This window comes from Gossypium hirsutum, chromosome A04, assembly GCF_007990345.1.
Source record: "Gossypium hirsutum isolate 1008001.06 chromosome A04, Gossypium_hirsutum_v2.1, whole genome shotgun sequence".
Taxonomy (NCBI): Eukaryota; Viridiplantae; Streptophyta; class Magnoliopsida; order Malvales; family Malvaceae; genus Gossypium; species Gossypium hirsutum.
The window spans coordinates 82,799-193,697 of record NC_053427.1 but is presented as its reverse complement, the minus strand read 5'-3'; the positions used below and the strand labels follow the sequence as shown (position 1 = coordinate 193,697).

At 32.8% G+C, this 110,899-nt stretch overlaps 11 protein-coding genes across 28 annotated transcripts; 8 read left to right on the top strand and 3 right to left on the bottom strand.

The window, feature by feature from the left end:
• Nucleotides 1-1,948: 1,948 nt before the first annotated feature.
• LOC107931159 (putative disease resistance protein RGA3) lies at nucleotides 1,949-11,479 on the top strand. Of its 9 annotated transcripts, none has more exons than XR_005925342.1 (14): nucleotides 1,949-2,126; nucleotides 2,444-5,166; nucleotides 8,426-8,667; nucleotides 8,792-8,885; nucleotides 8,995-9,132; nucleotides 9,277-9,285; nucleotides 9,385-9,482; nucleotides 9,558-9,625; nucleotides 9,766-9,853; nucleotides 9,977-10,026; nucleotides 10,227-10,432; nucleotides 10,523-10,629; nucleotides 10,722-10,789; nucleotides 10,922-11,399. XR_005925342.1 is itself a non-coding variant. In XM_041110645.1 (13 exons), the coding sequence occupies exon 1, from the start codon at nucleotides 5,140-5,142 to the stop codon at nucleotides 7,336-7,338; it is 2,199 nt and encodes a 732-aa protein (XP_040966579.1). In that variant the 5' UTR covers nucleotides 4,550-5,139; the 3' UTR covers nucleotides 7,339-8,200; nucleotides 8,426-8,667; nucleotides 8,792-8,885; nucleotides 8,995-9,132; nucleotides 9,277-9,285; nucleotides 9,385-9,482; nucleotides 9,558-9,625; nucleotides 9,766-9,853; nucleotides 9,977-10,026; nucleotides 10,227-10,432; nucleotides 10,523-10,629; nucleotides 10,722-10,789; nucleotides 10,922-11,479. The 9 variants fall into 9 exon arrangements, 7 of the variants coding, with proteins under 7 accessions (XP_040966579.1, XP_040966577.1, XP_040966578.1 ...); XR_005925341.1 differs by having other exon boundaries at nucleotides 8,990-9,132; XM_041110645.1 differs by lacking the exon at nucleotides 1,949-2,126 and having other exon boundaries at nucleotides 4,550-8,200; nucleotides 10,922-11,479.
• Nucleotides 11,480-14,224: 2,745 nt separating this feature from the next.
• On the top strand, nucleotides 14,225-18,331 carry LOC107931158 (probable galactinol--sucrose galactosyltransferase 1). Its single transcript, XM_041110642.1, has 12 exons — nucleotides 14,225-14,762; nucleotides 14,849-14,869; nucleotides 14,945-15,207; nucleotides 15,579-15,669; nucleotides 15,832-15,880; nucleotides 16,008-16,099; nucleotides 16,180-16,287; nucleotides 16,360-16,902; nucleotides 16,980-17,121; nucleotides 17,196-17,398; nucleotides 17,471-17,688; nucleotides 17,771-18,331. Exons 1-12 carry the CDS (start codon nucleotides 14,566-14,568, stop codon nucleotides 18,148-18,150), a joined length of 2,307 nt encoding a protein of 768 aa, XP_040966576.1. The 5' UTR covers nucleotides 14,225-14,565; the 3' UTR covers nucleotides 18,151-18,331.
• A 5,923-nt stretch (nucleotides 18,332-24,254) lies between these two features.
• LOC107931168 (vacuolar cation/proton exchanger 5) lies at nucleotides 24,255-28,406 on the top strand. Of its 2 annotated transcripts, none has more exons than XM_041110641.1 (12): nucleotides 24,255-24,605; nucleotides 25,005-25,097; nucleotides 25,219-25,479; nucleotides 25,562-25,629; nucleotides 25,725-25,950; nucleotides 26,038-26,250; nucleotides 26,362-26,511; nucleotides 26,724-26,840; nucleotides 26,910-26,963; nucleotides 27,726-27,842; nucleotides 27,940-28,036; nucleotides 28,125-28,406. In XM_041110641.1, exons 2-12 carry the CDS (start codon nucleotides 25,056-25,058, stop codon nucleotides 28,148-28,150), a joined length of 1,371 nt encoding a protein of 456 aa, XP_040966575.1. In that variant the 5' UTR covers nucleotides 24,255-24,605; nucleotides 25,005-25,055; the 3' UTR covers nucleotides 28,151-28,406. The 2 variants fall into 2 exon arrangements, with proteins under 2 accessions (XP_040966575.1, XP_016718466.2); XM_016862977.2 differs by having other exon boundaries at nucleotides 24,280-24,605; nucleotides 25,056-25,097.
• Nucleotides 28,407-36,806: 8,400 nt separating this feature from the next.
• On the top strand, nucleotides 36,807-47,565 carry LOC107931155 (probable amino acid permease 7). Of its 6 annotated transcripts, XM_016862948.2 has the most exons (9): nucleotides 42,516-43,195; nucleotides 43,320-43,374; nucleotides 43,774-43,896; nucleotides 44,004-44,228; nucleotides 44,332-44,425; nucleotides 45,137-45,351; nucleotides 45,769-45,902; nucleotides 46,002-46,229; nucleotides 47,095-47,565. In XM_016862948.2, exons 3-9 carry the CDS (start codon nucleotides 43,827-43,829, stop codon nucleotides 47,494-47,496), a joined length of 1,368 nt encoding a protein of 455 aa, XP_016718437.2. In that variant the 5' UTR covers nucleotides 42,516-43,195; nucleotides 43,320-43,374; nucleotides 43,774-43,826; the 3' UTR covers nucleotides 47,497-47,565. The 6 variants fall into 6 exon arrangements, with proteins under 6 accessions (XP_016718435.2, XP_016718438.2, XP_016718436.2 ...); XM_016862949.2 differs by lacking the exons at nucleotides 42,516-43,195; nucleotides 43,320-43,374 and adding an exon at nucleotides 41,031-41,130; XM_016862947.2 differs by lacking the exon at nucleotides 43,320-43,374 and having other exon boundaries at nucleotides 42,514-43,195.
• A 5,031-nt stretch (nucleotides 47,566-52,596) lies between these two features.
• Nucleotides 52,597-54,237, top strand: LOC107931145 (transcription factor MYB80). Its single transcript, XM_016862923.2, has 3 exons — nucleotides 52,597-52,946; nucleotides 53,062-53,191; nucleotides 53,330-54,237. Exons 1-3 carry the CDS (start codon nucleotides 52,814-52,816, stop codon nucleotides 54,075-54,077), a joined length of 1,011 nt encoding a protein of 336 aa, XP_016718412.2. The 5' UTR covers nucleotides 52,597-52,813; the 3' UTR covers nucleotides 54,078-54,237.
• Nucleotides 54,128-69,553, bottom strand: LOC107931144 (proteasome activator subunit 4). Of its 4 annotated transcripts, XM_041110637.1 has the most exons (36): nucleotides 69,017-69,525; nucleotides 68,122-68,154; nucleotides 67,168-67,270; nucleotides 66,961-67,073; nucleotides 66,493-66,615; nucleotides 65,948-66,049; nucleotides 65,692-65,857; nucleotides 65,072-65,188; nucleotides 64,898-64,965; nucleotides 64,695-64,796; nucleotides 64,404-64,620; nucleotides 63,979-64,215; nucleotides 63,737-63,864; nucleotides 63,544-63,661; nucleotides 63,241-63,459; nucleotides 62,998-63,153; nucleotides 62,814-62,890; nucleotides 62,514-62,719; nucleotides 62,097-62,310; nucleotides 61,937-62,016; nucleotides 61,675-61,792; nucleotides 61,403-61,573; nucleotides 60,863-61,031; nucleotides 60,745-60,788; nucleotides 60,609-60,651; nucleotides 60,387-60,532; nucleotides 60,074-60,168; nucleotides 59,065-59,960; nucleotides 58,573-58,854; nucleotides 58,362-58,457; nucleotides 57,125-57,303; nucleotides 56,922-57,003; nucleotides 56,517-56,641; nucleotides 55,509-55,601; nucleotides 54,434-54,587; nucleotides 54,128-54,333 (listed from the first exon to the last, which is right to left on the bottom strand). In XM_041110637.1, exons 1-36 carry the CDS (start codon nucleotides 69,175-69,177, stop codon nucleotides 54,292-54,294), a joined length of 5,475 nt encoding a protein of 1,824 aa, XP_040966571.1. In that variant the 5' UTR covers nucleotides 69,178-69,525; the 3' UTR covers nucleotides 54,128-54,291. The 4 variants fall into 4 exon arrangements, with proteins under 4 accessions (XP_040966571.1, XP_016718411.2, XP_040966572.1 ...); XM_016862922.2 differs by lacking the exon at nucleotides 68,122-68,154 and having other exon boundaries at nucleotides 69,017-69,553; XM_041110638.1 differs by lacking the exon at nucleotides 68,122-68,154 and having other exon boundaries at nucleotides 66,961-67,068; nucleotides 69,017-69,039.
• Nucleotides 69,554-76,797: 7,244 nt separating this feature from the next.
• Nucleotides 76,798-77,928, top strand: LOC107931190 (uncharacterized). The gene is made up of 2 exons (XM_016862997.2): nucleotides 76,798-77,595; nucleotides 77,663-77,928. Exon 1 carries the CDS (start codon nucleotides 76,923-76,925, stop codon nucleotides 77,589-77,591), a length of 669 nt encoding a protein of 222 aa, XP_016718486.1. The 5' UTR covers nucleotides 76,798-76,922; the 3' UTR covers nucleotides 77,592-77,595; nucleotides 77,663-77,928.
• Nucleotides 77,929-78,497: 569 nt separating this feature from the next.
• On the bottom strand, nucleotides 78,498-82,031 carry LOC107931189 (THO complex subunit 3). Its single transcript, XM_016862996.2, has 10 exons — nucleotides 81,728-82,031; nucleotides 81,550-81,645; nucleotides 80,844-80,973; nucleotides 80,570-80,661; nucleotides 80,331-80,399; nucleotides 79,920-79,977; nucleotides 79,330-79,429; nucleotides 79,046-79,132; nucleotides 78,883-78,961; nucleotides 78,498-78,798 (listed from the first exon to the last, which is right to left on the bottom strand). The coding sequence occupies exons 1-10, from the start codon at nucleotides 81,788-81,790 to the stop codon at nucleotides 78,631-78,633; spliced, it is 942 nt and encodes a 313-aa protein (XP_016718485.1). The 5' UTR covers nucleotides 81,791-82,031; the 3' UTR covers nucleotides 78,498-78,630.
• A 5,884-nt stretch (nucleotides 82,032-87,915) lies between these two features.
• On the top strand, nucleotides 87,916-92,534 carry LOC107931156 (KH domain-containing protein At5g56140). The gene is made up of 7 exons (XM_016862951.2): nucleotides 87,916-88,311; nucleotides 88,887-88,972; nucleotides 90,328-90,473; nucleotides 91,204-91,323; nucleotides 91,404-91,520; nucleotides 91,793-91,936; nucleotides 92,020-92,534. The coding sequence occupies exons 1-7, from the start codon at nucleotides 88,172-88,174 to the stop codon at nucleotides 92,170-92,172; spliced, it is 906 nt and encodes a 301-aa protein (XP_016718440.1). The 5' UTR covers nucleotides 87,916-88,171; the 3' UTR covers nucleotides 92,173-92,534.
• A 123-nt stretch (nucleotides 92,535-92,657) lies between these two features.
• Nucleotides 92,658-94,902, bottom strand: LOC107931157 (probable calcium-binding protein CML21). Its single transcript, XM_016862952.2, has 5 exons — nucleotides 94,671-94,902; nucleotides 94,299-94,488; nucleotides 93,978-94,180; nucleotides 93,309-93,477; nucleotides 92,658-92,920 (listed from the first exon to the last, which is right to left on the bottom strand). The coding sequence occupies exons 2-5, from the start codon at nucleotides 94,477-94,479 to the stop codon at nucleotides 92,811-92,813; spliced, it is 663 nt and encodes a 220-aa protein (XP_016718441.1). The 5' UTR covers nucleotides 94,480-94,488; nucleotides 94,671-94,902; the 3' UTR covers nucleotides 92,658-92,810.
• A 912-nt stretch (nucleotides 94,903-95,814) lies between these two features.
• Nucleotides 95,815-98,204, top strand: LOC107931087 (ubiquitin-conjugating enzyme E2-17 kDa). The gene is made up of 5 exons (XM_016862876.2): nucleotides 95,815-95,967; nucleotides 96,415-96,529; nucleotides 96,905-97,032; nucleotides 97,675-97,779; nucleotides 97,882-98,204. Exons 2-5 carry the CDS (start codon nucleotides 96,460-96,462, stop codon nucleotides 98,023-98,025), a joined length of 447 nt encoding a protein of 148 aa, XP_016718365.1. The 5' UTR covers nucleotides 95,815-95,967; nucleotides 96,415-96,459; the 3' UTR covers nucleotides 98,026-98,204.
• The last annotated feature ends 12,695 nt before the right edge of the window (nucleotides 98,205-110,899 follow it).

Below are 110,899 nucleotides of genomic sequence, written 5' to 3'. Positions count from 1 at the left end.
CCTATTTAAGGGTTGGGGAGAGATTATTGGTAGTTTTAAGCATTATATCAAAAATAACAAATATGATAAGAACCTATAATAACATTACCGAGAGAAAGATGAGAGTAAAAATTAATATATTTTTTATATATAATTTATTTATATTTAATAAACAAATATCTAAAGAGGATTGTATTAATTTATTATGAAATATGATTTAATTTAATTTTATATTTATATTTAATAATACAAATTTTATAAAATATATTAATTATTAATTATTATATTTAAATAAAATATAATTAATATTTTTAAATTTTTTTATAATATTCTAGATATTAATTTTATCAAAATTATTTATAAAATATTTTAAGAATTTATTATTGAATATAATTAATTTAACTTTATATTTAAATTTAAAAATATAAACTGTCGAAACTATTTTTTTGAAAAAGGGGTCGACTTTCATTTTGAAAACGAAAACAAACGTGACAGTCGCCACCAATCCTTTTTGATGTGATCGGGTCACCTTGTAAGATGGTTGTTTTTAATAAACGGTTTAATTTATTAAACAACGCTTTTGGTCTACGAAATTCAGAAAGATGAGTTTGAGAGTCGATTACGCACGAGGAAGGATTAGCACCCTTGTAACGCCCAAAATTGGTACCTAGTTGATTAATTAATGGCTTGGTGTCGAAAATTGAAAATTTTAAAAAAATTTAAAATACGATCCTTTACTAAATATTGCTTAATTGAATTTTTTTTGAAAAAATGACATATTTCACGTTAATCGAGAAAAAAAATTATGTCTCGTAAGTTTGGACACAATATCTTAAATTCTCGAAACGAGAATAAACACCGAAAATTATTTATTTTGAAAGATATTTGATTATCTCGGTTTTAGAAAGAAATCATATTCTGTAAGTTAGAACACAATTTTCTCTTAATTCCCTAGAATGTTTAAAATTTCATGTTTACAAAAAAAATTCGTTTATTTAGATTTATCGAGAGAATCGAAACCTCGTAAGTTAGGAAACGACCTTTCGAATTTCCAAATATGAAATATTGCTTTAATGCGGCACAAATTCGTAGTAAAAATGTAAAAATAATAATAATAAATTACGGTATTAATATGCATAACAGAATAATAATACATGCGATAATATAAATGACAATAATAAGGGCGAAAATAAAAGAAGATAAATAAATAAAACAAACAAGCTAATTATAAATAACAAGAAAAAATAATAAGTAAATAAACTAATAAAAATTAATAAAAAGTATAAATAAAAAATTTGAAAATAAGCAAATAAATAAAAGAATAAAAATATTAAATAAAAAAAATAAAAAATGATAATAAAAATAGTAATAATAATAATCTAAAAAAGAAATGAAAATATAAAAAATATATGTGAAAAATATATACGATAAAAAAGAAGAAGACAATTTTAAATATTAAAGCACCAAAAAATAATAATAACTATGTACTTAAATAGATAAATAGAAATAAAAAAATAAAATAAAATATATAAAAGGAAAATAATCTAGTAAAAGCCAAAATTATAATAAAGACTAAAATGAAACTTAAACAAAATTTTAGGGGTGAAATCAGAAATGAAAACAAAGTAAAGAATTAAATTGTAACGCGTGCAAAAGAAGGGGGACCAAAAAGGAAATTTATCCAGGCCTCCAAAACAATGTCATTCCTTTGAGGAATTAAATTGAAATAAAATCAAAATTATGCGGTAAAATCAAAAGAAAAACAAAAAAGGGCTAAATTGAAAATAGTCGAAAAATCGAAAGGCCTAAAAGCGGAAATAACCCCTTTGCTTAAAAAACACACTGATCCTGAGGCAGGTAGGTGGGGTCAGATTCAGGGGTAAAACGATGCCGTTTTAAACATTTGAGGCCAGTCCCAAAACGACGTCATTTTGGGCGTATAAAAGTCAATTTTTTGACAAAAACTTTCATTTTTCACCTGTTTCAAAAAAAAAAATTCTTCTTTCTCTTTGGACATAGCCCAGAATCCGGCTAGGTTCAGGCGAACCACTGCCGCGCCAACTGCCAGTAGCCGGAGACGTTGCCGCCGTCTACGGCGACCAAAAAATAAAAAATTTCCTCTCTTTTTTTTCGACGATCTGAAACAGGTACGAACCTCCTCCTTTTCTTTTCTTTTTATTAAATATATATGTATATGGATAAAAAGAAAAAAGTAGATTCGAAAAAAAAAACACGAAAGAAATGAAAAATAAACCATAATATCTGATTCGATTTTTTCTTTTGAATTTCTTTGCTCCCTATTTTTTTGCAAATTGCTTTCTTTTTTGATTCGGTTCACTGCTTTTGATTCAATCTCTGTGTAACCAAAAAAGTTTACAAATTTTTAGGCATTTATAGCCCGAATGCAATACATTATACATTGTTTATGATTATTGGATGTCACTTCTACTATTGATTTTTGCAGGTGGATGGATAGTGCTGACACGGGCGGTGGAGTAATGGCGGTTGGCAGACCTTTTTTTTTTTGATTATTTAGGGTATTGGGCTGTGTTGTGGGGTCTGGTTTTGGGCTAATGGTTCACGTTCAGGTTGGGTTTAATTGGTATGGTTTGGGTTTTGGTGTTGTATTAGTTTTGGTTTAATTTATTTGGGCTGTGGTGTGTTGGGTTTGGTTAATTGATTTTGGTTTAGTTTGGCGTGGCTGTTTAGTTTAGGGTCTTTATTAGGCCCCGAGTGTACATAAACAAAATAATATTAATTTTATTTTTTTACATATTCGCCTATCGTATTCCACCCAACTAACCATACAATTTAATATTTATTACTTTTCTATTTCATTCCTACGGAATAGTTATTTTATTCTTACTTTATTTTATTCTACTAAACCAAACGTAACGTAACTAAACTATTATTGTGTAAAAGTATATTTTTCTTCTTTATACTGTATTTTTACAAGAGAAAATATTTGATACACTACCAGTAAAATTTTTAAAAATTTCACAGGTAGGATTGGGTTGGTGATGAGTGTATAGAGGATATAATAAATATATATATAAACAGACCCGTGACAAATTTATAACACTACTTGTGGAGTTAAAAAAGTTCACTAGTAGTGTATCAGATACTCCCCCTTTTTGTAATTACTAACTTCTAATATCACATGTGTTGTTCTACACCTTTAACATTTAATTAGTTTTTTAAAAATTATACTTTTAATTGCAATAATATGCGTAAAATAATATTTCTTTTTTGAATTATTGAATACAATTAAAATATATTAACTTATCAATTCAAATGTTATAGAAAATTTTTAAATAATAATTCAAGTAGCTGAGGATGGTTGGATTGGAGATGGTATCTTATATTCACATCTTGGTGGTATGTTATGAAAAGCTCTTATATTCACAATCTTATATGTGTTTAAATTTCTTGTAATGAACTTTACTGATGACAACTGCAGGAGAGGTTAAAGCCCCGGGAATATGAAGTTTTTACCATTGTCCCTGTTATGGCATTGTCTAGTGGGTCTAAATTTGCTCCTATAGGCCTAACTAAGATGTTCAATTCAGGAGGGGCTATCAAGGGATTGAAATGTGAAACTGAGAATCCTGTTGCAACTGTTATCATGAAAGTTCGAGGCTGCGGTCCGTTCGGAGCATATTCATCAACTAAACCGCAAAGGATAACAGTTGATTCCGAGGAAGTGGAGTTCAAATATGAAGGCGAATCTGGTTTGGTTACTTTTGCACTAAAAGTCCCAGTGGAAGAGCAGTACCTCTGGAACATTGTCATTGAGCTATAAGGAGATTCGAAAGTTTTATTCCGTTTTCAGCCCTTGTTTGTCGATGATTTCCTACAGTTCAAACCATTTCCGAATGGGAATTTCCCTATGAGCTGACTTCGTTTCAAGAATGAAATGTGTATGGATTAAATAATGAACCTGGTGTAAAACAACCTTTTCATATTGAAATGACTCATAATTCTAGAAAATGCATATATACCAAAGGTGACTACGTGCTATGCAATTTGTCACTACAGAACATCAATCTTTGACAGAAAGCTCTTGTAAAGGAGGAATAGGCATGCTTTTTGCTGATCATCTCTTATGTAAATGTGTGTGTGTATCAAGAAGCATTTATACAGAATTCCCATAATATTACAAGCTGTTTTGAAGAAAACTCAATTGTAATGAGTTGAATATTGTTGACCTCACATATGATTTCTTCCTACGGCAGGCAGCTCAAGAATATGTTAAAGCATTACAGGGCGTGACTGTATCTAGCAAGTTTTGTTCATTTATTGCATAGATAGCCTTTTAGATTTTTATTTTTTTTTATGATCCTTGTTGATGGAGGAATAGTCTTTGTATAATTACTTATCATCTTTCATAATATTTTTGCTGATTTGTGCAGTACGGCATTGGAGAAAGGCATTTGTCAACTTCAATCATTTATCTTTTTGCTTTTTACTTTTAAATCATAATAATAACTTGACAATTCCAATTTAATGGCTTCTAATAACTTAATTCTATGAAAACATTGATGTGGAGAGAGAGGCCTATGAAGCTTGCCTGCTACCCATCAAAATGGTTGTGCTATAGCATGCTTTGTTCGTTTTCCAAATTTAAGGGTTATCCTATCAGATTATTATCTTAGATGCTTTTTATTATCCTTTTGAGATTTGGGTGGGAAAAGAAAATAATAATTTCAATGTGTCGGTGGAATATTGAATTTAATTTATAAAAATTGTGTCAAACATGAAACATGGTGGGACCAACATTATTGTCATCCATAAAAATACTTATCTCTGCATGTATGGATCCACATCTGTGTTTCATCTTGTTCCAATCTCCTCTTGCAGTAATCAAACATTTTTTGAACCAACAATGGCCGAAGCAATTGCTTCCGACATTGCCGTAGAGCTTATTACTAAATTGAGCTCCTTAGCTGTCTCTCAAATTGGACTCTGGTGGAATGTCAAAGATGACCTCGATGACCTCAGAACCACTGTCTCCGCCATCGAAGCTGTGCTCCTTGATGCAGAAGAGAAATCAGTGACCAACAATTTAGTTAAAGTTTGGCTTCAGGAGCTGAAAGATGTACTTTATGATGCCGAGACTTGCTTGATGATTTCTCTACCGAAACTTTGCGAAAAGATCTAATGGGTGGGAAAAAGCTGATGAAAGAGGTACGCCTTTTCTTCTCAAGCTCAAATCAGTTTGCTTACGGTCTCAAAATAGGTCGGAAAATTAATGCCATTAAGGCAAGATTAGCTTCAATTGAAAGGAAGGCCAACACTTTTGGCTTCATGGTGCGTGACCGCCCCTTGGACACCTCTTTCATGACTAAAAAGAGGCAGCAAACACACTCTTTTGTGCCTAAAGATAAAATAATAGGGAGGGACGATGATAAAGCAGCTCTTCTAAAACTCGTTTTAGAGTTTGAAAGTGAAGAGAATGTTTACATCATTCCAATTGTGGGGTTTGGAGGGTTAGGGAAGACTGCTTTGGCCCAGTTTGTCTATAATGATGAAATGGTCAAAAATCATTTTGAGTTGATGATGTGGGTGTGTGTTTCGGATGTTTTTGATGTCAAACTAATTGTAGAAAACATTATCGAATCTGCAACTGGCCAAGCACCAGACCAAAATCTCAAAATGGAGCAATTGCAAAAACAACTTCGAGAAAAAATTGGTGGGAAAAAATATTTACTTGTTTTGGATGACATTTGGAATGAAGAGCGGGAAAATTGGGTTAGTTTAAAAGAGTTATTGATAGATGGGGCTAAAGGAAGTAGGATAATAGTAACTACTCGCTCTTTTAAGGTAGCCAAGATCACTGGTAAATGTCAGCCTCATGTTCTAAAAGGCTTGTCTGATTACGATGCTTGGTCTTTGTTCAAAGAAATAGCATTTGAGCAAAGATATGCTGACTCAACAGATTCAGCCTTCGTGGAAATAGGACAACAGATTTTGAAAAGGTGTGGTGGGGTTCCGTTAGTCATAAGGACGATAGCAAGTACATTATCTTACAAAGAAACTGAAAAGGACTGGCGTTCTTTCAAAGATAATGAACTTGCTAAAATATCTCAAAACGAAGGTAATATTCTACCTACACTTAAGTTGAGTTATGATCATCTCCCGGCCTATTTGAAGCGTTGCTTTGCTTATTGTCGATTGTATCCAAAAGATTATGAAATTGATGTACAAACGCTTGTTCAATTTTGGGTTGCACAAGGTTTCGTAAAACAATCAAATGAAACACGATCTCTTCAAGAGACTGGGTTTGGGTATTTTAAAGAATTAGTGGAAAGAAGTTTCTTTCAAGAAGTAATTAAAGAAAGACACTTAAATATGACATGTAAAATGCATGATTTAATGCATGATCTAGCTGAATTTGTAGCAGGGAAAGAGAGTGGTATTGTAGATTCAAATTCAAGTGCAAGTGAGGTTGATGAAAAATGTCGTCATATGTCAATTAATGATGATTCATTAATTCCTTTATTTAAAGGAAAAAAGTTGCGAACCTTGTTACTATTTGCAAATGAGGGATATCAAGATAAGAGGGACGAAATTTGGCATTTTATAATTTCAAATTATAGATGCTTGCGTGTCTTAAAATTGTATAATTTTGAATTTACTACAATTCCACTTTCCATTCATAAGCTGAAACATTTGAGGTACCTTGATCTTTCTCGCAATAATCTTATGATTCTCCCAAAGAGTATTTGCAAGATACAAAATTTGAAAGTGCTTAAACTTGACCAGTGTCGATGGCTTAAAGAATTGCCGAAGAAGATTGAAAAATTGGTGAATCTTACCCATCTTACATGTTCTGAATGTAAGAGTTTAACTCACATGCCACGTGGAATAGGGAAGCTGACTTCACTTGAGGAGTTAAGCATGTTTGTAGTGGATAGAGATGGTTCCCATGACGGTGCAGATCTAAGTGAATTGAGTGGGCTTAACAACTTAAGGGGACAGCTTAGAATAAAAAATTTGAGGTTTGTAAAAAATGCAAAAGAGAAGTTTAAGACTCCTATTTTGAAAGGGAAGCAACATTTGGAATCGTTGGTTTTAGAATGGAATGGTGATAACGATGATGATGACAATAAGTTGCTTGAAGACCTCCAGCCCCATCCTAATCTCAAGAAGCTCCATATCCATGAATGGGGGGGTGATGCCAAATTTCCAAGTTGGCTTTCTTTGATCACAAATCTCGTTGATATTAACATATGGGGTCCCAATAAATTCAAATATCTCCCGTCCGTTGCTCAATTGCCTTGTCTTCAAAATTTGACGATTCGTGATTGTTCTGAGCTGGAGTACATGGATGATAATAGCTCAAAAGGAAGTCAATGATGATTCCAACGAGGACGGTACAACAGTTATGGGAACGTCAACCATGGCATTTCCTTGTCTTTCCAAGTTATGGATTAAAAATTGCCCTTTGACTTCAATGCCGTTGTATCCATCAGTCGATGATAATCTAAAGTTGATGAATACCGGTTCAAGGCCGTTTAAGCAGACTATCAAGATGAACATGAATGCTAAGACCCCATCAAGTTCAACATCTTCTCTTCCTCTCTCCAAATTGAAATCTTTCCATGTAAAGAATCTGGAGGATCTGGACACTCCCATGCTAGATGAGTCCCTGCAACATCTCACCAGCCTCAAAAGATTAACAATAGATGGTTGTACGAAGGTTGATTTGGAGGGCATGCAATGGGAACCCCTTAAGAATCTCTCTTATTTGGAGATTGGTAATATTCCAAAGCTGGTGTCCCTCCCTCTTGGGCTTCAACATCTTGTTGAATTGAAAACATTAAAAATCTATAGTTGCAGTGGATTGAGGTCACTGTTTCCTGTGTTCCCACATCTCACTTCCCTTGAAGAGTTTTCAATAAGTGATTGCAAGGAGCTGGAGTTATCAGCACCTAAGTTCCAAATATTCCAAGATCATACAAGCCTGCGCTCTCTATGGCTGGCAGATATTCCGAAGTGTTGGCAACTTCCGGACTGGATTCAACATCTAACAAATCTACAAGGGCTCCTTCTCTGGAATTTGCCCAATTTAACATCGCTTCCGGACGAGATGCGTTGCCTAACCAATTTGCAATGGTTAAATATAAATGGAGTTCCTCAGTTGGAGGAAAGATGTCGGAAGGACATTGGCGCTGATTGGCATAAAATTGCTCACATCCCACAAATTTTGTGTTATCGGGTTGGTACATCCTTTCCATTTTTTTATTTTTATGACCTTAATTTATTTTCAAGAAAAAATTGAGTGGTTAATCAGGTTTGTTAACTCTGGTGTCTCATGCTATTTTTCATTCTAATATCATTCAAGTTGGATGCTTACTGTTAAAAAATTATTCAATTGAAATTCCTTTGTTTTAATCCTACTTTTTACTTACCATCTTTCATAATATTTTGGTAATTTGTGCAGTAACCCATTGGAGTCTATTTTGATGAAAGGCATTTGACAACCTTAAGATTTTAGATGCAGAAAAAGAGGAGGTAATTATGTAATTGCCTTACACTTTCAAATCATAATAATCTCGCAATTTCAATGATCTAATATAACCCCGTAACTAAGCTTCTTCTTTTTCGGCATGAATTCAATGGAAGAGGCAAAAAACAAAATGTACATCATCAGCTGATCTGTCTGTGGCATTCTACTCCTCCTCTGTAAGCACATTTTTTTGTTTTCTTTTGTTTTTTCTTTCTTGAAGAATGGCGCAAATTTTGTAGATTTATTCTGACTTTCATTGTTGAAGAGTCCCTCTGATGATCTAATCTTATTTTTTGTTAGATTTCTTCGGAAGAGCATAGCTTGCATTACAAGCAGAGGCCATAATTTCTACTACGGTTTGTTTATATGCCAAAATTTCCAACAACAAAAAATGGTAATATATGTCACCAATTTCCTCCTAATCTCTAATTGATCTGATATAAATGATGTAAATGAAGTATGTCAAGAGTTGTAATACATATGCCAAATGACTACTAGCTTAGATGGTACCCTATGCTATTGGGAGGTTCTTGTTAGAGGCATGTTGAGAGAGCTTAAACGTGCAATGTCCTTGTCAAGTAAGGAAACTAAACAGGGTTGGGGTCGAAACAGGAAAGAATCTTGCTTCAGAATAATTGGAGGTGAGGCTAATAAAATGATTGGTTGAATGCTTAGCTTAGCTCCATTAAATTACCAATGTCTTCTTTTATCTTCCACTAATATGTTTTTTATTTTCTCACCATTGCAATGATGTGATGAAATCCTATTGTGTATACATCAACAAGGAATGACAGGTAATTCATATCACTCATTTCTTTTCTTCTATTTTCTATTTGATTCAATAAAACAAAATCGAATAATTTAAATTTAGTGTGAAGTCTATTCTTCGGCAGAGCAAAGCATGCAATACAAAAAGCAGAGACCACTCCATTGGCCTGTATTTTTCTGAAAGGCATTTGACAACTTTAAGAATTTAGATGCAGAAAAAGAGGTGTTTAAATCACAACAATCTCACAATTTCAAATGATCTAATATAACTATCCTAACTAAGCTTCTTCTTTTTCAGCATGTGTTCAATGGAAGAGCCAAAAAACAGGACATGCATTCTTCATCAGCTGATCTGTCCATGGCATTGTACTCCCATGAAATCCTCCTCTCTATGCACATTTGTTCTTTCTTTTTCTTTTTTCTTGTTTTTTTTTTTTTTTTGTTGAAGAGTCCCTCTGATGATCTAATCCTAATTTTTGTTAGATTTTCGCTCTCTTCTTCCGCAGAGCATAGCAGATATTACAAGAAGCAGAGGTAATATATGTTCAACTACCATCTGTTCATCTGCCAAAATATTCCAACAAAACAAAAATGGTAATATATGTCATCAGTTTCCTTATAATTCCCTATTGATCTGATATAAATTATATATATGGAGTATTTCAAGAGTTGTAATATATATGCCAGCAGCTTATATGGTACCTATGCTATTGACAGATTCTTGGAGTTGTGTTCGAAAGAGCTTAAACACGCAATGTGGTTGTCAAGTAAGTAATTTGAATAGGGGCTAGGGGGTTAAGGGTTGATGAAAATGGAGGGAAGAGAGGGGGATATTTCACAATATTCTTTGATGCAGGGCACCCCTTTCAGCTGTTAGAATTTTGAAGTTGATAAAATGTTTTCATTATTTATAGATGAACAACAATATATTAACACTAACCGGGATGTGAATTTGTTACCATTACAGATGATGATGATGATGATGCCCAATGTTTGGCCCTTTGTTAAGCTTGCACTGGAAAAGCATAGACAACGGGTTTGTGGTTAGCCACCATTGATGCACATGATATAAAGTTGGGTTCTGTAACAGTCAAGTGTTTCTACATTTGGACACAGCTTGGTCTAAAATAGATAAATTTTAACATATACTATATTGACATTTATAGTTTCCAGGTTCGTTGTTGCTTTTGGAAAAGTCCTACTTCAAGCATGACAATTGAAGATAGGCTGAATGATATTGCATTTGAAAATTTGTTTTTTCAGTTTACATGGAGCTTATGTAAAGCTTGGTCCATCCCGAAGCTTATATATAGATAATTTGTTCCATGAGTGAGTGGATTTAAAAGAGCACATATGTAAGGTTGATACTGGTGAGTATTTTAGTAAAAAATAATTAAATCTCTTTTGCAGTATGTTTTGAGGTGTGAAGACTAATGGAAATGGGAATTTGTTACTATTACAGATGACAATGCCCAATGTTTGGCCCTTTCATAAAACTTAGAGTGGAAAATCATAGACAACGGCTTTGTGGTTAGCCACCATTCATGCACATAATATAAAGTTCTATTTAGTAAAAGAAAGTGTTTCTTCTACATTAGGACACTGCTCAGTCTAAATGACATAAATTTTAACATAATATGTATTGGCATTTATAATTTGCAGGTTCATTGTTGCTATATAGAGAGAATTGATGGGCTCACTAAGAAACACCCTGCCATTACCCAAGCTCTTCCTTTCTTTCTCTCGAGGATTGCAATGTCTCATCGTATTGAGATTCTAGAAGAAATATTTATGTAAAGCTTGGTTGATCCTGGAGCTTATATATATAGATGATTTGTTTCGTGGGTGATGTGGGGATCTAGAGGAACATTTAGTGAGGAACTATTATTAAGTGCCACTTTTTCAGTGTTGATTTTCCTTTGTATAGCTAAAGTAAGTTGGAAGAGTGTTTGGTTAATTGTACAAAGGTGAGGTTGCACCAAGTTTGGAGGGTTGGGCATAAATAATTTATTTGTACTGTAAAGTTCATAGTGAATTCATCTCTGGACAAGGTCCCGCAGACGTAGGACGAGTTCCGAACTGCGTAAACATCTTGGTTGTGTTCTTTATTCTTCTTTATTTTTACTTGTGTGTGTGTCAACCTAAGAAAAACTACATTTTTCTCTTTTTGTGTTTTAGATAATGTTCCAATACATGGAAACACAACTAATTATCAGGCAATTTTGTGTATATTATCTAAAACTATCATTTAATGAAAGCGCCTCAGTACCTAATGATTAGTTAAATGCTTAGCTTAGCTCCCTTCAGTTACCAAATGTTGAGGATGAAAATATGGATGCCCTGCAATACAAAACAATTATACCTAGATCCAATGTCTTCTTTTATCTTCCATTAACTTTTGTATTTTAGGATTTTTGTTTTAATTGAGCATTAGTTTCTTTGTTGAAGAATAAAATTTTGGGTAAAATTAATATTATTTGAATAAGGTTAGTGTTGTGCAAATAAGGTAAAAGAAAGTAAATTATTGTTCTAGAAAATCATAATAATAAAAAGCATTAGAAATTTAACAAGCTTCAACAACTTACATTCTCAAACACAACCAAATATATTTCATTGCAAAAGATTTACAAATAGAAAGAGGGAAATTTTCTTATGAAGAAAATGTCAATTTTTTGGATGATTTAAAAGTGTAAAAATTGCATTTATTTATAATAGTATAAGCACTCCACAACCTTGTATTTTTTAAATATGGGACTGTATTATTTCAACAGTTATCGTGGCTCAACAACTCAAGCTTGCAAACTAAATGATGATTTACATGAGAAAATTTTAAAATAAAAAATTCATTGTCATTGTTGGCTCGATTGTGTGCCACAACTTGGTGAGTGTCAATTACGAGGAGGATTTTGTCGTAGTTGGGGTTCCGGCTCCTTATCTTCTTCTTCTTCATCTTCACCTCCAGCTTCATCTTGATCTTCATCTCGTTCCTCCATGCTAGAGTGCATTTGCGTCCTAGGTTCCCATCATATATCGTCTGTGGTATTAATAGGTAGTTGAGAAGATGACCCACCTCTGAAGAACAATGATGCTGGGGGTGTTTGTGACACTACCGGCAGGTAAGTGTATGGTGTCGGATAACCCAGTTGTGGATAGAATGTTGGAATTGTAGGCGATAGCAGATACATCAGTGTTGTTGTCAGTAGTGGTGTGTAATATGGTTCTGGGGATGGAGGTAGTGCAAAAAGTTTATTTGGAGGTGTTGATGCATGAAAGTCTAAACTATAGATATAGCTTACCATAAAGTCTAAACTATGTCATGTAATCCAAAGAGGTCACCAAATCCGGTGGTAGAATTGGTTCACACATAGGTATGAAATTGTACCTATGTTCCCAAATGTGGATATATTTGGCATGGAATTTAGGTCAATCTTCATCGACTAGTTTTAAGAGTCACCTTAAATGTACCAAATTTCAAGATGTAACTAGCATTAGAAGACCCTCGATTAACCTCAGGATGAATGTTTGTGTATATTATTGTATTTCAATGGCACTAGTAGAGTTGTCGATATAATTGAAATTGTCTTCTAACCATTTCATCTCTATCTGGCTACCATTAAACTTGTCTGACACACTACCTAATAGTTACTCACAAATTGAGCCCCAGTTGCCAAAGCATACTACCCTCGTAACGACTGCCTCATCAATCAGTAAATCGAGTTGTAATGCTACATCCTCGAGTCTAATTGTACACTCATCGCATAGAAGATGGAATGTGTGTCTCGAGTCTCCATCTTTCCACCAAAACGCTAATAAGTGCGGAATTCAAGTTAGTCCCCTGAGCATACGAGACACGTGCAAGAATCCTACCTCTTGCAAGTGTTGTTCAATAACACGCGGTGCTTTGCATTTAAATTGTGTATGTACATCTCGATAATTCAATCTTCGGCCTGATTATATAAACATAAAAAAATATAAAATTAATAATGTTAACTTATTAGTTATATTTATTAAAATTAAAAACTTTAATAATATTTTCTTACCAATTGCAATTAGATGTCGGAAATGTGTTTGTCATCCAAATGAATAAGCGACATTCACATTTTTAAAATTATAAAAATCAAATAAAATAAAAAAATTCCGAAATATAAAAGTAAGATAATAAGAAATTGAGAGAAATTGAATGAAAAATTGATAATTAAAGAATTGAGAGAATAGATGAATAAGATTGAGAAAATAAGATTTGAATGCAAAAGGAAGAAAATAAGTTAGGTATATAAAGCAAATAAACTACCTAGTAGAAAAAAAAGATTAGCCGTTTGAAAAAAAACGGTTGGAAATTAGTTGTTGAATTTTTTGACCGTCAAAAAAGTTATCGTTGAACAAAAATGCATCCAGCAGGACATATTTTTTGTTTCCATTTTTAAAAGTTTAATTTCTTAATTAATTTTTAAAACTAATCTGTTCTACTAGTTTTCGCCTTATAATTCTATTCAAATAATAGCTCTATTTAAATTCTAATTATTTTTAATTAATATTTTTAATTATTTTTAAATATGTAATTATTATTATTTTTATTAAATGTATAATTATCCATGATTGGTTTAACTTCCCACATAATGGCATTTTCTGACTCACTATTTTTCTTCAAATATCGGTGTCCGACAGACTTCGGTAAGAGAATATGACCCTCTAAAGGTAACATAGCCATGCATATGTGCACCTTTCCTGCTAAGGGTTACACACTGCAGCTTCTTTTCGCTGTAAAAATGTAATCTAATCTTTATTTTTGTGTTTTAGTTGGTTGCTGCTGGAAACTGAAAACCATATTATTACTATATTTAAGGCCCACTATACATTTGTCTTTGTCTATCCATGAACATTGCTTTTATGTTTTTGTCTTCTTTTTTCTTTTATTTTTTCCCTTATATTCTCTATATTTATTAAGGCCTCCATTCTTCCACATCAAAGCTAGTAATAGTAGCTAAGGAAGCAACTCGAAACAGTAAAGAAAATTATTGCAATCGATGTAAATATAACCAATATGGATATATTTAATGTTTTCTAATTTTTATATGATGTTTGTGTAAATGCCTGTGTAGAATCAAGGAGATGCTTGCTTTGCTTTTTGGCAATTATTATATTCTGACAAAATAAAACTCATAATTGTGCTTTCGTTGACGTTGTATATTTATTTTTATTTCCTTTGGGTTGTGTTGTTGAGTGTTGACTTGAGAGTCTTACTACTATTGAGCAGTGGGGGGCTTCTATTCTTGAATTCTACACTTTGTAGCTACAAGGAGCAAAATATGACTTTTGGGGCTGGGATATCTTTGAGTGATGGGAGGTTGACTGTGTTTGGGAACTGTGTGTTGCATGATGTTCATGAAAATGTAGTGATAACACCAACATCAGGCCCTGGGGATGCAATGATCAATGGAGCTTTCATTGGAGTTAAATCAGACCATAAGGGAAGCAGAAGAGTTTTTCCTATAGGAAGGCTTCGGTATGTTCATCTTCATAGCTCTTTAAATGCTTTACTTTTCTTTTTTAATTCCTTATTCATGGAATCTGCCTCTATATGCAGTGTAGAAACAAGACTAAAACTCCTAGGTTGGTGATCAAATATTTCAATTTAATTTTTAGATGATTTTGACCATAAGATAGAGTTTTGGATCTCATTGGCAGGGAATTGAGGTTCATGTGTGTTTTTAGACATAATTTCTGGTGGATGACTCAATGGATGGGAACATGTGGAAAAGATATCCCCTTTGAAACCCAATTCTTAGTTGTTGAAGTATGTGATGAAACTCATATTGAAGATGGAGATAAAGCTGAAGCTCAACATAATTCAGCAGTGTATGCAGTTTTTTTGCCAATACTTGAAGGTGATTTCAGGGCTGTTCTTCAAGGGAATGAACAAAATGAGATTGAGATCTGCTTGGAAAGTGGTAAGAAATGCATCAACTTAGATTTGACATAATCTGAATTTGGTTGGTAAAAGTACAATGGAGGCCCTTGTACTAGGAATCAGATTGCATTTTGCCCCCTTTTACTCAAAAAGTGGGCAAATTAGTCCTTGTACATTAGATTAAGAGCAAACTAGTCCTTCTGTTAATAATTTCATCCATTTCTACTACTAAAAACTGGCCCTTGTATGTCAAAATGAGGTACACATAGATCTAACATACATGGACTAATTTGCCCATTTTTTAGTAAAGGGTATAAAATGCAATCCGACTCCTAGTACTAAGGCCTCTGTGGTACCTTCACCGAATTTGGTCCTGTTTATAAACTTTTTAGGATTTTTGATAATTTGCAGGTGATCCTGATGTTGATCAATTTAAGGGCAGTCATTTGGTTTTTGTAGCAGCTGGATCAGACCCTTATGATGTTATCACCAACTCAGTGAAGTAAGTTTTTACAGTCTTCTACAAATGTAAATTCCCTTTAGAAAAAGTTGTATCGCTTTAGAAACAAGATTGCCCAACTCAGTGAAGTAAGTTTTTACAGTCTTCTACAAATGTAAATTTGAACACAATGATTGATCACGTTGTATCACAAATTAAACACAGGACCGTGGAGAAACATCTGCAAACCTTTTCTCACCGAGAGAAAAAAAAGGTGCTTTCTTTCTTTCTAACATTACACCTTTCATGACTATAGACATATATGTGTGTGTGTGTGTGTGTGCTGCTCTCAAGACTTTTTGTTAATAGTTCTTGTTTGTTTTCAATGCGTCATGGTTCAGATGCCAGATATTTTGAACTGGTTTGGCTGGTGTACATGGGATGCTTTTTATACTAATGTCTCTGCTGAGGGCCTGAAGCAAGGATTAGAGAGATTTTTGACTCTTCTTTTTAAGCAACACTATATAAAAATCATATGGTTATAAGTTGTAACTAGCTATTCCTTTTTTGCAGCTTGGAGAAAGGTGGAACTCCTCCTAAGTTTGTCATCATCGATGATGGATGGCAAATGGTCGGTATGGATCCGACCGGCATCGAATATAGATCTGATTGTACAGCAAAGTAAGTACCATATTTGGTTTTTCTTCATTTCTCAATAAATTCTAACTATTTGGTCTCTTTTCTTGTTTCTAGCTTTGCTAACAGGTTAATACTTATCAAAGAGAATCAAAAATTTCAGAAAAATGGCAAAGGTCACAGAGTAGATGATCCAGCAATGGGACTTGGCTATGTTATTAGTGAAATGAAAGATAGATATGCTTTGAAATATGTTTATGTATGGCATGCAATAACAGGATACTGGGGAGGAGTTAAACCTGGAATTACTGAAATGGAACACTATGAACCAAAGTTAGTATATCCTGTTTCATCACCAGGGGTTCAGTCGAATGATTATTCTGATGTTTTGCAGTCCATTACTATCAATGGTGTTGGTTTTGTGAAACCAGAGAAAGCTTTTGAGTTCTATAATGATCTTCATTCATATTTGGCATCTGCTGGTATTGATGGTGTTAAAGTTGATGTTCAAAGCATTCTTGAAACTCTTGGAGCTGGACATGGTGGAAGAGTAAAACTCACTAGAAAATACCATCAGGCATTAGAGGCTTCAATATCTAGCAATTTCCATGACAATGCAATTATTGCTTGTATGAGTCACAACACTGATACTTTATATAGGTAGCAATCTAGTCCAGTTCTACAATGGCAGGGACCTTTATGGATTTTCATGACTTAACAACGATTTGTTCATGCAGTGCAAAGAGCACAGCTGTTATGAGAGCTTCAGATGATTTCTTCCCTAGAGATCAAGCTTCTCATACGATTCATATTGCATCGGTCGCTTATAATACCGTTTTTATCGGGGAGTTTATCCAACCAGATTGGGACATGTTTCATGTAATCTAACAAGTTATGATTCTCAATGTTTTTGGAAGCTAAATTGAAACTAAATTCATTAATTCTCATGCTAGAGCTTACATCCAATGGCTGAATACCACGGAGCTGCTCGTGCTGTAGGAGGATGTGCAATATATGTCAGCGACAAACCTGGACAACATGATTTTAACCTGTTGAAGAAGCTTGTACTCCCCGACGGTTCAGTTTTGAGGGCGAAATATCCAGGAAGACCAACTAGAGATTGCTTATTTTCTGATCCAGTCAGAGATGGCAAAAGATTACATATAATGTAGACTAACTTGCTGTCAACTTCCCCCTTAATTTACTTATACACACTTTGATTTTGCAGTCTTTTGAAAATATGGAATCTAAATGATTTTACCGGAGTTATCGGGGTATTCAATTGCCAAGGAGCCGGTTGGTGTGAGGTTACGAGAAAGATGGTTAACCATGATGAACTACCTGGTACTATCACAAGCATTATAAGAGCTAGTGATGTTGAGTATCTGTTTCAAGTAGCTGAGGATGGTTGGATTGGAGATAGTATCTTATATTCACATCTTGGTGGTATGTTATGAAAAGCTCTTATATTCACAATCTTATATGTGTTTAAATTTCGTGTAATGAACTTCACTGATGACAACTGCAGGAGAGGTTACTTATCTCCCAAGAAACGAGTTTATGTCGATTACGTTAAAGCCCCGGGAATACGAAGTTTTTACCATTGTTCCCGTTATGGCATTGTCTAGTGGGTCTAAATTTGCTCCTATAGGCCTAACCAAGATGTTCAATTCAGGAGGGGCTATCAAGGGATTGAAATATGAAACTGAGAATCCTGTTGCAACTGTTATCATGAAAGTTCGAGGCTGTGGTCCATTCGGAGCATATTCATCAACTAAACCGCAAAGGATAACAGTTGATTCGGAGGAAGTGGAGTTCGAATATGAAGGCAAATCTGGTTTGGTTACTTTTGCACTAAAAGTCCCAGAGGAAGAGCAGTACCTCTGGAACATTGTCATTGAGCTATAAGGAGATTCGAAAGTTTTATTCCCTTTTCAGCCCTTGTTTGTCGATGATTTCCTACAGTTCGAACCATTTCCGAATGAGAATTTCCCTATGAGCTGACTTCATTTCAAGAATGAAATGTGTATGGATTAAATAATGAACCTGGTGTAAAACAACCTTTTCATATTGAAATGACTTTTTTTTTATCAAATATTGACACTACAGTAATCAGTCTTTGACAGAAAGCTCTTCTAAAGGAGGAATAGGCATACTTTTTGCTGATCATCTTTTCAAAATGAATATGTATATATATGTGTGTGTGTGTATCAAGAAGCATTTATTCAGCATTCCCATAATATTCCAAGCTGTTTTGAAGAAAACTCAATTGTAATGAGTTGAATATTGTTGACCTCACATATGATTTCTTCCTACAGCAGGCAGCTCAAGAATATGTTGAAGCATTACAGGGTGTGACTGTATAGAGCAAGTTTTGTTCATTTATTGCATAGATAGCCTTTTAGATTTTTTTTTTCTTATGGTCCTTGTTGACGGAGGAATAGACATTGTAGAAATGAATTTGGAGAGGCCTGCTTTCAACTACCAATTTAGTCTGTATATGTAGGGGAATTGGCAAGGGCAGGCCTTCCTTTTTGGTACAAGCAAGCAAGGACAATTATAACAATGCCTAGAAAGAAAAGGCCAAAAGGCCTGCCGACCTTCCCACTTCATATTATATCATTATTATCGAGGTGAAGTTTTTTTAACTCTACATTTAATACATTGATGGTAAAAAAATTGTATTATCATTTTTATTTTTAATATTTAATAAAAATATTTTATTCTAAAAAGACATTTGGATTTTTATTACCAAACATGTACTCATGAAACCTAAAAACATCAGTTTTTAAGATGTTGGGTTTTAAATTTTCGCATAGAATTGAGGTTAACGGCTTTGTAGGTGACGTCTGGATTCTTTGGAAAGAGAATGTGCAGGGGACTATTCTCCATCATCATCCACAGTTTGTCCATTAACAGTGTACTCTTGGAAATGGGCATCGAGGGTTTCTGTGCACTTTTATTAATGCGAGCCCTCAACCTATGCAGAGATGGATGTTGTGGAGGGTTTTTACAGTATGTTTGGTTCATTAAAATAAAATAAGGTTATAATGAAATAATCATTATATGAAAATAGAAATTCGATTTATATATTATTTTTACTATATCCTCTGTGTGTACGTTAAGTATGTGCACATTTAGCGTTTAATAGTTAACTTTGTCAAATTAAATTATTCATAAGAGCATTGCTATTATTAATTTAGTTCGTATATAATCCCAACATTTTTTGAATTCTGATCGCTTCAACCATAGGGCGTGATCTTGTAGGATCGTACAGTGTTGACAGTAATCTTAGAACATTTCTAATGTTACAAATAGTGAGTGACATCTAATAATGCATCACTGCAACTCAAGATACAAAAAACCCTGATTCGATATAACTTTTCTATGATAATGTCATTATATAATATTCCTTTGTTCTTAATATCTAGATTGAACACAAGTCATAAAACAGTTACACTTGTATAGCCTATAATATCTTGTTTCTTGATTTCTTGAGTAGACTAAGATAAATTCATATCAACTCACTTGAGTATCATCATGCATTTTTAGTCTCAATAGATAAAGAGGCCTGAGATATTGCTCCTATTTTGTAGGAGGGACAAATTCTATCTCTATCACTCACATCCCACTATATAGATTGAGGCATACCCAACATCAGTCTTTATAGTACAACCATTTAAACTACAAATTTTCATCATATTTTTGCCTCAATTTTCAATCCATGCAAGTTATATTAGTCAAATAATTTATTCAAAATTATGAAAATAATTTTTATAAAATTATGTAAAACATAGTTTAATTTCTTCATAAAATTGTATGGTTTTTAATTAATTTCTAATAATTTTTATATTTCTTTCTAAATTTTTATGGCTTTTAATAAATTATTTTCTAGTTTTTAATTAATATTTAATAATTTTTATATTCAATGAGTGTCCAAATTCAAATGAATATGGACAAGCATTTGTTCAATTCATTGTATACTTATTTTAAAATATAGTTTTTTGCCAACGTTAGAGTTGACATGACACTATCATGTAAGCAATGAGCGCTAACATGTCGGTACTAACATGACATCTATTAACGGTCAAATCAATATTGCCATTAAAAACTAATAGTCAATATCAATTAAAGAGCCTATTTGACCGATTTTATTAATTTAAGACTCAATTAAGTGAAAAAAATTAGAAAAATTTAAATATTATTTTTTAAAATTGAGGGTATATTACCAATAAACCAAAAATAAACTAAAGCAAGCATCTTGAATAGATTTTATTAATTAAAGCTATAAATACTTACTAATAAAGTACAATTAAGATTTTATTAATTAGAGCTATAAGTACTTGCTAATAAGTTCAAATTAATTTATTCCCTTAATTTATTTGTATATATTTACACAATTCATCACCATAAATAATTATATACTTTATGTATACTATTATTTAAATTTCTAATCGAGTTAGTGTCGTAAATTAATTAGGTAAAAAATTAATAAACATTTTCTATTAAATAAGTATTATTATTTTGATGACGGTTTTGTCTTTTCATATCCAATGATTGAGCATGTGTTAAATAGATTTATAAACAATTTTTTTACCACTACAAACAACAATTATTATTTAGTGAATTAAAATATTTTTAAATTATCCACTTGGTGTATGTGTACTATTATTTGAGTGTTTAACCGTGTTTACAAATCAACTCGACATCAACTTAGTCAAGAAAATTACTAAAATGATCTTATATATTTTAAATAAATTATATTATTACGATGATACTTTTGTCTTTTTTATTTAAAAAATAATTAAAAGTTTAAGTGTTGAGATTTAAACCCATGCCTCAACATTTATTAAATATTTTATTTACCATTTTAACCAAAACTTTATTTGAATATTTTTTATGCATTCCAATTTATTATACAAATTATTTCACCCCATAATAAAACAATCAAAGTGCATTTAATATTCTTCATATGATATTTTTACATATTTAAATTCTATTTTACTCATAATTTAAACTATTTTATTATTTTAATTTCATACGTATTACATATATGTTATTATTATTAGTTCCAAACCTTACGTTTAATATTCTTTATTTAATGTATTTACCTATTTAAAATTCATTTTACTTACTATTTAAACTATTTTTTAATTTTAATTTCATACAAATTACATATGTGTTATTATTAATTTTAAATATTGTGTTTCATTATTTATTATATATTATTTTTAACTACATACCTATGTTCTAAATAGGTAGTTTGCAAACGAATACATGTGTATTGCAATTTCTAATTATTAATATAAAATATCATGAATCAATGTCACAAACTAAAAAAAATTACTAAAAAATAATTTTTATAAATTATTAAATAATATAAGGTTGATTTCATCATTTAAATTTATTATATAAGATATTCAAAAACAACTTCCTTGAAATAATTATATAAAAAATTCCTAAGAAAATTACCACTTAAAAAAATAAAAAAATTACCATTATATATATATATTAAGTTTACACTAATGGTATAATCAAAATACAAACACAAATACAAATGTTTAAACAGTAGAATTGAACTATTATAATACAGTCGATTATAAAGATTTTTAAAAAAATAATATTAAATTATTACAGCACAAACGAATTAAAAATTAAAAAAATTCAAACAAAATCCTACTAATCCAACTAAAACTATTACTATCTTTTTTGTTTTGGACAATATAATTATAAATTTTAATTATATCTACTCTTTTTAACACAATGACCAGAACTACCATAGTCCCTTCTCAATCCATAAATAGGAGGGTAATGCGCTTTAGCACACTCAAATTCATATCCTCTTGCATTAATAACAATACCCCTACCAATCAAGTTAAGACTCAATCGACAAAATTATCAATATCTTTAAAATAGAAGAAAACTACTATTTTTTTTAAATATCATTGTTTAAAACACATTTTCTTTTTGCAAAAAAGAAATACAAATTTTCTTAAATATGGAGTTCTCCTCCAATGATGCTCTTATGATCAAACTATTATTTATTTTTAAATGCATTTTAATACAATTTCTTTTTCTTACACCCACTTTTGTGGGTGCCCCATTACCTAATATATACATATTATTTTTCAGAAAATGTTAAAATATCATAAAAAGAAGACCAAAGCTTTCTTTAAATAATAAGGTTTAATTATGCCTCCAAGTCCTTGTACTTTTCAAACTTTTACAAATTTAGTTTCTCTAGTTTAGTTTCATTAATTTATTTACTCTATTTGTTTGACTGAAAAATTAAAGTCTAATTAGTAACACTATGGAATTATACTTTGGCCTCCCAAAAATGACAAGATTTTAATTTAACTCCTTAAAAATTTATAAAGATATTAACTAATACAACGGTGAAATTACATTATAACTCTTATCAAAATTTATAACTTAATTTTTAGCCCCCATAGAATTTTTTGGGTTCACCCTTGTTAATGAACTTCCATTAAATTTGAATATGTGGCATTCTAACATTCAAAGTTCCGATTTAAAAATTAAATTCTAATTGATAACAAACATTCAAATTTAATGAAATCGAACTTTAATTTTCAAATCAGACAAATAGATAGATTAAAATTTGGGAATTAAAATTAGATGGATTAAATTTAAAAGATTAAAGAATAGAGAGACTTGAGGCAGAATTAGACCTAACTATAAATCATTAATTAATGTGTAAAGGGGTGGCTTCCACGAAGCCAATGGATCTGAATCTCTGAAATCAAATAAATTTGGTGAAACTTCGAGGAAGCTTAGCAAACCCAATCAAAGTGGGCAAATCTATGGATCGATCTCCCACTATTTTATTTATTTATTAGTATAATAATATTTTAAATTAAATAATACTTCTACTTATTATAAAATAAATGACATAACATAAAGGTCCAATCATCCGGCATAACACATGGATTCTCACCTTTCTTGTCTTAATCTATCATTTTTCTTTCTTTATTTTAATACTAATAATCAACATTAATCCCGATTGAGTCTTAACTTGATTGATATGAACATTATTGTTAATGGAGGAAGATGTAGGTTGGAACGCATTAATCTCCTATTTATGAGTTATGAATAACTTTAAGCATTGTATAAAAAAAACATATATGATTAGAAGCTATAACGAGGTTTAATAATTTTTGTTGGGTTAATTCCACCAATCATCCTCAAACTATAAACCAAATTATAATTTGGTCTCTAAACTTTAAAAATATTCGATTTGACTCCTTAAAATGACGTAGATACAGATGTTAAATACTCAAAAATAGCGTGAGAGCTATTTTTTCACCTTGTTAGATCCAAGCTCTTCAAGTGTAAATATACATACGTTTATAATTTGATTCATATTTTTTTTAAATATGTTTCTCGTTATATTTGAATTAGCATTTGAATGCACAAAGATAACACTAGGCTAATGAAAGGATGCCATTGATAAAATATTGATACTTTGAAGATTTAATTAGAATGATTTTGAAGTTTGGGATCGTTTTAAAATTAGAAAAAAAGATTGGGGATGTTTGATGAAATTAATCCCTTACTTAAATAAATGAAGGAAAAAGAACTCTCTAATCCATCTCAATTTTGATATTAAGCAAATTGGCTTTTAGTCAATTGTATATACATTTTATTGGTATAATAACAAATTTAATCCTTAAATTTTACATATATTTGTCAATTTAGTTTTAATTTAACACATTTACAATATTTAACCTACAAATTTAATCAGTAACATTTACACAGAATATATAAACATCAATGAATAATTTTATTATTATACCAATTAAAATTATGCACAATTGACAATGTCGTGGCAATTGCCATTAGTTGCTCACTTTGAAATTTATAAGGATTAAATCGCTTCAATTTTTTTTGAGAGGGATCAAATTACTTAATATCAAAATTAAAAGGGATTGAAGAGGCGTTTTTACCTTAAAATCTCAACCTTCAAAACACTTCAGAATTCTTTATTAGTTTCTATTATATGCTTTTTTTTTCTATATTTAAAAAAAAAACTTTGATTAGTTTTCAAGCCTCAAATCTATGAAAAAAAGTTGAAAAAAAATAACAATAAAGAAGACAAAGACAAGCAGTTCAAATTACACGAAGAAAACGGAGAATCAGAGCTTACTATTCTACATATATGACCCCCACCCTTACCCTCACCAACGCTTTCAATTTTACTATTTTGCATTTTTATTCCTTGTTCTCTTTCTTACCAAAGAAAAAAAATTCTTTTTTTTTTCTTCGGTAAAGAAAAGTATTTTATTTAAATTTCTGGGGTTTTTGATTCTTACCCATTTCAGGTTTTCCATAGACTTGCAATAAAGGTTTGTTCTTTTTTCAGATCCATTCATATTTGATCCTTTTTTTTCTTTTGTTTTATGTTTTGGGATTGTTTTTCTATAGCATCGACGTTGATATTTTATGCAAATTTTGCACTCGTTCTCTTTTCTGGGGTTGAATCCTTTTACTGTTTTCTGGGGTTATTTTGATGTTGTAGGTTCCAATTAGATGCTTATTAGGCTTGGTAATGAAGATCTTCAGTTTGGTTTTATTTGTAATATGAATTGATAGTAGGGGGGTAAAAAGTAAAAACTTGGCAGATGGGATCTTGATTTGGGATTCTATTGCTTTGCGGCAATTGTTTGGTGTGTTTTAAGCATGCTTGCTAATGTTATTCTTTTTCCCTCTTGCACAAATTTTGAATTTTGCTTTATGTTAATTAGGACCTTGAGGAATTAACCAAGCATATGATTTTACTCTTTTGATGCGTGAAGATGGATTACAAAGTGCAAGTCGGAGTCCAATCCCACCTTGAAGTACGTTATTATTGATATTTATTTCAATGTATACCCTTGTTTTGGTTGATGAATATGCATTTGGAGTTGCTTAATGTATCTAGAGCTTGCATTTCTAACATTTTAATGATAATTGTTGCAGATGGGACCCCTAGATGATAGGACAATGGAAGATCTCGATGACGAGTGTCTCTTTCCCTCTGAAATGGATGCTCAAAAGACACAATCTGTTGATCCAAATCAACATATTTCAGTTCCTGGTAGTTTGCCTTTCAATGGCAATAAAATGACAAGGAATGGTGTTTATAAAAGCATAAAGACCGTAGTTTTCTCGAATAAGCTTAACTTGCTCATGCCTTTTGGTCCTCTGGCAATCCTGGTTCATAAAATGACTGATAGTAGTGTGAGTTTTAGCTTTGATGTCCTTTCTTTTTGCTTGGTTTTCTTCCCAACATAAGTTGTTTAAATGCTGAGGTGAATTGCAGGGGTGGGTCTTCTTTCTAAGCTTACTCGGTATAACACCTTTGGCCGAGCGTTTGGGTTATGCTACCGAGTAAGGATTCAAGTTCTTCATTGAAATTTAGTATTTTGATGCTAGCAGTTGTTATATTGGCTCCTAACATTACCTTTTCATTTGATCGAATTTAGGCAGTTGGCTTTTTTCACCGGACCTACAGTTGGTGGTCTTCTAAATGCTACATTTGGGAATGCAACTGAACTGATTATTTCAATTTATGCACTGAAAAGTGGAATGAAACGAGTTGTTCAGTTGTCATTGTTGGGCTCGATTTTGTCAAACATGCTGCTTGTTCTTGGATGTGCGTTCTTTTGTGGTGGGCTTGTATATCATGGAAAAGAACAGGTCTTTAGCAAGGTAAAAGTATTACTATGTTGTTCGATTTCTATTTCTGCTATTTTCCCGTATTCAAGTCGCTCTAAACTGAAGTAAACTTACATTCAGGCCACAGCCGTTGTCAATTCCGGGCTGCTGCTGATGGCAGTCATGGGCCTACTCTTTCCAGCAGTCCTCCATTACACACACACTGAACGCATTGTTGGGAAGTCAGAGTTGGCTCTTTCAAGATTTAGCAGTTGTGTTATGCTTTTAGCTTACGCTGCCTATCTTGTTTTCCAGTTGAAAAGTCAAACAGATCTCTATGTCCCCCTTGGCGAGGTTGGTTACCATTATTTATTAGTATCTTTCGAATAGGTACTTGCCTTGTTATTTTGTTTCCGAGTATTTTGTGTAGAATGCTTAGTGTTATGGCAAATGGTGTAACATCAGGAAGTAAACCAGAATGGGGAGAACTTAGATAACAATGATGATGATGAAGATGAAGCTCCAGAGATCTCCAAATGGGAATCAATAATTTGGCTTGCAATCATGACGGCTTGGATCTCTATCTTGTCGGACTATTTGGTGGATACCATTGAGGTAACATTTGGTTTTTGATCATATGCATCTTCTTTATGTCATGATTAGGAGCAATATGGTTGGTAGGATGGTTCTAAACGAGAGAACGGATTTTCTTAGATTTGGTCCATTTGGCACATACTTCAGTGGTCCACACTGTCTCGTGTTATCAGCAAGGATATTAGCTAGCACGTAGGGTTTTAATATTGATTTGCCTTTTGTTCTTTTCTTAGGGGGCATCTGATGCGTGGGATGTGCCGATTGCTTTTATTAGTGTTATATTGCTCCCTATAATTGGGAATGCTGCTGAGCATGCAAGCGCCATCATGTTTGCCATGAAAGATAAGCTCGTAAGTGATTCTCTGATTTCCATTTCAGAAATTCTTTTACATTTTGCTAATCAATGAATTTATCTGCAGGACATATCCTTGGGAGTGGCCATAGGGTCATCAACTCAGATTTCTATGTTTGGGGTAGGTTTTATGCATTGGATGCACCCGTTTTCTGTTGATGTTACTCCATTATGTCATATACTTCCAAATGTTGGGCGGTTTTACTTTTGGTTTTATTCTTCGATTGCCATGGCACCAAGTAATGAATTAACATGTGTCTCTTAGTTACGGGTGGCTCATTTTGCCAATTATTTAGCATTTCTCCGGTAAAATACCATGGATGCCCTTGTATTGAGAGTCAAATTATATTTTTCCCCATTTACTCTAAAATTAGGCAAATTAGTTCCTGTACATTAGATCAAAGAACAAACTAGTCCTCTTTGTTAAAACTTTCATTCACTTCTATTGTTAAAAACTAGTGTGGTTGATAGAATAACTAGACAGTTACACATGGCATGCCATGTGTGCATCATGTTGACGTATGTGTGCATCATGCTGAAGTACAAGGACCTGTTTTTAACAATAGAAATGGATGAAATTTTTAACAGAAGAACTAGTTACTCTTTGATCTAACATACATGGACTAATTTGCCTATTTTTTTAGTGGAGGGGGCAAAATGCAATCTAACTTCTAGTACAGAGGCCTTTATGGTACTTTATCACATTTCTCCACTCTTTTTACATTACATGTGATGATGTGTAAAGCATAAACAGTGTTAAAGACCTGGAGAATTTTTACTCGGAACTTTGGAGCTGAAACTAGGTTTTGTATATTGGTATTACTAATATGCTGCTTCTTTTTTGCCTTGGTCTTCTAACTTTGTATTCTTTTTAAATCTACAGATACCTTTTTGTGTGGTTATTGGGTGGATGATGGGGCAAGAAATGGACTTAAACTTCCAACTTTTCGAGACAGCAACTCTGTTCATTACCGTTATAGTCGTAGCCTTTTTTCTGCAGGTTGGTTGTATATCAAGAACATCATCCTTGAGTTCAAGTAATCGTTATTATTATCCAGAACTGGAGTTGACTTGGTTTTCCATTATTTTTTACGCAGGAAGGGACGTCTAACTACTTCAAAGGACTAATGCTTATACTTTGCTATCTGATAGTTGCTGCGAGTTTCTTCGTACATGAAGATCCTCCCACAGATGGTCAGTTCGTCCGTTCCTTTGTTCGAATGTCTCATTTGGTTCGGTTTTCTTGTAAACAGTTGGTAATGTAATTGGTTTGATGTTACAGATCAAAGTAAGCAACCGGGAACCTGATGAATGACACAGTTGAATCGAGATATGGAAATTCGGAGCCCTTGAAAGATGCAAGAGGCAAGAAGCAAGAACCCATGGAGATTTGAAACAAGTTTGTCCCACATGGTGTAAATAGTACTGTTGACAGGCAGATATTCCATTTTTTTTCCAGAGCTAAATTGAAGTGCTCAATCTTTTTATTTAGGATTAAAACTATGTATTATTAATACTTTTGATTTTTGTGACTAATCAAGATTCACAAATTATTTTGTGGATATGATTACAGGTTTGGTGATAACGTGAAGAGCACATACTTGGGAGTAAATTTAGATAAATAAATTCAAATATAATTGCTATAAATGAAACATATAAAACAACATTGTGTTATTTATATTTGCACCTCATGGATTCTTAGCACAGCATGTTATTAATGGTAGGGTTCAATATTTTGATTGAAAAATTAGATTAATGTTTGTAAAACAAATTTAAGTACAAGTTTTGGTGGTATGGATTTCATTTGGTGCATATATTTATCTATATAATTTTATAAGATAACTTATTTTGAAAAGTGAGACTATTTTTCTCTTTTATCAATTGAGTTGGTGTTCGGTTAACTTGTGATATTAGTTTAATTAAGTACGTATCTTTATAATAAGCATTGATACAATTTACTTTGTAACGGTATTTTCATCTTTTTTTAACTGAGTTGATACTTGGTTAACGTGCAATACCAACTCAAACACTGACACAGTCTAAGTGTTTTAAATTGAAACACTAACAAGTGTTTTATAGTAAGTATAAATGTTATAATTATAGAAATATGTTGAGTGGTAAATGTATTGGATTTTTTTTCTTTTATGAATTGAGTTTTTGAATTTTTTAAATTAAATCATGTCTTTTAGCTAAAGCTTGAAAAACTGGCACTGTTATATATATATATATATATTATAAGCGTCCACTATAAGATGATTAAAAGTAATCGACTAAAATAATTTTTAAAATGTTTAACTTTAAAATATATTTAATATTTTGATATATATATTATTCCATATTTAAAATTTAAATTTTTTTTAAATAATCATGGTTTATATATATTGAAGCACGACTTTCAAATATATGTATACTAGTTCTTTTACTCGTGTGATGTGTCATGGGCCAAGACTTTGCCTTAGATTTCGATCTTAGGTTAGCCTTTGGTGCTCGCTTAGAAGAGGGTTCGACTCCTTAACCTTGACAATTAGACTTCGATCCTTGCTTGAGGGAGGCTTTGGCACCCTTAACTTTGACAATCAACGAAAAAGGAACTTAGATAGCATAAGATAATATTGGGAGAATGTAAAAGTATTCTTATTAACTGTCAAAACTAGCTTGTGGAAGTATTCTTATTAACTCTTAAAGCTAGCACTAGCTTGTACAAATGAGGGAGGGGAGTCTCTCCTTATATAGGCAAGCCAACTAGCTCGTTAAATACTATACATGGATAAAGAGTTCTAGAGCTTCTAGAATATTTTACGCGATTTTACAAGGATCTGATCCTTTTTTTGGACTTTTAGAATCTTCGGGGGCACTTTGAAAACCTCTCAACTTGATTTTGTCGTGCTCGCCTTGTCACACCCCAAAATAAATAAGGTTAATTGAAATGATTAAACAAGAAATGAGTCTTAAGCTTGATGGTTAAGTGTTAGTTATCCTTTTTAGAGAGCCTAGTTTCGAGCAGCGCCCCCATATTTCATTTTTCCAAATTTCGACAAGGCTTTGGGAAAATTGCCATTGTCGCCCCTAAGGTTTATAAACCCTAGTATATAATCTAATCGTAATTGCATTCAACCCTCTTTCATTACACCTTTGCAAATTCTAATAGAATTAGTTTTTCTCTTTTTTCCTCTTTTTCCTCTTTTTCTCTCTCATTCTTACACCCTATGTCCTTCTTTGTGCTATTAATTATTTTCTTTCCCCTATCGAAATGTTCCCTATTCATTGATTTCTACCAGAATTTAGATTAACATTAGTAGCATCCGTTACTTTTTCCAAGAATCGGTAAGGTGACATCATGACATCATGAAGCACGATGTCGCAACATCATGACGAACAGGGGTGACGTCCTGACGAAGAGAATCATCATGTCACGATGTCATGTAGAAATCATGAAACTAAGGTCGTTTTGATGCAGCAGAATATTTTCGAAGCCACTCCATCCTAATCAGAGACACTTACATCTCAACTTTAAGATTATAAGTTAGCCTGAGACAGAAAAAGGCGAGATATCAAACTACCGCAAAAATATTGTGAAGGAAATCTAGTGGCATATGCTCTAAGTGTTGCGAAGAGCATCGGTTCAATTGATCCTTTGAAATATTCAGAGGTAGTTTAGGCTTTTGGTTCAAGCAAGTGGCTCGTTGCTATGGAAGAGGAGATGGAATCTCTTAATAAGAACGAGACTTGGCAATTTGTTAAACCACCCACCGAAAAGGAAATAGTTGGTTGCAAGTGGGTGTTCAAAAAGAAGAAAGGATTGGGTCAAGGTGACATGAAATATAAGGCGAGGTTGGTCGAAAAGGGCTACAATCAAGTGAAGGGAGTTGATTTTCATGATGTGTTCTCTCCTGTTGTGAAGCATATTTCTATCCGGGCATTATTAGCTCTTGTTGCATTACACAATCTTGAATTAGAGCGGATAGATGTGAAAACTGCATTCTTTCATGGCGACCTAGAAAAGAACATTTACATGCAGCAACTTGAAGGCTTTAGGATCGAAGGCAAGGAAAATCATGTATGCATTCTACAAAAATCTTTGTACAGCCTGAAGCAGTCTCCTCGGCAATGGTACAAGAAGTTCGATTATTTCATATTAAGTATTGGTTTCGTTTGGAGTAAGTACGACAATTATGTGTATCTACAACGATTAGATGATCATTTATTTATTTTTTCCTTTATGCTGATGATATATTAATTGCAGTCAAGCATCCATCAGAAATAAATCGACTTAAAACTATGCTTAACTCTAAATTCGAGATGAAGGATCTTGGTGCAACTAAGAAAATTTTAGGGATGGAAATTTTGAGATATAGACACTCTGGGAAACTATTTTTGTCAAAATAGAAATACATCGAAAGAATTCTCGAGTGGTTTGGTATACAAGATTCTAAACCAGTTAGTATTCCTTTAGCTGCACGTTTCAGACTTTCGGCTCCAAAATGACCACAAATCGAAGATGAAAAAAGGTACATGTCCTCGGTTCCGTATTCCAATGCAGTCAAAAGTTTAATGTATGCAATGTTTTGCACTCATCCCGATATTTCACATGCAATTAGTGTAGTAAGTAGATAAATGGCCAAACCCGAGTAATTACATTGGCAAACTGTTAAGTCGATTCTTAAATATTTTGAGAGGGACATCTAATACTTGTTTGGAATTCAAAAGATGTTCAGAAGATTTAGTCGACTATGTAGACTCTGATTATGCGGAAGATTTAGGAAAAATAAGATCTCTCACTGGTTATATGTTCGCTTTTATCAATTGCACTATTAGCTGGAAAGACACTTTACAGGCCACTGTGATATTATCAACTACAGAGGCGGAATATATGACCATCACAAAGGCTGTGAAAGATAGGTCATTTGAGGGGTTGGTTGATAAAAACAACAAGACTGTTGTATATTGCAATAGTCAAAGTTTCATAAATCTTACTAAAGATCAGATGCATCATGAAAGAACAAAGCACATAGATATTCGGGACCACTTTTTTCAAGAGGTGATCGCTTAAGGAGACGTTCAAATTTGCAAAATCAACACAGAAAACAATCCAGCCGTTATGATGACAAAAAGTCTCCCAATTTCCAAGTTCAACATTGCTTAGACTTGGTAAGTATCCAAAAAATATCAAGTTAGGCCCATAACAGGGCTCGATAGAGAAGGCGTTTCGAAAAAATAGGAGTCAAGGTGGAGATTTGTGGAGTGTGCCTCACATTTCGGACAAAACAGGGTTGACGTCAGGATGAGGAAGAGCCGGAGGCATGGCAATAACATCTCGACGAGAAGAACCGCCTCGTTCTGACGACACAAAGAACGATGTGACGTGGCGACATGTACTCAACTTAAATCAGACTTCTTCTCCTCGTTAAACGTTGCTATCTTTTCCCAGTCAAAATTAGCTAGGAATTTTAGTCTATAAATAGGGCTTTTAGCAACCCTAGAGTTTTTTATTCAACAACATAATTAAGAGAGAGTTTTGTGGATTTCAGGAAGACTTCATATTTTTTTAGGTTCGAGTTTGTTTGTTTCTCCATCTTGTACTCCTATTCGATTTTTGTTGTTTTAGTGAAGTTTTCTTTATCCGTGGTTCTTTCATCCTCTTCGACGAAATTTTTTCACGTAAATATTTGTGTCCAATTTTCTCATTTTTCGTTCTTGCTCGCTGCATAATTTGGGTTTACCCCAACATATACAATCTTAGGACTAAGAAAGACAGCAAGTTGTGTAACACCCCTAACCTATATCCGCTGCCAGAACAGGGTTTCGGAGCATTACTACCATTTGCAGATCACTAAAAAAAATTTAAATACTTACCGATTCAATGAATCATATAAATAAATATATTACCATTCAATCATCAGTTTGGCACTTGTATAAGCATCAAACAGCAACATTGTTAGTACACTTGCACATATCTCATATAAATTCAACATTGATATATCTATTTTCTCGACATATCGCACTTGAGTTTAATAATAGTCTCAACTTACATAATTTCCTTGTATCAACATATCAAAGATAATCATATATGTACATGTCATGAAACATATCATGCTCTTATCGTTTCTTCATAAGCATATATCATTCATTTCATTATATCAATATTTCATGCTCCATCATTTTCATATATTTTATGTATATTTATTCCGGTAATAGCTTATATCAAACATAACATAAATTATATTCTATGTACTTATACTTATTTCGTTTATCTATCTTCATAATTATTTTATATAACTATTCGTCATCTGATACATATTACCTGAATATCAATTGTTCAACAGATGTCATAGCGTGTCCCATCCACGGTTTTATTTATCTTTGACATGATGCCATAGTGTCTTTCAACTATGGTCTTACTCATTTTCTGTCATGTTGCCATGGTATCTTTCAACCATGGTCTTATTCTTTTCATGTCACGTTGCCATGGTATCTTTCAACCATGGTCTTATTCATTTCATATCATGTTACTATGGTATCTTTCAACCATGGTCTTACACATTTCATATCAGGTTGCCATGGTATCTTTCAACCATGGTCTTACACATTTCATATCAGAGAGCACACTCCCGCGAACCTCATCCTTACAGTGGGATTACCAGTCCAGGCTAAATCCCCTGTAATATAAACTCATAGAGTATTATCGGGATTACCAGTCCAAGCTAAATCCCCTGCAACGACAATTACTCTAATGAGCTTGGATCTGAATTACCAGTCCAGGCTAAATTCAGACCCTAATTCGGATTACCCGTCCGGGCTAAATCCATTTTCCACATATTCTTCGGGAGGGCTATATCAGGTTAGGATCACCCGTCCGGGCTAGATCCTTTTTACCGTCAATTCCTTTTCAGAGATCCATCGAATTTTCCTTTCATTCAACCGGGATTTCTTCCCCTTTTATCAAATATATCAATGCTTCATAAATTTCCATATAATGAACATTCAAATCATATTCATATAAAAAACATGCGTTTCAAGCATTTAAGAATATAATTCAAGTTACATGAACTTACCTAATTGCTTGTTTGTGTTTATAATTTCATTAATCCGATATCTTTTCTTTTCCATGATCAAGTCTCATATTTGAGTCGTCCGAATCTTTATAAATAAATTTGACCATCATTTTCATTCATTTCATATTCTAATGCATTTAATTAATGCTCTAGGAAAAATTACCATTTTGCCCCTAAACATTTAATTAATGACGATTTCATCCTTAGGGTCAGGAAAATAAAATTATTGCAATTTAATCCTTATTTCCAGCTATTATTCTCATACACATTGATAACAATCCATGAATTCTATAAAATATTAGAATTTTCCATAATTTCAACACATTTCAATTTAATCCCTAAAACATGTTTTCCCCCTATCTTGAACTAAATTAATATTTTCATTCAATTTTGTAATTTAAATAATAAAATTAATTCATTTCATGCAATTTGGTCATTTCTGAAATTTTTACAAAATTGCCCATAAAGTTTTACTTTTATTCAATTTAGTCCCTGAGCCTAAAATATGCAAATTAGCCATGCTAGATGAATATTCATACATATTTTTCCTTCTCCTCCTCTCTATTCCACATCCTTAATGTAGATAACACATTTGTAAGTAACATTATTCATAATTTTTATTATTTACTTTTATGAATATTCAAGCTGTCCATTTGTGTCATAGTCACTAAATTATTTATATCTAGAGCTATACAACTCCAAATTAAGATATGCTAATGTTTCCTGAAACTAGACTCATATATATTCTTACCATAAAATTTTCAGAATTTTTGGTTTAGCCAATAAGTACAGTTTATTCTTTAAAGTTATCTCTATTTTGCTGTCTGACAGTTCTGACCCTTCTTCACTAAAAATTAATTATCTCCTTGTACAGAATTCGAATGATGTTTCCATTTGTTTCAATTGAAAATAGACTCATTCAGGATTTTAAACATATAAATTTAAGCCCATAATTATTTTTATCTAATTTTTGATGATTTTCCAAAGTCAGAACAGGGAACCCGAAATCATTCTGACCTTGTCTTACAAAATTTATTATATCTCATGATTTACAATTCCATTGCTTACATAATTTCTTCTATAAGAAACTAGACTTAATAAGATTAAATTTCATATTTATTCATCCTATAATTACATTTCTACAATTATTTATGATTTTTCAAAGTTAGACTACTGCTGCTGTTCAAAACTGTTTTAGTGCAAGATATTAATTACCATGTTTATAACACCCTTATTTTCTTTTTCTACACTATTTCTCATCACTTTCTCTTATTTTCTCTTCACTAACATATTAAGAACATAGGACCTTATGTAAGAAAACTCTACTATAACATTATTTCCATGCTTTGTCAATAATAACAAACTTAAAAACATATTGAAATCTTGATATACTTACCTTGTTCTATTGATACTAATCTTTAACTTGATTTTCTCTCTCCTCCAGTTTCTATTTCTTGAATCCAACTTGATATTCTAACTCCCCATGGTCTCCTTAACATTTTTCTCTCCTAGTAGCTATGGAAATTCTTTTGATTTCTAGGTGAAAATGGTGAATTTTTGGTGAAAGGACCAAATTGTAAAGAAAAGAAAATTTCTTTCTTTTCCTTCTCTTCTAACGTTGGTTGCATGCATGGAAAGATGATGAAAATTCTTCATCTTTCCTTCCTTTTATACTAAATAAATAATAATAAAATAATAAAATATCTCATTAAAATAATATATATCTAATTAAATAATCATAAAATATCATCAACATCATCATTACTTTCTAGATTTCTCTCTCAACCAATTGACCATTTTGCCCTTTATTATCTTTTAAAACTCCATCCTTGAGTCATCATTTAATTTAGTAAAATTATAATTTAGTCCCTCATAGTTCTTCACCTATTCAATTTGGTCCTAATTCATCCATTTTCCTTAGTTTTTAGATCATTCCACTCTTAAAATATTTACATTATTGGTCCTTCAACTTTTTCATATTTACACTTTAACCCCTCAAATTTTGAGTATTTACTCTTGTGCAAAAAACTTTTCTCACTTTTACAATTTAGTCCTTTTTTGAATTAATATATCATAATATACTTCTCAATATTGACATAACTCAAAATTTCCTTTTTTGTCACTTTATTTCCTTATTTTACTATATCAAGGATAATATCTTACTGTAAAAATTTTTAGGGTATTACAAGTTGATAGTTATATATGCTAATAGGAAATAAATTATTTAAAGAAGTTTAATAATATCGAGTATTCTAATAATTAAAATTTTATGCATATAAATATTTATTTATTTATCAAATTAATTTTTTTTATTTGAAAGGATGAAAGATTAATATATAATATAAAAAATTATAATAAAAGAATAACATTTAATTTTGAGATAATGAAACATGGTAAGCAAATACTAACTATTTTAACTCAATTAATGTATATAGGATTTTACCATTTTAATTTCTTTTTATCCAGTTTATTCTTTTCTTTAACATTAATCCCTCTTTAAATAAGAGGATAATGTGTTTTAACTCATTCGAATCTTTCAATGTCAATCGAGCTACGACTCAATTGTCCGATTTACTAGTTTAATTAGTGAGATCGTTCTGTCTTTAAATTTATTTTTATAAAAAGAAATTATCTGTTAATGTTAGATAAATAAATACCAGTTATCTCATGCTCTAAGCCTTATTCATACTTGAGAAAAATTTAATAGTTAAATTATAAAATTACTAAATTTGTAGCCTAATATACTAATAAAAAAATAAATTATTGTAAATAATATTTAATAATATTAAAAAGTCTAGTAATTAAAAATATAAAATTAAATAATTTAATTAAAAAGGTAATTGTTGTTGAATTGAATCAAGAAATTGACTTACTATAGCTGATAAATATAGTTAACTGAAATTCATATAACCCTACCAAACCTTCTAAGCTCACATGGATATAAAAACAAATACCACCCTGCATTTCTTTTCATTAACCTTCTTGCTGTGGATTTGAAAACACAATCGTGTTTGTTGAATATATATATATATATAAGGAATCAGATATGGGTCATGAAGTTGCAGAAGACAATCAATCTCCATTGCTGCCAACTTCTTCTTCCTCAACTGATGTATCAGCAGTGCTTGTTAAAAGAACTGGTATTTACATACATATATATATATTCTTTTAACTGATGAACTTTTTTATGTTCTTTTAACTGGTGAACCTTTTTTTCTCCTTTCCCTTCGACTCTGTGGATCGTTCATTACTTTCCTACCTAAATATTTGCAAGAAGATAGTAAACATATCAGTTAGCCTCTAATGTTCTGCTACTTGAATTGCTAGCTATGTATGTATGAAGGGGGAGTAGGGAGTGGTGGGTAGGTCTCTAAATGGAAAATTGCAGCTTTAGACCTCTCACAATTCATAAAATCTTAAGTTATTTGTCTCCTCCCAAAAAATTAGAATTTCGATTTAGTCTTTTTGAAAACTATAAATATATAAGTCAATATAATAATAAAATTATATTTTAACTCTCGTAACAATATATAACTTAATCTTAATCCTCCATAAAAATTCTTGATTTCCCCTGTATGTATGTATGATTGTGTTTCAAGGTGACTTTATGGTAGCGGTGATGCTAGGGGTAGGCAAGGGTAGATAGAGAGCTTGGCCACCCTATAGCCTCATGGAAAATTGCTTTTTAGTCTCTTCCAAAAAAATTAAAACATTCAATTTAAATATTTTTAATTTTTAATTAAATGGAAATTTTGTATTTTTGGCTCATCTGAGACCCTTAATAATTTAATTTAATTTAATTTTAGTATTAAATTTTATAACTTTATCTCTCCTTTTGTCCCAGAAAGATAAAATTTTAAATTTAACCCCTTTAAAATTGAAAAATTACAAATTAATACAATAATAAAATTACATTTTATCCAAATTTTATAATTTCTGGGCTTAGCCCCATTTTAGACCTCTGATTAATGAACTTAAAGGAAACCTTAACAATGAATGAAAGGTGGAAAGAAAAAGCATGATGAGTTGAATGAGCAGATATTGCTTTTGAATGGTAGATGCGGTTTGAAAGTGTAACATATATTTCATGGTTTTAAGTGTTATAACAAAGGTTAAAACATGCCATAACTCTCTATACTATTCGTAAATTTGAAATTTAGTCCATGTACTTCTATTTCTAGGAATTCAGTTCCTTTACTTTTCAGATTTCAAAATTTAGATCCAACGGTTAACATTGTTGGAATCATTTTGTTTAATTCAAGTTTATTATTAAGTGAGTTTATTTATTTTTTATTTTAAAATATCACACCAATAAATTTTAAAAAAAAGAAATTTAATAGCATTAACAACAAATAGAAAGACTAAATTTTTAGAAATAAAAGTATTAGGACTAATCTCCAAATTTGTGAAGACTATAAGGGCTTGTGACACTATTTTAACCTATAATAAAACACATGGAAAGTGTCAAAGTTAGATCATTTATTAGTAATCATTGAAAATGACATTAGCTGTAAGCTTCCACATCCTTAATTTCAAACATTTTGACTCAAACACAGTTCAACTTGTTTTTAGCCTTGAGTTAGGTTGATTTGGATGTTTAAAGCTTAGTTTTTCATTTTTATATAATTTTATATTCCAATAACTTTGAATTTGAGTAATTCTTTTTGGTACTTATTTCATTATTTTGAGTTCGAGTTAGTTTGAGTTCAAGTTAAAAAAATTTTATTTGTAAATTTGTTTGAATCATTTATTGATAAAACTATCACAGAGATCTCTGTACTATGAATTGGATTGCGTTTTGTATTTTTTTATTAAAAAATAGGCAAATTAGTCTCTGTACATTAGATCAAAAAGCAAACTGGTCATTCTGTTAAAAATTTCATCAATTTCTATTATTAAAAACTAGTCCTTATACGTTAACATAAGGCACACGTGGCATGCCATGTGTTACTATCTGACTATTCATCAGCTACGCTAGTTTTAAATAGTACAGATGGATAAAATTTTTAATAAAAATGATCAGTTTACTCTTTAATTTAACATACAGAGACTAGTTTATTTATTTTTTGAATAGAAAAGACAAATACAATCTGATTCTAAATACAGGCACTACATGATTTTTTTTTATTATCATTTGACATCGTTATTGTACACATGCTTGTTCATGTTGATGTAAATGCATGCATGCATGTATCATGTGAAACATTATCCAATGTTTAATAGAAATTGAAATGGGCATGTGAAGGGACACTGAGGACAGCAGTGGCACACATAATAACGGGAGTGATAGGGGCAGGAGTATTATCACTTGCGTGGAGCATTGCTCAGCTGGGATGGATTGCGGGCCCAATCTGTATGCTAGCATTTGCAGGTGTCACCATTGTTTCAACTTACCTTCTATGTGACTGCTACATGTTTCCTCACCCTGAATATGGCCCCAACAGAGTCAAATCTTACATGGATGCTGTTCGTTTCTATTTGGGTAACCCTTCAAAATTCTTATTTTGCTTCATCATGGTTCTACCTTTTATTATATGCATGTTGGGGTTGAATTGGTATTAAATTGGTTGAATTTAGGTTTTAATTTTTTCGAATAATTTCAAATTATATTATTTCCTATTTAGATTTTTGAGTCTACTTTCGATTAATTTAAGTTTGGGCTATTTTCCATTTATTAAGTTGAGTCATTTTGGATTAATTTTTAATAAATTATTTTGGGTTTTGGTTACTTTATGTCTAAATCATTTCGGGTTTGAACTATTTTAGAATCAAGCTCGAATTATTTTTAATTTCATGATTTGAAATACTTGTTCAAGTCATTTTAAGTTGGATCTGTTTCAAATATGAGTCAATCTAAGTTGGAGTTATATGATTGTGGGTTGTTAATTTTTATAGTAAAATCAAGTTTGAGCAAATTGGAGTTAGAATTGATAGGTTAAATTTTGTTATTAGTCCATGTACTTTACGAAAGTTATGGCTTTAGTTTTTATACTTTAATTTGATCAGTTTTAGTTCCTACACTTTTCAAATTGGTCAATTTTAGTCCTGATTCAAATAGTTGCAAATAATCCCTTTGGTTAAATTCAATTACTAGTATTGTACTATATGTATACTTGTAGATTTAGTTTGTATTCTCCAATTGAATCATTCTAAGTTCTTATATTTTTCGAATTTTGAAATTCTAATCTTTTCGCAAATGATAGTCATTTATCTATTAACTGGATTTTTAGCGAATAATATATAGAAATAACAAACTGACATGGTATTACACGTATAATAATATATTTATTGTATCAGATTTTGGAAATAAAAAACATAGAGAATTTAATAATCATCATTTGTTGAGGACTGAAATTTTAAAATATGAAAAGTATATGAACTAAAAATGACTAAATTAAAATATAAAGTTTAAATTCATAATTTTCATAAAGTATAGAAATTAGTAATAAAATTTAAATCGAATTTATATGCATAATTTAATATTTGTATGTATGTATATATGTATGTATGTATATATATGATAAATTATTTTATATATGGACTCTTCCCACCACATCATCCACGATTCATCTCTAATTATTTAATGATATTTTAGTAAATTTTTTCATGTTATTGATACATAATTTTGGTAATTTTTTTATTCTAAACCTCAAGCCTCTTAGGTTCGGGGTTCAGGGTAAAATAAATATCAAAATTATGTATCAATGACATGAAAAAAATTATTAAAATATTATTAAATAATTAAAAATAGACCGATAAGAATATTTTTTCATATAATGTTATAGATAATTAGATAGGGAATCTACCACATATGTAGGCATTGACAGCCCCTTGATTTATGGACTGAAAAATTACTAAAATAAAAAGTATTATATATTATATTACTTGCCATATAAGTCAAGATTGCATCTTGGTTTAATGTTCATTGTTTTTACTCATCTAATATATTTTATATAATGCGAATTGACAGTCTTCGGCCTGACTCATGTCTGTAAGGTGTTTGTCTTTTTTATTCAAAGAAATATTCTCCTTTTTTTTAATATTAAAATAAATGAATGTGTTTTTCACTCTAAAATGGCAATATATAGGTTCAGAGTTTTTACTACGCGGAAAATATAGTTGTTTCTTTGTATGCATTGCAGGAGAGAAGCAGCACAAAGTGTGTGGAGTAATAGCACAGGAGAGCTTGTATGGGAATACACTTGCCTATGTCATCACCTCTGCCAGCAGCATCAAGTAAGCTCCATTCCCCTTCCTCTTTTAGCTCTTGCATATAGACTTGTTAAATCTCGATGTCATTAAATTATTAGTAAAAAATTATAAATTCAAATTTAAATAATTTTTTTCTCCGACTTTTAATATTGGCTGTTAAATCGTATGTACATATATATTAAATCCGAGTCAAAATTGATGAGTTTAAGTATACACAAAGAAGGTTGCCATGCTTAAAATTGAATGTGGTTTTGGATAAGTAGTTGACCACATCAGAGAAACAAAAAACAACAAAATGTTATTAATGCTCCTGTTTTCTGCTCTTCTCGAAAAGCTGAAGTCTTTTGGATTGTCAAGCTTTATTACGTGACAAGATTTGCTTCATCTTTTCCAAATGCTTTTACCTCCTTCATTTGTCCATTCAGAAAACAAGTACCAACTTCCATCACAGAGTGTATTCCAGCCCAACTTGAATACTAGTAAACTCGAGTGCTTGAGATATAATCAAACACACATCAATAATCAAAGAGATTACAAGTTGCAAGACTTGTACAAAAATTGCTGTTAACATCAAGATCATCACGCTTGAATAGATTTGTCAATCAGGACTAATAAATAATTGGGTTCAATCATTTTGAGTTTTAAAATTTAATACGGGTTATATTGATATTAAATCATTCGAATTTATCAAATCAACTACTATATAAACTTTTCCCAAGGGTCCATGATTAGGATGCTACATTACTTGTGGGCTCAAATAAAAACAGCTCATTGTTTTGGGATTTTCTTCATAGACAAAAACATCATATTGTCTGTACCGAAAACCTTTATTTATTGGAGCAGTAACAAACAGCAAGTAGTTTGACAATTAGGCAAATCATGGTCCCTTGTAAAAACACCTTTTTTTTACATCAAACCATGAAAATTACCTGTGTTTTGCATATATGCAAGTTGTGTGACCTCACCCATCTCCTCAGCAAATTCGGTAGAATTTGTCCTTAACGGTACATACAATGGAATGACAACTATTTGAGGCTCAAAGTCTTTGAATGTATGATTTCATGCATCCGTAAATGAATGGAAAATCTTTGACTCATGAGAGATAAGCATTTATTGTAGATAAGATTAGATTATCTTTTACTCAAAGTTACATGTGACCTATCATATGCATTTCATCCAAACATACATGTATCAATTTTTAATAGTAGAGAAGATGAAATTTTTAACTAAATGACCAGTTTACTCTTTAATCTAATGTTAAAAGATTAATTTACCTATTTTTTAGTAGGAGTAAAATAGATTATGACCTTCAGTATGTGAGACTTCATAGTACTTTTATCGAAAAATGGGTGGGAGTGATAGTGTTATCATAAATTAATGGTTTTTGGCGGATGTGTTGCTTGTTTTTGTGAAACATTTCAAATGGAAACAAAGAGAGAACATTATTGCAACCGTCATCTGCATGGGGTGGAATGGATCTTCGCCTTGTCTCTCATTTTCCTTGGTGTCGTCTAAAACAAGCAACAACTAGCTATAGCCATAGCCATAGCCTTAGGCTTAGACATAGTTTAAGAATCATGGACTCTATTCAAATTAGACTTCACAATATTAATTTCAACTTAAATGAAAGCTTATTTATTATACTAGAAGGAAAAGAAAAGTGAAAGGGTGGGTTTGATAAAGTGATTGTCAATAAAGAGTTGTACCTAAATTTTTGATGCAAACTAAGCTGGACCTTATTTCATTTTAATAAGACTAGCCAACCAATCCCTTACCAACCACTAGTTCCCTATCCTATGATTCTAATGACAACCCATTAGTTACTGCAATTATATGTATCTATCTATCCATATGATCTATATGTATGTGTGTATGTGTGGGAGAGGACAGAAATGGTAAAAGGATGAACGGCTCCTTAGTCTCTTTTGAAAATTTCCCTTTGGAAAAACACCTTGATTAAGACCACAAAGAACGAATATTCTCTACTAGAACTGCACCAGTTGCATTCTATAGATGTATAGTATTGGTACTACAAGGTCAAGCTTCACCACTTCCAGCTTTTTAGTTTCTCTAACTATACTACTGGTTGGTAAGTGTGTGCGTGTATATATATAATATAGTTTACACACACTCTTTCACCACTTATTCTTAAATCTCTCCCCACAATTTCTCTGTGGTTGAGTAAGGTCCGATAATTTAGTGGTTCTTTCTAGATACTGGGATCTGAGGAGTGATTAAAGATTACCAGAGGGAGCACAAGCAATAAAGGTTTTTCAAGTAGCCTCTTTTTGTTATCATATGATGAAAAGAAAGATGCATGCACGTAGGAATGAATAGGCAAATGTATAAATTACAAGTTTCCCATTCCATGTTTCTTACAATATCTTCTAGCAGTTTGCTAACTTGTCGTTGTTGGCATCTCTAACTATATTAAGCTGTCTGGAAAAAAAAATCTAGAAATAGACCTTTTGATTGTCTTTGAAAGATCATCTTGCTAGTGCTCCTCTCATCTTTTGGATTTAGAGAAGATCATTCTTTTAGTGTGATTCAAGAGCTATACAACTTTATGTTATGATATCTAAAAGAAGCATGTAACTTTGAGGGCTAAGGGTGATATTTGGTGTTGTATTTGAATTTGGCCTTAGACCCTTTATTTTGTGTGCACAGCTCATAAGTTTTCTTATTGAAATCCATCGCTTGCTTCCAAGTACTGGCCTACAATGGCGGTTCAACACTCACTTGAACTAGATAATGGCTCCTGTGACGATGATGGACATCCCGCAAGAACCGGTAATGGAGATTTCCGGACTAGAGCGCTTTTAATTGGTCTTGTGTTATTCGGTTTTGGTCCAACGGAGCTTTAACTTTACGGTGTGTATGTGTGGGAACTCAATCAGGGACCTTGTGGAGTTGTGTTGCACACATAATTACTGCTGTTATAGGCTCTGGAGTATTGTCCTTGGCTTGGAGTACTTCACAGCTAGGATGGTTAGCAGGACCTATTGCCTTGCTTATCTTTGCTATTATCACCTATCTTTCGGCCTTCCTTCTTTCCGATTGTTATCGGACCAACGATGGAACACGTAACAAGTCTTACATGGACGCTGTTCGGATGTATCTTGGTAGTTTTTAAACTAAACTTGTGGCTAAAATCCTTATCTGCTTTCAATGTCCTTTTACAACTTAGCCTACTATGAAGCCTAATTTGGTTGAGTGATAGTTCAGGTAGAAAGCGGACATGGATGTGTGCTTTGCTTCAGAACCTGAGCTTGTATGGGACTGATATTGCTTATGTAATTACTACTTCAACCAGTATGAGGTACTTGATGAACCCTTTAGTTTACCATTTTGTTGCTTACAGTCAGGCATTCAAATAGCGCCGATATAGCTGAATAGCGGCCGCCACCGCTATCGGAAGAAAAACGGTTGTGAATTTAAGTCACAACCATAGCGGCCGCAATAAGCGGTGAATATCGGCAATTGCGGCCCGCCATTCCCTTTTTCAGGCTAATTCATAGAGTTAAAAATCGAAAAAAAAAATTAAGGAGATAGAGAGAACATTGCTGTTAGACAGATAACACTTAACCAGAGGATGGAGAGTAGAGAAGACGAGGAATATGGTCAAAGGAAAAAAAATATGAAATGATAGTAAACATATTTATATTTATAAATATAGTATTTTTTTAGAACTGTGTATTTAATATATAAAAATATTAATATTAAATCAATTAAAATATCAAAAAATATTTTTAAAATGATTAGAAATTAGTTTTTATGATTGTAATTATATATTTTTTTAAAAATTTTACAATAAATTGTGCAAAATAAACAAAAATTCACCAAACCTTCTTTAGACCGCAATCACGATTATTTAAATAAATAAATAAATTTTGCTATTTTTTAAATAAAAGGGTAAAATGCAATCTTAGTCCTACTGTCCTTTTCATCATGACTGTTTTTAAGTTGTTTTTTTTTTTTTTTTTGCTTAATTGAGTTGGATTATTTATTTGAGTTTTTTGGCCTAAAACAGAGCAATTCAGAAATCAAATTGTTACCATAGAGAAGGGCATAAAGCAGCATGTTCGTATGGAGATACTTCATATATGTTGCTATTTGGAGGTGTTCAAGTAGTGATGTCACAGATACCAGATTTCCATAACATGGAGTGGCTTTCAGTTGTCGCTGCAATCATGTCCTTTACTTACTCTTTCATAGGGTTTGGACTTGGATTTGCACAAGTGATAGGTATGATTACCTGGGAAACTTGCTTCTAATTTTCTTCATTTGTGTTTACTTATTCAAACTTCTTATCATCAACAATTTAAATTTCACATTCCAGATAAAAAAAAATCTGAACAAGTAATCTATACTTAAAAAAGACCTAAACTTAAAATAATCCGATCAAGTAACTCAAAATAACTTGAACTCGAGTATCAAACCCAACATGACTCAACTTGGAAAAACCCCAAAATGATTGAAAGTTCTAAAACTAACCCGACCTGCCTAATTGACCGGTTTCCTATCCAACACAACAAGAAGAAACTATAACATGGTGTCATATTTAGTTTTTATAAGGTTTATCTGAATTCTGATAACAAAAAGATAACTATAGTATGAGTGGATTGGCTTGAAGACACTGTTTTCTTTCCCCCATGATTGCAGAAAATGGGAGGATTCAAGGGAGTATAACAGGAGTGCCTGCTGATAGTGTTGCTGATAAACTATGGTTAGCATTTCAGGCACTTGGAGACATTGCATTTGCTTATCCATATTCAATCATCCTTCTTGAAATACAGGTATGGTTTCATTTCCTTTTTAAAACAAACTGAGCTGAAATCTCATGTGAACCTGAGATTTTGAAGCCGTCTAAAATTTATAAAATTGATTGAATACAGGACACCTTGAAGTCCCCTCCACCAGAGAACAAGACCATGAAAACAGCTTCAATGATTGCAATCTTTGTAACAACATTTTTCTACCTCTGTTGTGGTTGCTTTGGATATGCTGCCTTTGGCAACAATACGCCTGGAAATCTTTTGACAGGATTTGGATTTTATGAGCCTTATTGGCTTATTGACTTTGCTAACGCTTGCATTGTTCTTCATCTGGTGGGTGGATATCAGGTATGTCACTCGACCTTAGCTGTGAATCCAATATGGGTTTGTTTTTAAGATTTTATATATTTGGGGAGTCTTTAAACGATCATGCCCCTATACCTAGTCTGTCAATCCTGATATGAACACAAAACATGAGTTCATTAACCCGAACCAAACCCAACCAAACCCGATTTGACCATCAAAAGTCAACAATATGAACTTAAACCCGAAACTGTCCAAGCTTGAACATGAAACTGAGTTGAACATGAAACAACTGAAACCTGAAATGATCTAACATTAAATGACTCAGCAAGTAATCCAAAATTATCCTAACTCGAAGCTACAAAACACAAAATGATATGAAACTGTAATGACCTAACCGAAATGACCCCTAAACTGAAACGACCCCAAATTTTAAAAACCTGATTGGACCCCATCAATCCAATCTACCTATAGGTAAAAGTGTCATGAAGGTTCCTGTACTAGGAGTCAGATTGCATTTTACTCCTTCTATTTAGAAAATAAGTAAATTAGTCTCTATACGTTAGATCAAAGAGCAAACTCGCCAGCTTTTAATAGTACAAATGGATGAAGTTTATAATAGAAAGAACTAATTTGCTCTTTAATTTAAAGTATAGGAACCAATTTTCTCTTTTTTAAGTAGAGGGGACAAAATGTAATTTGACTCCTAGTACAGGAGCTTTCATGGTACTTTTACCTCTACCTATATTGATAGGTCTATTTATACTCATGTCCAAATATGTATACAAAACTGATGTAGAATATTTCAAGAAAATAAACGAATTAGAAGTTCGTAGATGTTAAAGCTTTAGTACTATTAGATTGCTTACAATCAATCATGTTTGACCATCCTATTCTTTTTGGTGTTCAGATATTTAGTCAGCCAGTGTTTGCATTTGTGGAAAGATGGTTTACCAACAAGTTCCCAGGCAGTGGGTTTGTGAATAACTTCTACACTATCAAACTCCCATTGCTGCCTTCATTTCAAATGAATCCTCTGAAGATATGCTTTAGAACAGCCTATGTTGCATCCACAACAGTGATTGCAATGATCTTCCCATACTTCAACCAGGTTTTAGGAGTGTTGGGGGCATTGAATTTTTGGCCTTTGGCTATATATTTTCCAGTGGAAATGTACTTTGTGCAGAAGAAAATCCAACCCTGGACCAGAAAATGGGTTGTTCTTAGGACTTTCAGCTTTTTCTGCTTGCTTGTCACTATTGTGGGATTGATAGGGTCGATTCAGGGGCTTATTAGTGCAAAATTTGGGTAAGAGACTGTAAAGGAAAGACTACATGTTATGTTTTCTTGACATAATGTATTTCATGAACTTCAAGCTTGACATTGGATTTTTTTTTTCTCAAAATATAGCTAAATTTACAAATATGTCAAGTTATTCATATGTAGTGTCTTCAAGTTTCCTTGATGCTTATATAATGGGGGTAGAAGAGAAAAGAGCTGCACTACCCTCAGAGTCTGTCCTTCTCAAAAGGACTTATAGACAATACCCCTCCCCCTCTTCCATATTTAGTAAAACTAATATAATATATTTTACAAAATTCTAAAATCTTAAATTTTAAAAATATTATGTAAATCCAAAACACTAGAATCTAAAATCTTAATATTAAATTTAGTAAGGTTAGTTTAATATTTTTTTTATAAAATCCTAAATTCTTAAGACACTAAATCTTAATACCAAAGAATGTTACATTTTTGCGTCAATCTAATCTTTACAAATCCACTTATATTTATATCTTTATTTATTAATATCATGTCCACAATGTACTTTTCGCTAAAACTTCAACTATTATATGACCTATTGCATTATCTTTCACTTAAATTCACGTAACTCTTATTACTAAACTTTCATAACAAAAAAGTTCACTGTGCAATAGTGACATTTTTATTCATATCTCATTTATCGAAATTGATAATTAAGTTTCATTTGAAATTACCGAAACTAGAAATCCATCACTAATATAAAAAATTTTATCAGAATTTATAAGTAAGCCAATTAATATAATTTTTTTAAAATTTTTTTTTTAAAATCTTCCCATTTTCTTCTGCTAAGCAATTTTGACCTTTTTCAACTACAAAATATTAATCTTTTAGTAAAAAGTTCATATAACGTTTTCATTTGTTTCTCTTGAAAATAACTCATTAACCTTTGTGTACATATAAAGTTTATCTCCTAACTATTTTTGTACATTTTTTAATGATATTTCAAAGTCAAATAAGGGAACCCAAAATCAATTTTACCTTTCCTCACTTAAATTTGTTTATCTTATAATCTACAGTTCCATTACTTATACCGTTTCTTCTATACAAAACTAGACTCAATAGGCTTTAATTTCATGTTTGGTTCAACCTCTAACTAAACTTCTACAATTTTTAGTAAATTTTCAAAGTTAAACTAATTTTGATGTCCATAATTGTTTTAATGAAAATTTTACTTATTAACTCTCGTACCAACATTTAACACTTATTTCACTTATCAATTATTAGAATACAAGTTCATTAGATTATACATAACACTAAAATTTTGATTATTATTAAATATAGTCCTTTAAACTTACACTTCTTTTAACATATAAATCCATTCACATTACCACTTCTCATAACACAGTTCATTTCAAATAGACTAAATTGCAAATCCAATGACCAAGATATCTTCTTACTTTTCAATTTGATCTAGTAGTCCATATTTTCCAAACACTCATTGATTTTTCAATTAAATATCTTATTTGAGAAATGACCATTTTGCCCTTCAATAATCTCTACAATTCCTTCTTATTTTCACTATTCACTTTTGGTAAAATTTCAGTTCTAGTCCCTCTATGATTCCCTCTAATTCAATTTAATCCTTTTATACTTTTAATTTTCAGAATTTTTTCCCCCACAATTTTTACACTCTTACGATTTAGCCAATACCCCAAATTTATTTTTCTCAACACACTAGTGTTTTCAATTCTCTCTAGTATCCAACTATCTTCTATTCTAACACTAATAATTCATATTTTATTTACCATGAAGACTCTAACACTTATTCTTCTTAAAATTAAAATATTTACGATCAAGAGGGTTTTAGGGATGTTACAAGGTGAATCAATTTATTAGGGAGTGTGATAGTTTTCAAAGGTATAAGTGTGAAACCACAATACCTCTAAAGATTACTTCAGCCTCTATCAATTCCTGAAGCAACTTGGTCTAGTTTTAGTATGGATTTCATAGAAGGGCCATCGCTTTTTGCAGAAATGTTATATTGGTGGTGGTCGACAGATTAACCGAGTATGCCTACTTTATAAGGTTGAAACATCCCTATATAGCCAAGGATGTGGCTCAGGTCTATTTTGACAATGTATTCAAATCACATCGGGGTGCCAATGGCTATTATGAGCTATAAGAATCCATTATTTATTAGCAAATTTTGGCAAGAGTTGTTTAAGCTACAAGGAGTTAGCTTGCAGCAGTTATCAACTACATACCATCTCCAGATAAGCGGTTAAATTGGTGGCTATCCTGGCATAGTGATGGTACAACTCAAATTATCACATGCCAATCATATGGATTTTTGGAAGCTTTGTATGATACTCTCCACCAGTACACATCCCTTATATACCAAATAGCTCACAAGTGGAGCAAGTTGATAACCAGCCATTAGCTAGAGAAGAATTGATGCTACTACTCATACATCATTTACTCCAGGAACAACAAAGGATGAAATTGTAGGCTGATAAACATAGAGTGGACTGCAATTTCAGGTTGGGGATTAGAACTACTCAAGTCTGCAACCTTAAAGGTAGAATTTTTTAGATGATAGGCAATTTAAAAAGTTGTCCCCTAGGTATTTTAGTCCCTACAAGGTGGTTGACAGGGTAGGAAATGTAACCTACAAGCTAGAACTGCCTGCTGAATCCCAACTCCACCATGTATTCTGTGCCCCAACAATCAATACAAAACGCGGCCCCTGGGATGGAACCAACATCTGTATTGGCTTGAATAAGGGTTAAGAGAGGGAACAAACCTACTATACAGATATTGGTGCACTACACCAACTCCTTCCCCTGAAGATGCGACTTGGGTGTACTTATACATGTACAACAGAAGTTCCCAAGTTCTAGCCTCGAGGATAAAGTTGTGGCTAAGTGGAGGCATTAATATGAGGGAGAACTAATCAATTAAGTAGTTAATTCGTTGTCAGTGTCAATTGGTAGTAAATGATTAGCAACTTACTTTCAATTCGGTGCATAAATAATCCATTGAGGCCATGTAACATCTGATGAACTTCAAGAAATTACAGCACTAGCTCATTCTACATTTTCTAACTCTTTCTACTTCAGCTTAGTTTCCCTACATCTTAGAATACAACTCTCCAACCAAAATTTTTGTATCTCTTGATTCCTGTAGATTAAGATGAAGGACTATAAATAGATTTGTCAATTTTAACCCAACTCGATTAATCTAAAATCTAAATCTTACTTGATTCAGTTTGACCATTAATAATTAATAACTCAAACCCGCCCAACCTAAACTTGATAATGACCCGAACTCGAAATTATCCTAACAATTAACTTGAAATGACTTGAATTTCAAGTGTTAAACCCAAATAAAAAGTTCATGAAATGACATTAAATCAAAATTAACCCAAACCCAAAATGATTTCACAAATTTCAAAATCTAAATTCAAACATTTCCAAATTAACTTAACCCAAAATCAATCTGATCGGTGTAATTGACAGTTCTATTTATTTACTTCATATTATTGTTTGTGAAAGAGTTTTGAGCAGCAATTTCTTGCGGGTCGATGGATAGGCTATACAACTTAGAGCCAACGGGCAGGCTTTAGATTCATCAAAGATCCAAGTTTTAGTTTTTATTGTACAAAAAGTAGCCATAACTTGGGTTACTATTAGGTAGGGTGTGGGTAAAAATCTGGCATGAAGAGCATAGAATAGGAATGTTTAATTAATTTGAATGTGCAGAATATGTGTCTTTCATTTGTCCGAGATTAAATGAAGAAAAGTGCTCCCTTGTGAATCAATATATCAGATATAAAGGACTAAACACATGTACTAAGAAAAGTAACTTGTTTTGATTGTTGATGTTGGCAGTGCGACTATAGCAGTAGCAGGATCCACATATTTATGATCCCAATCTGTTCCGATTTTACCGATAATGAATTAAATAACCAACTACGAATTCATTATTCATAACAAGAATTCAGTAAATTAATAGTAGATTGCATTTTGTCTTTTTTACTCAAAAATTAGCAAATTAATCCATGTACAAAGTCAAAGAGTAAAATAGTCATTCTATTAAAAATTTTATCATTTTTACCAAGGTAAATTACTAAAATAGTTACTTTTGTTCTTTTGTTAAAAATGAAAGAACAAAAAAATCCCATTGAATCGATCTTTTGTTCTTTCATTTTGAATAAAAAAATCACTCAATTTGATTTCTACTATTTCAATTCAATAAAGATGATTATAAAAATGGATGATTTGTTCAGTCAAAATGGATATGAAAATTAAAAGAAAAAGGAGACCAAGGTTCTTTTTTTCCCATTCAAGCATTAATCTGATGCATTGGTCTTGATTATTTTAGGAAACCAAATTAATATTTTCCTTTAATTAATTTAGAAAATTCAATTAATTAAATTTATTTAATTAAAAAATTAATTAATTTACTTGGATGGATATCTATATTGGTATTTAAAACCCATTTTAACTGTCACATCGGATTGCCGTTTGGGAGGTAATAAATCTTAACGGAAGAGTATTTCGTAACAAAACGATAATGTAAGTGACCAAAATGTAACATTTCAAACATAAGTGGCTAAAATTTAACCTGAGGCAAACAAAAATGACTATTTTCGTAGTTTACTCTTTTTTTCCGTTAAAAATTTATCCCTACGTATCAATATTAGGTATACGTAGCACATCATGTGTAACTACCTAGTTATTCCGTCAGTCACATTAGTTTTTAATAATAAAAATGGATGAAATGAACAATTTATTTTTTAATTTAACGTACAGGGATTAATTTACCCGTTTTTTAAATAAAAAAGACAAAATATATAAGTCACCGTGCTACTTTTACCCAAAAATAGTATGTGTGGTGATTTAAGACAAGGCCACACGTGGAAGTTGAAACATTGGAAGGGTTGTAAGTAATGTATGATGAAATCTGAAAGAATGTCAAAGAAGAGAAGAGTTGACCGGGCGTCTTGAGGGTGAGCTACCGGCCAATCCTTCACACACTCAACAGCGTTGAATTCTTTAATAAAATCATGCACATTTGATGGATGTCTTTTCATGCATATATGCAATATCTTTCCCCCTTTGTATATAAATAATATACCTTAACAAATAAAATGAACACCCCCAAACATTTCTCACTTCCCCCCGCCCCTTTTTTTCTTTATTCCAACCTCATCAAAGTTTATTAAGCTATAGCTAGCTGTAGCACAAGAAGCACTCAGCCATTTGCTTTTTCTTTTCCTTTTAATTTTTCCCATTTGTTGTCGAGTCTTTTAACCTTATTTTTAGCATTTAATTTGTCATGGAGTAAAAGTGTAATAATAATAATAAATGGGTCGGATTCCATGTTGTGAGAAAGACAATGTTAAAAGAGGACAGTGGACACCCGAGGAAGACAACAAGCTCTCTTCTTACATTGCCCAACATGGCACCCGCAATTGGCGTCTCATCCCCAAGAATGCCGGTCTGTGTTTTGTTCTTGTCACCCTAATATCCAATGCCATTGGATTGCAATGCAATTGTGTTATTTTTTGTTGTTTTAAAAGTAAAAGAAATTGGGTTGGGGTTGATTTTGCTAGGTCTCCAAAGATGTGGGAAAAGCTGCCGATTGCGATGGACTAATTACCTTCGGCCGGACCTTAAACATGGCCAGTTCTCCGATGCTGAGGAGCAAACTATTGTGAAGCTCCATTCTGTTGTTGGCAACCGGTAACAAATCGCTAAACAATGGCTTCCTTTCACAAGACTAGATAAAATGCCACTCTATTTCAAGCTTCTTTTGTAGTTTTATTAGCTCATGTTTTGGGATTAGCTATTAACTTTGTCTAAATTTGTACCACATTGCAGCTGGTCCTTGATTGCAGCACAGTTACCTGGTCGGACAGACAATGATGTTAAAAATCATTGGAACACCAAGCTGAAGAAGAAGCTTTCAGGCACGGGTATTGATCCTGTGACACACAAGCCTTTCTCTCACCTCATGGCTGAGATAGCCACTACATTGGCACCACCACAGGTGGCTCATTTAGCTGAAGCGGCACTAGGGTGTTTCAAGGATGAAATGCTCCACCTGCTAACTAAGAAACGTATAGATTTCCAGCTTCAACAATCAAATCCGGGACAAGGGAATAATACCACAGTTCCTTACAGCAAACAAGATGAGAAAGATGATACAGTTGAGAAGATCAAACTGAATTTATCAAGGGCTATACAAGAACCAGACATGCTCCCCTTGAATAAACCATGGGAGTCTACTAGTACAAGAGCAACATCGGCTAATTTTGAAGGGGGTTGTGGTGTTTTCCCTACATCTGTGACGGGATATCATCATTATGGCCCATCATCTTTTGCCAATGAAGGGGGCGGTTCCGGCTCACCATGGAGCCAGAGTATGTGTACGGGAAGCACATGTACCGCAGGGGAACAAGTGAGGTCACATGAGAAATTAAAGGATGAAAATGGTGAAGAATTTCAAGGTGGGAAAGAAATTAAGAATGCAACAAGCATATTCAATACAGATTGTGTGTTATGGGATATACCATCTGATGATCTTATCAACCCTATTTATAGAGAAGCCTTTAACAACAAAGAATAATAATGTAGGCAAGAATTTCTATTACATGGCCAACAATAAACTTCTTTGGGTGGGGGGGGGATAAAAGGTTATATTTGGCAATGTAAATAAAAATCATGCTATAGTTCAACTATGACGATACTTATAAGTAAATCATAAAACTTGTCACTACTATTCTCAATCATTGTATTTCTGCTAAATCTTCTCTCTCTTGGTAAAGGAAAGCAAATCTAGATCAAGCAAAATATGATGACGAAGATGATGTATCTGCTAGGACCTGAAAGCATAAAATAGAAAATTAGTGAACAAAAGCTATGCATCATATTTTTCAGCTTAATCGAAAATCCATGATCATTCATAGTTCTATGCAGATATACCTCAAGTTGTTCTTCGGTAAATGAATCCTTTTGAACATTCCATGTATCAGCATGAGTACGCCGAAACTCTGCAACTGCTTTTGTCACTGTTGATTTTACAGGTGATGGCTCCCCACTGAAGCGTGCCAATAACGTAACATGATGAGGTAACCAACTGCAAAAAGAGAACTTGTACATCAATAACATAGCAAAATAACTGACAGTGGGAGGAGGGATGTTTCACTGGCTTTTAGCATTCCATTAGGTCCAGATAATTAGATGGCTACAACTGTTGTCTGAAAACTAAGCCTGAAACAATCTCAATTTCCTAGAGTCACAAGCTCCCTAGGGTCCACTTTTGATACATAATTCCATATCATAGAGACTCAACAAGGCATAATAAAATTTAATAGGCATGTCAAGGTGTCTACATACCTTAATTAATATATTGACCAAACTAGATGCCCAATAATTTAACTTCAGAAGGTTTACGCAGTGTTGTAAGTATGCAAGAAAGATGAGTTTATCAGCTATAAAAAAAATTTACTGAGATTTCGTTTCTCCAATATTTTCTTCATTAAATATTCTTCATTAGTTACCTCGTAAGTTAAAAAACAAAAACATTTTTCCCTTTTCTAGCAACAATCCAATTAATTGGCTAACAACAAGCTTTGGATAGAAGTATTATAAGAGAGTACATGGATGTTTCTGAGATACTATTACTTCCCAGTAAAAATTATATTATCAAAATAATTTTAGGCCAACTTAAGAGAAATCCACCTTCTTTAAATAACATAAATGTTGTTTTGATGAGTACCTTAACAGTACTTGCTATACAATTAATATGGTTCTTGTAAACTGATGTATTCTACAAATAGTAGGCAATCAAATGAAAATCACTAAAATTAAAAAAGAACTTTGCATCACCCAAATGATATTTCTTAGGTTGCTAAGATTCAAAATTGCCCCTACGGCAGTCATTAGGATTTAGAAATACACTTAGATTTTGATCCATGTAAAATACCGAGTAATCGACATTTAACTCCTGAATTACTATTACCATTTGAAATATGTATTATGTTTAACATAGACCAACCTGGGCATATCATATGGGACTGATAACACAGAAGCTGCCAAAGCAAGTACCACTCCATGTACAGATGCCGCAGAGTGTCCAGAATTTCTATTCCTGCATTAATAAGTTTATAATTAGACCTGCATAGATATTAACAGCAAACTGAAACCAGGACCTAGTACACAGTTGAATGTGAATGCATGTACTTTATGTGTAAATAAGCTATTTCCTTATTATTAAGATGCTTATACAAATTTTCTGATCCGGATGGTAGCATATAATTTTTCTGGCAGTTGCACAAAAAATTGTAAATGACTGGATTTAAGACATCTTCCTTCTGTCATCACCGATGCATAATCCTACATCACCATGTGTACAGAAATCCAGTCATCACCCACGTGTATGCCTACATCAAAGGAATTAACTTCATTGGGCACCCACAACCCCCTCAAAGGCATAGTCACCTACTAGTGCGCCTCAATCGGTACTCTTATGGGCAAAAGGACTCCCTTGAAGGAGTGGTCCTTGGTTTGAACCAAAGGAAGCACATAATTGGGTGACTAAGTCTTGAGGAGCTTGTGGATGCCCAAAGAGGATAATAACTTCAATGAAATTGTACACAAGTGATGACCAAATATATGTCCAAAATCCACTCATTACATACATCTTATAAATTCAGCAAGTAACTTCAAAGCTCAGGTTTTAATGATTTGTGCAGAGTAGTATTCTTATAAAGCATTGTAGGGGAAGCATCTGATAATTTATATGCTGATAGTTTTTCTTCAGACAAATGTCCAACTGAAATTCATTATAGAAACTAAAATTATCATCATGGCATTATTTACATTAGAATTAATTATTCTCTAACGCTTGAGGATAAAATTTTGCAGTCATCTCTAAACCCATCAACACAAAAAATGTGGGCTTTTATTGATGCTTTTCCTGCTTTTGATTTTCATTAAACAACTGAATTTTTTTAGCATGTAAAAGAATTAGCTTCAATTAAACCAATAATTGGCTTAAAAATACCTTGTCTTTCTACTTCGTTGAATGGTATTTGCCTCTATGTAAGCTCTTTCACGGAAATCTCTAGCTAAATCTTCATCTCCACCCTTCATTAGGCCAGCTAACACTGCTGCAGCATGCTCTCTTACCTGAGAAAATGTAGCATTTTAGCCGTAAGTAACAATATCATATCTCCCGCCCAAGGACCTTAATCCACAAATTGGGGCAAAAGACAGATTAAACCAGGGCATTCCTTGTAAAATAATAATTGTGAAAGCACAAGAGTTCAAATTCTGTTATTTTGTACTTAATTCAGCGACCAGAACTCAACTTGTAACTTCTATAGTTCCCTCTCTTTATCAATAAAAAAGTCGCACATGATAAAGTCTAATATCAACTGTTCTATATAAGATTTAGACAGAAAAAAACCTCCACTTGGCTATCTTGAAGGAGCCTTTCCACTGTTTTCCAGATTTTTTGTTTGTCTCCTTTCGAGAGAATGAAAGTATGCCTGCAATAAAGCACATGACTTAAATTAAAACGCATTTTTATCAACCTACATGATGGAACTGACTCCTGCCACTAGGTTTGCTGAAATAGGAAATTAACAACCTCTTAAAGAAGGAACATACCTGAACATAAAAGTTCGCAGATATGTTAGAGCTGATGATCTAGTTCGCCAGTTGGGATCATTTGCAGAAGAAAGAATAACAGAAACAGCCTTCTGGAGATGGGGTTCTAAAATGATTCTCCATTTTAACAATTCAAATGCTGCCTTCGCTAATGTTGACAAATCCTTGTTTGATGTTTCCTTCAAAAGGTCAAAATATTTTAGATATAAAAGTTGGGATGGCCAAAAATTTTAGACCCTAGCAAATCAGCTATCCAAAAAGCCTTAAAGATAAAGAGTCCAAATGAGGCAGCTCTATGTCAATATGCTCCAAGAATTCTGAGAGCAGAGGTATAATAAATGAAGAAAGAAAACATAGACACAGGCATAGAGATTAGCTGAGTCCTAGTGAACAGCAATCATTAAAAACGTGCAGCGGCAAGTAAAACAAATCTGTGCATGGGAGAGGAGGCTGAAGTAGAACAAAAAATCAAAATATGCTAGAAGTAAACAATTCAATTGAGATGGTGGACACAAATTAAATGGCAGTTGCATATATACAACCAACTACAAACTACAAATCAATAAGCCAATCAAGATTGAGAGTATATTAAAATCATAAACCAAGGTATTTGCACCCTAAGTCCAAGATGCACAACCTATACAGTGTTTAATTACTATTAAATGAAAATTACCACAGTTTACATATCAGAGGCTTCTATCTGCAATAGATAACTCATTGGAAAGAATATTGAGCCCCAAATTGGAGAACTAAATAAAAGGTTCAAACAAAAATATTTTGTTCAGACTCTTCATTTTTCATGAAGTACTCGTTTCCGACACATATATGTACGGATATGAAAAACTAACCATACCTGTGTCGGATACAGATATGTATCCGACACTCACCCAAGTCTGAGTAACATAGAAACAGAATCTAGAAAGTAATAGAAAAAAGAGCAAAGACAGTAAACCATACTGTAAATGCTATGAAAATATTTTTCAACTGAACGAGGAATGATTACTTCCAGAATCCACCTCTAACATAATGATAACTTTCAGTATTAATAGTGGGCTTTTTTTTCTTTCTCCCTTTTCGGAAACATTATAATCAAATAATTTTTTGCCTATAATTTTTTGGAAAGAAAAAGATAGCACATTAAGTTGGATATAACCCGCTCAAATTGTTGTTAGGTGATAGAAAATATCCCATTAAAAAGAATCTAAAACAAATAACTAGAAGAATCTCTTGTACATACCTGCAAGGAAATTACAGGGTAAAGAAGCCCCACAATAACGTCAAGCAAATATGAAGATCTTCCAGACTTCAAGGTTGAGATGATAAAATGAAATAACTGCTCATGTTACAAAGGGAAAGTGATCAAACAGAGATACAAAAAAGCAAAGATTATTAAGTTAAGAGTTTCAAAAAAATAAAAATAAAAAGGAAGAGATAAAATAAATTATTACAGTTTCCATCCATTTGACATCATCCTGTGAACCACCATTCTGATGAGCATTTCTGATATTTATATCTGTTGAGTTATCTAAAACATCAGACAGGCTGGAATTCTGAATGTTCACAACAACTTCAGATGCTCTTTCTGTTAGTAGTTGAACCCAGTTTTCCTGCTTAAGTTGGTTATTAATTTCAGTCTTTCCCCTTTCATTTGAATGATCTTGTGAAGATGACACATAAAGCCGAATGTTAGAGCACAACACAGATAGGGCAACCCCAATAGCTTCCCTTACCTGGCGAACACAAAATTTTAAGAGATTTATTAAAAGAAAAACTTCATGAAAATATCCACATTCTTATCCAGATTTTTAAGGTTGTCCATACAACAACTCACAACAGATCTGCAGACAATATATATAGAGGGGAGAGGGAGGTTAACACCAATTCACACCCACAATAATTTTAAAGTGAAATTGACATATTTAGATGAGAGGCAAGCTTACTTGGGCAGAAGAGTGGCACATATTACCCAGCAACTCATCCAGAAGTTTACTGTGCAGCTGTATCTCAGGCACGGGCATTTTTTGTGGGGATAGTTCTATAAGTGCAGCAGAAATAAAAGCATAGCGCTTTGCAACTACTGTAGTAGTTACAGCTGGAGGTAAAGGTGTCACCAAGCAATTCAAAATCTGTTGTCTCAGAAGGGGAACTCGTGTTCCATGCTTTCCTTTCCCAGTAACTGCATAACGTATACAAGCTGCCCACTCAGGAATGGATTCAACGGATTGAGCAAGAATAATGTGCTGCAACTGGACCATCATCCAGCTATCCCATTCCTCTAAAAGACCATTCACATCAGAATGTAACACTCCAGCAAATGCTTCAGCAGCAACACACTGCTTAGACCTCTCTTTGGAATTTACAAACTCCTCCAATGTACTTTTCAAAGCCAATAAAACTGGCATCCCACATTCTTGTATTAACCGCTTAAATATACGGGCAAAGTTTGAGTAAAATGTATCACTTCCTAATAAAGAGATCCAACTAGGAGTACGTGGCCATGAAGCTGAAAAGTCGAAATAAAAACGGGTGATTGATTTGTCAGCCAAGCTCTGAAAAGAAGAATTGCCATGATTTCCCCTGGAAGATGCGCTATCTGTATCAGTTATATGGACATGAGACAAACTATTTAAGGTCTCATTAAAGAATCCCTCTTCCTGAAATATCTCATGTAATGCTCCTTCAATGACAGATTTAGCACTTTCTTGTGAATTCGTAGAGAAAACTGGTTGATCAGCGGATATCTTATGAGGTGAGTCTTTTAATAGCGTATTAAGAGCCGATATTGCAAGTATTCTAGTCTGAGGAAGTTGACTTTTCAAGTTCTTTAGGAAGTGACCTAAGCAGGCAAAAAAGATGATAAAAACTTTTGAAAATTTCCTGATAAATTATTGGGACAAATACTGACGGGCAGTTAAGACAAACTCCATTGTGACCAAGAAAAACACTCACCGGCAGTTTCAGAAATGATTTTTGGTGAAATGTGTGGGTCACTGCGACACACCATAGCCAACAATAGCAAAACTCTATTAGCCATCAGATTATACCTGGAACCAAAGATTTAAACACCAAAAAGAACAAAAGAAGACCCTTAGTCCGATATCACATTATTTCAAGGTATGGTAGGAAAATAATGCTGAAGTGTAAAATGAAATAATGCACACATGCAATTTATAATAAAAGTTTAAACGCACTGCAACCTTCATAAATGTCCACAATTAATAAGAAATAACAGCATATCAATTGGGCAAACGGTTATCCTTACCGCCAATGCAAACCTGTAGAATCAAAACTCATTGAACCAATCTGAGACACCAAATCTGCAAAATCTGGGGTATCCATATGATTGTCGATTGTCTTAAATATGCTTTTAGAAACACCCGCAAAGTGGATATTGTATTTGACAAAAAGCTGGAAGAATAGAGAAACTATAAGCAAGAAATTTGACAGGTGAACTCCAGAACATGACAACAGGACAAAATTATACCTCATTGATTGCTTTCTGGGCTTTCAGTGATTCATGATGGGAGCTGAAAATCGTGGAAAAATGCATAAAGCCAATGATATTTTAATGTAACTTCAAGTACAGTTTAAAGTACATCCAGAAAAGAAATCAAGGTCACCTTAATAGAACAGCAAGGAGAAATGAGGAGAATGCTTTTGGATCCTGAAATAATAGAGTGGTTATAAGCAAAGCAGCATTGAGAATATAACTAAGACCACTTTATGCTGAATGATTACCATTGTTAAATGCTTGAGAACTGTCTGTGTAGAAAGCACAGCACAAGAACCAAGGACAGCATGTTCAGGTGAATTAGGTTTCCTCAAATTCTCACACAGAGAGAGCACACACTTCGAAATCAAAGACGGCCACCTCTTCATTATCTTCAACAGAGATTTTCCAGCAAGCCTAACAAACAAGCAGGAGTGGTTGCCAGGTAAGACCAAAAATATGTTGACATAGATCTACTCACCTAACAGCTTAAAATGTGCAGAAATGAAATTGCCTTCAGCTGTATAATTTCAATATACCAATAAAACTATAATAGTTTATTGATATCTATATATACCAATAAAATGATAACAGTTGTCACATGTGAAGTTCAAATGTACTAGACTATTTATCTTAGAACATGTTCAAATAATTGTGTAGATTGAGTTTTTTTATGTGCATGTCTGCATCTCTTGATAGTACTTTGTACATTTTAAAAGATTCAAGTTAAATGCTAGGTGAGTGGTCCTCAAATGACATGACAGAATGATTAAAATGAGAAGACTTACATGCGAACGCTTTCATAGTTATGCAAAGAAAGATTTAAAAGATCATCCATCAACAGAATTACATGGTCTGGTGGAGAGAAATTTCCACTTGTACGAAACAGATGATAAGACGATTGCGATGATCTCCAAGTGCTGTGCATATCTGCCTTGTCAATGATGGCCCACCTAGGCCTGTAATGCACAAATCACTTCAAAATTTAGATGACATGATCCTCTTTAACATTATAGTATTGTACAATTGCCAAAAGGAACATCAACATAGAACACTGTACCTTCTCTTTCCTTTAGAATGTGAAGACACGATAAAATTTATTGGAGGTTCTATGATGGCAGCAGATTCCAACTTCCAAGCCTGCCTATGATTTGACCACTCATCATATTCCAAACTTCCTATATGAAACAGGTTGGAATATAAATTTATGAGAAAGAAGATGCAGGTCAGAACGGGAAAAACAATTGAAGCAAATTATTAATTACTATTAGCATCGCCAATAAGTTTTGACATTCATTTCATCCATGAATACTGTCCATTACCGTAGTTTCCAAGAGCATCCATGATACGTATAATGAGAATCAATAAAATGCTGTCATCTGACTTTTCCTCTAATAAGTATCTGTGCACACAGCAAAGAAGATTCAGAAACTATAGCTGCTTAGATTGTAATGCTCAGATGCAAAGCAATTAGACTATTACTTGCTGGCTGTGTGTATAACCTCAGCAGCCTTTTCTCGCAGTTGAGTGCTTCCAACCCTTGCACCTGTAGCTCCAGCTATTAGAAAAGGATTACAGGAGTCCTGGATTGTGCCATTCCTGGAAGGTGGGCTGAAATCAGGCAAGCATGATAATACACCTTGCAAGCAAGAGTCAATCCGTAAAAGAGTCACTTTCAAGTGCTCTTTCTCATTGCCTGTGAAAATTTGCATGAAAATGTCAAAGAAAAAATATTATCATTTTCTAACCTATGAATTAACCCATGAATTTAAGAAAATCAATACTTTATGAAGATCCCCAAAAATGAAAAATGAAAAACATAAGCACCCTTATCCAGACAGATTTTCCTGAATATTTTACATATCAGTCTTCTATACTAAAAGACAAGATTACATTTACCTGGATCCGAGTGGATCTTAGTTTGGCATATTCTTAAAAGATCATCTAAAGCCGACTGAAAATGAAGAATCAAAAGTTCATTAGCAAATTGAACTTCTTCATCACTCGGAACATGCCACCTAGGGCCCTTCAGTGCTCCATCAGAATAATCTTTTGCACTGATCCATTCCTCTAATGCAGCGGCAGCAGGGTGATTGAAGGTGCACCTAAAAGCCAGAATCTCCTTTATTTTGTTCCAAGTCAATTGAAAAACTAAAAAGAAAATTCATAATTATTTGAGCAAATAAAAATTTTAAATACTTGTACTGATCCATAGGATAATAAAGGACCAGGCTTCCCAGCAGAGAGCGAAGAAGATGATCACCAGCCCCATTTACCTGATTTTGGAAACAAGTCAGTCATAAAAACAACCTAAAATAAAAACTGAGTGGCAAAACTAAACAAAACAGGTTCATAAAACATCTTATTCAAAGAGCGGGGTAACCTTCCAAGATGGGGAGTCAAATGCAGAAACAATCACTTCCTTGAATTGATGCTTATAACGGAGAAGTGCTGAGCCTCCATAACTGATGGCGACCGATAATATTTTCAATTGATAATCAATTGCTGTTTCAAGAGCTGGAGAAAGGGTGGGTTTAGCCTACAAAAGAAAATATATATATCAACTTCCACTATAAAAATATGGAATAGCAACAAAACTATCAAGAACACTTGGGAAGAAAAACACCTTCGTTGAAGCAGAGGGATCCAGAGTTCCTCTTCCTCCAAATCCTGTAACAGGTGTCCCATTCAAAGAGGATAGAACAGATGATAAAATTGGTTCTACAAGGTGAACAACTGCCTCTTCTGGATTTGAATGAACACATGCACAACAAAGCAGTCCAACCTCTGCAATTGCCCCGGGAAGAATATTTGTCCTAACAAACTTGGAGATTTTTTTTAGAGCCTGTTCCAATTATAAGGAAAACAGGAATAAATTCCAAAAAGGGCAAAATTCATGACCTTATGATTTGAAACAAAAAGAAGGAACCTGGTTATATAGTTGTTTTGAAAGTCTTCCAAGTAAGATTTCAAGCATACAATAATAGTAAGGACCATCTTCAACTAGAAAAGTTCCTGATGTTGCTGACGAATGAAGGCCTTCATTCCTGCAAAAACAGAAAAAAAAATTATTCCAAAAATAATTGAATTGAACATAGCGACCAAATAGCACTGTAACTTACAGAACACTGCTAGGTTCCAGATGTAGAAGCAATGAAAATAAGCGGCAAAAAAATTCATCTAGCCATTCAGAAAAGCGAATCATGGGCATGAATGAGAGCTCATCCATATTATCATCCAGCATAGCCATCTGAAATTATAAGTGGATTAGAGGGAAAAGCACTAAAAGAATAAAAAAAATAAGAAATAGAAAGAGATTAAACATGAGCCAATCTGTTGCAAGAATTAGGGGCCTGAAGCTTACATTGGAAAAGATGGAGCCTATTAATTGCATAGTTGCCAAGGTTTTAGGAGGATCGTTGGCATCCATACCAAGTAGCGCATTCGATAATGAAATCATGAGAAGAGCAATGAATGTATCATCACCACCTTCAAGATCAGCTGACTTAACTGAACTACTTGATAGGGATGTGAAAAAAAGAGAACGTCCAGCAAATGCTACTGACATCACAGCAGTTTTCAACTGGTGCGTGGCAGTCAGCTGGTAAATACAAAGTTGGCAAAATGAAGTCAACTCAAGGAAAGAAGCATACACTTACAAGGAACGAGAACTAAGTCATATTAGTCAGACCAATGTACTACTAAGATTAAAACATATCAAACAATAAATGAACCAACAAAATCTTTTAACGACACTATCATACAAAAAATGCATATAACATAACTAACCGTCTCCAAGGCCATATGGAATCGAGAAGCCAAAAATGGAAGGACCAAAGAGGGCTCCACATAGGATAAGATCGATGTTGCTGTAGCAACAGTCTCAGAAAGATGTTCGTTTTTGCTATACTGACCACGATCAATTAGCCTCAGCAGCACATTAACAAATGCAGTCCTTTCTAGTTTTCCTAAGTAAAGCTCAGCCTGAATATCATTATCTGTGTTCCTGGAATCGCAGCATATAAGTGGAACACATTCCAAATACAAAAGACATACACAATGTTGTCAGAAGATTCTTACTGCTGCTCATGCTGTAAGCGCTTTTGGAATGTAATCACCAAATATAGCAAAAATCGCTCCAATGAATATGTCCACCTACCACCATTAGAGGGATGGTAATATCTGCAAAAAAAAAAAAAAGAGAAGCAATAAATAGAACCAATTGAGTAGAATATATAACTTACAAGCAGAACTAAAGCATTTAAAAATGTTGGTAAACTAACTGTTCCAAGAGGTTGACCAATTTCTCAAAGTGCTCTTGGGCCACACTACTAGGCTTTAATAGATACACCTGGAATATTATTTTCAAAATTGAGTATAAAAAATTATACAAGGAACGATAAATGAGCATCAATTTGAAATTCCTGAATACACGGGCCATGGATTTTTCATCTTACAACTGATTTTGCAATGGCCTTTGCAGGAGTGACTGTCTTATTGGAGAACAAGAACCTTGTGTTTCTGGGTACATCCACAGAAAAAGGATAAGATCCACTTCCACTTGCCACAGGAACCTGAGATGACCAGAGAGGCAATGAAAAATTTAACGTTTAAAAATTAAGCATAACAACAAGGCTGATTGAAACTAAAACATACAATCAACTCGAAGCTAAAACATACAATCAACTCGAAGAGAACCAAAAAGCTAGAGGGAAAGAAGAATTGAGGAAAGGAAGAGACGAAAGAATAACAACAAAGCTGATTGAAACTGAAACATGCGATAAAATGCAACAGAACCAAAAAAAAAAAGCAGGAAAGAATATTTGAGAGAAAAAAGGGGCAAAAGAGAACCAGCATAAGCAAGGAAAAGCATATAGAAGCCTTTATTATAGAAAGCTAAGTATTAAACATTTTCTCTGTTAAATAGCTCCTGAAGAATGAATTTATATATCACTCACTCTTCAGCAACGGTGCTTGTATTTAGGAGTTTAAGCAAATTCAACTATTTGAATACAAAGGATTACTTCTTTCAAACCAACAATAAAAAGGATCAATGACACTTGACATATACACTCACCTCAAACATGTTCAAAAATTTAGTAAATAGTGTAGGTAAGAAACATTCCCAGTTGATAAATTTGCAATTCTTCACTACACGAGCCACAATAGCAGTCCATTGACTGTTCCAGAATTGACAATTTGGGATTGAGTCCCAGAGTTCCATACACTCTCTAATCCAAGTACTGCCAAACCACAAGATTAGAAATTAGCTTTCTCAAGGCACCCAGGTGAAAACAACACCATGACAGTTCCCAAATATATGTTATCCTTACTCTGAGAAGAAATCTTGATTGTCTGCATTTGTAGGAAGGAACAGTCTCAGAAATCCAGCTCCTTCAAAGGTAGCATTGTGCCATGGATTTTCCAAAAGAGATCTGAGAATACATTAAAAAAAGAATTGGATATTTAATGGAGCATTTAAAATATCTTAGCGATAATTACCAAACCTAGAGTTTTTGTGAGAACCATGATTATGAAAGGAAGAGATCAATAAGGTCCCTATGCAAAGACCTCAATGACAACTTTGATTTCTTATTGGCTAGCCAACAACTAGCATCAAAATAGTATTATAAAGGATTTCAATTTTTTGTTTCTAAGAAAATAGAACTTCATTAACAAAAAAAAAACACGGTTTCTAACTTCATTTTCATTGCAACAAACAGTAAGACGGAAGAATTTATGTATGTCTGAATCAGATGGAACAGCAACTAATTTACTTGAGACAGTTTGACATCAATTTAGAAAACAGAAAATTGTACAAGTTTATAGAGAATCAAAATGTATCTAAAATTGATTGAGGAAACCACAGAGCACTTGCCTAAACTCTGACCAAATTTCAGATGCAGAACCAGCTGGAAAGAACCGCCGGCACGACCGAACAAGGGAAGTGACCATCTCAAAATGCCGCTGTCTCAATCTCCATCCCTCTGGACCTGTATTCCTGAAAAATATACATAATCAAACGACAAGCAGCATATAGAAGGGACATTAAGTGGTCAAGAAAGGATACATTATAGAGCTGAAATTTACATAGAGATGATTTACGAAAATATGCTTATAAAATCCTTTCCTCTTAAAGACTTAAGTTTAAGACTTCACATCATAAAAGTTTAAATTGAGAACCCTAAAGGCATGCCCATCACCAATAGTTAAGGACTTCAGTCCAAATCATACCATGAACCAAAAAGAGTAGGGAGGGAAAAGTTTTATTAACCAATCATCGACCAATAATATGGCTTCAAAAATACAACTGCCATGCATTATAAGCACACATTGAATAACTAACCTTGTGAAATGCGTATGAATAAGAGTATCATACAAAGGATGCCACTGAACTTTCAAGGACAATTTCTTTCGATACTTATTAAGCAATCTGACTAAGATATTTCCCCATCTAACCTAATATGTTACAAGGAACAATCAATTAGAAAATGAAAACGAATGATAGAAGAACAAATGAAAAGATTATTCTTTCTAGTATCCAATGTATTACCTGCACATAAAGCTTGCTCTGTGATTTGTGGAATAATTCTAAGCCAATCTGAACAACTGAAACTACGTCTTCCAAAGATATATCACTTTTGGCCTTTATAAAACTGCAAAGCAATAACTAATAAGTCAGATCCGAAGCCCTGTAATCATCTTTTACTCTCAAGGTATGGTGCACATTACATAGTACACTTATGACAGGTTATGACTTATCATGGACTAACAAAGAGAACAAGCATGACCATGCAAAAAACAAGAGATAAAAACAAAACAAACATTTATGAAAAGATTTAGTCAGTCAAAATAAAATACATGCAAGTTATACTCTCTTCATAAAATGACAAAGTCGTAACTTGCATAAATTCACAATCGTAGGACTGAAACCTATGGTAGACAAGAATAATAATCATAGAGGCATCATTTAACACATGAAAAAAAAAGATTAGATTTACAACCAAAAACCAGGAGTAGAATGTCTATATGTGCGAATCTGACTGTTGCCAAGACTATAACCATGAATGTGACACTAAAAACAGACAGGACATATGACCAAGTACTCAAGAAACTATACTTAAAGTCTTAAACAACTATCGACAGATAATCAAGGTGTGTGTAAGCATTATAACTAAAATATTCACATATACTTGAATGCTCCAAAAATGCCATAGATGCCCCCTGTAAGAATTTTTTATTTGGAGGAAAGCACTTCATGAATTATGTATAGAAAAAATACGATGGTCCAACCAAGAGTAAACATGAAAATGTTTTCCCTGTAATAGCTATGAACATCTCCTTATAGCATTGAGATATCCCTAAAAGTAATGCCTGAACACTTCTTAAAAATAAATAGCACTATCAAGACTAAATTTTGGCACACCTGCTAAGTTGGTGTACTGATGAAAGAGAAAAAAATAGTTGAAAAGAAATATAATAAGTGGAAGAAAAAACAGTCACCTACCTATAGGAATGAGCATGTCTTGTAATTGCATGCCTGAAAGTGTATCAAATAAAAATATTTAAAAGTATCTAAATCCTATGTATTCTTTTATATGCTTCATTTATTTACAATGATATAGAGGTGTCACTTCACTTGTGAAAGCAACTTAGTCAAGGCTTTATTGATTGCAGAGATGCTCAAGCATTGGTGTCTATGCTGCCCAATGTCATCTTATGAAGTGAATATCGAAATCTCTAATGCTGACAGGTCAGGCATGCAAGGGAATACGTCAAAGTAGCATAAAGCAAATTCAGCACTCATGGTATGACCATACACAGTCAACCACCTATATCTAAATTCTATTCTAATTTAGGATGCACTTGAAAGAAAATTGACTGTGGAAAAGGGAAGAGCTCAGTCTATAATTGATTTCAGGTTTTCCATGTGCAATGCCAGCCATCTTGGAGGCATTCGACTTGGTTCGAACTGCATATGTGATTATAAAGCTTCTCAATCAGGGTAAAGGATTATGAGACAGACTAAAATAGAGGTCATGGTTGGTTCAGGACCCATAGATATAGTAACACCCTCCCTCTCCAACTCTCAATACCAAAAACTCTACATTGAAGGTATAGACTAAAAAAAATCTAAGATTGAATGCCCGCATAACTGCAATCCTTACTCTTAACCTCGATAAAAACTCAATGATCAGTCAAAAACCCCCTGAAAATTAACTTAACTATCTATATATTGGGTAGTTAAAATCTCAGGGAAAAAAAAAGATATTCTAGGATCCATTATTGAACAGAAATTCAACCAAGAGAAAAATCAAAACTGAAAAAAAAAACAAGTAGAGGAGAGAGAGAGAGAGAGAGAGAGAGAGAGAGAGAGAGAGAGAGAGAAATTAGAGGGTTACAGGTCGATGACAGAGATCCATTTGAGAGTGGAGTAAACGGAATCCGGGTCATCGGGTCGATAAAGGTCCTTGAGAGAAGAAACCACCCGAGAAAAAGATTCTTTCTCCTTCTTGGTCTCTTCGGCAACAGGTGGGGGCAACCATGCATTGTAGAGATGCATATCTAAATCCTCCTAAGTCTGAAAACCAAGACTAAAGCTATATATTTATATAAAAAAAATTCTGGGTTTTTGTTTAGCTTTAGGAAAACTATGAATTCTGATCCAAACAAAAAGAAAAGAAAGAAATGGGGAAAGAGAAATGAAATTAAAATGAAAAACAGAGTTGAAATGAATATGGAAAAGCTTGAAAGAGTAATCTTATGTAGAAGAGTTGAAGGGGAGAGGGGGGTTGGTTTGTGTTTTTATTTCAGTTTTTTTTCTTGATTAAAAAGAAATTGATTTGATTTCTTGGGGAGGGGGAAGGGAGGGGCTGACGAATGAAGACGAGGACGAGTATGATGCTGATAGATGGCTTTATATGTTATAATGTTTTTCCATTTCTGACTTTCAGCTTTTCTTTTGTTTTGTGTTGTGTACACGCACAGATTTTTTTTAATTGGGCCGTCAAATTGTGTACCGTTTTACATCAAATTTATTAGGCTGCTGCCTCTACCCAAGCCTAGGGTGCAAATAAGATCTTTTATGTTTGTATATAAATTATTTGATTCCAATTATTTATATTATTTATTTCTAATATTTTAATATTAAATTACTATTTTACCCATCATCATCCGAAATCACCCGGACCGGTTGGATCGAGAATCATTTGAAATATCAATGCGGAGAAAAGTATTAAATTGATTGAATCTGTAACCAATAAAGACCGATTGAATATGACTAAAAATTTATTGTGCTGCGTAGTTAAACTGTTCGAGCTGAAATTTTTTATCTTTAATAATTTATTTAGTTAAATTGAATGGACTAATTGGACCAACAAACCAATGATGTGACTAATTCAACTATCTATTTAATTTTTGAAACTTTGATTTTATTTTTAATATTGTATATAAATTTTATAAATGAATTTAATTGAATGGAACTTGAATAGCTTGATTTTACTCTAGCCTTTGTTAAATTAAATCTAGTAATTAAATAATTAGAGCCAATAAAAAATTAAAAATTATTTTAATTTTAGTGTTTTTTTTATATTTTTCATGTTTATTTTACTGTTCATGTTTGGAATTTGTAGCTGCCTTCCCAACAATATTGTTTCCAAGCTTTAAACTTGTATTTTCTTTTAAAAATGCAATGTGTCGTCCTACAATACCTAACCTTTGTCGACAATCATAATGTTTAATTTAATTTTGATTTAATCTAATTTAATATCATTTCAATAATAGACTTAATTACCATTCAAATTTACTTTTTGCCTCGATGAATTGAGTTCAATGATTACATAGAGAAGGCGAGTAACTCAAAGAAAAAAGTGGTTAAAGTTTTCTATTGACATTTTAAAGTTCATGTTCGAATTTTAGTGTTAACTTCTCCATCCTTTAAATCTATATATTATATAAAACCAACTCCTAAGGGAGTCGTAGGAGTTAACAGGGGTATTTTAAGTAGTACAAAAAATTATAGGGATGCCTCGATGAATTGAGTTCAATGATTACATAGAGAAGGCGAGTAACTCAAAGAAAAAAGTGGTTAAAGTTTTCTATTGACATTTTAAAGTTCATGTTCGAATTTTAGTGTTAACTTCTCCATCCTTTAAATCTATATATTATATAAAACCAACTCCTAAGGGAGTCGTAGGAGTTAACAGGGGTATTTTAAGTAGTACAAAAAATTATAGGGATAATTTAGAAATTAAGACTTAATAGGGGTTATTTACAAATTTCGCAATAAATTAATCAGTTTATTTATAAATTTTAAATTCTATTATTCTATTTTAGATATTTTTATTTATTATTTATTATTTATTTTATAAATAAATATATAATTATTTTTCCTTCATTATTATATATTTTATTTATTTTTTATGTATAAATAAAATTTTTATATATAATTTTTATTTTTAATTAATTTAATATTATGCTTTTATTTTATTTTATTTGGAAGTTACTTTTTGTAACTTTTAATTTAATAGAAATTACAAACAATCAATTATATATATAGATAAGCACACACATACATATAATTATTCTTTGAGTTCTTTTTAGTTATAATTTTATTGATTTGTTTTTAAAATAATTTTGTAATAAATATATTAATTAAATATTAAGTAGATGGATAAATAATGATAAATTTCATTTTGAAATATATTTTTATTATTGTATATTTTTTTGGAACAATCTCATTATAGATTATAATCATATCTGCTCTTTTTGGTATAAAACCTAGAACTATCCATTGTCCTTCCTTAACTCATAAATAGGAAGATAATGCGCTTCAATACATTCTAATCCACGTCCTCCTACATTGATAATAATGCTCATGCTAATTGAACTAAGATTCCATCGACATTATTATACATTTAATTGTACTATAAATTATATTTTAAACATTATTATATATTAATTATTTTATTAATTTATTTAGATGTTATAGTTATCAAAATTATTTATACTATTATTTTATTATTTACTTAAGTACATTTAAAGCGTTTTCTATTTGGCCGATTGAGTCTTGGCTCAATTGACTTGGGCATTGTTCCCAACCTAAGAAAATATAGATTCGAGTGTGCTGAAACGCATTATCCTCATATTTAGCAATAAGGAGTTTAAAAATATAAGAGCAAGATCAATCCCAATAATGTAAACATTGAATAGCAATTTTTTTACATAATAGATCAGGTTCGGATTGAGCCAAAACATAAACTAGACTGAATCGAATTTGGGTTCAAATAATCCGACTTATGACCAAATCTAAGTACAGCCACCAGTGAATAAGTTTAATCCGCTATTAGTTACTTATTTGGACTATTTTATTGTAATTTCTACTTTTACATGTCACAATCATTGTACATGTGATTGGGGGAAATAGAGGGAGGGACCTTTTGTCTGTCTACTTCCTAACTCAAGTTCGTTTAGTGGACGTGGCATCCATTAGTCCATTGAATAATTTGACTTTACATGATTTTAAAATAATTTAAAATCATTGTATTAAAATAAATATTTTAAAATAAATAATTGTTTAACAGTTTTCTACAAATAGTTTTTAAAATTTAAAAAATAGAATAAATGAGTTAATAAAAAAGGTAATTTTATTTTTCTAAATAATTTCTTAATTGAGTTTATTCACATTATATTTAATATATAGTATAGATTGAATTACTTTTTGTTATAAAATCAAGTTTAGAATTATTTTATCAAAATTTTGAGTTGAGCAAAAAGATATACAAAATTCAACAATTTTTTACGATATTATTGAGAAAGTTTTACCTAAATATCGCCTCTGATCCAAACTAGAGGAAAATTTAAGTGGCTGGCAAGGGCCGGCTCTTCTAAAATAGAAAATTTCTATTTAGGTCCTTTAAATTTAAAAAAAAATTTAAATTAGTAAAGGTAAAATTACACTTTGGCCCCTCTAAAATTATAAAAATTTAATTTAATCCTTTAAAAATTATAAAGATATAGACTATAAGAAATTAAAATTTCATTCAGCCCTCTAAAAATTTGTTCTAACTTCACCCCTGACCCAAACATGATTAGACTCGGATTATAAAGTTGTTGACTATTATACATAATACTTTAAAACATGGTAGTTTGAAAATTTTCAACGGTCAACTTTATTTCTTTTTTGTAATGTTATCAAGATTGAATTGTTTAGTTTTTATGGTAGAGGGGACTAATTTGGTACTAAACGTAAAAGTATAGGAACTCACCAAAGAATTTAACCAAACAATAAAAAAAGAGAGGTGGAGTAATAGATTGCTTTTGGTTTTGCTTACTCAGCTCTTACGCCGACTCCACACACACTGTTTTGTTGTTTTCTAATTCTAAAGGATAAATGGTGTACTACTTTTTGCTAGGATTTGGTGAAACAACTACTCACTAAAGGTCTAATCCAATTGAAGGAAAAAAATGGAGGCCATAAAGGGAAATATGGGATAATTTGTAAAATTACATAGAAATTATTAATATAAGTAAAAAGAAAAAGTGTTTCTTAAATTTTAACAAGAAAAAAATAAAACATTGGAAGTTATTTAACTACATTATTTTTTTTTAACAACTTAATTTTTAATGGTGTCGAAAACGGCGATTTTAGAATTCTATTTTCGTAATTTGAATCCATAATTAATATTTACAAGGATAATATAGAAATATATTAAAATTTGGTCTAGTGATTTTGCTGAATTGATAGTTAATTAAGGTAAAATGACTAAATTATAAAAGCTTATACTATATGTTTTTAATTGGCCAAAGGTTTAGGGATCTAAATTGAAATTAGCCAAAAGTTTAAAATGATAATTAAACCAATTTTAATATATGTTGGTGGATTATAACATTAAGATGTGATTAATAAGTTAATAATTAAAGTTAATTAAAATTAAATATGATTAATTAGGTATAAAAGTAAAATTTTAGTGGAATGAAAGAAGACTCATCTTCTCCATCCATCCACCGAACCCAAAGAAGAAAACGTGAATAAGAAACCTTGTGAAGCTTTGAACATTTGTTCCTTAATTAGGAAAATTTTTTAAGTCATTTTCTTGTATTTTTCTATGTTTTTGAGGTCATGGGAGCTTGATTTAGCTAGTCCATGTACTAATTTGTAAAGTTTTTGAAAGTTTCCATACTTGATTTCTTGTAGAATTTGGTGTTAAACTGATAGATTTTTAGCTTATATGTGAAAAATGACTTGATTGTAAGGTTTAATTATTAATTTTGTTAAAAAGGACTAAAGTGCATCAATTGTATAATTGATCTGAAATTTCTATAATAATAGAAAGTAGAGGGTCGTAAAAGGATGTGATGGAGATTGGTTTTGAAATCGAAACTCAAAATTGAAAGTTATGGCTATTTCGGTTTTAGGTGCTAAATTGAATAAAATATAAAATTTTAGGGGCATTCAAAAAATAAAATTAAAACTGATTCATACATATCATAGGATGATATAAAATTTTTGGTATTGATAAATTGTTTAAAAATAATTGTTTAGATAGAAAATTGAATCAAATTGGAGATAATCAGGAAAAAGCCAAAATTGACGAATAGTCTTTGAAGTTCCAACTTAATTGCTGATTTTTCCAGGTAAGTTCATATGGTATTAATATGTTTAAATTTTTATTTTCTTGTATTGTGTTTGTATTTTTGATTGTGGGTTGAATTGTGGCAAATAGTTTATAAGGTGAGAAATGAACTAAATTGTAAAAGATTGATTATATGTGATTTTGATATTCGAGTGAACTCAATAAAGGTTAGGATACAATTTACATGCCAATAAGGTTACATGCGGGCTTATATGAGATATGTGATTGTACGGAGATCATTACAGATTATATCGAGATCCAACCTTTGTTGCAGACCATTGATAATTGAATGTCTCCACAGAAGCCCTAGTGTGGTGTAGTTACTGCTCAGACGAGCAACTTGGTGTGTGTATTTGAGGTTGTTTACTAGAGTTCATCTAGCTAATTGGTGATTGTAAAATGGAATTATTGAAATGAATGATAAGAGATTAATGTTCAAAGGGATGGATGTGAATTGAATATGAGTATGGTATTGAAATGTTGATTGTAAAGTGAATTGGGTCGATACATCTTAATTGTTGCCATATGAATTTGATTATATACTAAACTCACCTTGTTTGATGTTGTGAATTTTCATAACTAGCCCAACTCTATCAGCATATTGGTTTTATGTACGTAATAGAAAGCTAAGGTAAGTTTGGTTTAAATGCCTATGAACTTACTAAGCATTTAATATGTTTATCTCGTTGTTTTTCTCTTCCCTTGTAGTTTGCCATTTTGCAAAACGTGTCAAGTGGATTGCTTTGAAGCTTACACTATCCAATTTTCAAATCGGTAGTTTTTCGATCGTTTTAAGTCCCGAATTGTGGCGTGTACATAGGTGTTTTGAATAGGTTTACTTTAAATGTTAGACATAGCTTGAAACCTAGATTTTGGCGATGTTAAAGCCTAGTTCAAATGGTTTGTTTTTGATGAATGTGTTTGAGTGATGTTTAATGATTAAAATAGCATGTTTGAACATGGATTAACATAGATAAGATGATGATATTGAATGGCTAGTTGGTTGGATGGATGGATGGTGTACAAATGAATGAGTTGAATTGGTATGTTTTATGTTAAACTGAACTTATTTTGAATGGTTTGAATGGAAATGGTTAATTGATTGTTTTGGTATGCCTTTACTATGGATAGATTCAAGTCAAGTCGGTGATTTATTGAGTACATTGAATAGGTTGGTTGGAAGTGTTGAAACATGTACCATTTGGTTTATTTTTACCAAAACAGTATGTTCGGTCATGATGTTACAAGAAATCTTGTTGTCACGATGAGGCCAAAACAGTATGTTACGTTGTAGACATATCAATATCCAAAATAAAATTACCAAATTTAAAATATGGAAGCACGATACTAACAGTAACAAAAAAATCATTAAATAATAATTAGTAATAACTAAGGTTAACTGTTGTAATCTAAATAATTTAATATGAAAATTAAAATTTAATAAAAAACCTAAATAATAAAATTATTGTTATTCGCTTCAAAATTTAAGTGTAATTGTAAAATATTATATATAAAAATAGAAATTTTAATATTTTTAAAGGAAGATGTTTTCATTTGGTAGTAATATTGAATAAAAAAAGTTATTTATTATGAGCTAAACATTAGACTTCTTCATATATTGTTAAAATTGATAATAAAATATTAAAAATATTATTCAATAATTTATTTTATATGAATGAATAATTTAGTTTTTTCTAGATATTTTTATACTATTTCTTCTATAAAATATAGTACTAAACAAAGAACGTACGTTTCAAGCTTGAAATAAGTTGGATTGGGTTAAGTGCAATTAAACTTTGGGATTGACAATCTTAAGAAGTAATTTAAGTAGATGAGGTCAAAAAGATAATTTATCGAGCAACCCTTAATCTATCATGATTTAAATTGTGAGGTCAAAAGTTAAGTAGATTAAATAAAAAATTCTAAAATTCTAAAATTAAATTTAAAAACTTAAGACAGCTTAGATTTAGCCATGTGGGAGTTAGATTCTAATTCACTTTGAAAAAGAAAAAGAAAAAGTTTTAGTTTTACAACAACTAGAATTTATGCCATTTCTAGGTAAAAAAAATTTTCTTAAAAGGATAATTATATTTAAAAATAATTTAATTTATAAAAAATAAAATTTTAATTGAGTAATTATTATTAAAAATCTTAAATTTCTTGACTTGAAAGAAAGAGTTATACAACAATAAGGAGTGAAGTCAGAAAATTTTAAAGAATTAAATAAATTATTATTATTTTTAGGAAAATTAAAGTACAATTTTAATTTTACTAATTTAAAATTTTAAAGGGAGGCCAGACCATGCTAGCCCTTTGCTACGCGCCTCACAACAATTATTGATAAAAAAAAACTAGAAGTGGCCCACAAGAAAATATTTCAGCTGTTTCAGTTAGGATATTGGGCCTTGCTCTGTCTTATAAAATTGGGCTTTTGTTTCAAGTACGGCCAAAACAGAAGAAGAAAATCCGACCGTTGGGGGATACCAAAATATTACCGTTACCCAATGTCATGCGTTTAAATATCAGTAACTATCCTCATTTCCCACAACAATACCCATTCTCATCTCATCTCATCTCATCTCATCTGCCAATCTCTCTCTGCTTCATCAGCATTTTAAAAATTTTTGTTTCTTATTTTTTTATATTTATTATTATTGTTGTTGTTGTTTGAGTGATGGCTGAAATGGCAAATACCCACATTGTAGAAATCCCAGTAGATGAAGAACATCAACACAAGCTCTCATCTGCTTTAACCACAATCACTGCAATCCAAAACCATCCATTGATGGAAATCTCTCGAAGTCCAGGCCATCTTTTACTTCTCAAATTATGGCAAAGAGAAGAAGATCTTTTCAATCGTAAAATTGCAGTTAAAGCATCAAGACTAGATTCCATCAAAACACAAATCTTCCAACTCTCTTGTTTCTTCCTTGTCTTCCATGGCTTATTCTTCAACGTCTTGTTTACATCATCCGTTGGTGTTAGACAACACCATACTTGTAAGAAATGGTGGATACCATCCATTGTTTCGCTTTCGACTTCACTTGTGTTTGTGTTTTTGGTTCAGGTTAAGCTTTGTAGGTATTGGAAAGTAGGGAAGCAATTGCAGAGGGAACGAAATGATAACCGAGCTCTTACTAGGTGTATTCAAGAATTGAGGATGAAAGGTGAAAGCTTTGACTTATCAAAAGAGCCTCATATTGGGAAGAGGATGAAGAGTTCCAGTGTTGAAATTAAATGGAAGCCATTAACATGGTGTTCTCAGTATTTGGTTACTATTGTTATTGTTTGTATCTCGGCTTTGGTTTTCCCATTCTGCAAGTTCATGCTCTGTGGATTCTGATAAGGTAAGATATAAAATTTGTTTCAACTTTTTTATTTATCATTGGCTTCTGATTGATTTGTTTTATATAGATGATTGGATGGAGGATGCTAATGGAGGTATTTGATTGGGGATGAAGCATCTTGGTCCGATAAACCTTTTACATCACCAACAGATAAAAGAAGCCGTCGTCTGCCGCTCATATGGAGGCGACCTGAGATCTCGTATTGTACTATCTAAGAGATGCTTTGCTTTTCTGAGATCTTCAATGGCGACACCACTTGTGTGCTCAATTTTAGTTGTACAACAAGTTCTTTCTATTCAACTTAAATAATAAAATTCTTTCATTCTTTTATTATTTCTTAGATCAACTTGTATGCCCATCCCCACTCCTTTTGTAGTACACTCATCTATTTGGGTTCGATTTCTAAGTGGACTTGAGTTCCCATCACTCTGGAGTCTGGATCTCTGGATTGGTAAAAGCAATTCCCCAGTTTCTCTCAATTTTGAATTACTCCCTCCTTAGAAAATTGGAGATACATGAGGCAGGAACAAATTTATTAAGACCAAATTAATAGAATATGAAAACTTTAAAGGCTAAATTTATTATTATACCAATATAATCATACTTGATGATTTATCCTTATTTAAGAAATGAGCAAGGATTATAAATTGCTCCAACTTTTTTAAAAAGTACCAATTTGCTCAATTTCGAAATCGAAAGGGACAGGAAAGATTTTTTACCTTTTGGATTAAAATATCGAAATTGCTCTCGATATTTGGATTCAAATTAACTCAGATTGAACAAGTTCAAGGTGGAACTGACAGAGATTTGATAAATTCATTTCAAATTACTTGTTGGAATTGATAATTAGCAAACTGCAATGTGCCACACACACAATGTGCTAGAAGATAAACAGCAAGAAGGAAATTCAAATTGGTTTATTGGATAAAAAAAAACCATAATCAAGTATTAGAAATCCATGGATACATAAGAACAGTTGGTTTTGCAGAGAAAACAATAAATAGTCAACTAGAACTAAAAGGATTACCTCATTAACTAACTGCTTTCGAAACCGAATATCCGAAACACACCTTCATCGGCTGAATATTTGTTCTTGTCATCTCCGGCATAAGCAAGTAAATTGTATTTTGGATTCCATTCCACACTATTCATGGCAGCTCGACAAGGAATTTGATGCACGGTTCGTCCCGTATGAACATTGGACTGTTTCAGACAACAGCAGAAACATGAATACGATAATTTTTTTATTAACCGTTTTACAGATAAGGAAGTTCAACCAATACATACTATATCAATAAATAGATCTTCACTGGCAGAGGCAATATAATCTCCCGTATAATTGAAGCTTATTGTCCGGACAGGCCACCTGCACGGAACGCAAATGGTCATTTCATGCCCATGAGAAATGTGACAAAAGTTAATAAAAAGCATGTATTCAGATGAAACTTACTCAAGCTTAGTAAATGTTCGCACACAAAGCATCTCCGATATATCCCAAAGGCTGACTAAGGAATCAGCACTTCCAACAGCAAAGTATCTACCATAGAAGAGTAATGAATTTTATCATCTAATGGAAAAAGAAACTTCATTGCTGGTTACCCCGTATTCAAGAAACAAAAAATAACCTTTGGATGTATGAAAAACATATAAAGATTAAATACATACATTACATGATAGATGCATATAGATATAAGGCTGGTAAACCAATAATATCAAGACAGAGTTAGACCAAACCTTCCTGTTGGATCAATTGCAATACAGTAGCAACCAGCAGTATGTGCCATGAGGGTGTCAACTGGTCTAAGTAATGGGTAAGCAAGTACTTCAACAGTACCTGAGAAGAACATTTAACATATAGAACATAAACATCCTATAAACTAAGGAGTAATAATAAAGGTAAAAGTACCATCAAGGTCTCCATACTAGGAGTCAAATTGCATTTTGCCCCCACTACTCAAAAAAGGGAAAAATAATCCCTATATGTTAGATCAAAGAGCAAACACGGTCCTTCCTGTTCAAAATTTCATCCCTTTGCACTGTTGAAAATTGGCATAGCTAACAAAGTAATTAGATATTTACATGAGGCATGCCACGTGTACCTCATCTGATGTACAAGGACAAGTTTTTAGCAGTAAAAATAGATGAATTTTTTAACAAAGGACCAGTTTGCTCTTTGATCTAAGGTAACAAGGACTAATTTGCTCATCTTTCGAGTACAGGGGCCAAAATGCAATCTGACTTCTAGTACAGGGGCGTCCATGATACTTTTACCAATAATAAACCATTTTTAGAAGCATAATTGCTAACAAAGAAATTGTTCTAACCATTTCCAGTCGTCAAAAAGAACATATCTCCTGTCATGTTCCAAGCAATTTCATTTACCTGGAGAAAGAAATTTTATTCATCTGTTTAATCATACAGCTTCAGTAACAATTTCTAGCATCCCATGATTTGTCATTACTTCCAAAGAGTTAACAGAGAAAAGGGTAAAAATGTTGGTAATTTATAATGGCCATTAGTTCCAATTTGTAATGACAATTATGTATTAAATAAATACATTGCACGCTTAAATGTGCTTGGTACTTTATATACTCAAGTTTGTGTTTTATGTATAAACTAAACCTTGGAAACTAGGCCTCAAATGCAAGTACGAATGTGTTTTCCAAAATTAACATCTTCAAAGTTGATCAAATAACAAAGGAGAGGAGAGCAAATTAGTATGAACTGAACAATACCTCATAACTGAACTTGCGTCTGTGAATTGGCTTAAATTTTCGAACATCCAGTATTGTTAATTCATCATCCTTGACAGAAATAGAACATAGTATCAATGATAAACTAATTTTTATTATCGTGATGGAACAATGCCAAAAAAAAAAATGTTCTATTGCTACTCAAAAACAAATGCATGTAAAAGACTCCAAGTCAGAGATGTGTTGAAGTGCACAAAGTGACATAAGACAATAGAGCATACCCTATTACCAACAGCTATGTGCGTCCCATCTGGTTTATACGTGATGTTTATATTCTCCCCACTAAGTTCTGCTTGCTGGGAGCACTTTCCGCCTGCAAAACCCGATGTAAGCAAAGGTAAATAATTATATGATGGTTAAGCAACTAAGTGACATCATAACAATTTATTTAGTTAACCTCCTATAAGCAGATTTCATGGTATTCAACATAATAATCATGGCTGTACAAGCCATAGTAGTTCCTCTTCGATCTTACATAAAACGGTATTCACTTACTTCGAGCATCCCATAGACGAACAGTCTTATCACCAGATGCAGTTGCTATGAGATCAGCATGTTTAGGGTCCCAACATAGTTGATCCACACTATCAGTGTGTCCTTTCAATTCGATATCTTTAGCCTTTCCCTGCACCAGACATTAGAGAAAATCACTATTAACAACAGGGAATTTATTAAATTTCCAACATTCAAGACGAAAACCAAATCAATTTCAGATAAATTGTGCAAAGGGAAAGATGCTTTTGGAGAAGATACAATAAAAACGGATGTAAAAGACTAAGACGCCAGCTATCAAGGTATCTAAAAACTGCTTGTATTACTGTATGTGTATCCTAAAAGCAGTTACTTTACTTGAATGAATTTTGAGATTTTATCTTCTTACTTTTTCCATTTAAAAGTCATAGTCCAATAGTTGATATCTTTAGTATTTTCCATCAAAATTTCTCATCAATATACTAATGCAATCATAGCAACCTCAGAAACAAGATTTTTTATATCCAAAAATAAGAAGATTTATTTTGAGTATCCTAAAAGCCTAAGCAAAAGGATGCCCATGAGAACGAGTGCACGAAGACGCATCTCGAATCAAATCCCAATTCATTATTAGTGCTGTAATAAAAAAGCAACATTCAAAATACCCAGAAGAGAAAAAAACAATGAAAAACGAAGAAAATTAAAAAAAAAAAGAGGGGTGACAGCTTACATGACCGTGAGGCTCAATATGCCAAACTCGAGCGGTTTGATCGACGGAACCGGAAGCAAGCTTGGTGCCGGTGCAATTCCAGGCTACCGAATGCACCTTTGAGAAAGGATATCAAAATATTCTTCAATTAGGAGAGAAAGAGAAACAGGAAAAAGAATCCAAAAGAAAAAAACCTTACTTTCTTTTTGTGACCTTGATAGTCTCTGCTATGTAGATTCTTGAAAGCAATTTTCTCCTCCATTCTCTCCCTTAGTTCTACCCTCCTTGTGTCAGTGTAGGTTTACTTAAAACAAACCAATAATGAATTCCGTTTGGTTTCAGAGTTCTCTTTTTAATGGAAATGATTTTTGTAATTTTGGTTAACATTTTTAAAATAAAAATATGTGAAAATTATTAAAATTATTTGATTAATTTACATTCCTTCAAATTTATCAAATGTATTTTTATTAGGACCAACATTTGGCAAATTCACTATGTATTTCACAACCAATTTTAAAAACTCCATTATCAAATAATTTCACCTTTTATTATTGAAAAAAAATATTAGTAAAAATTGAATGCATTAATTCTCTAAAAAAATATTAAATTTTCTTTATATTTTTTATTAAAAATATATTTTTATTTTTATTTATAAATATATTTATAAATATTTAAAAATGAAAAATGTTTCCCAAAAAATAGGAAATAAAAAAATTTCATACATTTAATAAAGCTTTATATAAGCCCTTAAAAGTGATAAGTGAGTATCATTCCCACGATGATTGTATTGAGGTAAAAAGTTGGTCAAATTATTTTAATAAAGTCGGGTTAATGCTATGGCAAAATGATTAAATGAAATGTTATGACAAAACTAAGGTAAATATGCAATGATTAAATGAAAATTGAAGCAAATATTGACTTATTGGTTATTTAACATTTAACTAATACTAAGCGATCGGATTATAATATAGAAAGACAACTTGTATTAGTAAATGAATATAAATAGGTCTTTAGTCTAATTGAAAATGTGCTAATGATTGAAAAACTGATATGTTGCCTATCAAGTCTAATTGGGAAGATGTTTTGTCTTGAGCATTGAAGTGAATAACTCTTAGAAAATAGAGACATAAATGTGACTGATTGGACTAACAGTACATTAGACATGACCCAAGTAGGTTAGATCTTAGATCCATTATGGATTTACTAACTTTTGACGTTCATAGTGTTGCATACCTTAATATTTAGTGGATGACAGACTATGTATGTATAGCTCATATACTTTGATGTAGGTAAAAGTCTAAGTTCAAATAGATAAGGAACTGAAAGTTAGTGCTTTGGGTATACAACTTATGCAGTATGTAGATTTATTAACAATAATAGAATTCATAACCCAACTAATGCGTAACTAATATCCTCTCATCGGCATTACATGGTAGATGACAAGTAAACGTGGAAATGGGTCCTATTGGTTACAACGAGATAAAATAAAATCATATTGGGAGAACAAATTTATTCCAAAAAGATTAAGGATATCCTATGAGGGTAACACACTTATGTAAAAGTCATTGGATGAGCACTTATTGGGTAGCTTTTGTAATGGTATGTAATTAGGATGGGCTGAGTCACAATACTATAGTGGAATAACTTTGTAACTAAATAAAATTATAATTAATAGATGGAAACTTGGAATTTAATTATAAATTATTTGAGCCTTAATTATATATGTCCAATCGATCCCTCTACTAGCTCGTTAAAACCAAAAATAAATTGCATTTAGAACCAAATAAACAAAAATGAATAAAAATGATGAAGTAAGAGAAATGGGTTGCATTCACAAATGAGTGTGTTTACTCACTAAGTATAGAAATGGCTTGATAGTTAATTTAAGGCTTTCAAATTATTATTTAATTAATTATAATTAAATAGTTGAAGTTTGAAAATGAAATTAAATTAATTAGTCGTTATGAATCCATTGAATATGGAAATTATATAATTCATCATAGATTTTTTTATAGTAAAATTGTCATTCTTTAACGAAATTAGAATTGGATTGAGGAAATTATTAAATTGGGAAATTAATTAATTTAATTTAATTAAATAAATAATATTTATTTTGAGAATGAGACACAAATATTAGGTTGGATTAAATTATAAAATGTCGAGTCAAAAAGTTCAAGAAGCACATACAATTTGACCTAATATATGAGAGACCCAATTCCCCTCATATTATATATGAGGGGCGGCAACCCTAGTGTTATTTTCTAGGGTGTGCCGTCCCCTCTTCTAGTTGGATTAGAATATTATTTTCTATTAAATTAATATTATTTGTGTTATACTTATTCAATCAAGATTCTCTTATCTCTCACTATAAATAGATGACACTGGTAGAGTTATTCACATAAGTTTTAACACATAAGTTTCATACATTTTTATTCTGCCAGAAAGTAGTGATAATTTATTTTCTAAGAATAAATTCTATTTTCTAAGAATTGTGATTTCTACCAGTTTCTATTTGAGAGAATTACTTTTGTAACGACCTGATTTCCAGTAGTGTTGAAAAATACGATTTTGGAACCACATTTCAATTAAATGAGTCTGTAGGGATAAAATATAAACATTTATGAAATTATTATGAAAATATATTGAACTCCGGTTAAGTAATTTAACCGAGAAAATAGTTAATTAAAGTTTAGGGACTAAATTGTAAAAATTCAAATACTGTTGAGTTTTAATTTAGAAAATACTTGGGGGACCTAGATAGCAATTATCTAAAGGAACAAAATGGTTAATTAACCAATTTTAAATAGTAGATAGTGGATGGTGATGATGATCGTCATTAAGTTAATATAATTATAATTATATTAAATAAGGTTAATTAAAACATAAACACGATTTATTATCTTAATCCTTTCTTAATATATAAATATAAGTTGATAGTGGTGAGATGAAAGAAAATAATCATCTTCTCCAAGCCACCACTATCCACCATTAGAGAAAAAAAGAAAGAAAACCTTCAACCCAGTTAAACATTCAAACATTATTTCAAGGAAGTCTTTAAGCTATTTTTCTTTGATTTCTATAGATTTTTTTATTATGGGAACTTGATTTAACTATTTATCTATCAATTTGTTCAATTGTTAAGTTTTTAGCAATTTGCTATTGTAGAGAAATTGATGAATTAGGCTTGTATTTGGTAGTTAATAAGCTTAGATCGTGACAAGAACTAAATTGTAAAATAGACAACTTTGTAACATTAGGGACTAAATTGAATAAATTAAAATTTATTGTGAAATTATGTTATAGATAGGAAGTATAGGGTCCTTAATGAAATTATGTTACAAATAGGAAGTATAGGGTCCCTAATGAAAGAATGTAAAGTTAGATTTTGATTCGATGTTAAATATTGAGAAATATATGTATCCCGAGTACAGGGACTAAATTTTCGAGCAATCATTAAGTAGATTCTAACATCCAGAGGACGATCCCTGACTCAACAACATTTGTATATCCCGTTTTGATTTAAGAATGACATGTACCTAGGTTGAGTCAGTTTTGATTTATAACTATGTGTATATGCACTTTGGCTTAAAAAAATTGGTATTTGAATATGGCTAATGGAACATGAATTGTAAATGGTTTCAAATTTGGTATGTTCTGCTATAATGCTAGTGATATTGATGAAATACTTAAAACTGCACATGACTTTGTATGATATGGAATAGGTAATTAGTTTATAACATTTAGGTATTTGTAAAATGTTGAATGCAATATTAGAGTGCTTAAATTGATGTGAGCATGTTGTCTATCAGGCCTGGTTATGAATTGAATTGTTTAGTATAGGTTTGGAAAGATGCAAGTTTTTATCCAATTAGAAATTGCAAAAATAGTATGTGACATCATGACGTCAAACGTACGTCGTTGCGACGAGGGTTGGGCTCTAGGCCATGGCACGATGAGAAACTCTATCGCCACGGCGAGGCTAAGTCAGTATGTCACGTCGTGAGAAAGAATTCTTGAGGTCGCTTCGTCAACCCTCTATTTTGATTTCTTTATAATTTTATCCTTATTTGGCCTCGAGTTAGTATTTGAGCTTTTGTAAGTTCATATTAGACCCGAAAATGATTATATATTTTGTTAAATGCATGTTTTAGTTGAATTTAATCATCAAATAACATAAAATGAAGGTAAATGATCATAGTTGCTCCGGACCTGGTGATTGGGTCAAGTATGGGGTGTTTAATATAAATTATTGAAAAATAAGGAATTATTATCATTTAATAAGGAAATAGGCTAAACGTGTGAGTAATTAAGGTTTTATATGGTAATTTTTTTCCATTACTAATTAAAGCCTAGTGGAGGAGTTTTTCTTTAACCGTTGATAATCACGTCATTAGGATAAACTCACTCTATCATCATTGGATCTAAGTTGGTAGAGGAAATTTCTAGATTTTTTTCCTAATTTGTGTGGAGCGTGAGGTATTACTTTTTAAAATTTCAAATCAATGTATGTGGGAGAGAGAAAAAAACATTGTTACTAACTTTTAACTTTGGAGGAATTGCGATTAAAATTGAAATTAGATTTAAAGATAAACTATGGGCCGTTGGATGAGAGATTTGATGGTAAGAAGAGATCCCGGCGGTTGTCTTTTGAGTGGGAATGTATGAATTTCCACTATTGATTAATTGAGAGAGAGAAATAAGTATTTTAGCTAACTTTCACTCGTGCTTTCAATTGTAAGAGACTTGGGAAGAAACCTCATTGCATTGTTGTAAGTCACTCCCTCTCGATTCTTATGATTAAATTATTGTTTTAAATAAGAATATTGATGATACCTTATTAGATTTCATTGCATATTCAAGGATGATTTAAATTATAGGAGAAGGTGAATTTAAGTTGGAACTTTGAGGGTTAGATGAAGAAGTGGAAGAGAGGTGAGATACTAGTTCATTCTTTTGCATTCGTGGTTTAATTGAAGCATCTAAATTAGTTTTAACGATAATATGTTTAATTTAGCTTTAAGATGTGGCATGTATATAGAATTAAGGTGTTAAGGAAATGGTCACTTTCTTGTTCATATGTCACTTTTGATGTTTGTGGCAAGTGTTGAATTGTATGTTAAATGGTATGTGACAGATGTGTGAGGTTTAGCTAGGGTTGATGTGGTTAGTTTACGATCTTAATAAATTTGGATATGTCATCTAGGTATGCCAAGGATTGCATATAAAAGAAATGGTAAATTGAATAGGTAGTTGAATTGAATATTTTTGGTTTTTTACTATATACTATGATGCCATTGAATGGCTATATATTTGAATGTTTTATTGACATTGTTCTAGGTTAAACATACATGTTTTGGTATTTTTTTTAACCAAGTGAAAATGGTATTTGGTGTATGTATTGAAAAGTTTGGTTGGAGGCTATGTAATAATTTCCAAATACAGGGGCCGCATTTCAACGATCAACCTTTCTTGTTGCAACTTCGGTCAACAGTAAGTGATGTCACAACGTAGAGTGGCTTGAGGTTGTGACGTGACATACTATTTGGCGACGTCACGTTACGGAAGAGGTGACGTCATGACGTTGGCTTTGAACTTCTAAAACTTTATAGTTTGGTCATGTTTCATGCCTGGGTTGGTAAACGAGCTTTTGTAAGCTCGTTTAAGACCCGGAAATGATTGTTTATCATAATTTGAGTTTGATTAACACTTGATTATATGTATAAATGTTTGTAAGTGCCTGATTGACTATAGTTGCTCCAGCAACGAATATAACATTCCGTAGCTCGGACCCGACAATCAGGTTGGGTGAGGGGTGTTACATATTTTGAAGTCTTATGAATGTCATATAGTAAGTAGGCTTAGGCTTTATATTGTTGCTTGTGTTATGGTTGGCATGAGGGCATTATTGCATGGTTATAAAGATAGTTTATATACCAAAATGTTGTTTAGATTGTGAGTGTTTTGATATGTTAAATGGTCATAAAACTTTAGCTAAACAATATGTTATTTAGTTGTTTTGGATTGAATAGTTTATATTATTGATGGTTTGATAGTGAGCTTCTTTTGAGTTTAGAAGTCTTGGGAAACATGTTTGAGTGTTAGTTAAGGTTCTAAACAGTTTCCTTGCCCTAAAAGAGACTTAAAAGAGTTTTTATTAAGACCCTACTGACCTTCAAAGTAGACAAATCTTCTTTAAAACCCTAAAGTATGTCCAATAAGCTTGACAATCACTGAATTCTCCATACTTTATTGTAGCATTAGACATCAATTTGTCTTTGAGCCATCTCCATATCCCCTTCTCAAGTTCAAATATCTCATTTAACTCTTGAACTTTGTCATTATCTTATCTAAATATATTAAAATAAGAGAGTCCGAGTGTCTAATACTAGAGAGAAAAATATTCACTTCTGCCGTCTAATTCTTTACCATATATATCGCACACAAACATCTTTTCATTATAATGTTATACAGCAAATAATTAATTAATTAATTAATTAATTAATTAAGAAATTTAGAAATTTACACATCATATATATATTATTTTTTCTGTTGCATACCTAAAAAAAACCACAAAAGAGGAGAAAAATATACACACACAACCACCACCATCACCGCTACCCGAAGGCACCTTCGTCTTCTACTCATGACTACATCGGACGGTGGAGGAGGCAGGTACATGGCCTACTCTCCCTCGCCTTCCGCTCCTCACTCTTCCCACCTCTCCGGCCTCCGCTCCGTCGCTGCCGCAGCCGCTTCCTCTGCTGCCCTCCTCGATCAGGAGAAGTATGCTCTTCTTTTTTTCTCTTTTTCTTCTCTTACGTTAATTTTAATCTAACACCTTAAGATCTTCGCTGTTTTATTCTACTCGTCCTTCGCCTTCAATTATACTCGACGATTTCTGTTATCTATTTATTCCTTGTAGTGACTGTAGTGATATTGGCTCTGATCTTTCTCTTTTGCTTATAAAGTATTTAGTTTGGTGTTAAATTTGTTCTCTTAGTTGGCTTTGATTGAATTTCCAAGATCTAGTGCTCGATCCATTCCTTTTTTTATCTGGTTATGCTTTTTGTTCTGTCTTTTTGATGATGCCATCGTAGTATTAACAGATCTATTCAGATTTACAAGTTGGTGAATTCTAGTGGTTTGATGCTTTCATTGTGTGGTGTGGAGTGTCTTTTTCAGGTTTAAGTTGTAATCTGGATGTAGGGGTATTAGATTGAAGCAAAATAACTGTGGATTGCTTGTAATTATCATTAATGACTCTGTTTCTGCGGCTATTGATAGTAGCTGGAGATGATTCTTTTGTTAATATGTGTTAATCAACTATTTGCTGACGGTCTTCATTTTCCTGTTTGCAGATATCTCTCAGAGTTATTGGCAGAGCGTCAGAAGATTATTCCATTTATGCCCGTGCTCCCTAATACCTATAGATTGTTGAACCAGGGTGAGTTACTTAACATAGCAATCTTCTTTCCAAAGGATCATGCAGAAGAATATCTCCTTTCCTCTTTGTTGTCTTTAAAATAACAATTGAAGTTCAATGTTGAGTGCCAAATACTAACTTGACAAGTAACTGATAAAATTTGCTAGTCAGGGATCAAGCCATGGGCACTTTGTCACTGGCCTCCTGTCAAAATATTCATAGCTAGAGCTAATACATTCACAAAACCTTGTGAACGAAATCATGCCTTGTGTAGATAGAACTGGAAATTACTAGGACTTGGTGGAATCATGATTGAGGTTGACTGCCTTCTTCTGATAGTCCCAGACAGGAAATGTGCTTAAACTTTCAAAATTTTCTGGGTATAATGATAATGATATAACAGAAACTATGGTTCTTAATTGGCCAATAAGATGTGTTATATGAACCTTGCAAGCTCCTCTATGTCACAAGTGGATAATAAGACATCTTAGGAAGTAACGGAAGCCAATTATAAAGAAGAAAGAAGACACTTCTAGTGCTGTACTCTTAAGAAAAAAGAGGAGATTAGAAACAAAGAGGAGGCAGAAAGGAGGTTTCTGAACCACAGTAACAGTGGTGATGAAAGGTGGATATGATGAAAAGAGCGCATAGAGAAAGCTAGTGATCCTACTGGTATTCATGTTGGGAAGCAGCCCATGCTGGGTTTAAAGAAAATCAGTGATGTGTGAGGATGGTAAGGTTTTAGCCTGCGAAATGCAATAGGATATTAGATTTCTAAAAAATTACTGAAATAACTGTTTTAATAGTCTGTTGTAACATCAATGTATCATGGATCCTGAGGTTGAGAAATCTTGGCGGACTTGCCTGTAAGATTTAGTTCTTTTAGGTTTGTTGTGAGAGGTCTTAGTTGCCAACTTCTAGTCAGACGTGGGGGTTGTTTGTTTTCTCTTTCATCTATTTATTGTAGAAAATTATCATATAACTGTGCTAAATTTGGTGGCATTGCAATTAAGTAGTCTTTCTTTCTGTGCTTCTGGTGGTTTTCTTTTCTCCATTCACTTGTATGATTTCAGATTCTAACAGTTGATCTGGTTTCTCCATGGTTTTGCAAGTTAGTCAAATAATTCTTTTTAATTAATATAAGAATGTTCCTTATTGATTTATATATAAACCCAAAATAGAATTTCACTACCTCTTTTTATTTTGTTCCAGATTGCTTTCTACTGGAAGAGTAGCTTATTTTATGAAGGAAGTGTTGATATTTAACTGACTAAATTAACATTCCATGTAGTCTCTCCATTTTGTGGTGACTGCTAACTGATTTCTTAACAACTAACTGGTACATCTTATTCTTGAAAATGACATTTTTGGAGCAGAAATTTTGCGTGTAACTACGCTGTTGGGGAATGCATCAGTTTTAGGTCAAAGTGTGCTTGAACAAGCTAGCCCCCTGGCTTCTGGAGGAATATTTTCAAATGGAGGAGCTGATATGAACGGATGGACTTCACGTTTTCAATCAGAAGTATGGATACTAACCATTAACATAACTCTTTACCATCTAATTTTACTGCTTTTAGAGGTATTGCTGACTTAATGTTTTACTACATTTCCTGCTAACCAAACCTTTGTTTGACTTGTAGCTTGCAATGTCGTTTCTCTTATGACAGGCAGTCTGAAGCTAACATGAAGAAGTTCTCCAAATTAGTTTTAGCTTAGAAATTGATTCAGGCTGTTGCTCCTACTTATATAACTCATTGTTTCTCTGGCCTTTATCATTGTCAAGATAAATTTTGATATGCAGGGGATGACAGTATTTCCATTCAACTGAACTGTGTACTTTGCTGCTGACTTCAATAACTAAACAGTCATTTTAATTGCCTAAAGTGGTTTCCTTGATTTCAGTTACCTGCTTTTTTTAATGTGGAAATACAAGCTTTCCCATTGTTACATAGAAGCTGCTTAGATAGTCTCATCTGATCAGAAGAACTGATGGTTGATTGTGTTAGTAGGGGCCAGGTTCATTTGTGAAATTGCTTGTTACTGCTTTTAGGCTTGGTAGTCCATAGGTTTCTGTTTTACTCTTTTGTGGACTATTTTTGGTAGAATTGTACTTTTGATCTGTTCAAGGTACTTGTCTGAAATGTCCTTGAGGAATCCCTGGTGCTTGTCAAAAGAATGGGTTTTCCATTGATATTTTCATTTATCAATTGCTTTGGCTTTTTTTTAACAAAACCCGTTATATTATGGTGCAGATGTCAGGTTTAGTACGGCCCTCTTCGGCACAAAACTGGGTGGGTTCTCAAGGTAGCTCTTCTGGTCTTATTGTTAAGAGAACGATCAGAGTGGATATTCCTGTAGACAGCTATCCTAATGTATGAATGAACACTCCTGTCCTAAAACTGCTTTTAGGAATTATTCTTTTTTCAGCATCTAAAATAAGTTAATGTTGCAGTATAATTTTGTTGGCCGCCTCCTTGGTCCTAGGGGAAACTCTCTCAAGCGTGTGGAGGCAAATACAGAGTGCCGTGTTCTGATAAGAGGGAGGGGCAGTATTAAGGATCCAACTAGGGTAACTATCAGTCTCTTTGTATCTTTCTTAGTAGTTACTTGCTCATTAAGCAAGTCTGAAAGTGAAACCCATGAAACATGTAGCTGCTACACATTGTTGCAGTTCCAAAGATGGATGGATAAACTAAAATGAATTATGTCTTGATTTAGTTCTAAAGGAGTGTATATATTATGATATTGAATTTCTTTATTGGGAGAAGTGAAATTCTCCGTCTCTTTATATGGATACAAATGTAGTAATGTTGTTTTTTGTTTAAAAAAAAAATTGGTAAGGAGGAAATGATGAGAGGAAAACCTGGGTATGAACATCTGAATGAACCTCTTCATATCCTAGTTGAGGCTGAATTACCAGTTGAAATAGTTGATGCTCGCCTAATGCAAGCCCGAGAGATACTAGAAGATTTGCTCAAGCCTGTGGTAAGTTCGAACTTTGTTTTGCTTGTTATTATGTTGAGTGGTAACGTGAAAATAGTTGTCTTCCCTTTTATTTTGAAAAATAGGATGAATCTCAAGATTTCTACAAGAAACAACAGCTGCGAGAGTTAGCAATGCTGAATGGTACTCTTCGCGAGGAAGGTTCTCCCATGTCTGGTTCAGTATCCCCCTTTCAGAACAACAGCCTTGGGATGAAGCGAGCAAAGACAAGGGGGTAAAGGATATGGGAGGCCTGTGTGTTAGTGTCATGCCATAAGCCACAGACAGTGCAGGTGAGGTGAATGCCCCCAACTGCGGTCAGGGCACTTGAACATTTTGTGTGGCAGTTGAGTTGAGTTGGGTTATGAAGTGTGTTTAAGTTAATGTTTGGGAAATGGGGAGGTTAAATTACTACAGAATGAGGAATGGATGAGTGTGGAGTTTTGCAGTTCTGCTAAAAACTGTTGGCTGTGTTATTAGGTCGTATAGCGCTAGTAATAGTATAGTATGGTATATGCAAGGAAGTTAAAATTGTATTGGGCTTGTATTTTTTTTATTTTGTATTATTAATAGAAAAAGTAATTGCATTTGTTAATGAAAATTTAATGAATGAATTACGGCTTAATGGGGCTTTGGTTTGATAAAATATTAGAAATAAATAAAATGTTGGATCATTTTGAATCAAATATTAATATCATTAAACCCATTTAGAATAAATGGAAGATTGGTTCAAAATCTATGTTATTATTATTGTTGAAAAGGTGAGGGAAATATATATATAAGTATCAAAAAGAAAGGAACAAACACTGGATTGGACTTGAAACTAGTATTGTGATAAAATTTGACTGAGAGTGGCTTTTGCTTGCTGTTGTCGTTTTTAGTGGTGTTCATCGTCGTCTCCGACCTCCTCAATTCCAACCCAAGTTGTAAATGCAAAGAGAAATTCCTTGAAACTCACGGATCCATTTTTATCCCAGTCCATCTCTTCTGCAACATCCCAAAAATCAATCACTATTAACCAACAACCTATGCATGTATGATTGTATTAAAACTTAGAAAGCACATGACATTGACATGAACCATCTGTGTCTGTCAGCTAAGTTATTTAATGAATCTTGGATGCCGTGCAACAGCAACTGCAGTCCACAATCTAAGCTGACACAACTTCCTCGTCGCCTTCTAAACAATAATATTATGCATTTTTTCTGCATAATTTGTCTACGCAAAGTGAAGTAAACACCATATTATGCACATGTTTACATGTGATATTGGGAACCCTTTTCTTTTTCTGTATATTACTATATTTTTACTGTACGTGTAAAATTTACGTCGATAATGTACCAAAGAATTGTATATATAGAGAGAAAGAGCTGACCAAATCTTTTGGTGGCTATTGGTCCAGAGGAACGCTCCCCAGATTCATTGATAGCTTGAACCATCTCATTCTTGCTAACATAACCATCCTTGTTCTTATCCAACAACACAAATGCATCCGCCAATGTTTCAAACGTGGCCTCCAAGTTTGGTACCCCCATTCTCGATTTCTTACTTCATTGTCATGGAACACCAACATTTATAATTAAAAGGAGTGAATATAAATGTCATTGATTCTGCTCAGTAAAAGTATTATGGAAGTGTTTGTACTAAGAGTTAAATTATATTTTATTTTATTTTTCCTTAATAAATGAGTAAATTAGTCCTTATATGATAGATTAAAGAGTAGATTGTAAAAATTTCATCCATTTCTATTGTTAAAAAATGACTTGGTTAACAAGTGTTATGTCTACCTCATTTGACTGATTTTTAACAATAAAAATAAATAATTTTTTTAACAGAATAACTAGCTTACTCTTTGATCTAACACATGACTAATTTACTAAGTAGTACTAAGTAGTAGAAGAAACAAAATACAATCTACTAACACATCCATTAAAAATATAACACCCTCTTGACCTCAAACACAAACAAGGCAAGGCATGTATCTCAATTCTCCTACACAAACAAGAAATGAAAGAGAAAATCTCAAAAATGTTAAAAAGGATACGGCTTCGAATTCAGTAGCATTGTCCTTGAGAAGATAGACAAGGCAAAGAAGGACTATGAACTCATTGAATTTGATTCCCATATCCTCATTCATATCACATGCCTTAAACAAATCCTCTATCTCCTCCTCTGTGAAACAAACTTGAAGCTTGTGCAAACATTTTTTCAACTCTTCATGATCAATGGCACCATTTGAGTCCTCATCTACAAAACATGTTCTTTCTCAAAGTTTTATTTATATATGATGATGAACAAAAAGGAAAAAAGGGTGTATATGGCATAAATAAACAATCAGTTCAACAAATACTAGTTGCTTACTAACCAAACTGCTCAAAAATAGCTTTGCACTTCCTTAAGGTGTGATCAATTTTAGGGAATTTTAAGATGATGCTGTTGAAAGACTTGATTGTAGTTCCTTTAGAAGCCCTGTGCTGCATAGCTTCAACCATTTTAGCTTCTAGTTTTGTTTCAGGTGATTCAGACTTTCCCACGACACCTCCCATTTGCCTAGCCTGCCCATACAAGTTGAAAAAGCTATTAAAAGGAGATCAAAGATGAGATGTTTGATGAACTATCAACAATCAAATCACAATGGTTGGCTTTTCATCTCAAAAGAAAAGAAGAAGCAGAAGCATGAACATGAAATCAAAAGGGTAAATTAAGCATGATTGTTTAAGACATTTATTGTAGGTACCTCCTAAAACACAAGAGCAAAGAAAGGGTGAATTGAATTAATTGGGGGGAAGAGAAAGAAGGGTTGGTTTTGGAGTGTAGGTTGAGTGGTTGTATATATTTAGAATAAGCAAATATTATAAGCGCGTAGGGAGGAATATGTGTTGAAGGTGCGGACGCCTGGCCTGGCTTGGGCTGGCAAATGGCGTCATCATCATCACCTGAGTGCCGCCTGTTGTGTGTTTAATGGTAGGACACTAACTACATAATCTGCGCTGACTATTCTCATTTAACAATAAACAAAATATCATCACTTTGTCATTGTTAGATGAACCAACTGAAGTTATCTTTGAAAAATTACCATTTTATTGTACATGAGTTAGATTGCATTTTCTCTTCTTAACTAAAATATGGATAAATTAATCTTTTATATGTTAGATTAAATAATAAACGAGTCCTTCTCTTAAAAGTTTCAATCTATGTCCATTGTTAAAAATTGATTTCTATATGTCAGTATAAGATACACATAACATGTCACGTGTAACTATCTGGTTATTTTGTCTGCCATGACAATTTTTAACGTGACCGACAAAATATATTCCTCTGTACGTATTTTTTTAATAGTAAAATTTGATAAAAATTTTAAAGACTATGTCACATTTCAACCTAATCTTGAGAAGAGTACAAGGACCTATGTCATATTTTAACCTAATCTAATCTCCAAGATAAAATAATAGCTAAATAAAATTGTGCCAAAAAAATCCAAAATGGAAAAGGAAGGGGTAAAAGTATTATGGAGAATGTGTATTAGGAGTTAAATTGCATTCTGACTCATCTATTAAAAAAATAAACAAATTAGTCCCTATACATTAGATCAAAGAGCAAATCGTCATTCTATTAAAAATTTTATTAATTTTTACTATTAAAAATCGGGTCTTATACATTAATATGAGGTACAACGTGGCATGCCAAGCATTATTGTTTGGTTATTTTATCTACTACACTAGTTTTTAACCATATAAAAAATAAAAATTTTAATATAAATGACTAATTTGGTCTTTGATATAACATAGAGCACTAATTTGCTTAATTTTTAAATAGAAGTGCAAAATGTAACCCAACTTTTAATACAAGAGTCTCTATAGTAATTTTACCAAAAAATAGTGGTGGCAGGGCCGCGTGGCAGAGAATCACCGCCACCTCTTTGTATTGTGTATATCATATACAAAAAAAAAAAAAAAAGCCCCAATTTTTTTTCTTTCGCTCCGTAAGAATAACCTAATAATCGACTTTTTTCGTTCTCAATTCTCACGTCCAAGGTAACTCTTTCGTCTTTTAATTTTTTTTCCATAATTTTCTCTTTTATATTTGTTTCATTTTTCTAATTTTCGCTCCCTTTTTATTTTTGTTTAATTTGATTCTATTTGCTAATGGATCGACGCTTTCATCTGTCTTTCTAATTTTTAATTTAATCTCTGTTATTAGTATTATTATTGTTTCTTTAAAGAATTATTATTGTTTTTGTTGATAATTCATGTGTCCTTTACCTAGAAAATCTGGAACGAAAAAGCATTAATTTCTTTGAATACACCATTTAACGTAAATAAATTGCATTAATTACGCTAATTATTATTTTTTGAATCCTGAGAAGTTTCTGCCTGTTGCCTCTGGGTTTATTTTTTATATATATTTATATATTTATTACTGATATAATTATATTATTATTATTTGTTTCCTTAATAACTTCCAATTTTATATTACTGCAGTTTACCTTCCTGTTCTTTGTTTGAGTCTTGGGAGAGGGTTTCTGAATGGCTTCAAAGCGAATTAACAAGGAGTTGAAGGATCTGCAGAAGGATCCCCCTGCTTCATGCAGTGCCGGTTTGTTTCCTTGTTTTAGCCTTTGTTTTCTTTAAATCAATGCTAAATTTGTTGAATCAATCAGACCCAGTACAGTCACATTGAAAAAAAAATTCAATAATTGAATCTCCCCGCATTTATATGTGGGTTGTTTAATTGAATCCGTTGATCATTCAAGATAGTGGATGTCAGTAGTGATACCACAATTTATTAGCTGCGATCTGTTTGAAGACGAGGGAAACTGGTTATTGTTTTTGGAAACAGACAGGGTTTTGATTAATATAATCCGTAAACCCTAATAATGGCCACTTTGTGGAGTAGAGTATGCTGTCAGATTTAAGCTTTTTCCTTGTAATTAATTAACATTTTCTTTAAAATAATGTTGCATATATATAGGCCCTGTCGCTGATGATATGTTTCACTGGCAAGCAACAATCATGGGCCCAACAGACAGTCCTTTTGCTGGAGGGGTCTTTCTTGTTGCCATTCACTTCCCCCCAGACTATCCTTTCAAGCCACCCAAGGTAAAATACACTCTACTTATCTCCTATAACTCTGCTTGACTGCTTATTAAGAAATGTCCTCTTTATTATTATTTTTTTTTTTTGGGGAGGGGGGGTTATATTTGTTCTGTATTGTAATTATTGAAAATTCAATCCTTCGACACCTTTCACTGCAATGTCAAACATTGATAAGTTCAAGAAACCATATTTTTTTCCAACATGAGCTTTTTGTAAACCAAGCTTTTTTTTTTTTATAGCAATGCTAAACTAGCCTAAGTTAGCATCTTTAATAAACAGAGAATATAGAGAAAAAGTTTAATGCTCGAGGTGTAAGCAAACTATTTAGTATGCTAAAACATATGAACCTTATATTGGTCCATATTTAATTTTGACCTTGACATTTTGTTTTTTCTTTCTATAACATTGATTTTCTATAAGAGTTGAAGTGAATGTTTTGGAATGTGTTGTTTTTGTTGCTGAAATTTCTTGCTGTTCTTTTATGTGCCTTCGCTTTTATTTCATAAAACGTATTTCCATACCTACAACTTATGCTGATTGTGGTTTGTCTTGCACTTAATTTGTTGTATTAACTTTCAACTCTAGAAGTCGGTGATTCTTGTGGATTCTATTTTTACCTGATTGTCTGAAGTGTCCTCTGTGAAGGTTTCTTTTCGAACAAAGGTTTTCCATCCTAACATTAACAGCAATGGAAGCATCTGTCTTGACATTCTCAAGGAGCAGTGGAGTCCTGCCCTCACCATATCCAAGGTGACAACACACGCCATTCATCAACATTATTCCAATTCTATGCGCTCTTTAGATTGTTGTGGTGTAAAAGATTTTAATTAGCTGCAACTTTCTGTTTTATAGGTGCTTTTGTCAATATGCTCACTGCTTACAGATCCAAACCCTGATGACCCTCTGGTGCCTGAGATTGCTCACATGTACAAGACTGATAGAGCCAAATATGAGAGTACTGCTCGCTCATGGACCCAGAAATACGCAACGAATTAAGGGTCTGCCAAGAGGTCATGGTTGATCCTTTATTAGTAAATAATAGAAATATCCTTGGCTGGATATTACAACATATTTGATAAGTTTTTTGTTGTTTTTTAAAAAAAAAACAAAACTGAATGTGTCTCCTAATAGCTGTTTATATATATAAACTAGGAATACGCTAGTTGATTTTAAAATTATTATGAATCTATTTTATATTTAAAAATAATATTTTCACTATTATATTTATATTTTATTATACATGAATTGATGATACATTTTATTAATGTATTTATTAATGTTGGAAACTGTTTCATTGGAAATAATGTGTTCAAATTTATGTTAAAATTTAAATTTGAATCATAGTAATATTTTATAATATTCTCATAATATAGTATACTAAATAAAATAGATAAATAGAATAAATTAAAATATAATTAGAGTTCATGTTCAAATTTGGTTTTTCCTATTCATATATTAATAAAATATTAAAATACATGTATTTTATTTATATTTATATATTTTATAATTAGATTTAAATAACTTTTTCGCTCAAGTCACGTTGAACTTAGTGTACTGTGATGAACGCGTATAGAGTGTTTCATGGAGGTTAATTGATTAAATGATGTTTATTTAACTCATTTGAATTGGTTTAATTCGTGAAACACATGGAGAAGTCATAGTGAACGCGTATAGAGTGTTTCGTGGCTTAATGAATTTTTTCAATAAAAAAAAATTATCATGGTGAATATTGTAGGCCCTAAGGGGTAAGATTGTATAGAGTTTAAATCTTTTAGGACTCTCTTATTATAGATAGGCTTTAATATTGACTGTTGATGTAATTTAAATTGTATCGTTGGATTAGAGGAGTTCAACTATAAATAGAGATCTTCCCGGTTATTTATAATTATCTCAAAATAATTGAATATATTTGAGAGCATTTACTTTGACTTTTCTGGTCGATTTGAGTTCTTTTGTCTTTAGAGTTTGCTTCTATATTATTTTAATGCCTTAAGAGAATTTTTTTTTTGTGAATTCTTATTTTTTAGAGTAAGGTTAACTTAGATAGAATTGAAGCAAAGATCGCTTAAGCTGCACAGGTTGCTAGACTTAAGTTCTAGCCTCGTGATAGTTGGTATTTGAGCTACTATTCGAAGGTGTCAATTGAGATGACGAAAGGAGTATACGAGCCGTTTGAGCCTATGAAGACCTATGGTGGGGGTAGGAAAGTTAGAAAATCAAGGGATATGTTACTAACTTTAAACGACATGATTGCCAAACTCAAGGGCTTTATGGGTGATGTGAGGGAGACATTTGAGAAAGTTGAGAAACTCACCATAGAGAAGGAACCGAGACAAGATTGGCTCAAAGGGCAAGTGACAGATGTTCTCAATGCGAATGTGGATGCTATGCTAGGGGTCCTTAATACTATTGTGGATAATATCACTGTGGGTAAGCTAACTGAAAAGGATGATGCTCTCGAGACCATAGTGATGACTTTGAAGGAATAAATTATAGAGCTCAAGGGGGAGCTTTCTATCTGTAAAGTTGTTTTGGGTAATGGGTGCAACACCTAAGCCTAATACATATCCCAAAAGAGTTTAATGGACGAGTCTACAAAATATATAAGCAACTTTTTATAGGAAATGGAGTAACACTTACGTGCCAAAAGCATGATGGATGATGCTACTAAGGTAAATAATTGCTATGTATTTTATTGATGTCACTTTTTATGATGGCGATGTAGGCCCACATATGAGAAACTAAGTGGAGCTACTATTAGGACATGGAAGAAATTCTAGAGTGAATTCAAGTGGTAGTTTTACCCGTAATATATCGAGGATGAGGCTTGGGTTAAGTTGCAATGGCTTACGCAATAAAACACAGTTAAGAAGTATATGAATGAGTTCAATGAGATGATTCTCTAGATTTTTGATTTGGGTAAGAATGAGACATTTTCTCCTTGATGGATGGGTTGAAGCCTTGGGCAAAACAAGAGTTGTAACGTTGATGGGTCAAAGAACTTACTAAAGTTATGACTGTAGCAGAGTTCGTAATTGAGCTTGTTTCGAGAACAGACAAGTTTAAATCTTCCAAGCCTAAAGAGAAAGACAATGGTATGAGACTGCCCATAACGATCCAAGCTATCTGCAATCAGTAAAGAAGAAGAAACGGATCCTGTTGAGGATATGGTATTAAGGCTTGGATTAATGATACTCAAATATGTAAAAAGCGAAGAGGGATCACAAGTAGAAATGGTTGATGTTTGTGCATATTAACATCGTAGATTGAAGGAGTGCTCTTGTTGATATGGGGGCATCTGATTTGTTTATATTGAAAAGAGTTGCGAGTAAACTTGGTCTCTCGGTTAGCATATTAACTAAGAAGCTCAAGACTGTTAATTCCAAAGAGGTCCCAACTATGGAAGTAGCACAAGGATTTGAGCTACAAATTGGTTAGTGGAAAGACAAGAAAGATTTTGATGCAACTCATTTAGATAATTATGACTTCGCTCTTGTCTTGAATTTTCTTGACAAAATTAATGCACTATTGGTTCTTTTTGCAGATTGCATATGTATCTTGGATACTCATAAGACAATGCGTTGTGTCGGTGAGTTGTGATGATAAAGGTGGAATAAAATATTCTCGACAATCTAGCAAGCCAAGGATGTTCATTATGGTATGAACATTAGATTGGTAGATAGGAGTGCTAAGGAGATTAATAACTCCGAAATTTTACAATATTTTTCTGACTAATGATTCATGCAAATTCTAAGTGTTTGTTACCAAATTTTGTAATTTTATTACAGAATACCTAAGTTGGACAAAATTGAAAAAACATCTCTATATCTAATTATTTATATGCTAAACTTACACAATTTTTCCAATTTAAAGCAATTTTGTGCATTAGGAGAAATGTCGGTCTTGAAGGTCACCTTTTGGAGCTCAAATGTTATAGCATCCCTGGGGCACTCACCATGCAAAGAGGGGCTGATTATTAATCAGCTTTGGACGCCCCAATTAAATTAATTTTTGGGTCATGTGACATACTTGACCCAACTCAGAAATTAGGTAGAACAATTGGACAGTCTGTTAAGGTGAAACAAGCTCAAATTGCCCATTAAGAGAGAGAAACCCAACCGTCCATCAAGGTGCCCAAATAAGCTATTCAAAGTTGATTTAAAATATTTAAAAACAACCATAAAACAACCTCCGTTTTCCATCCAACGCTTCTCCCATTTTCAAGCTTCATTCTCTCATGAATCATGCATGAATTGACTAAAAGTCTTCCACCCACTCTTCTTGAAGTAAAGGTCGACCATTGAGAGGAGAAATTCAGGGACTCAAAATTTTTAAAAATAGCCCCTCTCCTCATGTATCCCTAGGGAATCACTCATTTTAATCATTCATTCACTCATCTTCTCTTCTTCTATCTTCCATTTTTCTACTTCCCATTTGAGAGAAAAACATAGAAAATTGAGGGAAGCAGTTCAAAGACATGTTGAGTAGCACAATTTTGGTATTCCTAAGGAAAATGTGCAAGGACGCAAAGGAAAAAGAAATAAGGAAAGGAGCACGAGCAAAAAGACATTAGATTTGTCTTCTTGTTCTTCCTCTTTTACTTTTATTTTGTTTTTTCCTTGATGAACATGCTTGTTAAATATTTTTTTTTGTTTTCAACTCAATCATAATGGCTTAATTTTATTGTTGTTAGATAGACCTTAGATTTCTTAAAATGTTGTTAATGATGTTATGTGTTTTGATTGTTTATTTAGCTAAATAAAATCATGACATGTTATTTGTGCATTATAAATGTGTGGATGCAATTGATTTAATTATTTAATTAAATCCAGATTGTAATTAATTGATACAATATTTTATTAGTGCATGGTTGATCATATTTTATGAATAATTAGGTCAATTTGGTAATAATATCGAAATAACTTGATTACCTTGCATAACATAAAATTCATGTGATTAAACTTTTTCACCATAAAAATATTTTGTTACCTCATTTGTTATGAATGACTGCTTATAAAAATTATTAAGCTGATTTAACATACACTTGTGTTAAAATTACTAAGTTGATTTAATAAGTATGATTTCATTGGTTAATAAATAGCCAAGTTGTCGCGCATTTTTTCGTAACATCATTACTAGGTTTTAACAATTCATAATTAAAGTAGATAATTAATCTAACACATTTATGTGATTATGAATTTTTTTCTTTTTTTTGTGTTTTCTTTTTATTTAATTTTACTTAAGTAATTTTTAGTTAACCAAATTAGTTAGTTTAACTCACCCTTGATTATTTCATAACATTTGCCTATATAGTCTCTATGGAGACGATACTCCATAACTACAACTTTATTACTTGTCAACGATTGTGTACACTTGCACATCACTCGAATATTCATGAGACAAAAACCCCCTTGGAAATGCTAAATCTGCAACAAATCAATGCTAAAGATACAAAACTTTGGCGAATACTTTCTCATTTAGTTGATAACTCTATAACTTATAAACCATCAATTCTCAATCTATTACCGTTTCAATTAAGTCAAGGATGAGAACTACTCAGATTCTATAATTCTAAGGTTACACCCAGTTTATTTAGATATGGCGAATACTCATTTAACACATGAATTTTCATTGTTGTTTACAAACATCCTCTTTTATCTTGTACAAGTACTTACAGATCCATTTATCCCAGTCAACTTCAACTTTCCTTATCTGATCAAAATTATACTATATTTACCATACTCCAGTTCATCATTTATTCCATACTTATAAAATGAAGCACGAAAATGATTCAAACAGATTATTCTCCCAAGCTATACTCAAAATACTCTTTAGATGCAAAGGTACAATTTATAGAATATGTCATAATGCCTTCATTCATAATACGCTATACAAGCAATCATATAGAGTACATCATGGTTAGAATTTCATATCAGAATTTGTGTTTACTGTCTCGACGAACTTTATCAATTACCACCGCAGTGGCTCGACCCACTTTACAAGCTCCTCAAACATAGACACATCCCAAACTCCACATTTCGTGGTATTCATCATACATCCAATAAAACTCACAGTCAAGCAGACTAACTTATCTTTTAGCTTAATCATAATTTTAATACTCAATTCTTGACATATTTAAACTCATCAGATCTCAGATCCAGTACACATACCAACATCAATAATCATTCATGTACTCAATCAATTTTAGAATAACTTCATTCCTATAGTCGTATAAGTATCATATTCATACTGTACTATCCATGATTCCATTCCATATTTTGACCATTCACGTGTAGATGTACTTCAGTATGAACAGTACACATGCAACAGTCAGAGTAGAAATTCACCTGACATTCACCTACAGAAGCTTAAACTCCAGATTTTAACATCCCCCATGAAACAACAGCAACCACCACATTGCTTACAAAACATAAGAACACCAGAACACCATTAAAACTTATTCATATACCTCTTATCATTGTTTCAAGCACTGATAATTCTCATGCAAAATTTTTAAAATTACATCTTATTGTTCGTTCGCCTGTTATAGATTTGCTCTTTCAGAATTTAACATGCAAAATGGTAATACTTATCGAGAATGAAGTAACCACTGATTAAATCCAGATTTTGAGCTTTCAATTTACGGAGGAAGAATTACCGTTGAATCATAATAGAGGAACCAGATAATAGCATATTCAGGAAGAAGGAAAACTTCTCTCAAGAACTTTTTCACATGCATCTCTAGCCTTAACTCACTTACTGAAATTCGACAAGTTTCATTTGAATTCAAATTTTGTACCACATAATGGTCTACAGATTCTGAGAGAAACAAAAATGAAAAATCTAATATAATAAATATCAGACCAATTTATCCAATTGATCCCCAACCAAAATCAATGAACAACTAAACGATTTCTATATGCCTGATTTATATGTCGAAAGAGATAATTGGGCAGTTAATGCTTCATCGAACATATGATTTTATGACTACCTACCAAATTAGGGTGTTACAACTCTCCTCCCTTTAAAAAAATTTTACCCTCGAAATTATAGCATTGAATTATTCCAAATTTGTAAATGAAACTATTTGTTTGTTACAAACATGTAAAACCAATTAGGCGAATCCACATACTTATCAATTTTTTTTTCCTTCCACTGACACACACTTAGAAAATCTTATTAAGAAAATGCCATCAATCTGCTTATTTGGACAAAATAAAAAATTTGGCGGTTATTTAAATTCGAACGTTACACATTTACCGTTTGATAGATGTCCACTTTGCATTAGAGGACCTGAACAATATTTTCACATAATAAACTTCTTGCACATGCTTACTTCTATAAAATCGAGACTCAAACATTTTTATCAAAACTTTTGCTAAATCTTTCAAATCCTTAAATTCTTTTCTGCTCAATCTTTATGTCTTCATTATCTTCAATCTCAGATTTCTTAAAGGTAATTTTTTTTTATTTTCTTCACTTTCTTTCTTTTTTCTATTTACATTTAGAGATGTCTAGAACAACCACTCAAGGTAGAGGCCAAAGCCAGGGTAATCAAAATACCTCTCCCAAAAATCCCTTCTCCTTCGGACCTCAAGGTCCCGATGCTACTCCTCCACGCATATCAACTCCTTCATATGAGTGTAATACCACTTAAAGAGGAAATACATAAATATTTAAGAGCTCGGGGCATTCGGTACTCGAATTTTGCCGATGATTTCAGATGACCACCAATGTGTCATTTGAGTGACAATGCCAAGGTTTCATCCTTCTACTGGTTTTACTAGAACCTAGCTTCCACTTACCATTGCATCCATTCTTTTGCTAGGTTTTAACTGAGTATGACATCGCACCAGGACTACTATCAGCCCTGTCTTGGTGGACTCTGATAGCCTATTTCATCAATTGTTTCATGAGTAATGAACCACCACTCATGGGAGTTTTCTAGAAATTCTATCAATTGAGAATTACAAGGTAAGGGGTTGCTGCTGGAAATGCCCACTTCAGTGTTCAGCAAGGTTATGATCTAATCATTCATAATAGTATTTCTAATATACATTGGAAGAAGGAAAAGTTCATAAGAGTAATTTGCAAACTTGAAAGTGGTTTTGGTTTTCCTACTTATTGGTCTCTTACTCAAGAATCCATTTGCGCCCACAGTCAACTTGTTGATTCTAAAGTTGCTAAGAAACATATTAAACATCTGATGAGAGGGTGAACACTTGAACTAGTGGAGTTAGTTACAATTAGGAATGTTTTCCAATATTGTTTTCAAAATCAAAGCTCCAATGGTTACCGGGATACTGACCCCATCAATTGGTTAGATAACTATAATGTGCCTTCAGCTTTAGAGGCCTGACCATTTAATAGTGTTAACATTAATGGAAGACAATTAATAATGGTTGCCATTAACATTAATGGGAGACAATCAATAATGACAACCACCAACTTTGGAAAAGTGGCAAGGGATAATTTTTTTTTGGTCCTTGAGATAATGGGCTATTTATTGTTTGGTCCTTGAACCTCAACTATAAATAGGCCTTCTCATTTCTCATTTCAATTCATCCCAACCAATCTTTCTCTCTTAGTTTTCTTTTTCTCCCATTTGAGAATTCTTAAGGAATTCTATTTGTTTGTAATACTTTGAAGATAGTAAAGTTATCATCTGGTGTTAGTGCCCGAGGACGTAGGTATAATTTACCGAACCTCGTTAAAACTCTTGTGTTCTTTCTTGTCCTATTTTTCTTTCAATATTTGAGGGTATAATAGTAGTATTTAATTGTGCTATTAAATTACTATAGAAGGGATATTCTGTCTAAGGAAAGACTTGGTATTTAAGAGATCCATGTGATCCACCTCTCTTCCCTGGGAATTGAACTTTGTGTGATTTTTTAGTACAATAATTTACACGCTTCCGACCCTATTGGAACAACAAGTGGTATCAGAGCCGAAGGTTAATCGTAGTATGCTCTGTGGTTGCAGTTTAAACTGATCTTCCACATCAGAAAAGATTTCCTTAGGTATATTGAAAGATTATGGAGAAAACGGTCGGTGTAGGAGCTTCAACATCGTCCATGTGGACAAGACCGACAATTGCAAATGCAAGATTGGCCGTGGAGATCTTTGATGGCACGGGCCATTTTGGTATGTGGCAAAGTGAGGTTCTAGATGCCCTTTTTCAGCAGGGTTTAGACATTGCCATTGATGAAGAGAAACCAGATGATGTACAGGAGAAAGATTGGAAGGCGATCAATCGGTTGGCATGTGGCACAATTCGATCATGCCTTTCTCGAGAGCAGAGGTATGCTTTTTCAAAGGAGACTTCTGCAAATAAGTTGTGGGTGACACTTGAAGAAAAATTTTTGAAGAAAAACAGTCAAAATAAGCTCCACTTGAAGAAAAGACTGTTTCGCTTCACATACGTCCCAAGTACCACAATGAATGATCACATCACCAAATTTAATCAGTTAGTCACTGATTTGCTGAATATGGATGAGACATTCAAAGATGAAGATTTGGCTTTGATGCTGTTGGGGTCACTTCCTGAGGAGTTTGAATTCCTAGAAACTACTCTACTTCATGGCAGGAGTGATATATCTCTGAGCGAAGTCTGTGCGACCTTATACAATTATGAACAGAGAAAGAAGGACAAATAGAAAAACTCAATCAGAGATACAGAAGCTTTAGTAGTTCGAGGTCGTTCATACACTCGGAAGAAAATTCAAAAGGGGAGATCAAAGTCAAAGTCCAGACTCGGGAAAGATGAATGTGCTTTTTGTCATGAGAAAGACCACTAGAAGAAAAATTGTCCAAAGCTGAAGAATAAGGGAAAAGCTGCTGTAGATACTTGTGTTGCTAAGCATGATACTAGTGACTCTAAACTATCACTGGTTGCATCATCATTGTCGTTCCATTCAGATGAGTGGATATTGGATTCGGGTTGTACCTATCATATGTCCCCTAACCGGGAGTGGTTCTCTGATTTAGTAGAACTAAATGGAGGAGTTATTTATATGGGCAATGACAATGCCTGTAAAACTGTTGGGATAGGTTCAATCCAATTAAAGAATAAAGATGGATCAACCAGAGTTCTGACTGATGTTCGGTACGTGCCCAGTTTGAAGAAAAATCTCATCTCATTGGGAGCCTTAGAATCTAATGGTTCAGTTGTTACTATGAGAGATGGGGTTTTGAAAGTGACATCTGGCGCACTTGTGATATTGAAGGGCATCAGGAAAAATAACTTGTATTACTACCAAGGTAGTACAGTTATTGGAGCAGTCGCTGCAGCTTCTGGCAACAAAGAATTGGACTCAATACAGTTGTGGCATATGAAGTTGGGACATACCAGCGAAAAATCCTTGCAAATTCTGGCAAAGCAAGGATTGTTCTGGCAAAGCAAGGATTGTTGAAAGGTGCAAAGGCTTGCAAATTAAAATTTTGCGAGCATTGTGTTCTGGGAAAGCAAAAGAGAGTGAAATTCGGTACTGCTATCCATAATACAAAAGGTATTTTGGAATATGTTCACTCAGATGTGTGGGGGCCTTCCAAGACACCTTCATTGGGAGGAAAACACTACTTTGTTACTTTTGTTGATGACTTTTCCAGAAGAGTTTGGGTGTATACCATGAGAACTAAGGATGAAGTGCTTAGAGTTTTTCTTAAATGGAAAACTATGATCGAAAACCAGACTGGCAAGAAAATCAAGCGGCTTAGGACGGACAATTGAGGGAAATATAAAAGTGATCCGTTCTTCGATGTGTGCCAAGAGTATGGTATTGTTCGACACTTCACAGTTAGGGATACACCACAGCAGAATGGATTGGCAGAGCGTATGAATCGAACATTGCTTGAGAAAGTTCGATGTATGTTGTCCAATGCTGGGTTGGGCAAGCAATTTTGGGCTGAGGCTGTGACATACGCTGGCCATCTTGTTAATCGTTTGCCATCATCTGCATTAGAAAGAAAAACTCCTATGGAGGTATGGTCTGGAAAACCGGCTACAGATTATGATTCCTTACATGTGTTTGGAACCACTGCATATTACCATGTGAAGGAGTCAAAGTTAGATACGAGGGCAAAGAAAGCTCTCTTTATGGGAATCACTTCTGGAGTGAAGGGATTTCGTCTTTGGTGCTTAAGCACAAAGAAAATGATCTGTAGCAGAGATGTTACCTTTGATGAATCTGCCACATTGAAAAAGGTAGCGGATAAAGATATTCAGACGAGCAATACTCCACAGCAGGTGGAGTGTACTCCAAAACAGGTGGAGTTTGAGCAGATGAGGATTTGCCTAGTTAATAAGTCTAATTCTCCAGCCACAATGGAGGAATTAGAGGTTGAAGAGGTTCTGACCCAAGAATCACTAAGTACACCAGAACCAGTTGTAGTTGCAAGGCCACGGAGAGAAATTCGTAAACCTGCTCGATTTACTGATATGGTGGCCTACGCCCTTCCCGTTGTTGATGATATTCCTATCACTTATCAAGAAGCAATGCAAAGCTTAGAAAGTGATAAATGGAAAAGCGCCATGGATGAAGAAATGCAGTCTCTCCGGAAGAACAATACTTGGGAGTTGGCGTAATTACCGAAAGGTAAAAGGGCAATCGGATGTAAGTGGGTATTCGCAAAGAAAGATGGATCTCCTAGCAAGAAGGATATTCGCTACAAGGCAAGATTGGTAGCTAAAGGCTACGCTCAGAAGGAGGGAATTGACTACAATGATGTATTTTCCCCTGTTGTGAAGCATTCCTCCATTAGAATTTTGTTGGCCTTGGTAGCACAGTTGAATTTGGAGCTAGCTCAACTTGATGTTAAGACGGCTTTCTTGCATGGTGAGTTAGAAGAAGAGATCTATATGACTCAGCCAGAAGGATACACAGATGCTGGTGGTAGAAATTGGGTTTGTAAGCTTAACAAATCGCTATATGGATTGAAGCAATCCCCGAGGTAGTGGTACAAGCGATTTGATAGCTTTATGAGAAGGTAGAAGTACACAAGAAGCAAATATGACAATTGTGTATATTTGCAGAAGCTGCATGACGGATCTTTCATTTATCTACTCTTGTATGTTGATGATATGTTAATCGCTTCGAAGAGCCAAAATGAGATAGATAAGCTGAAGGCTCAGTTGAATCAAGAGTTCGAGATGAAAGATCTAGGTGAGGCCAAGAAGATTCTCGGCATGGAGATAAGTAGAGATAGACCGAGAGGCAAGCTCTGTTTAAATCAGAAGCAATATCTGAAAAAGGTATTACAATGTTTTGGTGTAAATGAAAACACAAAACATGTAAGTACCCCACTTGCTTCTCATTTGAAACTTAGTGCTCAATTATCTCCGAAGACTGAAGATGAAAGAGAATATATGGCGAAAGTCCCATATGCTAATGCAGTTGGGAGTTTGATGTATGCGATGGTGTGTACGAGGCCTAACATTTCACAAGCTGTTGGAGTTGTGAGCAGGTATATGCATGATCCTGGAAAAGGACATTGGCAAGCTGTGAAATGGATTCTACGGTATCTTCGAAAAACTGTAGATGTTGGTTTAATTTTTGAACAGGATGAAGCACTTGGTCAGTTTGTAGTTGGATATGTTGATTCCGACTTTGCTGGTGATTTAGATAAACGTCGTTCAACTACGGGGTATCTGTTTACTCTTGCGAAAGCCCTAGTGAGTTGGAAGTCTACCTTACAGTCTACAGTAGCTGTGTTTACTACAGAGGCAGAATATATGGCAGTTACAGAAGCTGTTAAGGAGGCTACTTGGCTTAATGGATTGTTGAAAGACTTAGGAGTTGTTCAAAGTCACATAAGTTTATATTGTGACAGTCAGAGCGCTATTCATTTAGTGAAAAATCAAGTCTATCATTCAAGAACCAAGCATATCGACGTAAGATATCACTTTGTGCGGGAAGTCTTTGAAAAAGGAAAAATTCTACTTCAGAAGATTCCGACAGCAGATAATCCCGCAGATATGATGACCAAGGTGGTAATAACAATCAAGTTTAATCATTGTTTGAACTTGATTAACATCCTGAGAATTTGAGCACCTTCAGGTGTATGGCGCTCGAGAGCGCATTTGTAGGCACTACAAAAGATAGCTTTATCGAATTTGGGGAGTTGAAGGAAGTGTGTGAAGATGTGATTATCCTAATCAAATCTTCAAGGTGGAGATTGTTAACATTAATGGAAGACAATTAATAATGGTTGCCATAAACATTAATGGGAGACAATCAATAATGACAACCACCAACTTTGGAAAAGTGGCAAGGGATAATTTTTTTTTGGTCCTTGAGATAATGGGCTATTTATTGTTTGGTCCTTGAACCTCAACTATAAATAGGCCTTCTCATTTCTCATTTCAATTCATCCCAACCAATCTTTCTCTATTAGTTTTCTTTTTCTCCCATTTGAGAATTCTTAAGGAATTCTATTTGTTTGTAATACTTTGAAGATAGTAAAGTTATCATCTGGTGTTAGTGCCCGAGGACGTAAGTATAATTTACCGAACCTCGTTAAAACTCTTGTGTTCTTTCTTGTCCTATTTTTCTTTCAATATTTGAGGGTATAATAGTAGTATTTAATTGTGCTATTAAATTACTATAGAAGGGATATTCTGTCTAAGGAAAGACTTGGTATTTAAGAGATCCATGTGATCCACCTCTCTTCCCTAGGAATTGAACTTTGTGTGATTTTTTAGTACAATAATTTACACGCTTCTGACCCTATTGGAACAACAAATAGAACCGGTAATCTAGCACAAATCTTGACCCTGGCGAGGAGGAGAACCTCCTTTTTATTTCTACGAAGTCAGTGGGATTCGTTCTCGTAACTAGATTATCACTCCTGGTATTTTTCATTCTTCTTCTTC

Coding starts and splice junctions, on each gene's coding strand:
- LOC107931145 (XM_016862923.2), top strand. CDS start 52,814: ATGGGTCGGATTCCATGTTGTGAGAAAGACAATGTTAAAAGAGGACAG. Junction 52,947..53,061: donor TCTCATCCCCAAGAATGCCG/GTCTGTGTTTTG, acceptor TGATTTTGCTAG/GTCTCCAAAGATGTGGGAAA. Junction 53,192..53,329: donor CATTCTGTTGTTGGCAACCG/GTAACAAATCGC, acceptor ACCACATTGCAG/CTGGTCCTTGATTGCAGCAC.
- LOC107931157 (XM_016862952.2), bottom strand. CDS start 94,479: ATGGGAGGTGTCGTGGGAAAGTCTGAATCACCTGAAACAAAACTAGAA. Junction 94,181..94,298: donor AGCTATTTTTGAGCAGTTTG/GTTAGTAAGCAA, acceptor CATGTTTTGTAG/ATGAGGACTCAAATGGTGCC. Junction 93,478..93,977: donor ATGCTACTGAATTCGAAGCC/GTATCCTTTTTA, acceptor CAATGAAGTAAG/AAATCGAGAATGGGGGTACC.
- LOC107931144 (XM_041110637.1), bottom strand. CDS start 69,177: ATGCATCTCTACAATGCATGGTTGCCCCCACCTGTTGCCGAAGAGACC. Junction 66,616..66,960: donor ATTCATACGCATTTCACAAG/GTTAGTTATTCA, acceptor TATATTTTTCAG/GAATACAGGTCCAGAGGGAT. Junction 65,858..65,947: donor AATCAAGATTTCTTCTCAGA/GTAAGGATAACA, acceptor GTGGTTTGGCAG/TACTTGGATTAGAGAGTGTA.
- LOC107931156 (XM_016862951.2), top strand. CDS start 88,172: ATGACTACATCGGACGGTGGAGGAGGCAGGTACATGGCCTACTCTCCC. Junction 88,312..88,886: donor GCCCTCCTCGATCAGGAGAA/GTATGCTCTTCT, acceptor TCCTGTTTGCAG/ATATCTCTCAGAGTTATTGG. Junction 91,324..91,403: donor CTGTAGACAGCTATCCTAAT/GTATGAATGAAC, acceptor TTAATGTTGCAG/TATAATTTTGTTGGCCGCCT.
- LOC107931168 (XM_041110641.1), top strand. CDS start 25,056: ATGGATTACAAAGTGCAAGTCGGAGTCCAATCCCACCTTGAA. Junction 25,480..25,561: donor ATAAAATGACTGATAGTAGT/GTGAGTTTTAGC, acceptor GGTGAATTGCAG/GGGTGGGTCTTCTTTCTAAG. Junction 26,841..26,909: donor TTGCCATGAAAGATAAGCTC/GTAAGTGATTCT, acceptor ATTTATCTGCAG/GACATATCCTTGGGAGTGGC.
- LOC107931189 (XM_016862996.2), bottom strand. CDS start 81,790: ATGGAGGAGAAAATTGCTTTCAAGAATCTACATAGCAGAGACTATCAA. Junction 80,974..81,549: donor ATATTGAGCCTCACGGTCAT/GTAAGCTGTCAC, acceptor TGTCTGGTGCAG/GGAAAGGCTAAAGATATCGA. Junction 79,430..79,919: donor CTTTTTGACGACTGGAAATG/GTTAGAACAATT, acceptor TGTTCTTCTCAG/GTACTGTTGAAGTACTTGCT.
- LOC107931158 (XM_041110642.1), top strand. CDS start 14,566: ATGACTTTTGGGGCTGGGATATCTTTGAGTGATGGGAGGTTGACTGTG. Junction 14,763..14,848: donor TTTCCTATAGGAAGGCTTCG/GTATGTTCATCT, acceptor TATGCAGTGTAG/AAACAAGACTAAAACTCCTA. Junction 14,870..14,944: donor AACAAGACTAAAACTCCTAG/GTTGGTGATCAA, acceptor TCTCATTGGCAG/GGAATTGAGGTTCATGTGTG.
- LOC107931087 (XM_016862876.2), top strand. CDS start 96,460: ATGGCTTCAAAGCGAATTAACAAGGAGTTGAAGGATCTGCAGAAGGAT. Junction 96,530..96,904: donor CCCTGCTTCATGCAGTGCCG/GTTTGTTTCCTT, acceptor GCATATATATAG/GCCCTGTCGCTGATGATATG. Junction 97,033..97,674: donor ATCCTTTCAAGCCACCCAAG/GTAAAATACACT, acceptor TCCTCTGTGAAG/GTTTCTTTTCGAACAAAGGT.
- LOC107931190 (XM_016862997.2), top strand. CDS start 76,923: ATGGCTGAAATGGCAAATACCCACATTGTAGAAATCCCAGTAGATGAA.
- LOC107931159 (XM_041110645.1), top strand. CDS start 5,140: ATGGGTGGGAAAAAGCTGATGAAAGAGGTACGCCTTTTCTTCTCAAGC.
- LOC107931155 (XM_016862946.2), top strand. CDS start 36,941: ATGGGTCATGAAGTTGCAGAAGACAATCAATCTCCATTGCTGCCAACT. Junction 37,035..39,139: donor AGTGCTTGTTAAAAGAACTG/GTATTTACATAC, acceptor GGGCATGTGAAG/GGACACTGAGGACAGCAGTG. Junction 39,377..41,036: donor TGCTGTTCGTTTCTATTTGG/GTAACCCTTCAA, acceptor TATGCATTGCAG/GAGAGAAGCAGCACAAAGTG.